The sequence below is a fragment of the Notechis scutatus genome, chromosome 5 (genome assembly GCF_049901735.1).
Source record: "Notechis scutatus isolate UNSWTSFEM ecotype Mainland chromosome 5, rNotScu1.2, whole genome shotgun sequence".
Taxonomy (NCBI): Eukaryota; Metazoa; Chordata; class Lepidosauria; order Squamata; family Elapidae; genus Notechis; species Notechis scutatus.
Window position 1 is genome coordinate 113,312,432 of NC_142013.1, and position 142,933 is coordinate 113,455,364.

General features: G+C 43.9%; 2 protein-coding genes across 4 annotated transcripts; both read left to right on the top strand.

Moving 5' to 3' along the window:
- Positions 1-383: 383 nt before the first annotated feature.
- Positions 384-47,973, top strand: AKAP11 (A-kinase anchoring protein 11). 3 transcript variants are annotated; one of them, XM_087967573.1, is made up of 13 exons: positions 384-450; positions 16,550-16,726; positions 17,286-17,385; positions 18,792-18,902; positions 19,385-19,429; positions 21,646-21,780; positions 22,945-23,209; positions 25,711-30,292; positions 31,743-31,886; positions 34,657-34,740; positions 37,251-37,297; positions 38,880-39,040; positions 45,268-47,973. In XM_087967573.1, the coding sequence occupies exons 3-13, from the start codon at positions 17,326-17,328 to the stop codon at positions 45,415-45,417; spliced, it is 5,784 nt and encodes a 1,927-aa protein (XP_087823699.1). In that variant the 5' UTR covers positions 384-450; positions 16,550-16,726; positions 17,286-17,325; the 3' UTR covers positions 45,418-47,973. The 3 variants fall into 3 exon arrangements, with proteins under 3 accessions (XP_087823699.1, XP_087823701.1, XP_087823700.1); XM_087967574.1 differs by lacking the exon at positions 384-450 and adding an exon at positions 8,133-8,241; XM_087967575.1 differs by lacking the exon at positions 34,657-34,740.
- A 40,082-nt stretch (positions 47,974-88,055) lies between these two features.
- On the top strand, positions 88,056-110,374 carry TNFSF11 (TNF superfamily member 11). The gene is made up of 5 exons (XM_087967451.1): positions 88,056-88,334; positions 101,411-101,578; positions 107,209-107,257; positions 107,351-107,449; positions 109,014-110,374. The coding sequence occupies exons 1-5, from the start codon at positions 88,104-88,106 to the stop codon at positions 109,433-109,435; spliced, it is 969 nt and encodes a 322-aa protein (XP_087823577.1). The 5' UTR covers positions 88,056-88,103; the 3' UTR covers positions 109,436-110,374.
- The last annotated feature ends 32,559 nt before the right edge of the window (positions 110,375-142,933 follow it).

Below are 142,933 nucleotides of genomic sequence, written 5' to 3' on the forward strand. Positions count from 1 at the left end.
CTAGGCAACATCATCAGTGCCAGCAGGGAGTGTTGTTTACTGAGCGGAGGAAGACTATGCAACGTCTATTCAGACGCTTGCAAAAAACAAACAAACCCAGCAAGCTCAGAGAACGCCCAAGAAAACCCCACCCACCCATTGGAAGGACCCCCCCCAAAAAAAGAGTGGGGAGCAAAGGGAAGGGTGGAATGGGGAATACCTAGGGCGCTGCGCCCAATCCAAAGCCCCCTTTGCTTTCCAAGCGCGCACCCCTCCCCAAAGCAGGGCGCACGCAGGCTCCAGGCTCCCTTGAGACCTCCCCGCCCCGCTTCTCGGGGAGCCCCCCACCCCACCCCCACGCCGGCTGCTGCTTGCAAGGAAGTCTCCGCTCTCGCGAGAAGCGGCGGCCAAGAGGAGGAGGAGGAGGAAGAGGAGGAGGAGGAGGCGACGGAGCAGCAGCCACGGAGCAGGGTAGGCAGATGCGCAAAGGGTGGCCAGGCCGGGGGTGGAGAGGTTTGGGGATGGGGGGCGGTGCCCATGCAGGCTGCCGGAGGTTGGGGTCTCCCCCTCCCCTCCTGCCCCCACCCCTGCAGCCCCGAGGGCCCGGTTTGCAATGGGCGGGGGAGAGGAGGGCCCCCCGAGGCAGCCAAACGTCCCCCGCCCCCCTTCCTCCGCCTTTGCTAAGTCAGCTTTCCTTTCCATCTTTTTTCTCTTTTGCAAAGCTTTTATTTATTTGTGGCGGGGTGGGTGGGGGTTTCCTTGCAGGGAAGCCCCCTCCCCCTTTGGAGTTGGAGGAAGGGAATCCCCTGCCCCCTCCCTTTCCCCTCGAATCCACCCTCCCCCTTTGCATGTAGCAACCCCCCCTTCCTTTTTTTTTCAATGGGGAGGGGCGGGGACGAGGAGGAGGGGGCTTGCACGCCTCTTGCCCCCCAGGCGCTTCAGGGTGGGTGTTTTTCTTTTTGGGGGGTCCATAAGGGAGATGTGACACTCCTTCCTTCCCCCGAGTTTTATCCATGGGGGAGGGTCTCCTAGTAAGGGGGCCCACAAGGCTTCCCTCTCCCCTCCCTCCCCCAAAGTTCTCTACTGCCTCTTGGGCCAATTTTTTTTTTTCCTGCAGGCAACTGCAGAAATGACAGAGGGGCGAAGAGAGTTGGGAAGGGGCCTTGGAGGTCTTGTAGTCTGACCCACCCCACCACCCCGCATCAAGCAGGAAAGCGTTCTCTCCCCCCTGCTCAGAATCACAGAGTTGGAAGGGATCTTGAGGTCTTCTAGCCTGACCCTCTGATCAAATAGGAAAGCTTTCTCTCTCCCCAGAATAACTCTCTCCTGGCAGAATAACAGCAAATAATTTCTCTCCCAGAATAACAGAATGGCAGAGTTGGAAGGGATCTTGAGGTCTTCTAGCCTGACCCTCTGATCAAATAGGAAAGCTTTCTCTCCTCAGAATAACAGAACGGCAGAGTTGGAAGGGATTTTGGAGGTCCTCTAGCCTGACCCCCTGCTCAAGCAGGAAAACTTTCTCTCCTCAAAATAACAGAACAGTCGAAGTCGAGGAATATATATATATGTATGTATATATGTATACACACACACACACACACAATATATATGTGTGTGTGTGTGTGTGTGTGTATATTCCTCGACTTACAACTACAACTGACTCCCAAACTCAGCGAGAAACTTAAGTGAATTATGCTCTCTTTTACAACAATCGAGCCCAACATTTCTGTTGCTAAGCGAGACATTTGTTAAGGAACTGACTCATATTTATGACGGTTGCAGTTTCCTGGAGTCACGTGATGCTCTTTTGTGACCTTCTGGCGAGCAAAATCCAGGGGGAAGCCAGCTTTGCTTAACGACCATGTTACTTGCTTAACAACGGCAGTGATTCGCTTCGCAAAAGTGACCAGAAAGGTCATTAAAAAGGGGACAAAAGTTCCTTAACACTTAGCGACAATTGCGGTTGGGCTCCGTTGCTTGTCGTAAGGCGAGGACTGCTTGGGTCGTCGGTGGAGAACCTTCGGTGGTTTCCCCGAAACTGGCTAACGTTACAACTGGTTTTTCAAAGCAGGAAATAACGAACGGGCTTCTTATTTTGGATGTTATTTTATTTATTCATTGGATCGACTTTTCCGTTTTTCCACTGGGAAAAAAAAATAGAATTATGAACTTTTTCTCCCTTGGGCAAGATTGCTGGCCTGCCGTGTTTATGGACAACAATAAGAGTTGGAATGCCAGCCAAATATCTGACATAACACAATCCTCTCCTTGTGTTAAGTTTCCACCTCCCTTTTTTTTTATTGCATCCTGCGAGGAAATAGCAGGAATTTTTCAAAAGTCCTCCTGGTATAGCGATTTATTAGACCGAATACATCGAAGGAAGGCAAGGAGAGTCCTTCTGTGGACTTTTCTTCTTTCTTTTAAACACAATCCCTTGCAGGGTGGAGTCTGGGCAACTGAATGGAGCTGAGTGTTTCAATGGCCGGATGCCCTTCCTATTGCCAGGGCGGAGTTTTGTTCAGCAGATATATTCAGCAGTGTGCCCAAAGAGAGGAATATCTGCCTGTACCTAGGATCGAACTCACAGCCTCCGGATTGTGAGGCGAGAGCTCCACCTCTAGGCCACCGCACCACTCAATATATAACAGTGATGGCCGGCACCCATAATGCACTGCGTGTGTGACCCCCCCCACCCCCTGCGCATACACTGCACACCACCGAGCCCCTGTGCACAACCCCTCGCGCACCGTGAGCATCTGCGCATGCGCTCCTAACCCCCTACGTATGCTATGCGCCACTGGGCAAGCGCGCACATGTGCCCCCCTCACGTATGCGCGGCAGCTACGCGACTATCAGCTGGCTGGTGGGAGGGGTGTGCGCATGTGCAATGCACCTGATCTGGGGCGACTGCTCATGTGCTGGCAGAAATGGCTGCATGTCACTTCTGGCACGCGTGCCATAGGTTTGCCAGAGGAGGAGAACTGTGGTTCCTTAGTGCTCTCTGAGCTTGGTTGTTTTCTTGGCGACGTTTCATTACCCAGCTAGGTTACATCATCAGTGCTAATAAGGAGTGAGGTTTGCAGAGAGAAGGAGGAAGAGGAGGAGGAGGAGGAGAGGAAGGAGAAAGAGAGGAAGGAGGAGGAGAATACTGTGGGTTCCTCAGTGCTCTCTGAGCTTGGCTGTTTTCTTGCAAACATTTCATTACCCAGCTAGGTTACATCATCAGTGCTAATAAGGAGTGGGGTTTGCAGAGAGAAGGAGGATGACTCTGGGGTCCTTGGTGCTCTCTGAGCTTGGTTGTTGCTGCTGCAAATGTTTCATCACCCAAACTAGGTTGCGTCATCGGCGCATTGATGACACTACCTAGTTTGGGAACAAAACGTCTGCAAGAAAACCCACCAAACTCAGAGAGCACCAAACACCCCCAACCGTTCAACCCTGATCTACAAAATATTCTCCTTTATTAGGGAAAAACCCTGTCGTGCCCAAATGAAGCTGGCTGCTTGTAACTTCAGGGCTTCGTAAAAAATCTTAGCGGCTTCCTGGCCACTGATCCGTGCCTCTTCTCATCGGTGGCACGGAGGTATTAGCAGCACCTGTTAGTAGCCCACTCCATGCCAACTGTGCTGTTTCCGGGATGATATAAACCTTAATCTCCACGTTTCGGATTTCAGGAAACAACGCCGTGCCCAGAAAGGCCACAGACACAACTTTGGCAATGAATAAAACAGGCCAAAATAGTTTCATTTCATGTTTCTCCATTCTCTTTTTATTTATTTATTTATTTTTAATTTTAATTATGAGAATACAACACAATACGTCCAACTTAGCTTTGTTATGCATATATACATTTTACTTCATCATTTGTAATCTCTTTATTTAATATAGTAATTACTAATTAATCATAACTACTAATACTTCTACCTTGTCTTCTGCTTATATAACCATTGATTAAATTGATTCCATGTTTTATCATATTTAGACTCTCCTTTATCTTTTATTGCTAAAGTTAACCTATCAGATTCTGCACAGGCCATATATTTTTCTTATTATTTCTGTTTCTGGAGGTATGATTTCATTTTTCCAGTATTGTGCATATATTATTTTAGCCACCATCAATACATGTACTGTTAGATACATTATTTCCTTCTTAAATTTTTCTGATATTATTTCAAGGAGAAAAAAATTCCGCTTTAAATGGAATACACTCTCGCACCATTTTTTCCGTCCATGTTTGAATCAGTCTCCAATATTGTTTTGAAGCATTGCAGGTCCGCCACATGTGATGAAATGTGCCCGATGTGTCTTTACACTTCCAATGTTTCTCCATTCTCAAGGGGGACTTAAGAACACCGTGAACGACAGACAGATTGCAAAATAAAAAATAAAAAATAGGAGGGCAGAAAGAAATTGTTTTCTTTTAAAACTGATTTGGCAATTTCCTTCTCCGGGTATGTAAATATAAATACATTTTTAAAAAAATACTTGCTTTTATGGGTAATAGCAATAGCACTTAGACTTATATTTCACTTTATAGTGCTTTCCAGCCTTCTCTAAGCAGATAACAAAGTCAGCCTCTTTCCTCCCAAAATCTGGGTCCTCATTTTACCCATCTTGGAAGGATGGAAGGCTGAGTCAACCTTGAGCCTGGTGCGATTCGAACTGCCAAATCGTAGGCAGCTGGCTGCAGAAGTAGCTTGCAATACTGCACTCTTAACCACTGCGCCACAGAGGCTCCTCGACTTACGACTGCAACGGAGCCCCAGATTTCTGTCTCCATTAAGTGAGACATTTGACGTGAGTTCTGCCCCGTTCTACAGCCTTTCGTGCCACCATGAAGTGAATCATCATTGCAGTTGTTAAATTAGCAACACAGTTGTTAAGTGAATCTGGCATTCCCCATTGAGTCTACTCATCGCAAAAGGGGATCGTGTGACCCCCCACTTGAGACGCTGCAACCGTCGTAAGTATGAGTCAGTGGCCAAGAGTCTGAATTTGGATCATGTGATCACAGAGGGGCTGCAACCGTCAGGAGTCCATGCCAGTTGCCAAGCCTCTGGATTTGGATCAGGCTGCAACAGTCATAAGTATGAAAAAAAATGGTTGTAAGTCACGTTTTTCTGTGCCATTGTAACTTTGGTCGCTGTTGTAAATGTGATGTGATTGAAAGTCACAGCAATTGAGAGTAGAATAAACCTTACAGAGCTCAACTGCCACTAAAGGTAGCAACATCCACTCAAGAAGGGGAATACGAAATATATTAAATGTTTACTTGGGATTTAGTACATATATGTGCAAACGCTTTGCATGGAATTGTGTGCAAAGCAAAAGGAAGGCCAGACGGATTGCTTTGAAAAGCCAAATTACCCAAACCTTCGTGGAAACTGTACGCATTTGCGTCAAAATGTGCCCCAGATTGCAAAATCCCTACACTCATTTTGATACTTTGCCATACCTATTGCATTCTTGGCTCACAAAATTGCAAATACCGCTCTGCTGTGCACAATAATACTTAAAATAAAAAAAACACCTTGTGGGTTAAAAAAAAAAAGAGGAAATAACAGAAGGCTGGCATGCACCGAAAAAGAGGCTATCATTATTTTTAATTTAGCCACGATTACTCACTCTGTTCTTTTTCCCCTGTTGTAAGTCGAGGATTATCTGGTAATTTTGAAAACAAATGAAAGGGGGTTGGCTGGTGAGGCCTTTTAATGTATTTGAAAAAATAATGTCCATGTCCAGAATAGCCAGCTTGTGTCCTAGGAATAGCCACTGGGGAAGAGGAAAATAAAACCCTCAAAAATGCAAATATCCACCAGCTTTCTGCAATCTTATGCTGGAGATTATCGCAGTTTAATCCCTTCTGATAACCCTGCACTCAGTAAGGTTGGGTTGCACGATTATCCTGATACTGCAGACGATAGATTTTATTCTGTTGTGGGTCATCTAAGGTTGTGTTTCTTAGCAAATCGCAACGGAGTTCGACAATGACAAGCGGTATGGTCTTTGTTTAGATTGGGGCTGAAACGCTGCAACTTCGTGCTTTGTTTTCCACCGGCAATTTACTCCTACGTGCCCCTGTGCTACCAACATAGTAGTGCACAAGTTAACGACCCTCGGTAGTTGCTGCCTGTAAGGCTTGTGTTTTGTGTGTGCTGCAATCAGTTGTTTGGGAACTTCACCAAATCTCAAGATCTGGTAGTGTTTGATCTTTGGTGCAAGGTGTCTTAATATTTCAGGTGTTTTGTTCAATATTGCCTTTTATTGGCATAAAAACTTATCCACACTAACAAGTCAAAAGCCTTATGGATCTGCAAAACCCTTTGAAGCAAGGAGAGGTTGCAATAATACTGGTATTAAAAAACAACTCCAGCTCGACTGAAATGTTGTATATAGGTAGCTTGGTCTAGTGGTTAAAGCACCAGGCTAGAAAGCAGGAGGCTGGGAGTTCAAGTTCTGCCTTAGCTCGGTGATTTTGGGCCAGTCATCTAGTTCTAACTTAGCATGGGTAACTTTGAACCAATCACCAGGAGATGGTGAGTTCTAGTTCCACCTTAGATATGAAAGTCACATGGGTGACTTTGAGCCAATCGGCAGCTGACTGTGCATTCTAGTTCCACCTTAGATATGAAAGTCACATGGGTGACTTGGGCCAATCTGATGAGTCAGTGAATTCTAGTCCCACTTTAATCTATGAAGCCAGCTGGGTGACTTTGAACCAGCTGACTGTGAATTCTAGTCCCACCTTAGATATGAAAGTTGCATGAGTAACTTTGGGTTAATCACTAGGAGTCAGTGAGTTCTAGTTCCACCTTCACCATGAAAGCCAGCTAGGTGATTTTGAGTCAATCACCAGGAGACTGAGAATTCTAGTCCCACCTTAAGCTATGAAAGCCAGCTGGATGGCTTTGAACCAGTTGACTGTGAGTTCGAGTCCCACCTTAGGTATGAAAGTCGGATGGCTGACTTTGAGCCAATCACCAGGAGACGGTGAGTTCTAGACCCACTTTAGGCATGAAAGCCAGCTGGATGACCTTGAACCAATCACCAGCTGACTGAGTTCTAGACCCGCCTTAGGCATGAAAACCAGTTGAGTAATTTTTGGGCCAGCTACTTTCTCTGTCAACTCACAGGGTTGTTGTTGTAGGGAAAATGGGAGGAAGGAAGAAGGTGTGTTAGATATGTTCGCCACCTTGAGTTATTTGTTGCAATAATGAAGGTCGGATAGAAACAAACAAACAAAAGGTCATATGAAGATAAGTTAGATAAATAACCGACATTTTGGTGGTGTAAATTGCTATAGCTGTGAGATCTTTCTCAGAGTCAAATTGTGTTTTGTGGGTCAAAGTTCAATTCAACAATGGCAAACTGTTTCACACACACACATGCACACACACCATCATCATCTTTTTTTAATGACTCCATAATCCCTTGTGGGGTGGTGTCTGGAGAACTGAATGGAGCTGAGTGTTTACTGACCGGATGCCCTTCCTGTCACCAGGGCAGAGTTTTGTTCAGCAGATATATTCTCCGTGTGCCCAGAGAGAGAGAAATATCTGCTTCTACCTAGGATTGAACTCACAGCCTCCTGATTCTGAGGCGAGAGCTCCACCTCTGGCTAACGCACCTCCACCCCCCACATACATACATGCATGCATACATACATATTTACAAACACATATGTATATGTATATATATGTGCATATGTATTTAACAAATGATTCATATATCAACCTGAAAAAATAGGTTGTTCAATTGTTTACTTTGATTTAACAAACTTCATCCCATTTTTTTACACAATGAAAAAAAATCTCATTTTTTTTTTAACACAAGTAGCATCTAATAGTTTTTTAAAAGCATGTTTTAGGGCCTAGATGTTAATAATATCAAACCTCCCCCCCCCTCTTCCTATCGGACAGTCTCAGTTATCTTTTACTCAGGAAGTCAGCATAATAAATTGGCGGTCTAATTTTGTCTCCCTGGGAAATGTGAGAAGAGGAGAATCTCCGCGGAATTATAATTGTGTTTTTCAAGTCTTAGGAAAATGGAAACCTCCAGTTGATATTCCTTTCCGGTCAGATCATGCGGTCCGATTATAACTAGGTATTTCCAAACAGGAACTGGCACCGCTGTGTGACTGTTGAGCACGGTGTCGATTGCGGATTAGGATAAGTTGTGTTTTGAAGAAGGACTGTAGTCATTTACTCACTCTCTGCTCTGAGCCGATTTAATGGAGGAATTCAGATTTTAGTTGCAAATTCGGTGAGTAGGTGTGGATTGCAACCTTCCAAAAAAAAAAATCAAAATCAAATGCATAGCACTAATTTGAATTATAAAATAACCACCATCTATTAACGATTGTTGATAATTTCTCGCTTTTGAAGAGTGAGATAGCAGGCCTTTTATACCAGGACGTGGCGACAGACTGGATAAACTATAATTAAATTCTTTTAATGACTTGTTTGTTTTCTAACTAGGTAATTGTGTGTGTGTGTGTATGTGTGTGTGTGTGTGTTCCAAAGGAAACTCCCTCCTCCTGAAGTTGTGTGCAGTTTTCTTTGTGCACTGTCTGAGGACACACGATGCACCTACTTCAATTGTTTATCAATACCTGTTATTATTTATTTGTCTGTCAAATTGTGCTGCAATTAGTTGTTTGGATGGATGGATACTAATACATATTTTTGTAGGTACACAATTAATACGTATGAATTGTGGGGTTTTTTAAAACCCTACAAGGAATATCAGCTGATGAGAAACAGTTGGGTTTAGACCTTCCTGTGTTGTGAGGAGAGCTGTGGAAGATTATTTTTATTTATGATTGTGATTGCAAGGCTGTTGGATGTGTAAAAATGAAATACATTCTGAAATACCCACAGAGCGAAGGAATGGTTGGTGAAGACGACACAACTACAGTAGTAGAGGGAGTGAAATTCGTTTGTTGGATTAGAGAAAGATCAACAATTGCATTTGTCGGTGCTAGGAAAACTTTATGGACTTTTTGTTGAAAAAAAGAGAAAAACGAACCTGTGGGTTTGAAGTTTAGAAGGTTAGCTTATGAAAAGAAGGAAATTATGATGTAACCAGAAAATGAGAGGATAAAATATGAATGCATTTATAACCACTGTCAAAAAGACTAGAACCATCCTTCTTTCTTTCCCTCCTTCTTTCCTTCCTTCCTTCCTTCCTTCTTTCCTTCTTTCCTTCTTTCCTTCCTTCCTTCCTTCCTTCCTTCCTTCCTTCCTTCCTTCCTTCCTTCCTTCCTTCCTTCCTTCTTCCCTCTCTCTCCCTTCTCCCACCTTCCCCCTTCTTCCTTCTTCCCTCCCTCTCTCCCTCCTTCCATTCTTCCTTCCCTCAGTCCCTCCTTCCTTCTTTCCCTTCCCCTCTCCTCTCCCCACTCCCTCCCTCCCTCTCTCCCTTCTTCCCTCTTCCATCCCCCTCCTTCCCTTCCTCCCTTCTTTCCTCCCTCTCTCCCCTCTCTCACTTCGTCCCTCCCTCCCCTCCTTCCTTCTTTCCTCCCTTCCTTCTTTCCTCCATTTCTCTCCCTTCCTCCATTTCTCTCCCCTCCTTCCTTCTTTCCTCCCTTCCTTCCTTCTTTCCTCCATCCCTCTCCCTTCCTCCATTTCCTCCCCCTCCCCTCCCTCCTCCTTCCTTCCCTTCCTTCCTTCTTCCCTCCCTCTCCTTCCTTCCTTCTTCCCTCCCTCTCCTCCCTTCCTTTTTCCCTCCCTCTCTCCTTTCTTCCCTCCCTCCTCCCCTCCCTTCCTTCTTCCCTCCCTCCCTCCTTCTTTCTTCTCTCCCCTCCTCCCCTTCCTTCCCTCCCTCTCTCTCACTTTCTCTCTCTCTCTCTCCTCCTTCCTTCTCTCTCCCTCCCTCCCTCCCTCTTTTGTTCTTTTATTTCTTTTCTCCTCATTTTATAGTTTTTAGCTTTTTTTTTTTTAAAAAAGAAACCACCTAATTAGATTCCTCAATGCATTTGCAAGCAAGGTTGCCTCTGGAGTTGTTGCAGACGCTTCCTTTATTGCTAGAAAATGATTAACTAGGATTAGACCATTTTTTCTGTCCCGCCTTTTTGAGCATTTCCACACCCGCTGTAAAGAGATGGGATTAATATTTGGTTGCAATTTATTACTCAGCCATGCATTCTCATTTAATGGAGCCTCTGGAGAAATACTTCACAACAATGAATGTGCAATAAGTATTCTCTAGTTTCTTTTTAAGACCAAGTTGGTGAATGCTGTACCAGATTTGCTGATCACAACAGAGGTGTGGTATTCCGCAGGTTCTGGAGAACCGGTAGCGGAAATTTTGAGTAGTTCTGAGAACCGGCAAATACCACTTTGGACTGGAGATTTTACAGTATCCTTCCCCTGCCGTGCCCACCAAGCCATGCCCACAGAACCGGTAGTAAAATAATTTGAATCCCACCACAAGTTCCAGACTTTATTGTGTACATTAAAAAAGGTACTTTTATCAGTCCTGAATCTCCCTGCATTGAGTTTTAAGAGGTGAATTCATGTTTTTCTATCCTGAAAGAGGGAGAAAGTGCAGGAAATAAAAGAGGAAAAGGAAAAAAAAAGATACTTTAAAAAGTGACTTCTGATCTTTATAGCAGTTATAATCTGATCTGATATCACTTCTCTTCCTCTAAGATTTTCTGACGCTTTAAAGTGTTTGCTGGCCTCTTGCTGTCCAGAAATGTGTATTTTTATTAGCTTCCTAGTATTGCAATAGTTTAAGTTTAGATGCAGCATATGGTGTACGATAGAGCATATCAGGAAAATAATGCTGTGATATAAATGAATTGGAAACAGATTTTTCCTTTCATATTAGCTTTTTTCCTCTCTAGAATTTTGCAAAAAAAATGGAAGAAAAACAGTGGTATTTTCTGACCAATTGGATAAAATAAAAGGAGATTTTTGCCATTAATTAACCTATTTGGAATTTTTTAAAAGAACATTTATTGCATAGTTTTGTTTCTAGGCTGACCTTAAGCTTCACTTAGATCAGCAACTTTTAGATTATGTGGACTTCAGTTCCCAGAATTCCCTAGGGAACAACATAGAAAAACAGAAAGGGAGTAATTATTACAATAGATTGGCAGGAGCTAAAAGCATGTAATTATAGTGCTATTTTGCATAAGATTAAAACAGTATTTAAGTAAGAGCAGCATCTACTCAAAATTACCATTGCAGGGTAGGAAGGTTATATTTTAAACCCCCCCCCTCCTAAAATTCTAATTTTCTTCAGTGGAACGTGACTTGAGTTTTTGGCAACAATTTTTTTCCTGCATTTATGTAAGATTATAAGAGCCTATTTATTATAGTCACTGTCCAACAAGTTAACCATAATGTAAAGAATTATGTAACAAAGGCCATGAAATCATGATGTTGGAAGAGAAAACATAAACCTTGCCTGGGACTTAAGTGACTTACGATTGTGTCTCACACTTATGACTGTTGCAGCATCCCCAGGGTCACGTGATCAAAATCTAGAGGAATCACACAATCCAGATTAAGAATCTGGAGTAGATTGTGCCCAAGTACAATTTAGATGGATAGTTAGATAGATAGATAGATAGATAGATAGATAGATAGATAGATAGATATAGATAGATAGATAGATAGATATGGATAGATAGATAGATAGATAGATAGATAGATAGATAGATAGATTTGATAGAGAGATTTGATAGAGAGATATAGATATATAGATTTGATAGATATAGATAGACATATATAGGTAGATAGAGATAGACATAGATGATAGAGATAGAGATAGATATATAGATGGATAGATAGATATATAGAGATATAAATTAATAGAGATAGATAGATAGATAGATAGATAGATAGATAGATATATTTGATAGATATAGATAGATACAGATATAGCTATAGATAGATTGATAGAGATATAGATGATAGAGATAGATATAGATATATAGATTTGATATATAGACAGATATATAGGTAGATAGAGATAGAGATAGATGATAGAGATAGATATATAGATGGATAGATAGATATATAGAGATATAAATTAATAGATATAGATATAAATATATAGATAGAGAGATTTATAGATAGATATAGATGTATAGATAGATACAGATAGATATAGATAGAGAGATATAGATGTATAGATAGAGATAAATAAATATAATTGATTGATAGAGATAGAGAGATGTAGATACAGATACAGATCAGAAAGTCATACAACATTTGAGAAACTGATTTAATTAAAAAAAAAAAAAGCTAGTTTTAAAGCCAGTGGGTTTATACTCCTCCCGGTAAGGAATGCAGGTATTAGCCCTTGACTTAACAACCATTTGTTTGCTTTGCTCCGCAGGAGGAGGAATAACAGTCTTGGGGGAAGTGACCTCGGAGTAGCCCGGTCTTTTAAGGCCACAAAATTGTTTTCTGAGAATCGGGCTGAAATCTATTCCAGAGAACAAGCGACCATTTCCTACATTAGCCGGAGATTTATGTCACTCTTGTCGGTGGGGGTTCTGGAGGGCCCAACCCGCCAGAGAAACACAATTATGGCAATTTATGTGTCCCAACCGAGATGACGTTGACTCGAGCCAATTCAGGGTTTTTAATTCTTGGCGTTATCGTTATTGCTGTATTTGAGACGGGATGGCTTTGTTCTCCGACATAAAAATTGGGTTTCAGTCAACAATACAGTTACCGAAGGAAAGTGGGTTTTATTTTTTATTTTTTTTACAAATTATACTGTCTTAAAAACTAGCATTTCCTTCCTTGGGGCTATCTTGAAGGATGTTATTTCCATTTTCCCAAGCAATAAATACCCTTCCTATATTACATGTTACCCATTAGTAGCATTTATTTCTATTTATTTTCTTGTTGCTGGAAACTTATTCCTTTTTCATGGCTGGGTTTTAACTTTCTAAGGGACACGGTGGCAGCTCGTGGCTAAGATGCAGAGCTTGTTGACCAGGAAAGGTTGGCAGGTCGGCGGTTCGAATCCCTAGCGCCACGTAACGGAGTGAGCTCCCGTTCCTTGTCCCAGCTTCTGCCAACCTAGCAGTTTGAAAGCATGTAAAACAAATGCAAGTAGAAAAATAGGGACCCGTTGGGTGGGAAGAGAACAGCGTTCCGTGCCCTTTGGCGTTTAGTCCTCCTGGCCACATGACCACAGAGACGTCTTCGGACAGCGCTGGCTCTTCTTCGGCTTTGTAACGGAGATGAACACCGCCCCCTAGAGCTGGAAACGACTAGCACGGATGTGCGAGGGGAACCTGTACCTTTGCTTAACTTTCTATAGCAAAGGAGTTCGGAAATGTATCTGAAGGTTGTAAGCAACTAGGATTTCTTTCTCATCTCAACTTACAACGGCTCGCTTAGTGACTTTTTGAAATGACAACGACATTGAAACAAGTGACTTACGGCCGTTTTTCCACACTTACGACGGTTGCAACATCTCCGTGGTCCCGTGAACAAAATTTGGGTGCTTGGCAAGTGGTTCCTATTTTATGACAGGGATTATGGTGGTGTTGTTCGCCGGCAGCCTGTGCTGACGGCAGCAGAATCGGACAGTGGGGAAGAACAATTCAGGGGTGAGAAAAAAATCCCTCCGCCGCCGCGTTTCAGGCAAGGCCCCGCAGGATCACCCCATTGACTTGTACGCTCCAGTGCAAGGGGCTCAATGGGGTGATCCTGCGGGGCCTTGCCCCAAACGCAGCGTTGGGAAAGGAGAGCAAACCAGAGCGGCTTTGTTCTCCTTTTGAAACATCCCACCGCCGCTCAAACGCAGATACTCTCCTTTCCCAACGCTGCGTTCGAGCGGCGGTGGGATGTTTGAAAAGGAGAGCAAAGCCGCTCTGGTTTGCTCTCTGCGTTCGGGGCAAGGCCCTGCAGGATCACTCCATTGAGCCCCTTGCACCGGAGGCCCCTGCGCAAGCAAGTCCGAACGGAGCGGTGCGCGAAGTCAATGGGGTGAGCCTGAGAGAGGGAAAGAGAGCAGGAAGAAGAGAAAGAGAAAAGGGACAGAAAGAAAATGGGACAAAGGAAGAGTGGGGCAGGGGAATGGAAGGAAGGGACAGAAAGAAAAAGAAAAAGGGAGGGAGGAGAAATATAATGAGATATCTATTCTAGTCCAATCACCTTCTCCAGCAAGGTTAGAAGGGAGCGTGTGTGTTTGTGTGTGTTCTCCTTGTAATTTACCAGTACATTTTGGTTTTGCCTTCTTCAGAATTGGCACTGTAATACATTGGGGAAAAGTAATTTTTTAGGGTGGAGGTCTGGTCCAATGGATTCTGTTTAAAGCCTCCACAAAATGTGAGAGCTTCCTGATAGTCTTGGCCATGTTTTGTCCACAAAACTTTTAATTAGTAGAAGCCAAAGATGTTTCAATGTGCTGGCAAAGATGCTGGCAAAGATGTTTCAATGTGGAAAAGGGCCACTAAACGAGGCCTCATTTCAATCTGATGTATCAGGTCTCTCTCTCTCTCTCTCCCTCCATCCCACCATTCCCCGCTCTTTCTTTGTCCCTTTTTCTTTCCCTTTTCTCTTTCTTTTCTTCCTTTTCTCTTTCTCTTTTTCTTTTTTCTCTCTCTCTCTTTTCGTCTCTCAGGCTGACCCCATTGATTTGGTGCACCGCTTTGCTCGGACTTGCTTGGGCAGGTCCCTCCAATGCAGCGGGCTCAATGGGGTGGACCTGCGGGGCCGGCACCTAGAATGCGGCAGTGGCGGTACATTTGAAAAGTAGAGCAAAGCCAGAGGTCGGTAATTTTTGCTGCAAAGAATCACAAAAGCTTCTGGGCTGCGCACAAGAAGGGACACACACGTTAATGCAATTCAGCAACATAAAATAAAGAAATATAAATAAATCAAATTAACAAGAATCAGCAAAGCATCTCTGATTAGATTCTATTCACTTCTAGAATCTAATCAGAGACGCTTTGCCGATTCTAGTCCAATGACCTGCTCCAGTAGGGTTAGAAGGGAGTGTGTGTGTATGTGTGTGTGTGTGCGTGCATGGGTGTCAAAACTCCAAAAACAGGTCAAGTAGTTCTGGGGGAGGCCAGTCATAAATTAGAACACTTGCTAAGCAACTGGTTATTAAGTGAGGACCACTTGTATTTGGTTTGCCAGTCACCAAACCATGCCCACCCAGTCACGTGACCAGCAAGCCATGCCCACCCAGTCACATGACCAACAAGCCACACCCTCAAATTAGGCCACACCCACAGAAATTTGAATCCCATCCCTGGGTGGAGGGCATTGAGGATGAGTTTGTAGCTCCAAGGGGGTGGTGGACTAAAAAAGTTTGGGAACCACTGATCTAATCCATTTTAATTTGTCCTCTTTTCTAACCATTAATAAAATAAGTCCCATACCACGTAATATTTCGTTTTTTCTTTTTCTTTAATTACCAGTATTAATCAGTTCACTTCTGCACATTCCAATAGTTTCTCAATTACTTTTCCCCTCTATCGGTATCTTATCGCTTTTCTAATTCTGAGCAAATGCAATTCTAGCTGCTGTTAATACTTGTATGATTAAGCATGTTTTTTTCTTTACTGTAACCTTCAGGTACCATTCCTAATAAAAATCTTTCAGGTTTCAAATCCATATGTTTTTTTTATCAGTTTTTCCAACCATGTATTTTTGTCCAATATCTTTTAACTTCTATGCAAGACCACCACATATGGTAATATGTTCCCAGTGTTTGATGACACTCCCAGCATTTGGCTGATTTGTCTTTAAACATTTTAGCTAATTTTGCTGGTGCTAAGTGCCATCTATAAAACATAGTGTCATGCCCCTGATGGAGACTGACTCTGAGGAAGAGGAGGAACAGCCAACAGGGAATGGAAGTGTGGCTCCAGAAGTTGTGGAGGAGGCTGGGGAAGGGCAGAGGTCGGCTGAGCAGTCAGGGGAGGACCCAGGCCCATCCCTTCTCCATCCTAGGGCACACAGAGAAGATAGGATAAGGGAGAGACATGGTCTCCTCGGGAGGAGAGGGCCTCGATCCTCTTCATGGGCTGCAGCTGTGACAACTGAATAAGAGGACGGACTTGTGTATGGGCGAACGCTGGAAACAAAGTGTGTAAATATCTCTAGTTTATGGTTCCCCTCTGAGTTTTGCGTCCTTCCCAGTGTATGATCTGTAATCTGCGGACATCCTGCAGCCCTTATCTTGCCTGGTTTGTGTTGCTTTTTTCCTCCTTCTTGTAACTGTTTGTGTGGGAGTTTTTTGTCTTCCATCAAGGATATTTGGAGCTTAGAAGCAAAGTGAAGGAATAAAAGGGGCTTCACTAAGTTTTTGTGACTGTTTTGTATCCCACCCTGGGTCATCATCACACATCTTGTACTAATTTTCTTTGCATGCTGTCGATATTGTCAATTTATAATTTCTGTCCCACAGTTGCGAAAATATGTGAGGTCCACCCCTGGATACAATACATTCAGTCTTGGTGAAATATTAAAAAAAAGGGGAAGCGTCATTCGTTAAAAAATGCTTGGCTTCATGAAGTCATATATTCTTGGATTTCTGGTTGTGGTGTTCCTTGTCATTACCACATGAAGTTGTTTCTTCTCTCAAGACCGCAGCATGTAGCGTGTACAAGATCAGCGGTGACCTAGAAGGCTCTCATGGACCACGATGAAGGCAAATCCCAGGTCCTGATAAGGCAGAGGAGACCCGAGGGCTCCCTCACAGCATGGATCTCCCCGAAGAGAGTCTTGGTTGTTAATGGCAAGAAAAAAGCATTTGCGTTTGGGTAAGTGTCCTTGGCTGTTTTGGCGGCATGATGGGATGGACGTAGGGTGTGGGGAACTTTGACACTGTAGATCTTGAAATGTTGTCTTGAACTGCATAAAAACTTTCAGAGATGTAATAAAACTAGAATTTCAGGTGAGACCATTATTTTTTTCTTCCTTAGTAATTTTACTTCGTGGCATTTCAGAGTGCATCTTAGTCCCAACCCTTAATTTGTGTTGTTGTTATTGTTTCTATTGTTGGTTTTTCTCCCCCTCTTCCTCCTCTTCTCCTTCTTCCTCTTCTTCTCCTCCTCCTTCCTTTCTTCTTCTTCTTCTTCTTCTTCTTCTTCTTCTTCTTCTTCTTCTTCTTCTTCTTCCTCCTCCTCCTCCTCCTCCTCCTCCTCCTCCTCCTCCTCCTCCTCCTCCTCCTCCTCCTCCTCCTCCTCCTCCCGCTTTCCTCCATCCTCCTTCCTCCTCTTCTTCTTCCTCTTTCTCCACCTTCTCATTTTTATTAACTTGAAATTGTGCATTGTAACCATTGGTAGATTAATTACACAGCATAACCTGCTTTTATTTTAGGGATTTTTCAATTCATCCGTGCAAATAAAAATTTAAAAACATGGAGGGTCACATCAGGTTCCAAAGCTGCCAGAAGAATCCTAGAGGAGCAGTGAAAAAGGTAAAACCTTGGGGTTAATAATACTGATTTGGCTGAGCTACTATTTGATTGTTCACGATAAAGCTTTTCTTTTTTCTGTACTCTGTTAAGAAAAGAGTGCTTCATACAATTTAGTAAGAAGGCTGCTATGCCAGGTTTAATAAGTCCCAGAGTCTGTAAATCAACCTTGAAAAATGATTTTTTTAAAAGATGGAGTCCATGCGTTGACCAAGTCCATTCAGAGCCAAATGAGATGTTTTTTCTCTAGAGATTTGGAAACGATTTGGCCATTCCACAACCTCAACAACACTTGAATTTCTTTTTTTCTGGGTTTGAACATGAATAATTGTTCATGTTTTTCCTAGTGGAGTGAATTCTTGTCTCAAATGTCCTTGGATAACTCATCCAGCCTCTGCTGGAACGAGCAATTATAATAAATTTAATTAAATAAACCTTTCAAATCAGATCTTCTTCTCCCTCAGCAAGCCCTCACTCTCCTAGCTTTGGGGGAGCCTTTAAAAAGATGACTCTTCCTCCCAAATTCTTACGCTTATTTTGAACACCAGGAGGCTCAAAATCTTAAGACCTCAGGATAAAATACTAGTTTCTACACAATCCTGAGTAAAATAAAAACAACTGCGACAAAAAGAAAACTTCACAGAATAGCTACAGGTGGTCCTCAACCTAGAACAACCACTGAGCCCATGATTTATGTCACTAAGTGAGAAATTTGTGAGGTGAGTTTTGCCTCATTTTACGATTTTTCTTGCCACCGTTGTTAAGTGAATCCCTGCAGTGGAGTTAGTAACACGGTTCTTAAGTGAATCTGGCTTTCCCATTGACTTTAGGTCCCAAAAGGGGAATGTGCGTTTACCACAACTGAGCCCCAAACACCGTTGTTAAGCGAGTTTTGCCTCATTCTGCAGCCTTTCTTGCCAATGTTCTTAAGTGAGTCACTTCAGTTGTTAAATTAGTAACACGGTTGATAAGTGAATCTGGCTTCCCCATTGACGTTACTTGTCCGAAGGTTGTAAAAAGGGGATTGTATTTACCACAAACAACCCCCAAGTTTTGGTTGCTAAGCGAGACCATTGTTAAGTGAGTTTTGCCTCATTTTGAGGCCTTTCTTGCCACCGTTGTGAAGCCATTCCCCATAGTTGTTAAGTTAGTATAGGTTCTCCTGCTTGAGCAGGGGGCTGGACTAGAAGACCTCCAAGGTGCCTTCCAACTTTTTTCTATTCTATATTCTAGTAACACAGTTGTGAAGTGAATTTGCCTTTCCCATCAACTTTGCTTGTCAGAAGGTCGTAAAAAAAATCACATTTACCAATCCCTTCCTTCCTTCCTTCCTTCCTTCCTTCCTTCCTTCCTTCCTTCCTCCCTCCCTCCCTTTGTTTTTTTTTTTTCTCTCTCTCTTTCAAAAACAGGCCTTCAGCGAATCTTCCCTCTCTCCTACGACGCCATGGTTGCAAAGTCAAAAACCGTTGTGCCCCATATCAACAGAGGAGCTATCCAAAGAAGATGAACGTTTCAACGAGGTTTGGCATCTCTTCAGTTTTTAAATTCATAATGATAATACAAAAAATATGATTTACGCGTAATAGGCCCTTCCAACCGCCTCCCACCTGTAATTAACTCTGTTGTTTTTGCTTTAGTCATGTTGGTCGATGGAGGTTTAACTCCTGTTGTTTCCTCCCTTGCCAGACCCACCTTGGATTGCTTATTCTAAGAAGTGATGTTAACCTGCAGCTATTGCAATTTGTTGCTTGGCCCGTGACCTTGTGGTCGGCCTGTTACGCTTGCAAGGGCTAAATTGATTAATGATATATAAAGGCATAGATCTCTGTAATGGTGGCTAAATACTCTGATGATGTCAGCAGAGGCTGACAAAAGCTTAGTAAGTATAATAAATATATTTTTAGTTCCGGAGATCGCAAGATGTCTGTTTCTTCTCTTACAAGTATACCTGGAACTCGTATTTTTAGAATAATTTATAATATATAATGTATTTTTATTATAGGTCACGTTTCTCTGTTTTGCTAATGAGACTGCTATTTCACCCAAGGTAGGTTCCTCTTTGAGTCAGAAGATATTATCAAAAAGTTGTGCTTCATATTTATTTATTGATTTGATTTGATTTGATTTGTCAATTGCTTACAAGATAGTAGGTACAAGTATAAGCATGAGTAAGAATACAGGAAATAGGTACAAATAAATGGGGACAATAGGACAGGCACGATGGTGCACTTATGCACGCTCCTTACAGACCTCTTAGGAATGGGGTGAAGTCAATAGTGGATAGTTTGAGGTTAAAGGTTAGAGAGTTAGAGGATGTAACAACAGAGTCAGGTCGTGCATTCCAGGCATTGACCACTCTGTTGCTGTAGTCGTACTTTTGTCGTACAATTGAGTTTGAAGTGGTTTACATTGAGTTTGTATCTGTTGTGTGCTCTTGTATTGTTGTGGTTGAAGCTGCAGTAGTCATTGACTGGTAGGACGTTGTAGCAGATAATTTTGTGTGCTATGTTTAAGTCTAACCGTAGGTGGCGTAGTTCAAGGTTGTCCAAGCCCAAAATCTCAAGCCTGGTGATATAGGGCAGTGATCCCCAACCTTTTTTATGCCGCGGCCCGGTATCCCCAACCTTTTTTATGGCACGGCCCAGTACCGGCATCAGCTGGGCACCGCCATCTTGTTTTGATGAAAAAGTGCTTCCGGTGAGCTTTCTACCCGGAAAAGCTCACCGGAAGCACTTTTTCATCAAAACAAGATGGCGGCGCCAGCAAACCAGCGGCCCGGTAGGACTTGTTCCACGGACGGTACCGGTCCGCGGACCGGTGGTTGGGGACCCCTGATATAGGGTATTCTGTTGCGAGCAGAGGAGTGTAGTACTCTTCTCGTGAAATACTTCTGGACTCTCTCGATTGTATTAATGTCCGATATGCAGTGCGGATTCCAGACAGATAAGCTGTATTCGAGTTTTGGTTTGGCAAACGTTTTGTATGCCCTAGTTAGCAATTCGATATTTCCGGAGGAGAAGCTTCGTAAGATTAGATTTACAACTCTTAATGCCTTTTTGGCAATGCTGTTACAGTGAGCTCTGGCGCTTAGGTCATTTGATATGGGAATTGCAAGGTCCTTGACAGGGTGAGGATCATCAACGAGGTCATATCCGCCTACCTTGTATTTTGGTGTACTGATTTTTTTTTTTAACCAATGTGTAGGACAAAGCATTTGTTGGTCGAGATTTGGAGTTGCCAATTGTTTGACCATTCAGACACATAATCAAGGTCGCTTTGAAAGACGGTAGCATTGTTGGTGGTGTTGAATAGTTTGACGTCTTCCGCAAAGGGAACGCAGTTGCTTATAAGGTGATCGCAAAGGTCATTTATATAGAGTATAAAGAGTATGGGTCCTGGAATGTTAATTAAGAGTAACAAATTCTGTCTACATTCCAGTTAAAGGCGGTCCTTGACTTAACGACCACAATTGAAACCAAATTTCCATGGCCAAGCGAGACATTTATTAAGGGAGCGTTGCTTCATTTTATGACCTTTCTTGCCACAGTTGTGAAGTGAATCCCCGCGGCTGTAAAATTAATAACCCGATTCGTAAGTCACTCTGGCTTGTGATGAAGCTGCCAAAGGAATCATGTGTCCCCCGGGGACATGGCAACCGTCATAAATACGAGTCAGTTGACAAGTGTCATGAGTTTTTACTGTGGTGACGGGGCGGGGATGCTGCTACGGTCGTAAGTGTGAAAAATGGTCATCAGTCTCTTTTTTCCCAGTACAGTTGTTAAGTGAATCTGGCTTCCCTGTTGACTTGGCTTGTGGGAAGGTCACAAAAGGGGATCGTTCTAGGACCCACACTCTTTATACTCTATATAAATGACCTTTGCGATCACCTTATAAGCAACTGCGTCCCCTTTGCGGAAGACGTCAAACTATTCAACACCACCAACAATGCTACCGTCTTTCAAAGCAACCTTGATTATGTGTCTGAACACGCAACCTGTTCTGACCGAGGCTTCCCAAGATCATGAAGCCAATTCCTCGTCCTGATAAAACCCCTTTTATTTAGGTTAAAGGGAAGTCCTCTCCAGCAAAGTCCTGGCCAACAGTCTTTCAAGAGATTGCACAACTGCGAATCGTTTTTTGGGCTCATCCTATGTAGGAAAACTCCAATGTTTGGGATGAAAAACTCATTGGGGGAGGGGGGGATTTGCTGACAATTGCCCTACTCAGTGGAATTGTTGTTCAAGGGTGCTTTGCTTGGTTTAGGACCTGGCAACCGTCTCGGTGGGCCTTCCAGAGGTTCTGAAATCAAGTCACTGGTGCAGCCTGCATGACCAGGAAGCTCTTTTGCTGAAGGATACATGCAAACCGGCGGAGGGTAGTGACGACTTTAGGCAAAAGGTAAGAGAATCTAATGCGCTGCTATTAAGAGAATAGGACCGAACAGAATAATACAGAGAATGTGGGAGAGAAAATAGAGTAGAGTAGAGTAGAATAGAATAGAATAGAATAGAATAGAATAGAATAGAATAGAATAGAATAGAGTAGAATAGAACAGAATAGAATAGGAATGTAGAATAGAATAAGAATGAATAGAATAGAGTCAAATAGAATAGAGTCGAATGTAATAGAATAGGAATAGGAATAGAATTGGAATGGAATTGGAATGGAATTGGAACGGAACGGAACGGAACAGGAAACAGAGTTGGAAGGGATCTTGGAGGTCTTCTAGTCCAATCCCCTGCTTAGGCAGGAAACCCTATTATACCATTTAAGACAATCTCCTCTTAAAAACTTCCAGTGTTGGCACATTCACAACTTCTGGTGGCAGGCTGTTCCACTGATTAATTGTTCTAACTGTCAGGAAATTTCTCCTTAGTTCTAAGTTGCTTCTCTCTTTGATTAATTTCCACCCATTGCTTCTTGTCCTGCCCTTCTAGTGCTTTGGAGAATAGCTTGACTTCCTCTTCTTTGGGGCAGCCCCTCAAATATTGGAAGACTGCTCTCCTGCCTCCCCTGGTCCTTCTCTTCCCTAGACTAGCCAGGCCCAGTTCCTGCAACCGTTCTTCCTATGTTTTAGCCTCCAGTCCCCTAATCATCTTTGTTGCAATGCTCCGCACTCTTTCTAGAGCCTCAACATCTTTTTCACATCGTGGCGACCAAAACTGGATGCCGGATTCTCAAGTGTGGCCTTACCAAGCAGTCCTTGACACATGGCCACAATTGAGGGCATCATTTCTGTCAGTAAGTGAGACAGTTGTTGAGTGACCTTTGCCCCCTTGTACAACCGAGGTCACGTGATGCCATTTTGCAACCTTCTCACCAACCAGGTCAATGGCGGGGGGATCCAGATTCACTAAACAGCCGTGTTACCAACTTGTTCACCACAGTGATTCACTTAACAACTGCAGCGAGGAAGGCCATAAAATGGGGCAAAGTTCACTTTACCGATATCTCACTTAGCAACAGACATTGGGGGCTCTGTTGCGGTCGTAAGTTGAGAACCAGCCGTAGCTACTGATAAATGAACCATGGTTTTTTCCCCCCCTCTTCTCTTTTCACCAGAATTGCTGTTCACGGGTATTGTGCGTGATGAGACTGTCGTCTTCGTTGCCGAGGCCTACGGGAGATGCCGTATTTACTCTGCTGAGCAAGTACACGGCCGCGATCCGATGCAGTGAGGAGATGCACTCGTTTCCAAAACAGGCCCTGGACTCAACCCACCCCGAGAACGATGACACTAATCAATCTGTCTCCTCTATCGAAGACGATTTCGTGACCGCGTTGGAACACTTCGAGGAAGATGAGCCGGCAAAAATGATCCATATTGGTTAGTGGCCCCCTCCCCCTGGGAGATTGTAACCATTTTCAATATTTTGAATTTTTTTGCAACGGATGTTTAATGGCACGTTCCTCTCATTCAATTTGACCTTGCAGAAATATTTTCATCTATAGCAGGGGTCACCAACCTTTTGGACCTCAGGGGCCACCAAACTCATAATTTTAAGTCCCAGAGACCAGAGACCCTGAGAAAATCCCCCAAAAAAGGTCTGCAGGAAAATTCCCCGCCCCGTTTTCCTACCGATTGATCATTCTTTATTTGGGATCGCAGGATACCGTCTCCAGCCCCATTTTCAGGGAGGGAGAGAGAGAGACTTTTGGCTTCATGCAAGGAAAGCAGCAGAAGCAGCAGAAGTCTTTCTTTCTCTCCCCCAAACTCCACCAGAAATGAGTCTTTGTGAGACTAGTCATGCTGGCGCAGCCTCTTGGAGCAGGAGGCCTTGTCCCAAAGACTCATTTCTGGCGGAGTTTGGGAGAGAGAAAGAAAGACTTCTGCTGCTTTCATTGCGTGCATCCAAAAGCAAAAGAAGAAAAAAAAACAGAGAGAAGCAGCCCAGACGAGGCACGTGGGGTGAGTGGGGCAAGTCCCGCCCTCCACCCTTTCCCCCCTCCCCTCACTACCTGGTGTTGGTCGCAATCCAAGTGACGAACGCCTTGTGTTCCCACGGGCCATGTGGGCGGCGTAGCCTTGTGATCCTTTGCAGCCTGGATTAATTGCTTTGGGGGAGACATTTCTCTGCGGACCACCAAAATTTTCTCGTGGACCACCAGTCCACTGATTGGCAACCACTGATCTATTGTATGTTGTGTAAGGGCGCGGTGGTTAGAATGCTGTATCGCAGAGTGACTCTGCTCACTGTCAGGAGTTCAATCGTGACTGGATCAAAAATTCAGCCTTCCATCCTTTCGAAGTTCGTAAAATAAGGACCCAGATTATTAGAAGTCTAAGTGCTATTGCTGTTTTTGTGTTGGGGTCCTTGGTGCTCTCTGAGCTCGGTTGTTTTCTTATAGACCAGAGGTCTCATTCTTGCAGCCCACGGGCCAATTGCGGCCCGCAGGATGATATCCTGTGGCCCCCACCGTGATATGAAAGTATAATATTAGTGTATAATATAAATATAAAGTATAATATAAAGTATAATATTATGCGGCCCAGCCTCACCAGACTTTGCCTCCAGCGGCCCCCAGGTAAATTGTGTTTGAGACCCTGTTATAGACATTTCATTACCCAACTAGGTAACATCATCAGGCAGCAGACTTTGTAGCATTTCAGACAAGGGTTGTCCGTTTTTTTTCTTAAAAACCTCCAGTGTTGGAGCACCCACAACTTTTGAAGACAAGCTGTTTTACTGATTGATTGTTCTCACTGTCAGGAAATTCCTCCTTAATTCTAACTTGGTCTTCTGTTTGATTAATTTCCATCTGTTGCTTCTTGTCCTACTTTGGAGAATAGGTTGACCCCCCTCTTCTTTATAGCAGCCCCTCAAATACTGCTATCATATCACTCCTAGTCCTCCTTTTCATTGAACTAGACATATCCAATTCCTGCAAATGTTCTTTGTATGTTTTAGCCTCCAGTCCCCTAATCTTTGTTGCTCTTCTCTGCACCCTTTCTAGAGTTTCAATATCATTTTTTACACCACGAACCTATTGATTGCTAAGGGTGTAGTTGTATAGACAATTTCCTTCAAAATTTCCATCTTGAGTTTAGTGGAACTTGCTGTTAAGTGAATATGGGAATTTCATACGATAAATCCAGAGGCCAATTTTTTTTTTTTGTATTGTTTCCTAATTCTGTTAGTTGACTGATTTTGATTCATGTGCCATTCAGCTTGTGTCAAGTCTTAGTAGCCACAAAGATAGACTGTTGTGTCCTGTCAGCTACCAGCCCCTCCAGCAACCAAATCAAAGGAGGAGGAGGAGTCAGGGTCAGCATTAGAGCAACCTGAGAGCTTTGAGAGGGAAGAGGGAATGGAGCTGGGAGAGAGAGAGAGAGGGAGAGAGAGAGAGAGAGGGAGAGAGAGAGAGACTGGGCCTAGGCCATCTGTCAGCCCTCAGATGGAGAGTCAACAGCCCCCAGGGCTCGAGGTGTCTGATGAGGAAGAGGAGGAATAGCTGGGCTGGTGCCTGATGTGCAGATGTGCAGAAGGCAGAGGAGAGGAGAGCTGTGGAAATCTATGGGCAGGTCCTTAGGAAGGAAGAGCCACCACTGCTAGCGAAGTCTCACTCTAGCTCTGGGGATAAAAGGCAGGGGGCAGAGGTGAATAGGTGTGGCAGGCAACTATTCATTTTCTGGATGGACGGACTTATTAACCTGTGAGAGAAACTTTTTTGCCAGGGCTGCCGGCATTCTTAATAAAGTAATCTTTTGAGTTCACGTCAGAGAGTCTGTCATGTTTGGGGAGCTGGGTCAGAACACAGACTTTCTGCAAGATAGCTTACGAAAATGTCTCCTCTTTCTTTTCTTTCTTTCCCCTCCCTTCTGGACAGAACCTGAGAAGAGTCAAGAGGTTTCTCCAAAGTCCACCTTTGCTCATCCTCTCAAATCCAATGATCAAAAGTCCTTTGTCAGTTCTGTGTATCGGAGGCCATCGGTCAAGTCCTCCATCTCCTTGGTGAACATCTTAGAACTTGAAGAATTGTCATCTTCCGTAAGAAATTCGGTCTCCACTTCCATTTCTGATCCTTGGATACAGAGAAGCTTTTTCAGGCCCCATAGTTCTTCGGATCGTGGTGTTAATTTTTTGCACAAAACCTTATTTTCTTCCTCTCCGGCCGATTCGTCCGAGTCGGACTGTTCTAGTCCAAGCCCTGTCATATTTTTGGATGAAGAAGGGTATCAAAAAAGTTTGAAGGCAAAGCTTCAGCTGCCGAAAATCCCAGTAGGGAAAGACGGAGTTGAAGATTCCGACTCTGAAGTCAGTGAGTTTTTTGATAGTTTTGACCAATTTGATGACCACGAACAAATTTCGGAAAATAGTTCTAAAGGTTCTGGAGATCCCACCACCATAAGTCATACATTGCAGAAAAGCATCATTTCGTGTCATAAGTCCTGCTCCACCTCAACATCAATGAATCCTCAAAAATTTAAGTGTGATCGTCCAGTTCTTCCAGCCAATGTAAGGAAGCCAACTCCTCGCAAGCCAGAATCTCCATACAACAATCTCTTGGATGTCCCCGATTCTCCCCGCCTGATCAAAAACCCAACTGATGATCACACGTCCTTGTTCAGCCCCATCAGATCTTCTGCTTTCAGTCCGCTGGGCAGTTGCTTTTCCACAAAATGCCTCTGTCGAATGAATCGAGATGCCTTCAGCCAGAACCACAACATCGTCTATCACACCTACTCGGATTTTGCAAATAATATTTCCTTTGAAATTCTGGGTTCTGTTTGTAATGCTAGGCCACCCTCATTGTGTAGATGCACACAGGAGATTATCAGCAAGGGTAGGATCGTCCTGGGAGAAGAGAAAGACCAGACAACAAAAATCCAACGAGACATATCTAGAAAAGGACTTCATAAGAAAGATAAATCCAAACATAAGCCAGGAGTGATTAAAGATCACATCCAGAAATTTGCTTCAGAGCTAGTGGAAACAAGTTTTGGAAGTGCCTTTAAAGATCTCCAGAAGGGTGTTTCTTCGTGTACCAATGCGTTGTGTCAGTTGGCTGCTAAGTTGACTTCATCAGTGTTCCAGATGGCCTTCTACGAGATCGGGAGGCAGCAAGCTCTTTTGCTGAAGAAGAAAGCCATTAATGGTTTAGCAGGGTTTTTGGTGAGTGAAGCCGTCACCGGAGCTTTGAAAGAACTGCACTCTGTGAAGCAACAAATGTTTACCAACACCGTTACCAAATTTGCAGCAAACCTTGCTGAGGAACTGATATTTGAAGGGATAATGGAAGTTTGTCAGTTTTCACATCCACCGACACCCACGGCGTCTCATCAGGGCTCCTTCCGTTACAACGATAACGTCATGTGGTCCTATGCGGAAGACTTGTCTGAATCCGTCATCCAGGATGCTTTTATTGAGCTATCGCAGGTTGATGTGAACTTCACCTCGCAAGCTGCAATCAGTGTTTCCGTGGACAACATAAAATATGTAAGCAAGGAAAGGGCGCTGGAGTTAACCCACACATCCAATGGTTCTTCTGAGTTTTGTGAGAACATGCCAGTAGCCTTGAACCCTGTTTGGGAATTCAGAAAGGAACACACCATTAATCGAGCCTTGTTCTACACAACGGGCATTGCGAGTTCGATTCCGGTGCCCTTAGCTGGAAGCATCCTTTCTCACCATCAGATTTTATGGAAGGAAGCCAAAGTCAAGAATCCATTGGCATCTGAGACCAAGCTTTCCTTCTACAAAGGGTCCCCAGAAATGTGTTGTGCCACCAAAAGGAATCAAAGCGAAGTGTCATCCCTCAGAAATATCTACCTGACTACTGATTTCACACCAGACAATGAATGCAATCCACCCAACCTTCCCGAGGCCAGCAAACTGACAGAAATATCGAGCCTCAATAACTTTTCTGGAACGATGGTTGATATGATCGTATCAGAAGCCTATGAAGCCGTCACTTCTTCCAGGGTTTCTAAATTGGCAGAGCAGTACACGGATGTGCTACAAATGAAGGATGCCCCCTGTTTGCAGTGCATCGGGAAGGATTCCTGCAAGAATATGTTTGCTAATTATTTGGCTAAACGGATCATAAAACAGTCGGTTGATGAAACGAAATTGGCGTGTTCGGCTACGGGTGAGAAATTAGCCTACTGTGTTGGGTTGGGAACCCATGCCAGAAGCGATAAGAAGGAATCTCAGGGCGCAGCCAAACAAGGAGAAAAAACGAAGACCATCCCAGTTATCGTGGGTCAACAGCAGATGCCTTTAAACAACATATCGAAATTTCATATCTCTACCACTTCTTCTAATCGTTGTTTGATGTTGGGGTGTAAAGATGGAGTTCAGGAAAGAAAGAACCGGGCAGCTTGCAAGATATCCGCAAATACAATCTCTCCTACGGTGTCATTTGTCAAATCTAATGAGCAGGTTCCAGATGTGGAAGACAGTTCAGCAATACCTTTCAGCAACTTACTTGAAAAACAGAGCGAGTTGGAAGCCACAGGAGGTTCTGCGTTTAGTCACAAAACGCCTTTTTTGGAAATAAATAATTCTTCCATGGTGTCCCCTTGTGAAGATGCACTTCAGCTGGAAGATAAATTGAATGTCAGAGACAGAAATCTTCTCATGGTACCAGAAACACCACCCTCGACTCCTTTAATAGCTTCTCAGGCAAATTCGGAGTGGAATTTAAGGAAATTAACCAAAACACTGAAAGGAGAATTAGCAAAGGAATTTGCGCCTGCTACTCCCCCTTCGACTCCTTACATACCGGAAACAGATGGAATATACACTCCAGAATGTGAAAATGTAGAAAAGGAAGAATTTATGTTGAAATTAATGCGTTCTCTTTCCGAAGAAGTGAAAAACAAGGAAGTTGAAGAACATTCTGAAACGTTGTTAGAGCAAATTCAACCTTCGGGACCGACAATAGAGTATGCTGATCATCTAGCTGCTCGTATCGTATCTATGGCAACCGAACAAGCCACTTCACGTTTTGAAGATAAAGCTGTTCAGATGGAGAAGAAGAGATACTTTCAAGTAAGCACGGAAGACCAAAAAGGTGGGTGTTCCACGTTTGTTAAGGTTCCAGAAAAAAACACACCTGCTTTGTGGATTTACGCTGGTGAAATGGCTGGGAGGGTCATTTGGGAAGCCAAGAAAAGGCTCAAATCAAGACATTGTAAACTTCTGAACCTCCGTCACATTAATTACGAGGGCGATGGGTTTCAGCTTAAAAGAAATTACCACGAATGTTGGTTGAAAGACAAAAGACCAAAGCCCTCTTCTAGAGAACCAGATGGTTGCGTTCTTCCTGCACCCCTGAATTCGGAAGCTTCGGGTCTCAACTCCAAATATCCAAGCTGCGAAAGTGTGACGGATGAATATACCGACCACATCATTCGGGTTTTGAAACAGGAAGGTGGCCACGGGGACCTCATCATGGATAATTTCGCCAGTAGGCTGGCTTACAAAGCGGTGAGGTCTGGAATGCAGCAAGCCACCAGGAAATTCCGGGTGAAGCACGGTAGGAAGGCTGTTCCGGAAAAGAGCTTCAAGCTAAACAGTAAGCTCGAACCGTTTGAGGCAACAAAACAGGACTTAGATAGAAAGAATCAGAACAATAATGGCATGATGCTTCATCTCGCGAAGCAACCTTGGATGAGCAGATGCCCCTTACACGGGCCTGAACGTTCAAAGTTGCTTGACTTTTCAGAATCTCTTGCTTGTACAATCACCTCTGATGCCAGAGGGACGTTCATGTCCACGACAAGTTTGCCCAAATCTTTAACGGATTCTTGCTTGTACCAACCACCGAGAGACGACAAAGTCACAGAGTTCAAAACCCTGTGGAGTCAAAGACTGCCTTCTTCTTCCCGTTGTAAGCAGAAGCTGTATCACAGCACAGAGAGTTTGAGGGACTCGACTTACCAAGGGAAGATTTTACAAGCCGTAAACCAATATGCGAAGAAGATCGTAGATGATACTTTAGAAGGGAGCTTAGGATCAGCCACTTGGCAAGCTCCTGAAGGCTGGACAAATGGAGACAGGTTAACCTATGAAGAAAAAATGACTCCATTTTCTGTAGCTGCCTGCAAACACTGCAGTTTGAAAGAACAACAGACCTGCATTGGAGGTTCATCTTTGGCGCTAGCTGGACGAGAACTTCCTTCTAACGTTAGACAGTCTTCAGATGGGAGTGTGAACATCACCTTGCCTAAATCTCTCGTGTTTCATTTGGACATTCCCAAAATTCACGTTGACAGGGAGGAGAAGGTCCTAGTTGCTGAAAACCTGTCACCTGTCACCTTGGACCGAGCGAGGAGGCAGCTCAGCAACGCCAGTTTGACGGCGGATAGCGGAATCAGTCAAGATGGAATCAGTTTTGCCGAAAGTCTAACCACAGAAATTATGACTTCCTGCATGACAAATATTGCTCCAGCCATCAATATAAGGTAGGGTTGATTTTTGCAGGGAATATATAACTATAGGAGAAGAGCGGGCAGAGTTGGGGTGGGCCGGAGTTAAATGAGTCATTGCCTAGAGTCCCATAACATTCACACAAACAGTCTAAGTCCAGCTCCTCTTGAATTCTCTTGACCCTTATCTGGCACCAATTAAGTATTGAACTTGAGTTGACTAGATTAGGAGAAGAGAAGCTGGGGGAAGGAGTTAAATGAATCACCAGCCTAGAGTCATTATGTTCCACAAACTGTACGTCCAACCCACATGAATTCCGTTGACCCTGATCTGGTGCCAATTTACTATTGAAGTTGAGTTGACTAGATTAGGAGAAGAAGAGCGGGGGGAGGAGTTAAACGAGTCATCAGCCTAGAATCATGTTCCCCCAAAATGGTCTAAGTCCAACCCCTTTGAATGCTGTTGATCCTTCTCTGGTGTCAATTTAGTACTGAACTTGAGTTTATTAGATTAGGAGAAGAGAGGCAGAGCAGAAGGCAATGCGTGCTGCCCCCCAAGCCCCCTGCACATGCATGCGTAACTCCCTCCTCACGCACCACACGTCTTTGTGAATGCGCACATGACTCCCTCACATGTTGCATGTCTGCGCACGTGCGTGTGATTCCCCCCTTGCGCCCGTGCATCTTTGAGCATGCATGCATGATTCCCCCCTCATGCACCACATGTCTGCACATGTGCGCATGATCCCCTCGCGCACAGCATGCCCCTGCGCATGCATGCATGTCTCCCATGCACCCTCTCCGCTCCCTGCGCATGTGCACCAGATACCGAACAACCAGCTGTCGAGCGGCGGCGCACATGTGCATGCGCAATGGGGCTCTTCTGGGTGACCTCTCGCGTGCCAGGGAATTGGCTCTGCGTGCCACTTCTGGCATGTGTGGCATAGGTTCGCCAACACGGGTCTAGAGTTATTACCTTCCCACAAACCATGTAAGTCCAACCCCTCTTGAATTCTGTTGACCTTCATCTGGCGCCAATTTACTATTGAACTTGAGTTCAATCTAATTGATTAGATTGAATCTAATCTTAATTGACTAGATTAGAAGAAGAGAGACAGAACTGGTGGGGGCAGAGTTAAACAAGTTATCAGCCTAGAGTCATTACGTTCCCAGAAGCAGCCTTAAGTCCAACCTCTCTTGAATTCTGGCACCGATTTAGTATTGAATTTGAGTTGACTAAATTGATATCAGGCACCAAGAATCAAGAACCGTATGTTAGGATGCAGTTCAGAAGATTTATTGCTCAAGTCGATACACAAAAACATCTAAGGGGTGGTGCTGATGTCACAATGCTTGTTTCCGAAACAGCCCTTGGAATTTGAGGAGACCTCTGGAGTGGGTTCCAGGTAGGGGTCAACACTGAAGGAAGGTCGGGTATGTGGAATACAAGGACATATAGTGATTCTACCCTTCTTACCTGTGTTAGTGCCATGGAAACTGGGGGGCCTAATTCTGCTGAGTCTGTGGTCAGCCAGCAAACTGGAGATGACGGCACCGGTAGCTGGTCCAACTTGAGTTTTGATGATGAGCATCCAGATGAGAGCAGCAGCTTTCTCCACCTCAGCGATAGGTAATTCAGCTCTATTTCTAATGTTGATTGATGACGTCCCATCAATCGGTGTCAACTGTTCGTGACCACTGAGACCGAACTTCTCCAGAATGAATGTTTAATGTACAGTTTTGATTAGATGGCTTGACCAACCCTTCTTACACCGTTAAGGTCCGGGGTTGACTTTAACAGACTTTAGCGTGGTGTTTTTGAAATGTTGAATGGTTTATGTGTGAGACAAGGCATTTGTTACCCAAAAGCTGTGCTGGGAATGCAGCAGAATGCAGCATAGCAGGCAGACTCTGCCCACTGCCAACAGTTCTATCCTGACTGGCTCAAGGCTGACTCAGCCTTCCATCCTTCTGAGGTCGGTAAAATGAGGACCCAGATTGTTGTGGGCAAGAGGCTGACTCTGTAAACTGCTGAAAGTGTGCTGTAGAGCATTATGAAGCGTTATATAAATGCTAATGCTATTGCTATAAAAAACATTCCCACCGCCAGCAGTTCGATCCTGACCGGCTCAAGGTTGACTCAACCTTCCATCTTTCCGAGGTCGGTAAAATGAGCACCCAGATTGTTGGGGGACAAGATGCCAATTCGGTAAACCGCTTAGAGAGGGCTATAAAGCACTAGGAAGCGGTATATAAGTCTAAGTACTAATACTATCGCTATAAAAGCCATTCCCACTGCCAGCAGTTCGATCCTGACCAGCTCACCGAGCCTCTTATTAAAACAGCACATTCTCCTCTGCTGATTAAATACATCGGGCGGGTTGTACAATATCAGGGCTAAAGTGGCAAAGGAGGAAGGTTTTATGAGCCATGGTGGCACAGCAGTTAGAGTGCAGTTACTGCAGGCTACTTCTGCTGACTGCCAGCTGCCTGCAATTCGGCAGTTCGAATCTCACCAGGCTCAAGGTTGACTCAGTAAAATGAGCCTTAGATTGTTGGAGGGCGCTGGCCAGGCCCACCCCCAGTTTAGCGAAGGGGGAAAAAGTTGCCATTCGTCACATGACGCCGTGAGGTTGACGCCCCTGTTCTAGACTCAAAGAGAGAACAGATCTAGAAGCAATCTGAGAAAATAGAGAGTGTCGGTAGCTCTGATGACTCAGTTTCTTGACTTTCCTGTGTTTTTTTTTTTTTAATGACCAGCATCTGTGCCAGATGTTGACACCACTTTACCTTCATGCATGATCTGCCATCTCCATCTTCTCTGGTGCCCCCCAAGGTTGAAGGCCCTCAACTGGACCTTTGAGACAGACCCTCACAGATTTGGCAGCGGGAGGGAAAAAAAATGTGAACTGCCTTTTTCTCCTCTTGGAAGGCCATTCTTGCTTGCCATTCTTGGATGCCTCTCAAAAGAGGCGCAGCACCTCCATAATCCATCTAAGGCAAGGGGTGTCAAATTCGATCTCTTTGTGGCTTTCAGCATTCCCGTTGTCCTCCATGGGCCAGTGTCCAGGGGGCGGGGGAAGGAGTCGTCAGGTGCAGGTGCGCACAAAAGTTGGGGAATATGTGCACGCAGCGCCTGCCCCCACCATCCCACCTGACTCCTGCGCACACACTTGCCCGCTGTGATAGAATGGGCCAAACTGACGCTTCCCGGAGAGCTAGCTGCAGAACCCTGGCCGCCGGACACCTCAGCTCCCCCTGCACACACACACAAAACACCTGAAAAGCTGCTGAGCATGGTCGTCAGCTGGCCTGTATCGCTCCGCTCAGACCCACCCAATCCCAGCAGGTGCATGGCGCACACAGACGTGGCCCACGCTATCCCGGGAAGGGGCACGTGTACACAGGAGTCAGTGGGCACACATGCGGTCGTGCCGAGATTGGCGTGGGCCAAGCCTGTGCGCACGTGCGCTGCTGAGTCCTCTGTGCACGTGCCAGTATGGCGGGGGGGCTAGCCTGGGCGCACATGTCTCTGCCGGGATTGGACGGGCCTGCTGGCCGAAGCAACGCAACCCCTTACTGTTTCCAGGATGGGCGTGCATGTTCTGGCCCAGCCTTAGCAGAAGCAAGAAACGGACTCCTTGTCATGAAAAAACCCCTCTCTTTATTTACCTCCTGTGAATTTATTTACCCACCAAAAAAGTCCAGGCAAGAGTCCTTCCAAGAGTGAACGGCAGCGACAGACCTTATCAGTTCCTTTGCGATAATTGCAAGGCCGGGAGCTCCCAGCCGAAAGGCTGCAAATTAAGTTCTGTCCATCGGTCTCTGTGGCACGAAACACAACGAGCAAAATCTTCAGAAAGGACAAACTGGTGTCTCCTAGGACTACCACTCCCCTTTCCTTCTACTTATTCCTCCAGCCAGGGAGGGGCCATTCCGTGTCCACGTGTGCTTTGCTCCCAAGTCAACTCATCTGCAGTTGTTCCCTTCTCCTAACACCTCTGCGCATACGCGCACCTGGAACAGGCTCCAGCTATTCCTCCTCCCCACTTGTCTCAGCTTCTGAAGGCAGCTGCCTCTCTGGTGGCTGGGAAATGTCAGACGGCCCTGGCTCTATCTCTGCGTCCAACACAGCATCCATCAGAGCCTTCCCCAGATGCCAGAACTGGCCCAAGTCCCCCCCCCCACAACCTCCTCATCGTCCGAGTCTGTTGCCAGCTCTGCTGGCAGCTGGCGGGCCACAACAGCGCAGGCCAGATCCGACCACATCGTGGGCTGGATCTTTCCCGCGGGCCTTGAGTTTGACACCCCCTGATCTGAGGCTAGTCAATAGGAACTTCTGGTGGGAGCTAACTATCTATTTTTTCGTAGTTGAGCCCTCTTCTCTTCTCTTCCGGCAGTAATGGTAACAGCAGTAGCTGGAGCAGTCTTGGTTTAGAAGGAGAGTTGTATGAGGAGAATTTGTCCTTCCCGACATCCGACAGGTTGGTCAAACCAAGACCCAACAAACCAGGACCGGTTTCCCCCTTGTGTTTTCATGCATGGCCGTGATTACTTTTTCCAAGACCAACAATCTGGAGGGGAGGGTGGAGGCATTTCAATCTGGCGATTTCGCTCTCGGCGTTCGCTTCTCAGTCCTTAACAATCGTGCTGTTCCTTAACCAACTCCATGCAGAGCGGGGTCCATTTGATTGCCCGACGGTGCGAATGCCTTTGACGGAAAAGAACGGCGAACATCCGATCTGTGTTGTCGCCGTGCATGTCTTGCTCGTTGTGCCTCTTGCCGATTTATGTCTCGCTGAAGAATAAAGAGCTTGCTTCCTGCACTATTCCTGATTTTGTTTTGTTTTGTTTTAAACACCCACTTCCTGATTCGTTCTCCTCGCTCTCAGCTGCCCCTTGGAAATGTTGTGTAGACATTTGAAGCAGCACAGGTCGTCCTCGGCTTACGGCTGTCCTTGAGGCCTCCCCCTCCCCCCCCAAAAAATGTTTGTGGTTAAGAGGAGACGTTTTGTTAAGTGAGTTTCGTCCTATTTTACAAACTTTCTGTCAGGATTCCAGCAGTTACCCCCATTTAAATCCTGAGTCTCAAGCCAAACTTCCAAAACTTAAAAAAGGATATATTGGGTAATTAAACTGTCCAGCATTGTCTGGGTGTATCATAATCCATATTCTCCAATGGGACACCTCCATAGCCCAGAGTCATCAGTCATGCTCTCCAGTTAGAATTTTGCACGGCAGACACTTCGATCACCTAGTTACTATCTTTGAAAACATTTATGGAATGCAGTTTCTGTTTGCAAGCTGCCACACTGCTCCCCTTTCTGTTGACAGCTCTAAAAAGACCATAGAAAAAAAATTAGGAGTTGACACTTTCGTTGCCTCGTTCGTTCAGCGAATCGCGGCGGTTGGTCAGTTAACCCATTTTGTTAAGTGAATCTGTCTTCCCTCACTGACCTGGCTGGTCAGAAGGTCGTAAAAGAGGACCGTGGACACAGCAATGGTCATAAGTCTGAAACAGTTGCCAAGCTGTTCTGACCCAAACCCTTGTCCAATAAAACCAACACGAACCAAAGGGAACAGAAACCTTTTAATGATTCTTACAAATCCCCGGTTAAAAGGCTGCTGCAAACTAATTAACTTTGATAAGCACAAGCCTCGCCAAAACTGTGCGTGGCTGCCAAGAATAACAGATAAGGTTACCTAGAGATATTTTACAACAGGGGTCCCCAACCACCGGTCTGCGGACTGGTACCGGTCCACGGAACAAGTCCTACCGGGCCGCTGGCTTGCTGGGCGCCGCCATCTTTTTTGATGAAAAAGTGCTTCGGTGAGCTTTTCCGGTAGAAAGCTCACCGGAAGCACGTTTTCATCAAAAAAGATGGCGGCGCCAGTGCTCCGTGAGCTTTTCCGGTAGAAAGCTCACCGAAGCACGTTTTCATCAAAAAGATGGGGCGCCAGCGCTTCGGTGAGCTTTTCCGGTGGAAAGCTCACTGGAAGCACGTTTCATCAAAAGATGGCGGCGCCAGCGCTTCCGTGAGCTTTTCCAGGTGGAAAGCCATTTCACCGGAAAGCTCACTTTTCATCAAAAAGATGGCGGCGCCCAGCTTTTCATCAAAATGGCGGCGCCCAGCTGATGCCAGTACCGGGCGCGGCGCCCAGCTGATGCCAGTACCGGGCCGCGGCGTAAAAAAGGTTGGGGATCACTGTTTTACAACACAAGAGTCTTCAAATACCAACTTAAGATACTGCAATGTCCATGCGGCTCGAGTTTCAAAACATCTTTGCTTCCTGCAAAGAACGTCCCATTCACAGCTGGCTTTTATCTTCTTGAAGGAGGGGCCATTACCTTGCAGCCTTATTCCTGAGTTGCCTGTGCTGTTGCAGCTGCTCTTTCCTGCGAGCAATCCTGTGTGCACGCGCACTTGGCACAGGCTCCTCGGGAACCTCCTCATCGCTGCTGCCAGCCCCCACAATCTCTGAAGGCAGCAATCCACTCCCTAATGGTCCTGGTCCCTCATCTGAGTCCTCGCTCTCCTCAGCCGTCCGCACCTGCTGCCGGCTAACCACAATACAAGCGCCTGAATTTGGATCCCACGAACATGCTGGAAATGCATAACGGGATGCTGGAAAAGTCGTAACTGAAAAACATTCATAACATCCCTGTTTTCATTTCCGTTGTAACTTGGAATGGTCACTAAATGAACCATCGTAAGTCGAGGACTACCTGTATTTTTTTTTTCAAATCATTGGATATTTATCTTTCTTTTTAAAAAAAAAAAAATAGGTGGACTTTCATTTAATTATTTCCCCAGGAAATTTGCAAAGCAGGAAATGGTGTGAGAAGCGAGGATTTCTTTTTCACCGTAATTTTCCTTACAACTTTTGTCGATTCATGCTATTCTTTCTTTAATGTTCATCCCGGCTTGCGCGTCACCGAACAGATATAATATATACGGTCGCTGGTCCTCATGGGTCTTCCTTCTTTTTCTAGCGATGGCACAGAAGACAAGGAGGAAGAGCTGAAAGATTCCATGGAAGGTAAGGTCAAAGAGGAGTGAATGTGGATTAGGTTGGAAGCGATATTCAGTCCAGTTGGGTCACCGTGATGAAAAAAATAAAAGGATGTTGAGGGAATGAAGAGATTATCAGGGAGCTGGACGTTAAAACATAGGATGAACGGTGGCAGGGATTGGGTATGTAGTTCAGGGGTGTCCCAACTTGACCACTTGAAGACTTGTGGACCTCAACCCAAAGAGAAGAGCAATGAAGATGTCTAGGGGACTGGAGGCTAAAACATATGAAGAACGGTTGCTGGAACTGGGTATGTCTAGTTTGTTGAAAAGGAGGACTAGGTGTGATATCATAGCAGTGTTCCAATATTTCAGGGGCTGCCCCAAAGAAGAGGGAGTCAAGCTATTCTCCAGAGGACCTGAGAGCTGGACAAGAAGCAATGGATGGAAACTAATCAAGGAGAGAAGCAACTTAGAACTAAGGATGAATTTCCTAACAGTTAGAACAAATTGCTTCCAGAAGTTGTAAGTGCTCCAACACTGGAAGTTTTTAAAGAGAGTTGGAAGGGACCTTGAAGGTCTCCTAGTCCAACCCTCTGCTCAAGCAGGAGACCCTACACCATTTCAGAGAAATGGCTGTCCAATCTCTTCTTAAAAAACCCCAGTAGTAAAACACCCACAACTTCTGAATGCAAGTTGTTCCACTATCTCTAAATTCATCCTTAGTTCTAGGTTGCTTCTCTCCTTGGTTAGTTTCCATCCGTTGCTTCTTGTTCTGCCTTCAGGTGCTTTGGAGAATAGCTTGACTCCCTCTTCTTTGGGGCAGCCCCTGAGATACTGGAACACTGCTATCATGTCACCCCTAGTTCTTCTCTTCACTAGACTAGCAGTGCCCAGTTCCTGCAACCGTTCTTCCTATGTTTTAGCCTCCAGTCCCTTAATCATCTTTGTTGCTCTTCTTTGCACTCTTTCTAGAGTCTCAACATCTTTTTTATATTGTGTTGAGCAAAAGAATCCTTTTCTCCCCCATTCTTCACTTTTCCAGCAAAACGATATGTATGTGAGTCAGAGAGAGAGGGGGAGGGAGGAGAGAGGAGAGATAAGGACAGAGAGAGAGAGAGAGAGAGAGAGAAAAGAGGAGAGGGAGGAGGAAAGAGAGAGGAGAGAAGGATAGAGAGAGGAGAGCGAGAAGGAGAGAAAGAGGAGAGAGGAAGAAGGAAAGAGAGAGGAAGAAGAGAGAGGGAGAGAGAAGAGAGAATGGAAGAAGATAGGGAGAGAGTGAGAGTGGAAAGAGAGAGAGAGAGAGGTGAGCAGTTCAAAAATGTGAACTATAAATAAATATAGCCCTTTGTATTTACTTGAAATTGAACTATAACTGCCAGTCTATTTCCCTTTCATCCACTTTGCAAAGATCTCTTGTTTTCTTTTCTTTTCTCTTGTGTTGATCACTTTGTGTAATTTGATGTAATTAGCAAACACACCTAACCTCATTGTGTTTTCCTATCGTGCACTAGCAGCCGTTGCTCTGTTTGCAAAACACTTTCCATAATCCCTTGACTAAAATGTGTGACGGGTGGACTTACTTTTCCCTTTTCCTTGGCTTGTCCTAGAGTTGAGGAAACCTTCCAAAGCCTTGGTCCTTGTGAATGTGGACGTTGGACCATGCATGGTGGATCCTCAGCTGAGGATGACGCTGCAGTGGCTGAGTGCTTCGGAAGCAGATGTGCCAGAGTTGCGTTTCCATGAGGATGCACCCAGGGAGTTTGTTCTTGTGAGTAGCAAAGAGGCAGACCAGAGGTGGTATTCAGCCGGTTTGGACCAGTTCTGGAGAACAGGTAGCAGAAATTTGGAGTAGTTCAGAGAACCGGCAAAGTCCAGGGAGGAGGAACATGGGCCAGTCCGGGAGTCTGGGGAGGACTCGGATGAGGGTTCTGTGTCCCATACAGAGATAGGACCAGGGCGTTATGTGCTGACTCCGGAGCCTCCAGAATCTGATAGCAGTGAGGCAGAGGAATAGCGGGAGCCTGTTCCCAGTGTGCGCATGCGCAGAGCTGCCAGAAGGCAAGAACAGTTAAGACAAAAGGGGCAACTCGGGAGTAAGGCTTGGAGGTGATTGGCCCCTCCCCTAAGACATAAAGGAGGAGCAAAGGGACAGGAGCTTTTTCAGGAAGCAATTTTGTTCGTTCTGGTTGGTTTGAAACCTTGAAGCTCTGTGTGGACTTTGTACTTCATTTGGCTTTTTACTGTTAATTTGGCACTTTAGTTGTTGGCAGGAATTCAAAGGAGAGAAAGGTGGGTGCTTATCTCGAGGGACTGTTTGGGACTCATTACAGGCTGGGAATGAACATAATTCCCAGCATTGAAATAAAACAAGAGTTGTTTGGACTAAGCATGTGCTTAATTACGGTCTCAGGAAGCCTTGGTCAGACCCTGCATAGGAGAATGGAGCTGGAAAGCAGGTTAGTGGGGTGGGGAGGAAATGGGTATTTTGCAGTATCCTTCCCCTGCCACGCCCACCAAGCCACATCCACCAAGCCATGGCGCACCAAGCCAGGCCTACAGAACCAGTAGTAAAAATTTTTGAATCCCACCACTGATGCAGACCCAATACAGACTTAACAATAATTCCACTTGGACTTCAGTCTTCAGCCTTCAAACACTTGAAGGAACTCTTCTCTTGATGAAAAATCAGTGTGGAACCCATTCATACGTAGTTTTCAAAGATGCACTTGTTGGAACCGCAGGTTAACGTCGCTGTGGCATGTCCCAAGGAACAGAGTTTAAACTGTGGTCATTCCATCACAATGTCATAGCCAAATCTTTGTGATCTGTGGACCATTGCAACTGGCCACCCAGTACCTTTTCCTCTGGATGGAATAAAAGTATAAAACTATAAATAATTCATTTGTCATCTGGGCTCAGTCTGAATCTCAAAATGACCTCCAATCTACAATATAAAGACCCACTTCTGTCTTTTATCGTCCTTGATGTTCCCTTTAAGTTTCATATTTCTGCTTGCCAGATTGCAAAGGCTCACAATCCTTTTTCTCACGTTTGTCTGGTGAGAAAACCTGTACAGTGCATTTCCTGAGGCATTTTTATAAAAAGGTTCTCCACTAATTTCCTTTGGGCAACCTGTGGTGGCCTGGCTAATTTGCCTTCTGCACTAAAAACAGCTTGGTTAATTTGAATGTTTCCTTCAAGTACATTGCATTCTGATTCCTGTTGACTAACCTTCAAGTCAACAATTTTTGCTGCATGTTTATTTCTGTTTTCTGTCACAACAGCTACACTTAATTCTTATTTTTGCCTTTTCAGTGAGAGCTCTGCTTAGTCTCCTGTTTAAACATTCAGTGCTTAAGAGAATCATCAGTATCAAGAACACACAATGGTTATTAAAAAGGAAAAGATGTGTTCGATTATTTCTACTTTCATTTGTGTAAATATATACATAGCATAACAGAAATGGAAGATGACAAATTGCACTTATTAGCTGATCAAACATGCCAGGTTTGCATAATTCTAGGGAGGAAAAATTAAAGGTTTGATGATGGTCAGATGAAGACCCTAATCTGATTTTTTTTTTTTACCAATCTCTGCTTGGAAATATCAGGCAAAATTAAATTATTATAATTAAAATTATTCAGGTATATGAATATATCTACAAAGAGTGCAGAGAAGAGCAACAAAGATTGCTAAAGGACTAGAGGATAAAACATACGATGAACAATTGTGGGAACCAGATATGTTTAGTCTAACAAAGTGAAGGATTAGGAGTGTCCTGACAGGAGTCTTCCAATGTCTCAGGGGCTGCCCCAAAGAAGAGGGAGTCAAGCTATTCTTCCAAAGCCCCTGAAAGCAAGAGAAGAAGCAATGGGGGGAGCTAATCAAGAAGAGATCCAATTAAAACTAAGGAGAAATTTCCTGATAGTGAGAACAATTAATCAGTGGAACAACTTACCTCCAGAAGTACTTTTGCATTTTTTTAAAAAAAAATCTGAATATCTGGAGCAAGAAAACACAACAGTAATCTTGCTAATAGTTATCCAAGACAGTCAGGTTCAAGATTGGCCTTAGAATAGAATGGAATGGAATGGAATGGAATGGAATGGAATGGAATAGAACAGAACAGAACAGAACAGAACAGAACAGAATAGAATAGAATAGAATAGAATAGAATAGAATAGAATAGAATAGAATAGAATAGAATAGAATAGAATAGAATAGAATAGAAGAGTTGGAAGGGACCTTGGAGGTCTTCTAGTCGAACCACCTTGCCTAGGCAGGTGCTCCATCACTGGAGCTTTTGAAGAAGAGACTGGACAGCTATTTATCCTGAATGGAATAACCATTCAATGATCCCCTGCTTGAGCGGGTTGGACTAGTAGCAGCTATTCTGATAAGGCTTGATGATGATCAGATGAAGACCCTAATCTAATATTTTCAGCCATCTGTTTATATGTGACTTTGAATCCACTTTCATTTTCTTCCTTTGAATGGGAAAATGCTTTGCAATGTCATCCTCTCTCTGTCTTCATCCCTAAGCAGATCATGACCTCATTGTGATCTAAGCTTTGTGGTCTTAAAAAAACATACACACACACACACACACACACACACACGCACACGCACACGCACAAACCCTTCCCTTCCAGGTACTTGATTGTTTGTACAGATCATATTTCACCTGCAATTATGGGCAGCCGCATCTTGATTTGGATGAACTTGCAGTCTGCAAATTAAACAATGTGATTGTCCCTCCAAGATGACCTGATCCAAACTCAACTCATTAAGAAGCCATTTTGGTTAATCCCTTCAGGCAGTTGTCATTTAGAAACTTCAGGGGTTCCTCAGGAATCGTGCGCAGCCATTATAGAGTGTGGGGGTTGTTTTAAAAAGTCACAGCGGAGTAAAATCGGTTGGCTGATGAGTAGGTGAGTCAGAGAGCCTGTTGAAACATTTGTGGAGTTGTGAAGCAATTCTGGGTGATCTTGGGACAGGCCCTCTCTCAGCCCCAGGGAAGAAGAATAGAATTAGAATAGAATAGAATAGAATAGAATAGAATAGAATAGAATAGAATAGAATAGTTTATTGGCCAAGTGTGATTGGACACACAAGGAATTTGTCTTCAGTGCATAAGCTCTCATTGTACATAAAAGAAAAGATACATTTGTCAAGAGTCAAGAATCATCAGGTACAACACTTAGTCATAGGGTACAATAAGCAATCAAGTCATACTAGAAACAGTCAATAAAAATCATTAGGATACAAGCAACAAAGTTACAGTCATACAGTCACAGGTGAGAGGGGATAGGTGATAAGGAGTGATGAGATTAGTAGTGCAGACTTTGTAATAGTTGAACAGTGTTGAGGGAATTATTTGTTTAGCAGAGTGATGGCTTTCGGGGGAAAACTGTTTTTGTGTCTAGTTGTTCAGGTGTGCAGTGCTCTATAGCATCATTTTGATGGAAGGAGTTGAAACAGTTTATGTCTGGGATGTGAGGGGTCTGTAGATATTTTCACAGCCCTCTTTTTGACTTCAGATTTTTTTTTTAAAAAAAGGCAAATGTACTTATTTTTCTACTTACACTTTTGCTATTTTATTTAGAAATGCCTTCAGTCATCATGGATTGATTTAGAAATATATTAGCCCTGTGTTTGAGAAATCAATTTTAAGACACCCATGCGCAGAGTTAGCACTTAACTACTTAGAAATAGTTGATGCAGTGAAATTCTCAGAAACCTGCTAGTTGACATCCAAAGTGAAATATTTTTGTAAGAACAATTCACAAAAGGACACAGGATGATATATTTGTTCTAAAGAAACTTTCACATTTTTTTTCATCCCAGATAACAAACTGCGTTTCCTTCTGCATCCCACACATGTTTTTATTCAAGCTGTGAGACAAGGAAAAATTTCCTCAGAGCCTCTCAGCAGCGAAGTGTTTAAAACTACCCAACTTTGGCTTGTCTTTGGAAATTTTGATTTCTGCCTTGTGGATCTTTACGCTTCCTTAAATGTGCCACTCTGGAGTCAGTGGTTTCCACTGACAATAGAGTAAATTCACCAAAGAAACCACACTGTATGTCATGGAAGGATGGAAACAGAGATATTTTTGTACTCATCTGAGCAATTGTCGAATGCCAGTTTATTCAGGATTGTTACCAGGGAATTGATTTGTGCAGAACATCTTTTTTTAAGCTGTTGTCTACTAATAACAAAAATCCCACTCAGTGGAACTCTTGGGAATGTCTTTCTGAAAAACAGGTTTAAGGAAGTGAAAGCCAGGTGTTGAGGATACCCATTGTAGAAGTCTCTATGAAGATGAAGGTTTGTTCTCCCAGCTAAGATACAGATTAACAGAGTTGGAAGGGACCTTGGAGGTCCCTCTGCATAGAATGTTTTACAAGTTGACACAGGTGACCCTACACCATTTTGGACAGCTTGTGGGTTGGTTTCATTACCAAGCTGGGTAACACCTTCAGCAGAGTTTAGGAGATGTCCATGTCGGTGTTCTTCTGTTTATAAGGGCTTCAGGTGTGGGTGTCAAGTGAGGGTCTTGTGATGGGTCAGGTGTGAGTCATCAGTGAGAGTCTCGTGATGGGGGTTACATCAGGTCAGAGTCATTGGGAGGACAACTTCTGGTGGAGGTTTCATGGGCTGGTTGAGGGTCGGTGCCGTCTCTGGCTGGCTGTGTGGTTGATTTAGATTCTGAGGGGTTCATAGGCTGGTTGTAGGTCAATGTGTAGAAGAAGAAGTGTAGAAGTATCTATACTCTAACTCAACAGTAGCAACTGTGTCTATGGAGATTCTCAATCATCCAGGTCGTGGTTGTCCCAAAGGTGCTTTTCAAAAAGCAACTGGACTGAACGACAACAACCAGGCCAGCCACTTGATGGGCTCCATATCACTTTGAGGTCCTCAGGCCTGTTGTCAGAGCCATGTCTTCAGGGCCTTAGGAAAGAGTTTCAAAATGGGGGCCAGTCTCATCTCCACGAGGGTGATGTTCCACAATGAGGAAGCCACAACAGAGAAGGCCCTTCTTCTTTGTCCCACCAGATAGACCTCTTTAAGAGAAGGGATCTGTAACATTCCTCGTCTCCACGCTCAGGTGAGTCAGGTAGATATAACAGGGAAAAACATGCTCCTTCAAAGGTGGGGGGGAGAATCAAAATCTCTAACCTCCTCTTTTGTGGGTCAGGTAGATAAGACTAGGAAAAGATGTCCTTCAAAGGGTGATGAAGTTCTCCACCCTCTTCTTTTGTGGTTCAGGTAGATAAGACTAGGAAAAGATGTCCTTCAAAGGGTGATGAAGTTCTCCACCCTCTTGTTTTGTGGTTCAGGTAGATAAGACTAGGAAAAGATGTCCTTCAAAGGGTGATGAAGTTCTCCACCCTCTTGTTTTGTGGTTCAGGTAGATAAGACTAGGAAAAGATGTCCTTCAAAGGGTGATGAAGTTCTAAAATCTTCTCTTTTGTGGTCAGGTAGATATGACTAGAAAAAGATGTCCTTCAAAGGGGTGATGAAGTTCTCCAACCTCTTGTTTTGTGGTTCAGATAGATAAGACTAGAAAAAGATGTCCTTCAAAGGGTGATGAAGTTCTCCACCCTCTTTTTTTGTGGGTCAGGTTGATATGACTAGGAAAAGATGTCCTTTAAGGGGTGACGAAGTTCTCCAACCTTCTTTTTTGTGGGTCAGCTAGATATGACTCGGAAAAGATGTCCTTCAAAGGGGTGATGAAGTTCTAAAATCTTCTCTTTTGTGGGTCAGGTTGATACAACTAGGAAAAGATGTCCTTCAAAGGGGTGCTGAAGTTCTCCAACCTCCTCTTTTGTGGCTTAGGTAGATATGACTAGGAAAAGATGTCCTTCAAAGGGGTGATGAAGTTCTCTAACCTCCTCTTTTGTCCCTGTAGGGCGAGACATGCCCTATACATGGACACTGATATTTATCAGCTATGGGGTTTCTTAATTGTCTCCCTTTTTTCCCCCTTCTAGCTTTCAAAGACCTTGCAGGAGAAAGGCTGGCGCGTGGGAGACCTCTTCCAGGCAGTTCTGAAATACTGCGAAGCCATGGAGAAGTCTGCCGATGGGGACAGAACCCTGGAAAGCAAAACACTCTTTGGGTGGCTTCAGGAGAACATCTGAATGGACCAGGAAAGTTTCTCCTTGAATTCAACTTATGAATCCTCCTGGGGAAAAAAAAATGAAAAAAAGAGAGAATGTGTGCTAACTAGCAAACGTAACATAATTTGTGTTGTGAGGAACATTAAGCTGGAAGTAAATACTAAGCATACTGTACTGTCAAGTGGCTTTGTGAAACTTGGTGTGCTTTTAATCCTGTGTGTGTAGGATCTGAGTGAGGTTCTCCACTCGGTCAGTCTTCATCGGTCTGCAACTCTGCTCTGTTGCATTTTATCTTTGAGTGAGGATTCCTGCCAAACTAGGACAAGGAATGACCTGTCATCTCAGTCTAGTTTTTTGTCTCTGTCCTTCGTCTTTGCCATTTTTCCCTTGCCTCTTTCCATGGAACGAGCTGCAGGTCAAAAATTAGTAGTTCTGTGGGTCCTGCTGGGGTTTTATTTTCCTCTCTGAGGGCCTCGGGGCCTACGGAGTTGCTTGCTCGTTTCTTTGCGGCTTCTACCAACTTTCAACCAAGTTCCGCTGAGGGTGAAGCTGAAGAGAGGACCAAAGTACATCCGAATTAGGGTAAAGGAAGGGGTCAGGATCAAAGTGTAGGATTTATTACTTGCACCAGTCAAAAACCAAGCATTCTTCATTCCCAAATGCAGATTGTAATTCTCAATATGGAGAATTATGGTTGTATCAGAGAACGTGGATTGTAGATTTATGTTCTCCCATCACTATGATACTTTAATACTTCCAAAAGTTAGATACAAATATATTACACTCCCTCCAGAATACATCTTTTTCATCCGTTCTGTAAAATACTCCCTTCATAAAACAAATAATTACAGAGGAGAAAAATAGAGTAGGCCAGTAGCCAAAAGGTTGGTTCCTCCGGTTGTGCTTCTGGCTTATACAGTGATGTCAGGAAACATATTTAATGTTGTGTGGTCAAAACATTGTCCCCAAACCAATGTAGTAGGGTTATAGGTCTTTTTCTTTTCTTTATTCGACTGCATTCTGTTAAAATGAGGACGCAGTAGATAAGAATCATTGGCATAAAATAGTGATTATCAACCTTGGCCACCTGAAGATGTGTGGACTTCCAGCATAGCTGGCTGAGGAATTCTGGGAGTTGAAGTCCACATATCTTCAGGTGGCCAAGGTTGATAAACAGTAGCATAAGACATATCAGCATTACATAATTGCTTTGGAGAAATGATCACAGATCCAGGAGATTCCTCCCATTTTGTGATGTGGATCTAGTTCAAGAGTCTTCAAGCTTGGCAAGTTTAAGACTTGTGGACTTCAACTCCCAGAATTCCTGAACTAACATGACTGGAGGAGGAATTCTGGGATTTGAAGTCCACAAGTCTTCAAGCTGACAAGTTTGAAGACCCCTGATCTAGTTGAACTAGTTTGTGCTTTATGGAGTAGAAAAGAGGAAGGTATGACTTCTGGAGACCAAATCACTGCATCAAACCAACATTTCGAGCTGGAGAACACTGCTGTTGGGTTGGTTATTGATGCTCTCTAGAAAACAGGCAATTTCTCCATTGGCTTCTAATAAGGGTGAAAATAAGGACAGAATGGAACAACTCATGCAGCCAACTCGCTATGGTCAACTCACCATGGCCAATGTGCCGCAGGACAACTCAACAATTCAATGTAATTATTTAAAACAATTTTAATTTTTGTCATTCACATTTTATTTATTTCATGATTATATTCCACTATTTCTTCAATTTTAATGTAACTCTTGTCCCACGGCAAATTGGCCATGGTGAGTTGGCCATGGCAAGTTGGCCGTGGTGAGTTGGCCATGGCGAGTTGGCTGCGGTGAGTTGGCCATGACAAGTTGGCCACAGTGAGTTGGCCATGGTAAGTTGGCCATGGCAAGTTGGCCATGGCAAATTGTCATAGACCCAAATGAGGATGCTGCAAAGAAGCAGAATCCCATGAGTTAAATAAATATACCTCTCCAGTCAATGGAGAAGGAGGGAGTAACAGGTAGAAGGTATCTCTGAAGATTAATGAGATCTTCCAGGATTCTTCAGAGAGATTGGTGTTGCAAAGGAGGGATCCATACGGATTCCAGAGGCAGAAAGAGGTTGAATGATGCACTCTAATCCAGCCTTAATAGCAGGCTCAAAAGTTAATGGTTGAAGTTGTGAAACCGTTGTGTGTGTTGTGCTCAACAGGCCTGGAATGGCTTGGTTCTGCCTTTTCTTACTTGACTACTACGGAAAGTGGAATTTACCTGTCCTTCCTGGAATATCAAAATACATCTCTGAATGCTGTTGTTTGCGTTGTTTGCTCTACCCATTTCAGATTTCCTCTGTACACAAAGCTGTCTTGTTTTAGGAATTGTATCATATTCTGAATTGCTCTTAGGTGTGTTTGTGTGTGTGCGTGTGTGAGTACAATGAATGAAAGTCAACGCGAAGATTTTCCACTGTAATAAAAGACAGTTGGTGGTTAGAAAATGGACGCAATTAAATAACGAGATGTGAATTTCAAGTTGCACTAAAGTTGTTGTTTTAACAGTAAACTTAAAATAAATTGTATATAAGCAAACATCGGTGTGGTTTAAAATTTGTCTCTTCAAAGAAGGCAAGACTCAAGCGAGACTTCTTAGAGGGGCATTCCTGCCGTTTCCTAAAATATTGCAAAATAATTTGAGAAAGATGCAGATTCAATGTAGCTGCAGATTCAATGAAAGGTAAGTATTAAATTTAAGTATTTCTATAAGATTTTGTCTGTCTGTCCAAATATTTAGGCTGTCTGCCTGCCTGCCTGTCTGTCTGTCTACCCACTTTTACCTATCTATATACCTACCTACCTTTGTCTGTCTGTCTGTCTGTCTGTCTGTCTGTCTGTCTGTCTGTCCTATCTATCTATCTATCTATCTATCTATCTATCTATCTATCTATCTATCTATCTATCTATCTATCTATCTATCTATCATCTATCTCTGTATATAATCTACCTCTCTATCATATCTATCTATCTGCCTACCTACCTACCTTACTCTCTCATCTTTCTCTCATCTATCTTTATTATCAATCATCTATCTGCCTCTCTATATAATCTACCTATCTATCATATCATCTACCTGCCTACCTACCTTACTCTCTCATCTTTCTCTCATCTTTCTCTCATCTTTCTCTCATCTATCTTTATTATCAATATTATCTACCTCTCTCTCTATCATATCTATCTATCTATCCTCTGTCTACCTACCTACCTACCTTACTCTCTCTCATCTTTCTCTCATCTATCTTTATTATCAATATTACCTACCTCTCTGTCTATCATATCTGTCTATCTATCTACCTACCTATTGTCTATCCATCTTCTATCATTCATCTATCAACCATCTATCCATTCATTAATTAAATTTATATGCCACTCATCTTACTATTTAAACCGACTTTAAAATCCTTTTCATTGATTTTACACACGCAGTGGTCTGCAAAACGTAAAAATGCAAATCACCAATGCCTTCATTATTTTCAACCTGACAATTCAAGTTGACACAAAAGCAGTATATATTACTGTTTTCTACTCCATTTACAAGAATGCCAGCAAAAATAATTTCCAAATATGATTTCAAATTGCATTTGTTCAGTGGCATTTAAAGTTTTCTACCATCCCTGCTCTCTGTCAGAGCTATTGGAAAAACATTATGGACTCTGAAAAAAGGAGGGTTTTTTCCCCCTTACTATCCTGTCAGATAACTTGGATGAAAGAGTATTAGAAGATTTCTAACTTTCTCTAGAGGTTATGGCTGACTCTTAGAAATAGGAGGCTGAATTTTTCAGGACTGGGCTGAGATCCAGCCATGTAGCTACTGTGCTTCATGTTTATTAAGACAAGTGTGCTTAATCTGATTCCAGAAATAGACACTTGATTATTGATCTTGTTTTGAGCAAATACATCTTCATTGGCTGAAGACTTTCAGAAGTAGGGCCAGCCAGATTTTTACAAAAAGGGTGGGAAGGAACTCAACAATATTCATTTGGGATATAAAACCTTAGAAACACGTAGGAAAGCAGACTATCTTAGCTTACTGGCTCATTAATATTTTCTTTTCCCCTTATATGAATAAATCATTAGTCAGAATCCTAATTCAGTCTTTTCAAATAACTTGTTTTAAAAAGCTGCCTGGAATCCTAAGATTTAAATTAATACTTGATCAGAAAAAAAGGATCTTCTCTAGAGACCTGGGACATTCTTCCTTTAGAGAACATGATTTGCAAATGATTTTTGAGATCTCTTTATTGTTTGTTTTTTTTTGTCTGTTAATAGTTTAAGTTTTCACCATAGCAACAGCATTTGTCCTTAACCTATCCAGAAATTAGATGTTTCTTGATACTTCTTGTTCCAAATTTAGTGGTTTTAATCCTACCTTGGATATCTTATGTTAAAGATTGTTTTGCTCTTAGTTATTGTAAGTTGTTGAAAGAATCTCACAAATGCAGTGGTATAAATAGGATAGGATAGGTAGGTAGGTAGGTAGAGGATAGGTAGATAGATATAGATAGATGAGATAGATTATAGGGTAGGTAGGTAGGTAGATAGACGATAGGTAGATGATAGATAAATGATAGATGATATAGATGGATGGATGGATAGATAGATAGATAGATAGATAGATAGATAGAGAGAGAGAGAGAGACAGACAGACAGACAGACAGACAGTTTAGGAGGTAGTCATCTCCAAAAAGTTAATTTGAAAAATAATGTGATTGTAATTGTACCTGTCCCTTAGGCTGGTAATTAGCTTTGTAACAGGACATTCTCAAAAAAATATAGGGATGGGAAAACAGCCAAGGGTTTTCTGAAATAACCATTAAGGCCTTCCTCATCCTTGCTCGAGGATTTATCAGTGGAACTCCTGGGGGAGACATCTCAAGTGAAAAACATAAAATAACCATAAGAAGGAAAAACGTGTGGTCCATTGCATCCGTGTCATATGTAATATACAATATGAGTGATCTGTTGTGTCCTTCCTCTCACTGTTGCTTGGAATTGAAGATCAAAACTGTTAGCAACACAGTTGTAAAGCAATCGATGACAAAGGACAGGAGTTCGGGTTCCCGGTTCCCATGGTGTATCCCAACTACTTCCAATTTCATGTGATTTTCCCTCCTTGGGTCTACCTTCCATGGGGAGCTGCTGTTGGAGCTGAAAGCATGCTCCATTGCTTTCCTCCTGCCTTGGAGGAACATCACAACAGGATGTGCAGCCAGATGCTCTTCGTCTCACTGAAAACTTGGTTGGGCCATTTGTGTGGGCTGTTCCCGCTAGATTAGATCTATCTAGTTTAAATAAATGCAAATATCTTTATGTTTCCTGCGGTCGATCATCGTTTCAATGCCAAGATGAGAACAAAAATAGGTCAGAGGTTGAATGAAATGGTGAGAACTATGAGTGGGCTGGAACATCTTGTTGGGACCAAGTTCAATGTTCTTGCTGCAGTTTAGTTAGTTCTTGTTATCTGTGCTACTAAAATTTGCATTGGGGTGACCTTTAGCTGGACAAAATGGTGCGTCACGGGGCAACAGTTTTTGAACCAAGTTCTCTCAAATGGCCTAACTTACAGAATGTGTCCAAAATCCCAGGATTTGTGAACCCAAGAGAATGAAATTTGGGGAAAATGTGGCTGCTTCAATGCTATTGTTGCTGCTACTGTTGCATAGAAAACTTCATTTTCAATGTTCTGTGACAGTTTCCCAGCCATTCTCACAATCCCTTTTTTCCTCCTCTACCAGCGGTAGTCACTTACCTGCTTGCTGGAAAGGGAACTTGAGGGGAGGGGCAGGGAAGGAGGGAGGGAAAGGAAGAAAGGAGAAGGAAAGAAAGGAAGGGAGGGGGAGGGAGGGAGGGAAGGAAAAGGAAGGAAAGAAGGAAGGAAGGAGAACTGGGAAGAAAGGAAGGGGAACTGGGAACTGGGAAGAAGGAGGGAGGAGGGAGAAAGGGCAAGAGAGGGAAGGAAGGAAGGAAGGAAGGAAGGAAGGAAGGAAGGAAGGAAGGAAGGAAGGAAGGAAGAAAAATATTTGATTGATTGATTTCTGGTACTCCCTGCCAACTTCCTCCCCATTTTTACTTTATTCAAAAGATTAAAAGACAAAACCCAAAAGAAAAAAGAATTAAAACAAAACTCGACAAAAACATAAAAAAAACATGTGAAACACTTATGTCTCCTGGTTGAATAGTGACGATTCTATTGCAGTAGCTTTCCTGATCTTTGCAAAGGAGGTCCAAAATGTATAAGCTTCTACAGAAAAAGGAGCTTGCCTTCGCTGCCGTTTTGCTGTTAAGCAGCCCACATGTCTTCAAGTTCCTGTTTGAGCCTTGCAAAAAAAAAAAGGTGTAGTTGTGTTCAATGGTGGAAGGAACTTCAATGAGTTAGTGGCACTTTTTTTTTTCAGGTTCATGGGATGGTCCTAAAAAAAGAAAGCTGGCTTTAATAAACATTTGAAAGATTGCTGCATTTATATTTGTAAAAGATCTGGAACTGATCTAATGCCCTTGAGAAATTAAAGCTGATGGTTGCATGCGTGCAAAAGATTGCTTGAATTGAGCTTAGAATAAAATTTTGCTGAATTAAGTTGCGATTAAATGGTCTCCTTCACTCGGGCCTAAATGCTGAATCAGTTTCAATTAGCATCTCTTTAATGGTTAATTTTCCGTGGAGATTTTTTCCTTTCTTTTCTTCTTCCTTTTCTCTCTTTTCCCCCCCCCCTCCATCTGCCCTTCCAAACCACAATGGTCCATCCCTTGTGGATTTAAATTCCTACAGGAATGACTTGGCCGGCCAATATTTTTCAATATTTTTTAGGTTACTACCTCGTTCTTGAAATGAGCGAGGAAGGCACACGGGTGGCTGTGTGGTTCACCAAAGCAGCTGCAGGATTTGCCCATAGAACACCAAAAGACACCAACCCAGCTGGGGTTTTTTTGTTTTTTTGTTTTGGTCTTAAGAAGCCAGAATCATCCAGATGTTTGGAGCCAGAACGGAGACTGGTGTAAATTAAGTAAGTGAAATCATAAAGTACCCAACCACCTCTGCTTTATTATGTGACATATACATATATACATATTTCAGAACAGATAGAAAGAAGAGGGGAACCATTTATTCTCTAAAGCAGCGGAAGACAAATGAGAGGTGGGAACTGGTCAAGGGGAGAAGCACCCTGGAATTAAGGAGAGACAATGAGAACAATTAACCAGTGGAACAACATGCCTCCAGAACTTGTGGGTGGCTCCATCACTGGAGGTTTTGAAGAAGAGTTTGGACAGCCCTCTGTCTGAAATGGTTTAGGGTCTCCTGCTGGAGCAGGAAGGGGGCTGGACTAGAAGACCTCCAAGGTCCCTTCCAACTCTCGTCATTCTATTATTCTGTTACTGGATAGAGATATTTAGAGTGGTTTTGGCAAGTGTAAAACAGGCGCCCTACGACCTGCTCCACTTAGCTGTCATTGCACAGCTTGACTAAAATTGATTCAATGTCCAACGGGATAATTAGTCTTTGGCAGAGAGAGGCTGTTACTCAGGAACAAAGCACTTCTAAGTTTTCAAGGACTTAATAAAATAAAAAGAAAAGAAAATGCTCTACGGATATGCCCAATCGGAGGCCTTTGCAAGCTGCGTAACCAGGGGTGGGATGCAAATTTTTAAAACGACCAGTTCTGTGGGTGTGGTGAGGTGGGCGTGGCCAGGTGGTCATGTGATGGGTGTGGTGGTTGGTTTTTTTTTCTTTTTTTAAAAAACCTCCTGGGCCTCAGGGAAGCCCCGTCTGGGCGAAGCAGTTCAACAGCAAGAGAGGGAAATCAGCTGTGCCACACAATTTAGATTAGCTAGAAAGCAAGAAATTTAGTTTAGTTTACTTTATTGTCATTGCACCTCATACAACGAAATCAAACACCATCTTCAGTGCACATCATGACCATGACCATGAAAATAAACACAAACACGCATCCTTCACACATTGAACCGAAAACCCCCGACACCACACCAACACTGCACTATGCAGCAGAATTCAATAGACTTCCTGCCCTGGGATAGAAACTCTTTTTCAGCCTATTTGTCCTTGTTTTTATTATTATCCTGTACCGTCTGCCAGATGGTAATAGTTAAAAAAAAAAGGGGGTGCCCAGGATGAGATGGATCTTTGAGAATATTTTGAACTTTCTTAAGGCAGCTCTAAAGCTCTTCCAAAGAGGGGAGAGGGCAACCCATGATCTTTTGGGCAATGACAACCCTCTGGAGTGCTGCCCTGTCTGCCCCTGTGCAATTGGCAAATCATACAGAGGTGCAGTAAATTAAGAAACTCTATGGTGCTGCTGTAGAAGGTTACCAGCAGTTTTTCATTCTGTCGTTTCCTGAGAAGCCTCGGGTAGTATAATCTCTGCCGGGCCCTTTTAACCAGGGCTGCAATGTGGGCACCCCAAGTCAGGTCCTCTTTTAGGGTAACACCCAGAAACCTAAAACTGGCCACTTGCTCCACTACCTCCCTTGATAAGCGAGGGCTGGAGGTCTGATCTGTTCCTTCTATAGTCCACTATCAGCTCCTTGGTCTTATTGGTGTTGAGGACCAAGTTATTGTCTCCACACCACGAAAGCAACTGGTCCACCTCATCTCGGTAGGCAGACTCATCCACCCCGGAGATTAAGTCCAATCACTGTTGTATCATCTGCAAATTTAGCAATAGTATTACTAGTGTGAGTGGGGATGCAGTCATGCACATAAAGAGTATAGAGTAAGGGACTCAACACGCAACTCTGTGGTGTACCAGTGTTAAGAATATGGGCTGAAGAGGTATGATTACCTAATCCGATGATTTCCTGCTTTCTAGTAATCTAAATCGCACGGCACGGCTGATCTTTGGAAAACAGCTGATCGATGGGGGGAAAAAAAGAAATACCTTGAACTTCAAAGCAAACCAGTTCACTCCCAGCTGATCTTCGAATCATTTAACTTTTGCAAACCGGGCCGAACCGGTAAAACCGGGCCAAACCGGTAAAATCCCACCCCTGTGCATAACTCTTTGCAAAAGTTAAATTATAGAGGTGATTCTTCTCAGCTGCTTCTCTTAACTACCAGAAACACACTCTCTTGTGTTGCTTGGAAAGATCTCATGGTCATTGTCCCCTCTGTGCCACTCAGTTCATCTGGCACCTTCTCAAGACACTTCTTGTCCCTTGTCGTACTGCGTGGGCAATTCTTTTTCAGAACATTGAGTCCACTTCCATGAAAAAAAAAAAAATTCTTTCTAGTTTTTCTTTTGTCGTTGTCTCCTTTCCTCCCTCCCTCTTTCCCCCTCTCTCATTTCAAGCTTCCCTTCTTTAAGGATCTTGAAACAACACAAACAAACCCTGTTACCTTAAGGCATCCAGGGGAAATGAGCACATGTTGATAATTATTGGTTTTGGGCTCCACTTGATTCACTTCTGTGGTGAGCCAGAATGCTTGTTTATACCCAAGTTTAGGGACTGAGATGTAGATTAGGTCATGATTGTGTCTTTTAGAATCACTGGATGGACATCTGGGTGAAAAACAAGACATTTTTTTTTCTTGTACCACTGGAGTTTGAGGAGGTGGTGGTGGTGACCAGGCAAATGACAAGGGTGGGTGAAACCAACAGCTTCAAAGTTAAAGTGACCTGCTTCCAGCAATGGTCGTGTTTACCTCACCCCCCTTGAAATGAAACCAAGAAGCTTTATTACCAGCCAGACCAGAAAGGTAGAGGAGAGATAAGTTATCTTTGTCAAAAGGTGGGTTTGTGCTCCTCCTCCTCTTTCACCTCCTCCTCCTCCTCTTTCTCCTTCTCCTCCATCCCTTCTTCTCCTTTTTCCCCTTCTCCTTCCTCCATCCCTCCTTTTCCTCTTTCACCTCCTCCTTCTCCTTCCTCAATCCCTTCCCCTTCTCCCCCTCTTTCACCTCCTCCTCTTTTTTCTCCTTCTCCTTCCTCCATCCCTTCTTCTCCTTTTTCCCCTTCTCCTTCCTCCATCCCTCCTTTTCCTCTTTCACCTCCTCCTCCTCCTTCCTCAATCCCTTCCCCTTCTCCCCCTCTTTCACCTCCTCCTTGCTCCATCCCTTCTCCTTTCTCCTTCTCTTTCCTCCCACCCTCCTCCTCTTTCACCTTCTCCTTGTCCTTCCTCAATACCTTCTCCTTCTCCCATCCCTTCTACTTCCTCCATCCCTTCTTCTCTTCTTGCTCCTGCTCCTGCTCCTCCTTCACCTTCTCCTTCCTCCACCCCTCCTCCTTTCACCTCCTGCTCCTTTTTCTCCTTCTCCTTCCTCAATCCCTTCTTCTCCTTTTTCTCCTTCTCCTTCCTCCATCCCTCCTTTTCCTCTTTCACCTCCTCCTTGCTCCATCCCTTCTCCTTTCTCCTTCTCTTTCCTCCACCCTTCCTCCTCCTCTTTCACCTTCTCCTTGTCCTTCCTCAATCCCTTCTCCTTCTCCCATCCCTTCTACTTCCCCATCCCTTCTTCTCTTCTTGCTCCTGCTCCTCCTTCACCTTCTCCTTCCTCCACCCCTCCTCTTTCACCTCCTCCTCCTTTTTCTCCTTCTCCTTCCTCAATCCCTTCTCCTTCTCCCCCTCTTTCACCTCCTCCTTCCTCCATCCCTTCTCCTTCTCTTTCCTCCACCCCTCCTCCTCCTCTTTCACCTTCTCCTTCCTCAATCCCTTCTCCTTCTCCCATCCCTTCTACTTCCTCCATCCCTTCTTCTCTTTCTGCTCCTCCTCCTCCACCACCTTCTCCTTCCTCCACCCCTCCTCCTCCTCTTCCTCCTCTTTTGCCTTCTCCTTCTTCCTCCATCCTTTCTCCTTTTCTCATCCCTTCTCTTTCCTCCATCCCTCCTTCTCCTCCTCCTCCTCCTCCTCCTCCTCCTCCTCCTCCTCCTCCTCCTCCTCCTCCTCCTCCTCCTCCTCCTCCTCCACCTCCTCTTCCACCTCCTCCTCCATCATTTGTATTTAGAAGCCAGAATGGCAATCTGATAAGGTCAGAGGTCCATAACTTATTTTCTGACCATTAAGAAAAGTTTTGAAGGATGGGAACTGAAGCAGAAATTATCTCCAACATTTGGTGGCTGAATGGTCAACTATATTAGGCTTTTGATAGTGAGCGTTGGGAACATTTTAAGGGTAGGAACAGAAAAGATTTGCTTCAGAGATACCAGCCCTATTTCCCATTTCCATCTGTTATTTTTTAAAAAGAAATAACCACTACAAAACCCAAACCGTGCAGTTGGGCTTGGTGGCTCTTGGTTGACCACGTCTTCAAAGTAGATGCTAGAAAACAGGAAGAGCAGGACAGACGGAAGATGTTCAAGGATGTTGTGAAGGCAACGGTGTAAATATTAAAAAAATAATAATGACTTGTCCGTGGATGGAACAATTTGGGACTTTTCGGCAGATGGGACGAATAGGGAGTTTCCTAAAGTGGAAAAAAAATTATGTTACTGACAATTTACTGACAATGGCAGGATTTTAGATGGCAAACAAATTGAAGACCAGAGGAGAAATATTACTCTTGGTCTGGGAAAGGACATCCTTTTTGTAAATCATCCCTAAATAAAGTGGGTTCCAAAATAATGGAATAGCTGAAATTGAAAGGGACCTTGGAGGTCTTCTAGTCCAACTCCTGCTCAATGTCAACTCATAAAACAGTTCTATGCCTGTTTTAGGATTGCCATGAACAGAAGTTGGGCAGTGGGGGGAGGGGAGGGAGGAAATTTAAAAGAGCATTGCAGCAGTTTGGAACCGAAAGTGCATTCCATTCTTGTCTTGCAAAGATTATAACTAGACAACTGGGGTTTCTGCCACACAAATCTCTAATTGGAGAACGTGATTGATGACTCTTAGCTATGAAAGTATTTAGTTGGAGAATATGAGGCTCATGATTTAATTAGAATCCTGACTGGAATCCTGTCATTCAAGCAGAAAACCCTATAACACTTCAGATGATCTTATCACTAATGGTCAGGCCACAAGAAGGCCCCTTGGACCATTCCTCTCTCCAGACATTTCTCAGGGTTAAACTGGTTAGAAGTTAACTTATAACCCCGAGAATGTCTAATAATCCATGCTGGCTTATGGGATCTGAACCTTGTGATGGGCTGTGCTGTCAGCCTTCCAGCAACCTTCCATTTCGCCCAATAACTCCAAGACAGACATCTTCTCAAAGGTTCCTTTTTTATTTGGATACTAACTGCCACAACTGGGGAATCCCAAATCTGAAAGTTCTGGGCTTCCTTACAATAAGTAAAAAGTACAAAATCAATCCCCGGCACCCATCACCACATCACATGGCCCAATCACCATCCATCCCAAGTTAAGACTTCCTCTCACTTAGGTGCAACACAACCTGACCTTGAATCAGAAAAAGAATGTTGTTATGTCTCACTAGATATACTCCAATAAATTCCCCCCTTCCACTTTCCCAGGCTCAGATGTGGCAGTGTGGGAGCATCTAATATCAACATGACTTCCAAAGCTGACATGTGCATCGTCCAGCTGAATAGAGAGGGCCTTGTTTAGCATCCTTGACCATAGCCAAACGAGAGTTTCTTGTCTTCTAATGTGGGGCACTATGATATTGCTAAATACTGGTAACCAGTATACAGGAGTGAGAGGCAATGGGCCAGAGATGATACCCATTGTCTGGTGGAGTTGGACATCAAACAACAGGGCTTTTTCCAATGTGTCTTTTTAAACACGAGCCAGCCATGTGAAGCAGCCGCCAAAAAAGCTAATGCAATCCTTGGTTGTATAAACAGAGGCATAGAATCAAAATCACGTGAAGTATTAGCACTGCTTTACAAAGCCTTAGTAAGGTCACCCCTTGAATACCGCATACAATTTTGGTCACCCCATTACAAAAAAGATGTTGAGACTTTGGAAAAAGTGCAGAGAAGAGCAACTAAGATGATCGAAGGCCTGGAGACTAAAAGAGATGAAGTACGGTTGCAGGATTTGGATTTGGCCAGTCTAGAAAAAAGGAGGACTAGGGGTGACATCTTCCAATATTTGAGGGGCTGCCACAAAAAAGAGGGGGTCAAAATATTCTCCAAAGCACCAGAAGGCAAGACAAGAAACAATGGATGGAAAATAACCAAGGAGAGAAGCGATCTGGAATTAAGAAGAAATTTCCTAACAATGAGAACAATTAGCCAGTGGAACAGCTTGACACCAGAAGTTGTGGGTGCTTCATCACTGGAGGTTTTTAAGAAGAGACGGGGCAACTATTTATCATGAATAGTATAAGGTCTCCTTCTTCTGCGGGGGGTTGGACTAGAAGACCTCCAAGGTCCCTTCCAGTTTTATTTGGATGGATGGATGAGTCCTCTCTTCTCATCAGGCGGCCAAAGGATTTGAGCTTCAGCTTCAACCTCTGTCCTTCCAAAGAACAGTGTTGATTTTTCATACAATACTGTACTGTTTAACTTTATGCAACTGACATGGTTGGTTAGATGTATTTGCTGTGCTCTGATATGAGATGAATCCAGGAAAAATACAGGTGGTTTGAAAACCTCTTTACTCTTCCATGGTTAGGTGGGGACCTTGAGGCTGCCTTTTTTCAACTGAAACCCTCCCAAGAGGGAACATTTTGGAAGTGGTTTCTCATTGCCACCTGCCAAGGACTGAGAGAAGGGGTGAGATTCGACCGGTTCAGACCGGTTCAGGTGAACCGGTTGTTAAAGTTACAGCTGGTTCGCTGAACCGGTATTTCAACCGACCAGCTAGCCTCCCCACTCCTACCCCTCCCCACCCTCCCAGGAGTCTCCACGCATTCCATTTTTGATGGAGGTAAGTGCAGAGTTTGCGCGGAAGCTCTGGGAGGGGAAAAAAATGGGCCTTCTGGAAATCCGGAAATGGGTCTCTTTCTGGCTTCCGGAGGGCCTCCAGAGCCCATGGGAGGGCATTTTCGCTCTCCCAGAGGCCCGGGGGAAGCCTCTGGACCGTTGGGAGGGTGAAAAATGGCCTTCCTGAAAAACTAGACGTCGCAAAACGGGCCTATTTCTGGCTTCCGGTGGGCCTCCAGAGACCAGGAGAGGCTGTTTTCATCCTCCCAGAGGCCCAGGGGAGGCCTGTGGACCCTTAGGAGGGCAAAAATGGCCTCCCCTGGGCTCTGGAGGCCCACCGGAAGCCGGAAACAGGAAGTTCCTGTAAGTCCCGCCGCCCCCATGGCCATGCCCACCCAGCAATTGGGCAGCAAACTGGTTGCTGGGTTTTTTAAATCCCACCCCTGGCTGAGAGAGAATGATTGGCACAAGGTCAGCCAGCTAGTTTGGGAGTTACTGGTGGTATCTAACTTGGTGCTTTAACCACTATACCAGATTGGTTCTCTATGCAAGAACTAATATATAATTGTTATAAATAAAACGTAGAGTTCTAGGGCTTAAAGCTTTATTAACGTTATTGTCTCCTGTTTTTCAGGTTCAAACTTTGTACTTAAGTAAAAGAGAAACTTGAAGGGAAAAGGTGGTTTAATTTAACGATAGCCATTAATTACATCCAGAAGGAACCCAAGTGGATTAAAAGGGATGTGATCTGATTAAGATGTATAAAACTAATTGAGTAATTAATTGTGCATGGAAATCCTGATCTTGCAAGGTGATTAACAATAGCGCGATTAAGCACTTGAACAATCTTTTCGGCTGGCTAGAAATTGGAGTCGTAAAAATCTGTAGAAAAGAATTTCCTTTCTCTCAAGTCGCTACAATTCAGTGTTATTTGAGGAAAAACTGGTCCAGCTAAACTTTGGACTCTGTTGTAGGTCTTTGGAATGATACAAGGGCTAGAAGGACCAAGTGTGTATGCAAAGATTCTGAGATGAAACGATGCACATAAAACCCAGGTTCTAGGACATGAGCGGATTGAGACAGAGGGCAGCGTTAAACACGTCCTCAGTTTGGAATCATTGTGCACTGTGTCTTATCTAGCTCGAGTATAGCTTGGACACCATTCGTTGCTCAGATCCTTGTGTATAGGTGGCAAGAATAAACTCTTTAGTGCTTTGAACTCAACTCCTGTTCCTGACGACTTGCACCTGACCCAGGTGGAGCTTTCATTGCATCATTGTGGCCATGACGACCTTGCCTTTTTTTTTTGATCACGCCCCCTGGACATCCCTAGATAAAGGTAAAGGTTCCCCTTGCACATACGTGCTAGTCGTTTCTGGCTCTAGGGGGCAGTGCTCATCTCCATCACAAAGCCGAAGAGCCAGCGCTGTCCGAAGACGTCTCCAAGGTCATGTGGCCAGCAGGACTAAAGGCCTTCAAAGGACCACCAAATGGGTCCCTACTTTTCCACTTGCATTTTTTTTTTACATGCTTTCAAACTGCTAGGTTGGCAGAAGCCGGGACAGATAACAGCAGCTGACTCCGTTACGTGGCGCTAGGGATCCGAACCGCTGAACTGACGACCTTTCGGATCAACAAGCTCAGCGTCTTAGCTACTGGGCCACCCACGTCCCTATGGACATCCCTAGACCCGTTGATTACAATAATAATCCATGGATGTTAGCCTACACCTGACTGATGTCCATCACCCCACCATTGAGAAATGTCCAATGCTTAGAGTCCGTCAGGGTGGGTAGGGCCCCCCGCTCCAAAAGAGAGGATTCAATAAACATCCATATTGACTTGAAGTTATAGCTGGCAGGTAGGATCTTCTGCTCTGTGATGGTCTTTTCCCCCCCAGGATCTGCAGTAGGAATTTATGAAAGTAAAGTGCCCTCATGTCTTGGCTTGGTGGTCTCCAAGTTTGAGAAATGGTCTGGGAATCCATTCTACCTTGTCCTCTGTTGCTACAGGACAATTGCAGGTTCTGGGATCTGACCAGTTTGTTGTTTAAGATGTCTAGTAGAGTTCTGCACTGCAAGACAGTTGGCCTTTCCTTCCTCCCTCCCTCCCGCCCTTCTTCTTTCCTTCCTTCCTTTCTCCCTCCCTCCTTCCCTTCCTTCCTTCTTTTTCTCCCTCCCTTCCTCCTTCCTTTCCTCCTTCCTTCTTTCCTCCTCCCTCCTTCCTTCTTTCCTCCCTCCCTCTTTCCTCCCTTCCTTCCGTACATACATACAGTACATAAATAGAGATACATAGGCATACATCTTCTCTTGCCATCCCTTCTTTCCTTCCTTCTTCTCCCTCCCTCCTTTCTTTCCTCTCTCTCTCCTGCCTTTCCTTCTTTCCTTCCTCCCTTCCTTCTTTCCTTCCGCGCTCTCTCCCTCTTTCCTTCCTTCCTTCCTTCCTTCCTTCCTTCCTTCCTTCCTTCCTTCCTTCCATACATACATACATACATACATACATACATACATACATATATACATACAGTACATACATAGACATACATATCATACATCTCCTCTTGCCATCCCTTCCTTCCTTCACCTCCCTCCCTCCCTCTCTTCCTTCATCCATCCTTCTTCACTCTCTCATTCCCCGTTCCTTCCTTCATCTCCCTCCCCCATTCATCTATATCTCCCTCTCCTTCCTTCCTTCCTTCCTTCCTTCCTTCCTTCCTTCTTCTCCTTCCTTCCTTCCTTCCTTCCTTCCTTCCTTCCTTCCTTCCTTCCTTCTTCCCTCCCTCTCTCCCTTTCCCATCAAATTCCTCCCTCCCTCCCTTTCTTGCCAAGATGGAACTTTATGCTTGTTAATATTTGTTATGTTATGTTAATCCAAATTACTCAACTTTGTATTTTCAGGCCTAGCGGATATTGGACGAGACAATCCTTTCATTTGCAATTTTTTAATTCCCACTGAGTCATGAGAAATTTCCAGTGTCTACCACACCTTGGGGTTTTGCTCATCCAAGCCAGACAGTGCCGTATTAAATCCTGTTTATTTAGTTTAGTGGGTGTTTTTTTCTTCCTTTTTTTTTTTTGCAAAATTGCTTAAAATTGGACAGATAGTTTTTTTAATAAAAAAAAAAAAACAGAACCTTTGATCCCCTAGGAGAAACATTCTATTGGGGGAAAAAATACCCATTATTTTATCTGGTTTCCAAGACTTACAAGTATATTCTACGCCACCGTAATTCACTTGATTGAGAACATATGCCAGTGATGGCTAACCTTTTCAGCTTGGCGTATCGAAAATCGGGAAAAAGTGTAGCCTTCCTCGGGTCGTGTGTCACTTCAAGAGATATCAATAATTTGGTTTATGACGGACTGGGCTGGGGTGATCACACAGGGCTGTGAAACTCGTCTCCCTGGTCTCAGGGCTGCAGGTGCAGGATGTGGGGATCGGAAGGCCACCTTACAGGGCTGTGAACCTCATGGATCTCCTTTCCTCCTGTAGCGTTCCTGAGGTAATGAAACTGACAAACCTCAGTTTATGGCGGTTAAAACTGGTTCTCTGCTGCAAAGATCTTGTGGCAGCGGTGACACCACGGCTCCACGCCACAAGCAGGGAGCAGGGATTGGAGCAGAGCACAGGCAGCCTCTGAATGTGCAGGTTTTCCCCACACCAACAGGCGTGTCAGTCAAAGTGCCTCGGCGTGTCACGAGTGACGCGTGTGTCATAGGTTAGCCATCACTGACATATGCAAAAGTGATCCACAAAGGCACCATTTCCGGGATCCGTGTTTTTCATCGGTCCCTTGACTAGTCTCTGTGACCAAACGGAACTCCAAGCATATCCATACATCCCTCGGGGTTAATCTAGAGCAGGGGTGTCAAACTCTATTTCATTGAGGGCCTCATCGAGGTTGTGTTTGACCTCGGGGAAGGGCGGATGGACGTGTGGCCACGGTCGGCATCAGTGGTGGGATTCAATTTTTTTTTACTACCGGTTCTGTGGGGTGTGGCTTGATGGCTATGGCTAGGTGGGTGTGGCCACGTGACTGGGTGGGTGTGGCTTTTTGGTTTTTGCTTTTTTTTGCTTTTTTGCAGCACCCCTCCACCTGTTTTGGGGGGCCTTCTGGGGCTCAGGCAAGCCTCCGGCAGGGGACCCTTTTGCTCCCAGGGCCTCAGGAAGGCAAAAAAAATGGAGCGTGGGGGTCAGGGGGGGCTGAGCCCCTCCCTCCATTTTTTGCCTTCCTGGGCCTCAGAAAGGGGAATCCCAGGACAGCTGATCGTATGTCAGGAGAGGAAAAAAAGAAATACCTTAAGGGGCGAGCATCAGGCGGGCAGGACAAGCAAGCCAGCGGTGACTCTTCCCAAAGAAAATAGGTGGAAACTCATTTCCCCTGTCTGTCATGCCCCTGTTGGAATCTGATTCCGAGGGGGAGGTCGAACAGCTGACAGGGAGTGGGAGTGTGGCTCCAGTGGCTGTGGAGGAAACTGGGGAAGGGCACAGTCCAGCTGGGCATTCAGTGGAAGACCCAGGCCCACCCCCTCTGCATCCTAGGGCACACAGGGGAGGAAAGGATAAGGGAGCAACATGGGTTACGGGGGAGAAAAAGGCCCTGATTCCCTTCATTAGCTGCAGCTGGGGAAACAGGATAAAGAGGGCGTTTGCGCACAGCTCCTTGCTGGAAGCAAAGTGTGAATTATCTTTTCCCCCCCTCAAGTCTTATCTGGGTTCTGGCGTCTTCCCCACTGTATGTGTTTTGTTATCTTTTGAAGTCTGCAATTCCTTATCCTGCCCTGTCTTGTTGATTGCTGCAGTGTGGTTTGTGTTGGTTTTTATTTATAATTTATATGTACTTTGGGTTCGGACTGAGGTTCTTCCCTTTGAAAACTTTTCTTGGGAGAGTTTTTTCTCCAGCTGATGATAACTGGACATTAGGGGCCAAGTTGGAGGAATAAAAGGGACTTTACGTACTTTTGTGACTTTGTTGCTTTTGTGCCCATGTCATCACAATGTTTATGGAAGTTCTCAGTCCTCCAGGTCATGGTTGTCCCAAAGCTGCTTTTTTCAAGAGACAACTGGACTTGGTTTTCCCTTGAAGATGTTTTGCTTCTCATCCAAGAAGCTTCTTCGGTTCTTCAGAATGGAAGGAGCTACTTGAATGAGAAGCAAAACATTTTCAAAGGAACGTCCATGGAGATTCTCCAGGTCATGGTTGCCCCAAAGGTGCTTTTTCAAGAGGCAACTGGACCTTCTTTGTTTTTCCTTGAAGATGTTTCCCATCTCATCCAAGAAGATTCTTCAGTTCTTCAGAATGGAAGAAGCTACTTGAGTGAGAAGCAAAACCTCTTCAAAGGAACGTCCATGGAGATTTTCAGCCCTCCAGGTTGTGGTTGACCCAAAGGTGCTTTTTTTCCAAGAGGCAACTGGACTTTCTTGGTTTCTTCTTGAAGACATTTCACTTCTCATCCAAGAAACTTATCCAGAGCTGAAGAAGCTTCTTGGATGAGAGGCGAAACGTCTTCAAAGAAAAACCAGGAAAATCCAATTACCTCTTGAAAAAAAAGCACCTTTGGGTCATTTCCCACGTGACGGCTTTTGACCCAATTCTATTCCACCATGATAGTAAGAAGATCTGTCTGAGTTAGTGACTCACCGGGTTAAATACATTGAGGGAATGAGGTTAAATGTGGTTCATTTGAAGAACGGAATTGGGGGTTGCTGAAAAGTATCAGGCATTACAAATTTCAAGATCGGTCGAATCAAAGGTTGGCAGCAGAAACTATGAGTAACGTTACCGATCAAATTCATAGTTGATTCTCCAAACGAGAGTCTGCAGCTAGAAAACAGAGAATGCAAAGTTTGCAATGAAATGTCACTTGTGTTAACCTCTTCAAAATCATTGCAGATAACAGATAATCAGAGTTGGAAGGGACCTTGTAGGTCATCTAGTCCAACCCCCCGCCCAAACGGAAGACCCTACACCATTTCTGACAGATGGCAGTCCAGTCTCTTCTTGAAAGTCTCAAATGATGGAGCTCCCACTTCTGAGGGCAACTTCTGTTCCACTGGTTGATTGTTCTCCCTGTCAGAAAGTTTCTCCTCATTTCCAGGTTAAATCTCTCCTTGTTCAGTTTCCATCCATTGTTCCTTGTTTGGCCTTCTGGTGCTTTGGAGAATAGCTTGACCCACTCCTCCTCTCTGGGCCAGCCCCTCAAATATTGGAAGGCTGCTCTCCTGTCTCCCCCGGTCCTTCTCTTCCCTAGACTAGCCAAGCCCAGTTCTTGTAACCGTTCTTCGTATGTTTTAGTCCCCAGTCCCCTAATCTTACTGGTTGTTCTTCTCTGCACTTTTTCTAGAGTCTCAACATCTTTTTTTATAGCGTGGTGACCAAAACTGGATGCAGTACTCCAGGTGTGGTCTTACTAAGGCTTTATAGAATGGTATTAGTACCTCATTTGATCTCGATTGTATCCCTCTGTTAATGCATTTTAGGATTGCATTAGCTTTTTTGGTGGCGGCTGCACACTGCTGGCTCCTATTTAGCTGGTTGTCCACTAAGACTCCAAGATCCCTCCCCCAGTTCCTGCTATTGAGCCTGGTTTCACCCAGTCTATATGTGTCCTTGTGGTTTTTCTTGCCTAAATGTAGGACTTGACTTTCCTCTGCATTGAATTTCATTTTGTTAAATATGAAGTGCAAGTAATCTTTCATTATTTTACGGGTTCTTCAAGAATTATGCATAGCAAAAGGTTTTTAAAATAAATAAGAAAACCCAGTGTCAGTGCTCCGTATGGTTATTTTCTTGCAAGCTGTCACATGTCTCTCCGATCTTTCTATTTTTTTCGGTGTATCATTTCTAGCCTCTCAACTTTTTCTTCCTTCTTACCAGCTGGCCATCGGCAATTTCATCCTGGTTTCTTTTTCACGTTCACGAGAAGAACACAATCCTCCCCTCCCACCCCCTGTGAACATGGCGAGTGGTAATTAAAAGTTGCAGTGGGGAAAAGATAGCATGGTGCAATGATGAAACTACCCTGATGTAATCCTAATCTAACTGCGATTGTTGATTTAGGTGGTGGCTGGTGCGTCCACGCTGCAACAGATTCCTGAAATGTCTGTTCCATGTGTCGTAGCAGTGGCCCAAATTTCGGGAAGACTGACCACGGCGTAAGTGGTTTGACAAAGACCTCAGGGCACTGAGGATGCTGGAAAAATTGAACAAACAAACTTGTGTGTAGAAACGTAGCCTATGGCGACCATTTGATCATGCCCACTGCCGTTAAGGATGCTCTCTCTCTTTCTCTCTCTCCTCTCCTGTTTCTCTCTCTCCTCTCTTTCTCTCCCCCTCTCTTCTGCTTCTCTCTTCTCTTTCTCCTCTGTTCTCTCTGTTCTCTTTGTTCTCTTCTCTTCTCTCTTCTCCCTCCTCTCCTTTCTTTCTCCTCTCTCCTCTCTCTCCCTTCTCCCTCTCTTTTCTCTTCTCTCTTCTCTTGGTTCCTTCTCTCTCCCATCTTCCTCTATTTTCTCTTCTCTCTCCTCTCTCCTCCTCTCTCTTCTCTTCTCTTCTCCCTCTCTTTTCTCTCTTCTCTTGCTTCCTTCTCCCTCTTTCTCTCTCCCTTCTCTCTCCCATCTTCCTCTATTTTCTCTTCTCTCTCCTCTTTCTCTCTTCTCTCTCCTCCTCTCTCTTCTCTTCTCTCTCCCTTCTCCCTCTCTTTTCTCTCTTCTCTTGCTTTCTTCTCCCTCTTTCTCTCTCCCTTCTCTCTCCCATCTTCCTCTATTTTCTCTTCTCTCTCCTCTTTCTCTCTCCTCTCTCCTCCTCTCTCTTCTCTTCTCTCTCCTCCCCTTTCTCTCCTCTCTTCTTCTTTCTCTCTCCCTTCTCCCTCTCTTTTCTCTCCTCTCTCTGTTCTTCTTTCTCTTTCTGTCTTCTTCTCTCTTTTCTCTCCTCTCTCTTCTCTCTCTCTTCACTGCTGTTGTCAACTTAGTAACACGGATGTTAAGTGAATCTGGCTTCCCCATTGACACTGCTTGTCAGAAAGTCACAAAAGGGGATCTCGTGACCCGTGGAACACTGCAACCGTCATAAATGCGAGACAGTTGCCAAGCCTCTGAATTTTGATCACGTCACCCTGGGGGTGCTGCAACAGTGTGAAAAATAGTCCTAAGTCACTTTTTTTCAGTGCCGTTGTAACCTTGAACAGTCACTCAGCGAGACTGTTGTAAGTCCAGAACGACCTGTATTTTCTTGAAATGTTCATACTAAGTAAGCAAACATTCAGGCCTGCATTGAATGCCTCATTTCTGTTATTTTTTTTGAAAACCCGGTTTTAAAATCGTAGGGTTTTTTTCTTCAAAGAAAACAATGATTATTATTTTTTGTTGAGAATTTTGCATTTACTCTGCATCCATCCCACTTCCTGGATTAACTCCAGATGTAGAAAATGTGTACGTAAGGAAAAAATAATAATAATAATTGGGCTGTAATGCAATCAGTTGTCATAATACTGGATTGTTTGCTTAATGATGGTTTCCTCTGGCCTTCCCCAGGCCACTGTGGTCTGTGTTTTTTTTCCTCCGTTGAGGATATTTCCATTGGAAAGGATTTCTTTTCCCCTCACAGACTGAAGTCCTAAGGCTGACTCTTCCGTACGGAATTCGGGACGACGCTAAAACTCAAGGCTCCTGTCTGTGTGCTACACAAATGTAAACAATTACAGTCCAGGAATATTACTGCCTAGTAACATCATATTGGCTATCCTAAATTGCCATGGCCGGCCTGCCCACGTTCCTCCCAATCATGATTTTTTTTTTTTTTTGGAACAAAATAAAAAAAAATGGCATGGAGAAATGTTTATGGTTGTAGGCGAGCCAGACCAAGCTGTAATCAGGTTTGAAGTCAACGTTTTGGGGTCCTGGCAGCTTCTGTAGTTGAAAGAAGTCTCCATATGTGTTAAAAAAAAATCATCTTTGGTGCTTCTGGAGGAATTCATAGATAACTTCTTGAAAGGAACACAAAGAAAATCTCAGCAGAAATGGTTGTGTAGCTAACCTCCCCTTTGAAGCTTTGCTACCTCTGCTAGATCCTGTAGATATATCTACGGTGTTCCAAAAGTGTTTTTTTTTTTCAAGAGATAACTGGACTTTGTTGCCCTTGAAGATGTTTCATTTCTCATCCAAGTACCGTGTTGCGGCGTATAAGGCGACTTTTTACCCTGAAAAACATGCCTCAATTGGGGGTGTCGTCTTATATGCGGGTCATCTTATCACCTTGACAAATAGTAATTGGGAAGCACTGCGGCTGCCCGCGGCTGAGGCACTGCGCACCGTGAAGCGAATCCCGTGAAGCCGAAAGGAGCAGCCAGCCTTCTCCCAGCTCCCAAGGGCGAGGCTCGCACACCCGAGCTCCGCTGAGGTATCCGGCTGGGGCTGTCAGGGGTTGTTACCACTGGCGCGGCTCCGCGCGGCTCCAGTCGCGTTGCCTCGGGAAGGGAAAGGCAAAACCAGGAGCCTCTGCTGCCATTGCAAGCGCAGCGCCGCTCTTCCTCTTTGCCTTCCTTCCCGAGTGCGGGACTGGGCGTGGCATCAGGTAACTCTAACAGCCAGCAGTGATCTGAACCAGCGAGCCGGGCCGAGCCTCGTTTCCTGGGAGCTGGCTGGCTCTCTTTCAGCTTCACGGGATTCCCATTCCACGATGCTACAAAATGCCTCAAAAAAAAAAAAGTGCAAAAGTGGAAGGCGTGCGGAAGAGGGGCGGTATATAACAAACTATATTTTGAGTGGAAATGTTGGAGGGTCGTCTTATCGCCGAATTCGTCTTATCGCCGGCATATACGATAGTTTCTTCAGTTCCAAAGAAGAACCGAAGAAGCTTCTTGGATGAGAAGTGAAACGTCTTTCAGGAAAAACCAAGAAAGTCCAGTTGCCTCTTGAAAAAAAAAAAAGGCATCTTTGGGACAACCATGGCCTGGAGGACTGAGAATCTCCATAGATGTTTAGGATCTCTGTCTTTCTGGTTAGAAAAGAGTGTAATGGTGACTGTTCAGAGTTTTGCGACGTTAATTCAGTGCCAGAAAAATAAACACAGGTGGCTGATGCCTCATTTAACCTCTTTATAAACACAATAAGTAGATTTTACAAACCAGTTGTAGATTTCTCCAACATGGAGCGAACTCAGACAGAAACATGTTGCAAGTAACCCTCAGCGGAGCAGAAGAGAACGAGAGGATTTCCAGTTTCACTTTAGTTCAGCAGGCAAGCATTATACACAGCAGAGGAGAGAAGCAGTTTCATCTTCAATAGACAGACTCTGAGCTCAACATAGCTGCAGAGTTGCAAAGCTTAATATAGAGCCACGCCTAGGCTACTTCTGGTTTCAGTTTCCAAACAGTCCTCATTGGCTGATTTAGTTGCTATGCCTATTCATTGCCTGGCCTTGTTACCATGCTCTATTCCAGTTCATGAATATTATTACTCTGACAGTGGCCTACTGTGAATTTGGATTTATGCTGCACCAAAACTATCGTTTTTTTTAATTTTAGAAATGATAAACTCTTAGGAGATTTTTGCATGCTATAAAGAAGAACCCAATAATATTCAGCCCAAATGTATCATGGTTTCTAATTTACTTATTCGTGTACTCGTGCCTTCCAGACAGTTTTAGAATTTGTCGGAATCCCCACAAATTCCTGCAGTTTTTCTTGGCAAGATTTCAAAGGGGCTTCTAGCATCAGGCTGGAAACCCGGAAGCGATGAGTTCTTGTCCTGCCTTAAGCACAAGGCCAGCTGGTTGACTTTGGGCCAGTCACTCTCTCTCCAGCCCTCGGAAGGAGACAATGGCACATCCAGTTCAGTGGTGGGATTCAATTTTTTTTTTTACTACCGGTTCTGTGGGCGTGGCTTGGTGGGCGTGGCAGGGGAAGGATACTGCAAAATCTCCAGTCAGAGGCGGGATTGGCCGCTTCTCTGAACTATTCAAAATTTCTGCTACTGGTCAGTGTTGGGATTCAAATCATTTAAACAACCGGTTCTCTGCCCTGATGATTTCTTCCAACAACCAGTTCACCAAACTGCCCAGAAAGTTAACAACCGGTTCTCCCGAAATGGTGCACACTGGCTGAATCCATAATTATGAATTATATTTATAATTGTAATTATGAATGCATAAGTGCGCAATCATGCCTACCATCCCTGTCCCATTGTCCCCAATTATTAGTTCCTATTACTTACATTACTTACTATGTTTATTCTTATTTCTATTGTATTGTAAGCTTTTGACAAATGAATAAATTAAAATAAATAAATAAACAATCCCACCACTGCTACCGGTTCTCCAGAACTGGTCAGAACCTGCTGAATACCACCTCTGATCCAGCTCATGGTTGTCCTAAAAGTGCTTTTTCAAAAGGCAAGGGGACTTTCTTTGTTGTTGTTTTTTCCTCTCTCGAAGATATTTCGCTTCTCATCCCAGAAGCTTCTTCAGTTCAGTTCCTCTGGCTGGGGAATCCTGGGACTTGAAGTCCAGTCATCTTAAAAGTCGCCAAAGCGGAGAAACCCTGAATCTAGCTAATTCGGCGGTGAGCCTCTGCTAATGTCGACTGTCCTCAGACGTCTACAGCACTGAGTTTGAAAGTCTCTGTGGTCAGCAGTTTACAAATACTATAATTTCCGTGTGGGAATATTTCCACAGGCCGTTGTCTTTGGCTAATGAATATGTATGGGCTGCAACATTGGAATTGGCGTTTGGGTGTTTGTTCCGTGGCAAAACATGCCGTTAAATGCAGCATCCTCAAAGCTGTAAGAAATCTCTCCCTGTGGCATACATAAAGCCAAATTAAACCATTTTTTTTTAAGTTTAGCCAGTTGCTGGTGCACTAATTGCACAAACACCATGGAATTCCAAGGTTAAATGTTCCTCTACATGTTTGACCTATTGGAGGGAAGGAGAAAATGTTCATTAGATTTCCTTGTGTGTCCAATCATACTTCGCCAATAAAAAAATCTATTCTATTCTATTCTATTCTATTCTATTCTATTCTATTCTATTCTATTCTATTCTATTCTATTCTATTCTATTCCATTCCATTCCATTCCATTCCATTCTATTTTCTATCCCGTTCCATTCCATTCCATTCTATTTTCTATCCCGTTCCATCCCATTCTATTTAAATTCTATTCCTATATCCTTCTATTCTATTGTACCCTATGACTATTATTAAATGTTGTACCTGATGATTCTTGACTCTTGATGAATGTATCTTTTCTTTTATATACCCTGAGAGCATTTGCAGCAAGACAAATTCCTTGTGTATCCAGTCACATTTGGCCAAGAAAGAATTCTATTCTATTCTATTCAAAACTAGCCAGATACTGATCACTGGATCTATCAACTTAAGGTTGAGTAGTTCCAAAGGTGCTTTTTCAAGAGGTAACTGGACTTTGTTTTTCCTTGAAGATGTTTTGCTTCTCATCCAAGAAGCTTTCTCCAGTTCTGCCTGAAAGGGTGGAGGATGGAAGGATTTATATTCCTTGCAGTCCTCTGGTTGTTAGCATTCTTTCTGGGCATTGAGGCCACTTGGAGGTCTATCTGGGCAATAATGAATAGTGCAAATGGGTGTGAATCCTTCTTGGAACTGCTGAAAGGACTGTGTTGTAGATAGGAGATGGGTGGTAGAGTCATATCCTTGCCTTTCTGTTGAGAGGCCTGTTCAATCTTAATGTAATGCCTCCCAGAAAGAACTGAACTGAAGAAGCTTCTTGGATGAGAAGCAAAACACCTTCAAGGAAAAATAAAGTCCAGTTGCCTTTTGGGAAAAAAAAGCATCTCCGAGATAACCATGACCTGGAGGACTGAGAATCTCCACAGAGGTTAAGGTAGGTAGGTTTCCAGACCTGCTTTGCAAAACTTAGTGTGACCACGTGATGGCAGCAAAGAGCAAGAGTTTTCTCAATCTCTTTATTGCCATCTAGTGGTTGCACAGAGTGTTAAGGATCAGATCAAAAAATCCCAAAATGAGAAGTGAGGCTGGATTCTGAAGAATCATCAAATTAAGAACCATGGCATCCTCATCGAATCTAGTCCTTCCAGTTTCCCCTTCCCCTTCCCTTCCCTTCCTTCCTTTCCTTTCCTGCTTCTTCTCTTCTCTTCTTCTTCTTCTTCTCTTCTCTTCTCTTCTCTTCTCTTCTCTTCTCTTCTCTTCTCTTCTCTTCTCTTCCCTTCCCTTCCCTTCCTTCCCTTCCTTCTTTCTCTTCTCTTCCCTTCCCTTCCCTTCCTTTTCTTTCCTTCTTCTCTTCTCTTCTCTTCTCTTCTCTTCTCTTCTCTTCTTTTCTTTCTCTTCTCTTCCTTTCCTTTCCTTTCCTTCTTTCTCTTCTTTTTTCTCTTCTCTTCTCTTCCCTTTCCTTCCCTTCCTCTCTTCTCTTCTCTTTCTTCTCTTCCCTTCCTTCCCTTCCCTTCCTTCTTTCTCTTCTTCTTCCTTTCCTTTCCTTTCCTTCTTCTCTTCTCTTCTCTTCTCTTCTCTTCTCTTCTCTTCTCTTCCCTTCCCTTCCTTTTCTTTCCTTCTTCTCTTCTCTTCTCTTCTCTTCTCTTCTCTTCTCTTCTCTTCTCTTCTCTTCTCTTCTCTTCTCCTCTTCTCTTCCCTTCCCTTCCCTTCCTTCCTTCCTTTCCTTCTTCTTCTTCTCTTCCTTTCCCTTCCTTTTCTTTCCTTTTCTTTCCTTCTTCTCTTCTCTTTCTTCTCTTCTCTTCTCTTCTCTTCTCTTCTCTTCCCTTCCCTTCCTTCCTTCCCTTCCTTCTTCTTCTCTTCTCTTCTCTTCCCTTCCCTTCCTTTTCTTTCCTTTCCTTTTCTTCTCTTCTCTTTCTCTTCTCTTCTCTTCTCTTCTCTTCTCTTCTCTTCTTCTCTTCTCTTCTCTTCTCTTCCTTCCCTTCCCTTCCCTTCCTTTCTTTTTCTTTCCTTCTTCTCTCCTCTCCTCTCCGCTCCCCTCTCCTCCCTCCCTCCCCTCCTTCCCTTCCCTTCTTTTCTTTAAAGTCTAATCTGAATTATCATCTCTCTGGCTGATGTTTTCCATAAGGAAGACAGGCTTACAACTATCTACGGGAGCCAAAAGTTAATTGTCAAAATCAGCACTATCTCAAACGGACTAATGAATAAAATCTGAAGAAAAAAAAAGAGAGAAGCATCTTTTGCCACTTCTCAAATAAGTTCAAAAAAATGCATATTCTTCTATGGTACCATATGAAACAGACCGTGTTAAAAGGATAAGATTATTATCCATATTGGACCTGGACTGTAAGTTCTTTCAATGCAACTTCTCACAATGCTAAAAAAAAATAATCCTTTAAAATAACAAATTATATTATAAGATTGCCCACCTACGTACAAGCCTGAGAATAAGTTATTTCTCAGACTTAGTTACTTTCTTGAGTCTGGGAACTTTTTCATTCCCTAGGAAGAGGAATCTCATAAAACACCCTTGAATTTATGAAAACAAATCTTGATTTTCCTGTACTTCCTTTGTGTCTATATCAACAGTGCAGTTCTACTCAAAGGCAGGACTCTGTGAATCTAACGGAACTTACTCTCAAGTAAATATGTATAGGATTGCATTCTAAATGCAATAGTTTTTTTTTTTTCTCCATTCACATTTAGAAACCTTTCTCTCTTCCCAGGCTTATACATCTGCTTTTCGATTTATTTCAAATTTTGGAGCTGTGGAATTAGATAGTCAACGCCCAAACCTTCTTTTGTTCTTTCGCCTTTCTAACTTTCCTTCTACAAATATTAGTGACAGGTAGACCCTGACTAACAGTAAGTCATACGTGTACGGCAGTGGTGGGATTCAAATTTATTTTACTGCCGGGTCTGTGGGCGTGGCTTGGTGGGCGCGGCAGGGGAAGGATACTGTAAAATCTCCAGTCAGAGGTGGGATTTGCCGGTTCTCCGAACTACTCAAAATTTCCGCTACCGGTTCTCTAGAACTGGTCAGAACCTGATGAATCCCACCTCTGGTGCACACTTCAAACGCAAGAATGCACTAAGGCAGAAGCTTGTCCACCCCAAGGATAGAAAACACACAGAAAGAAACTGAGCAACATGGTACAAGCAGTACGATGCAGTGAGCCACGTGCAGATCTGTCCATGGGGGAAAATGAAACAACAACTTCACAAATGTTGGGCACAACATAGGAGAACAAGATTAGAGGACTAGATTCAGCAGTTCATCTGCTTTTGAAAGGCCAAGGCCACTCCTTTGAACACAACAAAGTCCACATTTTAGGCAGAGAGGACCTCTGGTTTGAAAGAGGGGTCCAAGAGGCCATCTATCTCATAACTGAATAGCCCTACAACACAGTCTTTTCAGCAGTTCCAAGAAGGGTCTGCACCCATTTGGATAGAATAGAAATAGAATTCTTTATTGGCCAAGTGTGGTTGGACACACAAGGAATTTGTCTTGGTGCAAATGCTCTCAGGGTACATAAAAGAAAAGAGACGTTCGTCAAGAGTCAAAGAATCATCAGGTGCAACAATTAATGATAGTCAGAGGGTACAATAAGCAATCAAATCATACTGGGAAACAGTCAATATAAACCATAAGGATACAAGCGACAAAGTTACAGTCATGCAGTCACAAGTGGGAAGAGATGGGTGATAAGGAGCGATGAGAAGATTAATAGTGATAGTAGTGCAGACTTAGTAAATAGTTGAACAGTGTTGAGGGAATTATTTGTTTAGCAGAGTGATGATGTTGGGGAAAAGCTGTCCTTGTGTTTAGTTGTTCTGGTGTGCAGGGCTCTATCGCGTTGTTTTGAGGGTAGGAGTTGAAACAGTTTATGTCCGGGATGTGAGGGGTCTGTAGATATTTTCACAGCCCTCTTTGACTCCAGCAGTATACAGGTTCTCCATGGAAGGCAGGTTGGTAGCCATTGTTTTTTCTGCAGTCCTAATTATTCTAATTATGCATGCCCCCCTTACAGACCTCTTAGGAATGGGTATTCTCTCCCTTCCTTTCCTTTCCTTCCTTCCTCCCTCTTCCTCTCCCTCCTTTTTCTCTCCTCCCTCCATGCTCTTTTCTCCTTTCTTCCTTCCTCCCTCCCTCCATTTTTATTGATTGATTGATTGATTGATTTGATTTGTCAATCGCTTACAAGATAATAGGTCTAAGTATAAACATGAATAAGAATACAGGAGATAGGTACAAATAAATGGGGACAATAGGACAGGGACGGTAACACGATGGTGCACTTATGCACACCCCTTACAGACCTCTTAGGAGTGGGTATTCTCTCTTTCCTTTCCTCTTCCTTCCTTCCTTCCTTTCCTTCCTTCCTTCCTTCCCTCCTTGCTCTCCTTCCTTTTCCTTTTCTTCCTCTCCTCCATTCTTTTCCTCTCCTTTTCTTCCTTCCTTCCTTCCTCCCTCCCTCCCTCCCTCCCCTCCCTCCCTCCTTTTTATCTCCTTCCTTCCTTTCCCTTCTCTGTTCTCCTTCCTTCCCTCTTCCTTCCTTCTTTTATTTTTTATTTGGTTTATTTACTTGATTTGTCAATCGCTTACAAGATAATAGGTATAAGTATAAACATGAGTAAGAATACAGGAAATAGGTACGAATAAATGGGGACAATAGGACAGGAATGGGAGGCACGATGGTGCACTTATGCAAGCTCCTTACAGACCTCTTAGGAATGGGGTAGATAGTTTGAGGGAATGGGGTTGATAGTTTGAGGTAAAAGGAGTTGAGAGGTTTAAGGATGTAACCACAGAGTCAGGTAGTGCATTCCAGGCATTGACCTCTCTGTTGAATTCCTTGATAGAGCTGATAACAATTTGTCCACATTATCTTTTCATCGATTCTATATTGAAACTCAAATCGGAGATTTAATATCTCTTGGCTGAACTCTACAGAGTTCTAGGCAAAAATCAGGAGGAAAAAAAAATCAGGAAATTGAATCTTGAATCGATGACAACCATCATATAATCCAGGTTTCTTTTTATTCTCAAACGAGAGGCAAAAGTTATTCCTTTGACTCTTCATTGCAGATGATTCATGGATTAATGTTCTTCTCTTTGTACTTGTCTACCACTTCCTTATTGTCGTGACTTATTTATCAAGATTTGCACTATTAGAGCGCAAATCTTGATGAATAAATCACAGGGATAAATAAGCATCGGAACGGTAATCTGTTCTCTATGATTAGAGAAACTTTGTAGTAACTTTGAGGTCTGGCAAAGCTCTCTCCCCCTCCCTGAATCCCAAACCCACATCCTCTTCTTCCATGTAAAGTTTTCAACCCTGCTAAATGATGTCAAAAAAAAAAGTGAATTCTTCGAGGCCCCGAGTGACAGCAAAATGACAAATCTATTTGAAAACACTCTTTTCTTTCTTTCTTTCTTTCTTTCTTTCTTTCTTTCTTTCTTTCTTTCTTTCTTTCTTTCTTTCTTTCTTTCTTCTTTCTTTTCTTTTCTTTTCTTTTCGCAGGAAGATGGGATGAATCCTTCATCAGTGTATTGGGAAGGAGTGAAATATCCCTTTTAATGTCACATGCCCCATTTTGCTTCTCATTTGTTTTCTTCCAAGTTATTTTGTTATGGTTCTTGCTGGGACAGCAAGAGATTATTTGACCACTTCCCTTTAGCAATTAAGGAGTAAAAAAACCACTTGCTTACGCAGAAGGAGACCATCATACCTCACCCCAAGAATGGGGCAGGAAAGCCAAGTGGAGTGTTATTCCCAGGCCGTTCACGTGATGGATGACACAGGTCACAAGTGTGTGATTGTTGGCTTGCCACAGCCTCAGACTGCAAGATTTGCACCATAAAACCCTAGTGAGACCACACCTGGAATACGGCAACCCATTTTGGTCACCATACATAAAAAAAAAGAGGTTGAGACCTTGGAAAAAATACAGAGAAGAGCAACTAAGATGATCAAAGGCCTGGAGACTAAAACACTCGAAGAACAGTTGCAGGATTTGGGTTTGACTAGTTTAGAGAAAAGAAGAATTAGGGATGACATGAGAGCAGCCTTCCAGTATTTGAGGAAAGATCAGGAACTCATAATTAAGTTATGTTAAGGATGGGAGGGAGGCTCAGTGTGAAGTCAGAAGGAAACTTGACACTTTACTGCATCCCGGAGACATTTTATGGTATGTTCCATGTGGTTTATTTATCTTGGTCTTCCTCCGTGTTGAAAAACTGACTTGTACAGACATAAAAAAATGACAGCTCCTTGCTCCAGTGTCTGACCATGGCTTGTGGCTCCATCGCCTGTGGCATTTTCCCAGTCTGCAAGATGCTGTCAGATGTCATATTTAAAAATAGGGTGTATTTAAACTAGGTCCTTCAGTAGACAGCCTAACAAAGAGTTGCATTTTGGCAAAATGTAGAGGAGAGAGAGAGAGGGAGGGAGGGAGGGAGACTCGATACCAAAGCGAATGATGAGTCCCTATCTAGCAGAAGATGTTGTGAATTTGGCAAAACCGTATGTTTCCTCTCTCTCTCTCCCCAGACCTTGAGACAGTGGTAAATAATGTGGAGACAAACTAGCCAACCGTGTTTTTTTAAGTGATTGACTAATCCCTGAGTTTGTGTTCGAGACAACTGTGGTGAGGTGGTTCGTGAACTTCACAACCCCTTGTCCCATCCTATCGCTCCCGGCACGGAATGGCCTGCCAAATCATTCAGTTACCAACGAGCTTTGGCTGAAGGGCAAACCTCAAAATTGCCCTCCTTTTTCCATGCCCGATAGGCCAGTTGTCTTGGAGTGTGCGTGTGTGAGAGAGAGAGGGGGGGGAGAGAGAAACAGAAAGAGAGAGAAGGGAGAGAGAGGGGAGAGGAGCGAGAGGGGAGAGAAAGAGAGGAAGAAGAGAGGGGAGAGAGGAGAGAGAGAGAGGAGCATGAGTACAAAAGCTTGGAAAACACCCGACCCAGATTGGATCCTGCAACATTATCCGGGGAGACATAGATTTGACATAGAATGACTTCTGAGTAAGACCAAACCCAGATCTCTTTCTTCAAGGCCCAATACTGACACCTAATTTCATTCTAAGTAGGCTTGCCCAAATGAATTACAGGTGGCTCAGTGGCTCAGACGCTGAGCTTGTCGATCAGAAAGGTCGGCAGTTCAGCAGTTCGAATCCCTAGCGCCGCATAATGGAGTGAGCTCCCGTGACTTGTCCCAGGTTCTGCCAACCTAACAGTTCAAAAGCATGTAAAAAGATGCAAGTAGAAAAATAGGCACCCCTTTGGTGGGAAGGTAACAGCGTTCCGTGCGCCTTCGGCATTTATTCCTGCCGGCCACATGACCACGGAGACGTCTTCGGACAGCGCTGGCTCCTTGGCTTTGTAATGGAGAGCAGGAAACAACTAGATTGTATGTGTGAGGGGAACCTTCACCTATGCTCACCCAAAGTTCACATCTTGGCTTAAGGATGAGGTTACTACAGAGCAACTCTGTGCTGGGTTCAACCACCTGCAATTAAGCAACAGAGCCATCACAAAGATGCTCTTTTTCAGGGAGATGTTGGATGTTCTTGTTTTTCCCTGGCTGTTTTTCCCTGGCCATCCCTCCCCTCCCAGGAGTCCCCATGCAGACCATTTTGGATGCCAGGGAAGTACAGGGCCCATGCAGAGGCTCGGTGATCAACGGGCCTCCTGGAGGCTCCAGAAGGCCAGAAATGGGCCCGATTCCAGCCTCCAGAAGGCCTCCGGAGCCCGGGGAGGCTGTTTTCGCCCTCCCGGAGGCTCAAGGAAAGCCTCCGGAGCCCGGGGAGGGAGAAAATCCCCCCCCACCATAATGCAAGTGGCTGACTGGATCACGCCCACTCAGCAACCGGATAGAGAACTGGTTGCTGAAATTTTTGAAGGCCACCCCTGCCTGTGTCATGTCTGTAAGGACGCCAGTCTTAAAGAAGGCTATTTGTTAGACCAATACTCGAATACAGCTCATCTGTCTGGAACCTACATTACGTATCTGATATTAACACAGTTGAGAAAGTCCAGAAATATTTCACAAGAAGAGTTCTCCACTCCTCTACTCGTTGCAGAAGACCTTATGCCACCAGACCTAGAAAACCTAGAACTACGCTGCCTTCGGTCCGATCTAAATATAGTATATAAAATCATACATTGTAATGTCCTACCTGCAAATGAATACTTCAGCTACAACACACAACACATGAGCACACAATAGATACACAAACTCAAGGTAAACCGCTCCAAACTCAATTGCAGGAAATACGACTTCAGCCACAGAGTGGTCAATGCCTGGAATACTCTACCTGACTCTGTGGTTTCTTCCCCAAACCCGCAAAAACTTTAACCTTAGACTGTCTACTATTGACCTCACCCCTTTCCTAAGAGGTCTGTAGGGGGTGTGCATAAGCGCACCAACGTGCCTACCGTCCCTGTCCTATTGTTTCTTTTTTTTATTTTTCTTATATGTATCCATTTCATGTATTCATAACTATGTTTATACTTATACCTGTTATCTTTTAATCGCTTGACAAATAAAAGAAATAAATAAATAGTTAAACATTGTCATGATGACCAGATAACCTCCCTTGACCATGATTCAGTCTTGTTCTCTTTGTGCTTGCGCACAATGTTTTAAAAATTTGGCCTTACTGCAGACAGATAGTCTTTTGAAAAATGATACCAATTAAAAATCTATTTACCTTGGCATTAATCATCGGATAAAGAGAGGAAAAAATCACATCCAGTCAAGTTCTGTGCAGACTTTGACTGACACCATTGGCTTTGCTCCGTTCCTGTTACGTTTGTCACAGGTCGTCTCCTAGCGTTCGACCGACCAACTTGATATCTCAATGTTTTCTATAACCCAAACACATCTTGATGAGTCAGTCCCTCATCTTCGTGTTGTTTGGCTGACCCGGTTTCTTTTAATTTTCATTCCAGTAGGGTTGATCATAATAGCAGTGGGTGGTGAAATAGGACACCATTCGTCTTCAGCCCAAATAGCAGATAAAGCAAGAGTGATGGTATCTTAAGGGAGCCTGAACATCTCGGGACAAGAAAGGAAGCCATGGAGGGAAACCAGTCAAGGAGAGAAGCAACCTAATTGCACACACTTTTTGGTGCTTGGAGAACTTATTTATATTTTTCTAAATTGCCCACCTCTCTCAGGACATATAGCAGAGGTGGCATTCAACTGGTTCTGACCCTAGACCATTCATGCCAATCTCTTTTTGAAAACCTCCAGTGATGGAGCGCCTCCAATGTCTGAATAGCCGTTCAGAGGTGGTATTCAGCCGGTTCGGGCCAGTTCTAGAGAACCGGTAGTGGAAATTTTGAGTAGTTTGGAGAATTGGCAAATCCCGCCTCTGACTGGCTCTGCCCCCATCTCTTCTCTGCCTCCCATTGAGTCCCAGATGATCGGCTGGGTCTTCTTTGGTTGCCCTGCACAGGAGAACGGAGTTGGAAAGCAGGTTAGTGGGGTGGAGAGGGAATGGGGATTTTGCAATATCCTTCCCCCAGGAGTGAGGAGGGAATGAAAATGTTATAATATCCTTCCCCTGCCATGCCCACCAAGCCACGCCACAGAACCAGTAGTAAACATTTTTGAATCCCACCACTGATATATAGGATAGAGCTGGAAGGGGCCTTGGAGGTCTTCTAGTCTAGCCCTCTGCTCAGGCTGGAGACCCTAAACCATCCAGACAAGTGACTGTCCAGTCTCTTCTTGAAATCCTCCAGTGTTGGAGCACCCACAATTTCTGGTGGCAGGCTGTTCCATTGATCAATTGTCCTCACTGTTTGGAAGTTTCTCCTTAGTTCCAGGTGGTTTCTCTCCTTGATGAGTTTCCATCCAATGTTTCCTGTCCTGCCTTACTGGTGCTTTGGAGAAGAGATCAACCAGATACACTGGGAAATTATATTCCTTACCGGTTTGAGCGATTTTACTGTAGCAGAGAAGGGACAAAGCGTTCCGTTAGCTTGGTTTTTGCAAAATACATAAGTCATAAATGATAGCAAAGTGTAGAACGCACTGTGACTTTACACAATCTGGAGTTCGTTGCTGTCATCATCGGTGGTTGTACTGAGTGCCTCTATGGGGAAAAACGGACCTTTCCTACATATCATAGCCAGATGTTTCCCCTTGTAAAAAGGAATGGGTTTTTTTTTTTTTGAGTTTTCCTTTGTGGTTACTGGTTTGTAACCCAACCTGATCCAAGAGTCTTTCCTTGCCTATCAAAGAGGATGAAAATCTGGCTGTTTTCAAAAACTCTGTTTTCTTTCTTTCTTTCTTTCTTTCTTTCTTTCTTTCTTTCTTTCTTTCTTTCTTTCTTTCTTCTTCCTCCCTCCTTCTTTCCTTTCTTTCTTTCTTTCTTTCTTTCTTTCTTTCTTTCTTTCTTTCTTTCTTTCTTTCTTTCTTTCTTTCTTTCTTCCTCCTTCTTCTCTCTTTCTTTCTCTTTCTTTCTTTCTTTCTTTCTTTCTTTCTTTCTTTCTTTCTTTCTTTCTTTCTTTCTTTCTTTCTTTCTTTCTTTCTTTCTTTCTTTCTTCCTTCCTTCCTTCCTTTCTTTCTTTCTTTCTTTCTTTCTTTCTTTCTTTCTTTCTTTCTTTCTTTCCCTAATCTTAACTCTAACTCCCTTTTCTCTTTCTTTCTTTCTTTCTTTCTTTCTTTCTTTCTTTCTTTCTCTTTCTTTCTTTCTTTCTTTCTTTCTCTTTCTTTCTTTCTTTCTTTCTTTCTTTCTTTCTTTCTTTCTTTCTTTCTTTCTTTCTTTTTTTTTTTCCATTAGGGGCTTTTTAATGTTCAAAAAAAAAAAGAAGTGATTGCAGTGTGGAATTGTGGAAATGAGACTTTGGAAATAGTGCAGAGAAGAGCAACAAAGATGATTAGGGGGCTGGAGGCTAAAATATATGAAGAACGGTTGCTGGAATCGGGTAGGTCTAGTCCAGGGGTGGGATTCAGCCAGTTCGGACTGGTTTGCGCGAACCGGGTGTTAATTTTACATCCGGTTCGGTGAACCAGTAGTTCCGAGGACCAGCTGGCCCTGCCCCAACCAGCCCCTCCCTTCCCAGGGGTCTCCACATGGCCCATTTTGCATCCCAGGTAAGTTCGAGGAGAGCCTCTGGAGCCCGGGGAGGGTGAAAAATGGGCTTCCTGGAAGTTTTGGAAGTCCAGAAACGGGCCTGTTTCCGGCCTCTGGAGTGTGTCTGGAGCCCAGGGGAGGCTGTTTTTGCCCTCCCGGAGGTTCAAGAAGAGCCTCTGGAGCCCGGGGAGGGTGAGAATGCCCCTCCCCCATGGTGCAGGAGGCTGACTAGGCCACGCCCAGCATGGCCACGCCCACCCAGCAACCGGGGAGAGAACCGATGGCTGAAATTTTTGAATCCCACCCCTGGTCTAGTCTAATGAAAAGAAGGACCAGGGGTGACATGGTAGCATCTTCCAATATCTCAGGGGCTGCCCCAAAGAAGAGGGAGTCAAGCTATTCTCCAAAGCACCTGAAGGTAGAGCAAGAAGCAATGGGTGGAAAACTCAGCAAGGAGAGAAACAGCCTAGAAATAAGAGTATTTTCCAGATAGTTAGAACAATTAATCAGTGGAACAACTTGCCTTCAGAAGCTGTGAGTGCTCCAACACTGGATGTTTTTAAGAAGAGTTTGGACAGCCATCTGTGTTGAAAGGTCTAGGGCAGGGGTGTCCAACCTTGGCAACTTTAAGCCTGGAGGACTTCAACTCCCAGAATTCCCCAGCCAGCTGGCTGGGGAATTCTGGGAGTTGAAGTCCTCCAGGCTTAAAGTTGCCAAGGTTGGACACCCCTGGTCTAGGGTTTCCTGCCTGAGCAGGGGGTCCCACTAGAAGACCTCTAAGGTTCCCTTCCAAGTCTGTTATTCTGTTCTGTTGTTTTGTTACTGTGCCATCAGTAGTATCGGGAGAGGAAGAAACTAGATGCACTACAACGGTGCTGTCATGCCCTTGTTAGAATTGGACTCTGAGGGAGAAGAGGAACAGCCGACAGGGAGTGGAAGTGTGGCTCCGGAGGTTGTGGAGGAGGCTGGGGAAGGGCAGAGGCCGGCTGGGCATTAAGAGGAAGACCCAGGCCCATCCCCTCTTCATCCTAGGACAAGCAGGGAGGAACGGAGAAGGAAACAACTTGGCTTATGAGAGAGGAAGCGGCCATGATCCCGCTCATTGGTTGCAGCTGGGGAGAATAGTATATAAGAGAGACGGTTAAAACACAGTGTTGCAAAGCGTGTGTTATTTTGGGCTGAAGTTATCTTGGTTGGTGTCCTTCCAACAGACTGTGCCTTGTTATTTCGTTGAAGTTGGTAATTACTTATCGTGGTCTGTTGTGGAATTTCCTTCATTGTAGTTTGTTTTCTTTTTTTTATTTCACCTCTATCTGCTTATTAAGTTCAGACTGTATTGCCTACTTTTGAAAACTATTTTTGAATAAGTTTTATCTCCAACTGAGAATTATTGAATGGTGGGGCCAAGTTGGAGGCATTAAAGGACATTTATTTACGTTTTGGATTTTGTTCCTTTGTGTTACACTCCGGGTCATCACAGTACTTATTTAAAACATCCATTTTTGCAAATCTGTGATGGGCCCATTGGCAGCTCATTTCTTTCTGTGTCTATATATCTGGCAACTGTATGTCACTCAGGATCAGCAAATGAGAGGTTTAAACCCTGTATATCAATAAGTAGATTAATCAACGCATCTAGAAAGGGGAATGACCAAAAGATGTGCGATGGCATAACTTTAAGTTCATTAAACCATGCATCTCCCACATAAGGCTAACCGTGTTCATTCAACTCCACTGAGGAGCCCCATAAACCTGAAAAATTAGCTTGATTTTAAAATCATAACAAATCTCAATATTTTTTTTAAAATTAACACCACGAACGTTGCCCTGTTGGAAACACTAAGCCTCTATTTCAACGTTCTATTGATTGTCCGTACTTCTTCTAGTATGTTTTAAAATTGCCAATAAAAGTAAAAGGTCAGTTTTTGTCTCTAAAAATCAACATAAAACTTTTATTCCAAGCCATAAGAGTTTCCAAGACAGCGGAATGTCTATTGGAAAGAAAGAAAGTCAGAAAACCCATAGCAAATGCTTTTAGGTTGAAGGTAGCATCCAATTATTTTTAACAGAATAAATTGCCTTTGCAACAGTGTGAAATTTCTGTTTTTCAGGCTCCCTGGTTTTTTTTTTTCTTTTTGCTCTGAAAGTCATTTCGATCTATGTCACTTTGAAACTCAAAATAATGTTTCTGTAAGCTTCAGGTTTTATAGTGTCTCTTATTTCTTCCCAAACCTCTTGAGTGTGATTTTCACCTTCAGAATACCAAAAGGGATTTTGCCATACTGAAAGGATTTGCAAAAATCAATTTGTTGCATCGTGCGCATTTCTGCTGTGATTCTGGATTCTTCTGTGTGAATTTTTTTAATTCTAAAAATCTAATTCATTTACTAACCCTTCTATACTGCTCAATGTGTCAATACCATTGACCACAATACCACATTGACCATTGACACATCCACATTCCAAAAAAAAAAAAAAAATCAAATAGCAAACCTCATTATCATCATCAGCGGCAAAAATTGATGAGGAGGTACTACTGCCGCTCTTAATTTCCAAATGTTGTTTTTGTTGGAAGACATTGTTGGAATATATATTTATGCAACAACTACAGTAGTATTCAGTAGATGGCAGTATTTACAAATTATGTACCATAGCCAAACACTATACAGAAGCCTGATGATGGCAGATGAGATTCTGCCAAAACTTTGCTACAACTTTAAAAGCACAACTATAATGACGTGGGAAGATACCTGAACAAAGCTGAATACCATACATGTAAGTACCCGCGAAAACTTAAGAAAACACACACACACACACACACACATTCTCTCTCTCTTTGCTCTTTTGGTCTAAGTTGTGGTTCCTGTTTCTGGTTACAGTAAAAACAGTTGAGCAGTAAAGCACATGGTGACTGTGCTCTTTGTTTGTTCTGTGTGGTGCTTTATACAAACAGAATTTCTAATAGTTTTAAAAGACTTGGTCTTTGCTACAGTGAAAAAAGAGAGGAATAGATGGATTCTAGGAGACCACTTATTACACAGAGATAGGATAGCTGTTGAAAAGGCCTACAAGTAAAATAAACAAACAAACAAACAAATAAATAAAACGTTTAACAAAAAGGAGAAAAGAAAAGGCCTACAGGTAGTCCTTGACTTATAATTCATTTAGTGACCATTCACAGTTACAACAGCACTGAAAAAAGTGACATGACCCTTTTTCACACTTATGACTGTTGTGGCATCCCCGTGGTCATGTGATCAAGATTCAGATGCTTGGCAACTGGCATGTACTTATGGCAGTTGCAATGTCCCGGGGTCAGGTGATCTCCTTTTGTGAACTTTGGACAACCAAGATCAACGGGGAAGCCAAATTAACGTAACAACCGTAGGGATTCACTTAACAAATGTGGCAAGGAAGATTGTAAAATGGGGCAAAACCCACTTCACAAATGTCTCATTTAGCAACAGAAATTTTGGACTCATTCAATGGTGTGGTTAAATCTCTCTACTCTCTCATCTATTACTCTCTTTCTCATCTATTAATATATATCTCTTTCCCCTCCCTCCCCCTCCTCCCTCCCCTCCCCCTCCCTCCTCCCCCTCCCTCCCTCTTTCTTTCTCTCTCCTCCCCTCCTCCTCCCTCCCTCCCTCCCACTCTCTCCCTCCCTTTCTCTCTCCCTGTTCTCTTCATATCTCTCTCCCTCCCTCCCCCTCCTTCTCTCACTCTCCCCCTCTCTCCCTCTCTCTTCCCTCCCTCTCCCTCCCTTTCTCTTCCTCTCTCCTTCTCCCTCCCTCTCTCCCTCCCTCCCACTCCCTCTCTCCCTCCCTTTCTCTTCCTCTCTCCTTCTCTCTCCCTCCCTCCCTCCCCCTCCCTCTCTCTCTCCTCTCTCTCCCCCTCTCTTCCTCTCTCCTCTCTCTCCCCCTCTCCCTCCTCTTCCTCTCCTCTCTCTTCCTCTCTCCCTCTCCTTCTCTCTCTCCTCTCTCCTCTTCTCTCCCCTCCCCCCTCCCCTCTCTCTCCCTCTCCCCCTCTCCTTTTGGATACAAAGGCTCCATGTGCACAAAAACACTGCGAGGAGGTAAATTAGGATAAGAAAACGCTTTCCAAGTCTGTCCTAAAGCCTGAAACTTTATAAAAAATAATGTTTAGCCTGATCCAACGCAGACTTTTTTGGCAAGACAGGGCCTGCCACTCAAACGTTCACCCAACATGCTTTGTTGGGGTCCTGCAGACGGGAGGCTGAGCCTCTGGGCCAGGTGGCCGGGGTTTCCTGACTGTTCCCCAACTTCCAATTAGCTGAGTTGGCCTCTTTCCCTCCAGGGTTGCCGTTTAAAGACTCCCCGATTCCCACAACGGATGAAGAGATGGCGAAGTCAGTGGAATCTGCTTGAGATGCTGCAACGATTAAAGCAAAAATGCAGCCTAACTTTGTGTTTGTCATTGGAAACTACCTTTGGCTAGAAATGGAAAGAAATGCTACGTTGATTTTGGGATGGGAGGAGTAGAAATGTCCATGATTGGGAATGTTAGATCAAAAGGCATTTTGCATTTGTAACTGTTGGAAGTTGGAAGTTCCTTCCTTCCTTCCTTCCTTCCTTCCTTCCTTCCTTCCTTCCTTCCTTCCATCCACCTTCTCCTGTCCTCTGTTCTTTATCCCCTCCCTCTCTTTCATGCATCTCCTTCCTTCTTCTCTTCCTTCCTTCCTTTCTCCTCTCCTGTTTTCTTTCTTTTTCTCTTCTTTCTGTCTTTTTCTTCCTTCCTTTCTCTTTCTGTCTTTCTTTTCTGTCCGCCGGCTGCCTTTCTCTCTCTCCCTCCCTCTTTCTTTTTTTTCCTTTCTTCCGTTCTCTTTCTTTTCTGTCATTTGTCTCCATCTTTCTATCTATCTATCTATCTATCTATCTATCTATCTATCTATCTATCTATCTATCTATCTATCTATCTATCTATCTATCTATCTTTATCCACCTCCCTCCCTCCTTCTTTCTTTCTTTCTTTCTTTCTTTCTTTCTTTCTTTCTTTCTTTCTGTCTTTCTGTCTTTCTTTCTTTCTTTCTTTCTTTCTTTCTGTCTTTCTTTCTTTTTCTTTCCCTTCTTTTCTCTTTCTATCTTCATTTTCTGTCTTTCTCTCCCTCCCTCCCTCTTTCTTTTCCTTCCTTCCTTCCTTCCTCTTTCTGTCTTTCTTTTCTGTCTGCCTTTCTCCCCTTTCTTTGTTTCTTTTCCTTCCTTCCTTTCTCTTTTTGTCTTTCTTTTCTGCCTGTCTTTCTTTCCCTCCCTCCCTCCCTCTTTCTTTTCCTTCTTTCCTTTCTCTTTCTGTCTTTCTCTCCTCTCCCTCTTTCTTTCTTTTCCTTCTTTCCTTTCTCTTTCTGTCTTTCTTTTCTGTCTGTCTTTCCCTCCCTCCTTCTTTCTTTCTTTCTCTTTCTTGCCCTTCCTTCCTTTCTCTTTCTTTCTTTTCCTCCCTCCCTCCCTACCTTTCTCTTTCTGTTTGTCTTTTCTGCCTTTCTTTTGCCTTTCTCTCTCTCCCTCCTGTATCTTTCCCCCTTCTTAACGCTTCTTTTTCCTAAGTTCGCTTTGATCTCTTCTAGACATTTCATCAAGTACATTGGGGGAGGGGGAAAGGGGTCTCCCGGGGAGGTGCCAACTGCACCAGGAGGCGCTTCTCTCTCTCTCTCTCTCTCTCTCCCTCCGCGGCCCCGCGCAGCGCTCCGGAGCCTGGCACTCCCTTGGGCGGCGCCGGAGGAAGGGGATGTGGGCTGGGGGTGGGGGAAGGCCGGCCCAGGGGCGGTGGGTGGGTGGGCCGGGCCGAGTTGATAAAGGGCCGGCCGGAGCGGGCCGTCCGCTCAGCCTGGGGCAGCGCCGGAGGTCGGCGGGAGCGCTCGGAGATGCGGCGCGCCAGCCGAGACTATTCCAAGTACCTGCGCGGCGCCGAGGAGCTGGGGGCCGGCGGCGCCGAGGGCGGCTCTCCCCCTTCGCCCTCCTTGCAGCCGTCCGGACTTGCGTCCGCCCCGTCTCACTCTCCGTCCGCCTCCCGAGCCCTCCTGGCCGCCCTGGTCCTGCTGGGCCTCGGCCAGGTCATCTGCAGCCTGGCGCTCTTCCTCTACTTCAAAGCGCAGGTGAGTGCGCCGCGCTCCGAAGGGAGCAGCGCCGGGAGGATGGAGACGGGGAGGAGGGAGCCTTTTTCAAAGGAAGGGATCGGGCGGGATCCTTCGGCGTTTCCCCAAGGAGGGGATCTCTGCGGGCGGATCTCCACCCTCCCCCCCCAGAAAAGAGCTGTTGAAATCGGGGCAAAGGGAAGCCGGGATCGTCCGTCGGCTTGCAAACTTTGCCAAGTTCTGTCCTTGCCTGGTGGATTTCGCGCCTGTTTCGCCAAGTTCTTGCAGATTTCGCCTCTGTTTCGCCACGGTCCTTCCCTGCAGGGTTCGGGTCTGTTTCGCCAAGTTCTTTTCTTGCAGAGTTCGGATCTGTTTCGCCACCTTTTTTCCTTGCAGGGTTCGGGTCTGTTTCGCCACCTTTTTTCCTTGCAGGGTTCGGGTCTGTTTCGCCACCTTTTTTCCTTGCAGGGTTCGGGTCTGTTTCGCCACCTTCTTTCCCTGCAGGGTTCGGGTCTGTTTCGCCACCTTCTTTCCCTGCAGGGTTCGGGTCTCCTTCGCCACCTTTTTTCCTTGCAGGGTTCGGGTCTGTTTCGCCACGTTCCTTCCCTGCAGGGTTCGGGTCTGTTTCAGCAAAGTTCTCTAAGATTTCGCCTCTGTTTCACCAAGTTCTTTTCCCTTCCTTGCGGATTTTGCGTCTGTTGTTTGCAAAGTTATTTCCTTGCAGATTTCACATCTATTCGAATAGGCTAACAGAGTTGGAAGAGGGACCTTGGAGGTCTTCTAGTCCAGCCCACTACTCAGATGGGAAACCCTACCTCATTTCAGACTAATGGGGGTCCAATCTCTTCTTGAAAACCTCCAGTGTTGGAGCATTCACAACTTCTGAAGGCAAGCAGTTCTACTGGTTTCTTTTTGTTCTTGGTTTCTTCTCTCCTTGATGAGTTTTGCAAAGTTCTCTTCTTTGCTTAAATTTTTCGCCTCTTTCCCAAAGTTTCCCCCCTCCTTCCTTGCAGATTTTTGTGTTGGTTGTGCAAAGTTATTTCCTTGCAGGTTTCACATCTATTACAATAGAATAACAGAGTTGGAAGGGACCTTGGAGGTCTTCTAGCCCAACCTTCCTGCCTAGGCAGAAAACCCTATACCAATTTCAGACAAATGGTTGTCCAATCTCTTTTTTAAAAACTTCCAGAGTTGGAGCACCCACAACTTCTGGTGGCATCCATTCCACCAGTTAATTTCTTCTTTGTTCTAGGTTGCTTCTCTTTACTTTGCAAAGTTCTCTCCTTTGCAGATTTTTGCAGATTTCGTGTCTGTTGCGCAAAGCTCTTTTCTTTCCTTTGCAAATTTTGCCTCTGCTGGGGCCAGATTGGTGCTCGCTGGTTGGGCCAGGTGGTTATTGTTTCCGGAATCCTTCAGGATTCTCCACTTGGTTCTAACTCCTGAGCCCAAGATAAGCTTCCTTAGGGAGGCAAAGCCCTGGGAATGATTGGAGGGTGTGTGTGTGTGTTTGTGTGTGTGTGCAAGGAGAGGGGGGTGCATGTTAGAGACCAGCCAGAGACCAAAGGGACTACGTGAAGGGAGTTGCTACTAGTTGGCAAAGTTGGTGTGGCATGCAGTCTTCCCCTTGTCTGCTTTCTTTCGGAGGCCAGCGTGATCTGGAGGGACAGCCACCTCCGCAGAAAGTGTCCGAGTTTTACTAAGTTGAGTAAACTGGGCATCTCTCCCCAACAACCCTAGAGTTAGGAAGACATTAGAAAGAAAAAAAAAGAAGTGGGTGTTTGGATTGGATGAAGTGACAAGGCCTAGGTGAAAGGAAATGAACACTCTTGTTCAAGTTGCTGAGCTGCGTGTGCGTGTGTGTGTGAGAGACAGCCGGATGATGGGACTTGTGATCTTGTGATCTTGGCCAGCTGAGGGTTGATATTGACCCGATGCATCCAATCGGGAGGTGTGAATATTTGCTACTCTGTTTGAAATCAAGGTGAAAGTGAGTGTATTTTCACCATGCAGAGTTTGAGAAAGTGAAAGCCTTGTGTCTTCCTCCCTCCCTCTCCCTCCCTTCCCTTTCCCCCTCCCTCTCTCTCTCTCTCTTTCCCTCCATCCTCTCTCTCTTTTCCTCCTTCCCACTCCCTCCCTCCCATTCTCTCTGGCTCTCCTTTCCTCCCTCTCTCCCTTTCCCTCTCTCCCTCTCCCTCCCTCCCCCTCTCCCTCCTTCCCTCTCCCTCTCTTTTTCCCTCCTTCCCCTCCCTCTCCCCCTCCCTCCCTCTCCCTCCCTCCCTCTCCCTCCTCCCATTCTCTCTGGCTCTCCTCCCCTCCCCTCCTTCCCCTCTCTCTCTTTTCCCTCCTTCCCACTCCCTCTTCCCCTCTCCTCCTCTCTCCCTTTCCTTCTCCCTCTCTCCTTTCCCTTCCACTCTCTCTCATCCCTTCCTTCCTTTCCTCCCTCTTTCTCCCTCTCCCTCTCCTCCCTCTCCTTCTCTGTCCCTCCCCCTCTCTCTTTCCCTTCTTCTCCCTCTCCCTCTCTCCCCCTTGCTCCCTCTCCCTTTACCCTTCCTTCCCTCTCCCTCAATCTCTTTCTCTCTTTAAAGCAGCTCAGTTTTATATCTCAGTTGGGGTAGCTTAGCCTCTTTTGGCTTGTGCGATGCAACTGGAAGGAACGGAGTTTCAGGCAGACGCCACGGCGAAGAAGAGAGAGATCGGAGGAACCCTGGATAACCTCAGGGGTGTTTAGGGAGGCAGAAGGAGCCGGTTTTTCAAACCAGGCCTGTCAAACTCCAGTTCTGGATGGCCAGGCCAAAGCTTGTGGGTCTCCTCAGAAGCCAAGCCACATCTCCCTGGGATTCTGAAGAGGGGAGGGGGCGTCATTCTCCCCACCCCAGACAAGATCCCACTTCTGGGCAGGGCTGCCAAGCCAACTATTGTCATTGCTCACTCCCAGCAAGCTTGTCCAGTGTGGTTAAGATGCCTGATAGTTAGTTCTTCACCCGCCGTTCCCCCAAAGCCCATTTCCCAGGCTTCTTATATTCATGGCTGCACAAAGACTTTCCCAGCCTGGTCTCTCTCTCTCTCTCTCTCTCTCTCTCTCTCTCTCTCTCTCTCTCTCTCTCTCTCTCTCTCATTTCTCTCTCTCTCTCTCTCTCTCTGTCTCTGTCTCTCTCTCATTTCTCTCAGTCTCTCTCTCTCTCTTTCTCTCTCATTTCTCTCTCTCAGTCTCTCTCTCTCTCTCTCTCTCTGTCTCTCTCTCTCTCTCATTTCTCTCTCTCTCTCTCTGTCTCTGTCTCTCTCTCATTTCTCTCTCTCTCTCTCTCTCTTTCTCTCTCATTTCTCTCTCTCAGTCTCTCTCTGTCTCTGTCTCTCTGTCATTTCTCTCAGTCTCTCTCTCTCTCTCTTTCTCTCTCATTTCTCTCTCTCAGTCTCTCTCTCTCTCTCTCTCTGTCTCTCTCTCTCTCATTTTCTCTCTCTCTCTGTCTCTTCTCTCTCATTTCTCTCTCAGTCTCTCTCTCTCTCTTTCTCTCTCATTTCTCTCTCTCATTTCTCTCTCTCTCTCTCTGTCTGTCTCTCACTCTCACTCTCACTCTCTGTCTCTCACTCTCTCTCATTTCTCTCTGTCTCTCTCTGTCTCTCTCACTCTGTCTCTTGTTCTCTGTCTCTCATTCTCTCTCTCTTTGTCTCTGTTTGTCTCTCTCTCTCTCATTCTCCCTCCCTTTCTCCCTCTCCCTCCTTCTCTGTCTCCCTCCCTCCCTCTCTCTCTGCCTCCCTCTCTTGGAGTTGGACTAGAAGACCTCCAAGGTCCCTTCCAACTCCCTCCCTCTCTCTGTCCCTCTCTCTCTATTTCTCTGTCACACACACACACACCAACACAGAGACAGAGAGGGGGGGAGGGGGAGGGAGAGAGAAATGGACAAATGTGTGTCTTGTGTCCACGTTTTGGTTTATTTACTGAAGAGCAGAGGACGTGATTTGGAGAGAGAGAAAAAGAGCCTCGCTTGCGGAAATCGCTGACTTGTTAGGACTGGCATCTCTTCAAAGTTTTTTTCCCCCCCTTTTCTTTCCCCTAAATTGGACCAAAAGGATAAATGATGTTTCTTTTCTCTGTCGAGGGATTGAAGAAATGCCTCTGTCTCTCATTTGGGGGAAAGCAGGCCCCCCCATCTTAGCAAGCGAAGGGGATTTTATTGTGGGCCACGCAATGCGCAAAATGCGCTAGGTTGGCATTGCTCAGGGGGGGGGGAGAGAACTGGGGGTGGGGAGGAACCTCCAGTGTGGTTTAAGATTTGGGGTTGCGAAAAGGCCTTAGCCCCCCCCCCCCTTTTTCTCTTTCTTTTTTTCTTTTTCTTGGAAATTACCCTGTTGTCTTGGTTGAGATGCCTTTTCGGCTTGCCTTTCAAACAAAACAAAAAAAAACCCTCCAACCCTTAAAAAGGAAGTTGAAAGTTAACGTTTGCTGATTGATTGATTGATTTTTTTATTCTTGCAAAAAGCCTTTCTGAGATGAGGTTTCTCTTTTTCAGATATCTTTTTGTGTGTGTTTTGTTTTGTTTTGAGAAAGAAAATAATGAGTTTCTTGGTTGGGCAAGCGTTCATGTGAATGTGGCAGATGGAACGAAAGGATTGGACAACCTTTTTTTCGTGGTTGGTACAGGGTCTCCTATTTGAGCAGAGGGGTTGGACTAGACGACCTCCGAGGTCCTTTCCAGCTCTGAGATTCTGTAATTGTGTAAGGGGCTCCTGCTTGAGCAGAGGGGTTGGACTAGATGACCTCCAAGATCCCTTCCAGCTCTGAGATTCTATAATTGTGTTAAGGGTTGGACTAGAAGACCTCCAAAGTCCCTTTCGGCTCTGTTATTTTGTCATTCTGTCGTTCTGATTAGGATTTTCCCTCCAGGCATAAATAAATAGCACTGAAGCATGTTAAAGATTCTACAAAGGGGACTATTTTTGAGTTTTAAATGACTGGGGGGGGGGATTGCAATTTTTAAGTGCTGTTGGTATGCCTAAACACAACCTTCTTCAAAATTCTCTTGCGTTTTCCCACTAGAGCACAGCATATGTTTAACCGATTATCAGGGTTGGAAGGGACCTTTGTAGGTCATCTAGTCCAACCCCCTGCTCATTAAGGAGACCCTTACACAAGTATAGAATCATCTTTTATTTATTTCATCCTGCATTGTATTTGCTCTGGATGGTTTTCTTTCTTTAAATAATATTTTATTCAATTTTCAAAGATTAAAAAACCTAAAATAAAACTTCATACATCATTGTATCAACATCAAGACATCTTTTACCCTTCCTTACATTTTTCTATATGTAGTTTCTTATTCCGTTACCATTACATAGTTATTTCCTTACTCTTACTACAAATCAATATATTGTCATCTCGCATTTCAATTTTCTCCATAATACATATTTACATATTTTTTCGTTCTTTACCTAATTGCCACTTTAACTTCTTTTTATTCTTAAACCATTCATACCAGGCGTCCCAGACTGTATAATATATCGAATCTTCCTTATCTTTTAATTTCAACGTTAGCTTGTCCATCTCTATGCAGTCTAATATTTTTTTTTATAACAACACCCTCTGGTGGTGCCCTTTTTCCTGCTTCCAAAATTGTGCGTAAGTTTTCTTTTTTTCTTTTCTTTTATTCTACCCTTTTTTTACTTTTACTTTGCTAGCAGCAGCGAAAAACAAGCAGAGTTCCGTTCCGTTGTATTTCTGGCAGGGCTATAAATGCAGAGCATTTTGTACAGACCATTTTGTCAAAAACAAGGAACTGGGAAAAAAAAAAGAGGGGATGGTTAGAAACTGGTTGAAACTGGTTAGAAACGTGGCTGCATTTTTTTTTTAAACTTTCCCCGGTGAAAGTAAGAAGCAGAGACTAAAGTCGATCCTTGGAGTTGGAAGTCAACTTTGTGTGAACATCAAAGGGGAGAAGACTAATTGTAGGATGCAGTTGCCAAGATAAAGCATGCTTGGAGGGCACCAGCTAAGCAACTCCAGATTGAGTCAAAGGAGCAGTAGCCTGACTGGGAGGTTGAACATGGTTTGCATGGTCCTAGCTTTGATTCTTGTCTTAGTAAGGCCACACCTGCATGCAGTTTTGGTCATCACACTGTAAAAAAGATGTTGAGACTCTAGAAAAAGTGCAGAGAAGAGCAACCAGGATGAGGAGGGGACTGGGGACTAAAACATACATTGAATGACTCCAGGAACTGGGCCTGGCTAGTCTAGGGAAGAGAAGGACCACGGGAGGCAGGAGAGCAGCCTTCCAATATTTGAGGGGCTGCCCCAGAGAGGAGGAGGGGGTCAAGCTATTTTCCAAGGCACCTGAAGGCCAGACAAGGAGTAATGGATGAAAACTGGTCAAGGAGAGATTCAACCTAGAAATAAGGAGAAATTTTCTGACAGGGAGAACCATCAACCCATGGAACAGAATTTCCCTTTGGAAGTTGGGGAGCTTCATCCCTGGAGGCTTTCAAGAAGAGACTGGACTGCCCTCTATCAGAAATGGTGCAGGGTCTCCTGCTTGGATGGGTGGGGGTTGGAATAGATGACCTACAAGGTCCCTTCCGACTATCCTGTGGACCTCACCCCATTCCTCAGAGGTCTGTAAGGGGGCGTGCATAAGCGCATCAGTGTGCCTACCGTCCTTGTCCTACTGTTCCCATTTATCCATTTATTCATACTCATTTATTATGTATATACTTGTATAACTGTTTATGCACACATATACTTATATGTTTATATACCTATATACCTGTTTATACCCATATATACTTATGTTTATATACCCATATACCTGTTTATACACATATATACTTATAAGTTCATATACCTATATATATCTGCTTATACACACATATACTTATATGTTTATATACCTATATACCAATTTATACACATAATTATAAATTTATATACCTATATACCTGTTTATACACACATATACTTATATGTTTATATTCCTATATACCGATTTATACACATAATTATAAATGTATATACCTATATACCTGTTTATACACACATATACTTATAAGTTCATATACCTATATACTGATTTATACACATAATTATAAATGTATATACCTATATACCTGTTTATACACACATATGCTTATATGTTTATATACCTATATACTGATTTATACACATAATTGTAAGTTCATATACCTATATACCTGTTTATACACATACATACTTATATGTTTATATGTTATGTTCATACACACTTTTTTTCTCATTACATGCTTGACAAGCAAACAAAACAAACAAACAAATAAAAATAAGGACAAGGAACGAGAAAGAGGGCTAGTGAAGAATTGGGAGAATCATTTTAGTGATGAATATGATGATGGCGGTATCCGTTACGTTGAGTCTGACTCTTGGTGCTTCTATGGGCCCGATCTCTCCCCATCTCCCTCCCTTGCGCTATTTCTTTGAGCTGTCCTGGACTTTGGCTGGTGTCAGCTTTGATGGTGTGTCCAGCTACCGTGGTTCTTTGGTGGCCTGGTTTCATTTTGGTGGACCTTGGCTAGAAACAGACCACGCTTAAGGAGACGATGAGGAGAGAAGGACTAAAAAGAAGAGGTTAAGGGATGCTGCGGTGGCTCAGTGGCTCAGACGCTGAACTTGTCGATCAGAAAGGTCGGCAGTTTGGCGGTTCGAATCCCTAGCGCCGCATAATGGAGTGAGCTCCCGTTACTTGTCCCAGCTTCTGCCAACCTAGCAGTTCGAAAGCACGTAAAAAATGCAAATAGAAAAACAGGGACTACCTTTGGTGGGAAGGGAACAGCGTTCCATGCGCCTTCGAAGGCATTTAGTCATGCCGGCCACATGACCACGGAGACGTCTTCGGACGGGGCTGGCTCTTCTTCGGCTTTGTAATGGAGATGAGCACCGCCCCCTAGAGCCGGAAATGACTAGCATGGATGTGCGAGGAACTGCAAACTCGGTTTCATTGAGGGCCGCATCAGGGTTGTGTTTGACCTAGGAGGGCCGGGGGTGGTGTGCCTGGGGATGGGCGTGGCCACAGTGGCCAGCTTGATGACTCTTGTGTTGGTGGTACCTGTGGTGGCCAAGTGCTAAGGCAGGACTTTCCTGAGAGTCCCTCCCTCTCATTATCTCCCTCCCTTTTCTTCCTTCTCCTTTCCTCTGTTTGTTTTCTTTCTTTCTTTCTTTCTTTCTTTCTTTCTTTCTTTCTTTCTTTCTTTCTTTCTTTCTTTCTTTCTTTCTTTCTTTCTTTCTTTCTTTCTCTCTCTCTCTCTCTCTCTCTCTCTCTCTCCCTTCCTTCTCCTCTCCTCTGTTTTCTTCCTTCCTTCTCCTGTCCTGTTTTCTTTCTTTCTTTCTTTCTTTCTTTCTTTCTTTCTTTCTTTCTTTCTTTCTTTCTTTCCTTCCTTCTTTCCTTCTTCCTTCCTTCCTTCCTTCCTTCCTTCCTTCTCTCCTTCCTTCCTCCCTCTCTCTCTCTCTGTTTCCTCCTTCTTCCTTGTTTACTTCCTTCCTTCCTTCCTTCCTTCCTTCCTTCCTTCCTTCTCCTGGCCTGTTTTCTTTCTTTCTTTTTTCTTTCTCTCTCTCTCTCTCTCTTCCTTCCTTCTCTCCTCTGTTTACTTCCTTCCTTCTCTTGTCCTGTTTTCTTTCTTTCTTTCTTTCTTTCTTTCTTTCTTTCTTTCTTTCTTTCTTTCTTTCTTTCTTTCTTTCTTTCTCTCTCTCTCTCTCTCTCTTTCTCTCTCTCTCTCTTTCTTTCTTTCTTTCTTTCTTTCTTTCTTTCTTTCTTTCTTTCTTTCTTTCTTTCTTTCTTTCTTTCTTTCTCTCTTCCTTCCTTCTCCTCTCCTCTGTTTCCTTCCTTCCTTCCTTCCTTCCTTCCTTCCTTCCTTCCTTCCTTCCTTCCTTCCTTCCTTCCTTCCTTCCATCCTTCCTTCCTTCTCCTCTTCTCTGTTTTCTTCTTCCTTTGAGAAAGCCTTACCTCCCAAGGATTTCTACTTTCCTTCCACCCTTCAATCCATGCGACACACAAGACAACAAGAAGGGTAGACATTTATTCATTTGTTAGCTTGTGCCTCAACTCTTCTAACGGACAGAAAAATAATAATGGAATAATTAGTGGCTATTTTTTTTGCTTCTGCAAGTCGACACACTGTTTTCCAGCTTTCCTACTGAAAATCTGAAAACCTTGGGGTCGTTAATGAATAGTTCACGAAAATGTTGGAGAACTTCCTCTGAATTGTTTTTGAACTGTCCACATTGGTCAGTGTGTCAATTTATGAAAGCAAAAGTAGTCACTAATTTAAAGTTAATTCTAAATGGTATGGCTTTTTTTAAAAAAAAAATAATGCTGCTTCAAATTGAATGTAACTGTGAGTGACTACCTAGGTTTTCTTAGGAGCATCATACAAGAATCCCTTGCTTCAGATAGGGAGAAGGGAGGGACGGAAGGAGGGAGAGAGAGGGAGGAAGGAAGGAAGGAAAGAAAGAAGGGTGGGGGGAGAAAGGGCGAAGGGGAGGGAGGGAGGAAATGAAGGAAGGAGGGAAGGGAGGGAGGAAGGAAGAAAGAGGAAGGAGGAAAGAGTGAGGGAGGGAGGGAAAGAGGGCAAAAGGAAGGGAAGGAGAGACAGAGGAAGGAAGGAAGGAAGGAGGGGAGGGATGGAGGAAGGAAGAGAGGGAGGAGGAAGGAAAAGAAGGAAGGGATGGAGGGACAGAAGAAGGAAAGGAAGGATGGAAGGGAGGAAGGAAAGAAGGAAGGGATGGAGGGATGGAAGAAGGAAAGGAAGGGAGGGAGGAAAAGGAAGGGATGGAAGAAGGAGAAGGAAGGAGGAAGAGAGGGAGGGAGGAAGGAAGGAAAGAAGGAAGGGAGGGGAGAAAGAGGGTGAAAGGAAGGGAAGGAGGGACAGGAAGGAAAGGACGAGGAAGGAGGAAGGAGGAAGGAAGGAAAGAAGGAAGGAAGGGAGGGAGGGATGGAAGAAGGAAAGGAAGGGAGGGAGAGAAAGAAGGGAGGGAGAGAAAGAGGAAGGAAGGAAAGAGGGAAAGGACGGAGGAAGGAAAGGAAGGGAGGAAAGAAGGAAGGGAGGGAGAAAAAGAGGAAGGAAGGAAAGAGGGAAAGGACTGAGGAAGGAAAGAAAGGAAGTGGTCTTCCAGGATATCGTTCCATCTTCCCAGTTTAGCACAAAGATCTTCTGATTTCTTGCTTGTCTTCCATCCAAGTACAAACCAGGCCTGACCTTGGTTGCCTTTCTGAGACCAGTCAGGTTTCATCGAGGGGGCTTCCATCTGCCAGGTTCTTTGAATACTAGCAATATTTCTGTGGAAAATCCCACAGGATGTTCCGTATATCCATCCCATCTCCCAAAGGAAGGTCGTCTTCTGTTTTGAATTTTGAACTTTCTGCTGGATTCAAGTTTTCCCATCAAGCATCTAGACGAGAGCCAATGTACAGTACTTGCGGGCTTGGGTTTTGCCACAGCTTTTCTCACTTCTTGGAAAGTTGTGTGTTAACTGCATGTGAACAAGCCAGATATGCCTTGCTGGACTTTAAAAACAAAACAAAAACCCAGCCACATTCAAGTGCTTTTTCTTTCAAAAGATTGGATAATCTTGGCAGCCTCTCTCTAGTTTCCTTTGGTTTTCCTGCAATTTCACAGAGACAATTTATACCATTTCATCTATCTAGGTTCCCAAAATCATCTCCCAGGCTTCTTCTATAGCACGGCCACCTATAAGATGGCTTAAATGGGCATCAGATAACCTGCCTATCTTTAACTTTAACTCAGCAAGAGATAGCCAGGTAATAAAAGTCTTGAATTGAAAATGTGTTTGTGATAACTTACGTTCTGGAGGAAAGAAACTTGTCTCATGGAGAACAATCTCCTGATAAGCAGAGACTATGAAAAGAAGGACTTGGAGGTGACATGATAACAGTCTTCCAATATCTCAGGGGCCGCCCCAAAGAAGAGGGAGTCAAGCTAGTCTCCAAAGCACCTGAAGGTAGAGCAAGAAGCAATGGGTGGAAACTCAACAAGGAGAGAAGCAGCCTAGAACTAAGGAGAAACTTCTTAACAGTGAGGATAATTAACCACTGGAACAGCTTGCCACTAGAAGCTGTGGGTGCTTCATCACAGGAGTTTTTAAGAAGGGACTGGAAGCTGTTTGACTGAAATCTTATAGGCTTTCCTCCTTGAGCAGAGGGTTGGACTAGAACAGGGATCCCCAACCTTTTCGACGCCTGCGGCCGGTTCCGACATCAGCTGGGCGCCGCGCCGGTACCAGGCGTCAACTGGGCGCCGCCATCTTTTATGACGAAAAGGCGCTTCGGTGACGTCACCGGGCGCTGTTCGTCATAAAAAGATAGCGGCGCCAGCAGCTTCTGGTGAGCTTTTCGGGTAGAAATGGCTTTCTACCGGAAAAGCTCACCAAGCGCTTTAAAAAAGATGGCGGCGCCCAGCAACCAGCGGCCCGGTAAGGGTTGTTCCGCGACCGGTACGGTCCGCGGACCGGCGGTTGGGGACCCCTGGACTAGAAGACCTCCAAGGTCCCTTCCAAGTTGGTTATTCTGTCATTCTGCCTCTTCACCACTAATTCCTTTTTCCTTCTCATCCTCTGTCTCATTCTCCTATCACGTAGGCTCAAAAATGGGGATGATCTTCCTTCCTTCCTTCCTTCCTCCCTTCCTTCCTCCCTCCCTTCTGCCCTTTCTCCTTCCTGCCCTTTTTCTTTCCTTCTTCCCTTTCTCCCCCTCCTTCCTTCCTTCCTTCCTTCCTTCCTTCCCTTACTTACTTAACCTTCCTTCCTTATCCTCCCTCCCTCCTTCCCTCCTTCCTTCCACCCTTTCTCCTTCCTTCCTTCCTTCCTTCCTTCCTTCCTTCCTTCCTTCCTTCCTTCCTTCCTTCCTTCCTTCCTTCCTTCCCTCCTTCCCTCCCTCCCTCCCTCCCTCCCTCCCTTTCTCCCTTCCCTTTTCTGTCTTTTCCTCCCTCCCTCCCTGAGAGCCTTGTCCAAGGTATAAATACAACCAGTCAGTCAACAAAGCCATCTACCCAAAGCTTAGCACCATCCTTACGTCTGGCCCATATCTTAAGAGAGATCGCCCAGCCAAGTCAAACTTATAATTCCTCCCAGATCTTGCTCCTACCTGTGGTATTTTCCTCAAATGTAAATAGTACTGGTGTGGCAGAATCTTGCATCCCTAGAGATTGCCAAAGAAGCCCTTTAGATAATTTCACGTAGGATGGCGTCCTGGTTTTTCTACTCCTAGTTACCTGGAACAATGGATCTATTAGAAATACAGGTCCAATTATGATTTATTGTTAAATAGCCAATGGACAGGAATCTTCTCAACTAATTGTTAACACCTGGTTGGAGTTATGTAAGGGCAATAGTTCTCAAGGGAGGCGAGATTTAGATCGCTTGTGGCTACGTAGAGGTTCTAGGCTGAGTTCTCTTTTAACTCCACCCAGGTTCTCACGCATCATCACAAAATCTCCAGAACCGTAAAGCCTACAAACTTGAAGTTTGGCCCATATGTTCCTCTTGGCTTCTAGGGGCTCAGTAAGAAAGGATTTTTCCAAATGACCATCAGAGCATTTAGAGTATTTCCTATATTATTATTATTAACACGCTCTGATGCTAAGGAGTTCTACTCTCCCTCCCCACCTGAAAAGAAATCTCTCCAAGTGCAAAACACAAGCAGAGGAGTTTCAGTTTCAGTTTCACAACACCAAGCAGCTTTAGTACAGAACAGTTGAGCTAAGCCACGCCCAGGCTCCTTGCTGTCTCCTTGCTCACACAGCAAGTACTGTTTCAGTTTCCATGTTTCCATTTCCAAACAGACCTCAACTTTCTCACACACTGAGAGGATGCTGGCCAGATAAATACCAAAGGATGCTGGTAGGCAGAGGCACAATTTCCCCTTTTCTTATTTTTCTCCCCCAAAACAGCCCGACCACGTAGTTTCGTAGCGAAGCATGGGTATCGAGCTAGTAGTTAATAACTCTGAAAGAGAGATTTGGGTTATTGTTTCCCCCTCCTCCCCAGGCTAGTGTTGTTCTGTGTCTTTGAGGCTCAACAAATATGACTTGAAAGCACTTAGCTGTTTTTGAATAATTTGTTCCAGATGGACCCTCACCGAATTTCCGAAGAGGATACCAACTGTTTAAGGTCCTTCCTGAGACTTCCAGAGAACGTAGATCTGCCAGAAGCCACCTTGGCCAACCAAGAGACAAGGCTGTTGTCTGAATCATGTCGAAGGATGAAGCAGGCTTTCCAAAGAGTAATGCAAAAGGTCAGTCTACTCCAGGTTGGAAGTTGGTGGAAGTTTCAGGGTCACCTTAGACAGCCCGCTTCCGCCTCGTACAGAAACCTCGAAGTAAAATATAAAGAATGTTCTTCTTTTCGAGTGTGGTCTTGTGAACTAAACTAATCTATGGAGAATAATAAACCCTATTCTTCCTTCAAAGCAAGGAGGAAATAATAGGTACTAGAAGACCTCCAAAGTCCCTTCCAGCTCTTAGTACTTTCATTAAGAGGCGGCCTTTCATAGTTTCCTTGAAAGCACCACTACAACAGATTACAGAATAACAGAGTTGGAAGGGACTTTGTAGGTCATCTAGTCCAACCCCTCCGCACAAGCAGGAGACCCTACACCATTTCTGACAGATGGCAGTCCAGTCTCTTCCTAAAAGCCTCCAGTGATGAACCTCTGAAGGTAACTTCTGTTCCACGGGCTGATGGTTCTCACTGTCAGAAAAATTCCACGTTGAATCTCTCCTTGTTCAGTTTCCATCCATTATTCCTTGTTTGGGCTTCAGGTTATCATACAAGTTGGGAAGATGTAAAGACAGGATCACTTGAAAGGAGATGTTCTCTTCAGGTTCTCTCATCTCTTTGTTGTTGTTGTTGGTTGCAAAGTCGTGTCCAACCCAACGCGACCCCATGGACAATGTTCCTCCAGGCCTTCCTGTCCACCATCTTCTGGAGTCCATTTAAGCCGACTGCTTCAGTGACTCCATCCAGCCACCTCCTTCTCTGCCGTCCCCTTCTTCTTCTTTTGCCCTCCATCGTTCCCAGCATTCGGCTCTTCTCCAGGGAGTCCTTCCTTCCTTCTCATGAGGTGGCCAAAGTCTTTGAGTTTCCTCTTTAGGATCTGGCCTTCTAAAGAGCAGTCAGGGTTGATCTCCTCTAGGACTGACCGGTTGGATGGCCTTGCAGACCAAGGGACTTGCAGGGGTCTCCTCCAGCACCAGAGTTCAAAGGCCTCCATTCTTTGGCGTTGAGCCTTCCTTACGGTCCAACTTTCACAGCCATGACTTGCAACTGGGAAAACCACAGCCTTGACTCTACGCACTTTGGTTGGCAGGGGGATGTCTCTGCTTTTGAGTAGGCTGTCTAGCTTTGCCATAGCTTTCCTCCCCAGGAGCAAGCGTTTTTTTTTTTTAAATTTCTTGGCTGCAGTCCCCATCTGCAGTGATCTAGGAGCCCAGAAAAAAAATAAAAATAAATCTGTCACTCCCTCCATTTCTTCCCCATCTATTTGCCAGGAATCGAAAAGGCCAGATGCCGTGATCTTAAATTTCTCAACTCTTTTAAGAGGCCCCCAAATCAAAACACCTCAGCATTACAAACCACATCCATTTTAGAATCACCTGACCAGATTGGCAAAAAGGAAACTTGGCATCTGCTTCTTAACCCAGAGCATCCTGTTCCGAGCGCGATTCTCACCGGGTTTCTAATGAGTCTTTCTCAAGAAGAAGGCGGTGGTGTTACAGGAAGTGGCAGCAACTCAACGGTCTTTCCTTCCCATATATTCCCAAAAAAAGATAAGACGGAGACTTCCTTAATTTCCTTTTAATTGTCTGAGAGAGGATCTCAACAGCTGTCGTTTAAACAACAGTCTTCTAGATCTTCATTTAATGGGGGACCAACCATGACAAGCACAGGTAGTCCTTGACTTATGACCACAATGGACACTCCCACACTCTGAATGTATGTGCTTCAGTGAGAAATGGGTTAGGGGAGTTTTGCTCCGTTTTCCGACATTACTGGCCATGATTGTTCAGCGAATCTCCACCGTTCATAAGTTAGTCCAATGGTGGGATTCAATTTTTTTTTTTTACTGCCAGTTCTATAGGCGTGGCTTGGTGGGCATGGCTGGCAAAAGTCTCGTTTCCACTCAAACCTGACCGACGGTTTTTCCTTCCTTGTCGGTCCTTGGCCAATGGGGGTAAAGTCCCCAGCTTATCACGTTTATTCGCGCAATGTCAACACAAAGGTGTTTTTTTCTTTCCTGCTGGCTTTGTGTGTGTGTGTGTGTGTGTGCGCAAGGGCTTAGAAGGCTTTTTGCAAACCACCATGGAAGACGCTGGTCGGTTGAGAGAGCCTTTTTGCCGTTCCCCTTGGCAGCCGTCCCAGGAGTGGACGGCTGAGGGGAGCTGGGTCAGGCCCAGACTTGTCCTCCGCACTTGGCAACCAAACCCTTCACCCCGTGGAACCTCCCGAGGGCCGGCCTCTGCTCAGGAGACAACGTTTACCCTGAGGCTGATGAAGGAGGCTTGACGTTGGCGCGCTGGGGGTATTTATTGAATCTGGCCATGAACGTGTGGTCTCCTGGGCTTCGTTGATGGCTTAAGTGAGGTTGTGAAAGAGGTATGTGGCGTCATTTGTGACCTTTCTTTCTTTCTTTCTTTCTTTCTTTCTTTCTTTCTTTCTTTCTTTCTTTCTTTCTCTTTCTTTCTTTCTTCCTTCCTTCCTTCCTTCCTTCCTTCCTTCCTTCCTTCCTTCCTTCCTTCTTGTTCTTCTTTTTCCTCCTCCTCTTCTTCTTCTTCCTCCTCCTCCTCCTCCCTCTCCCCCTCTTCTTCTCCTTCTCCTCCTCCTCCTTCTCTTCTCCCTCCTCCTCCTCCTCCTCCTCCTCCTCCTCTTCTTCTTCCTCCTCCTCCCCCTCCCCCTCTTCTTCTTCTCCTTCTCCTCCTCCACCTCCTCCTCCTCCTCTTCTCCTCCTCCTCCTCTTCTTCTCCTCCTCCTCCTCTTCCTCCTCCTCTTCTTCTTCTTCTTCCTCCTCCTCCCCCTCCCCCTCCTCCTCCTCCTCCTCCTCCTCCTCTTCTTCTTCTTCTTCTTCTTCTTCTTCTTCTTCTTCTTCTTCTTCTTCTTCTTCTTCTTCTTCTTCTTCTTCTTCTTCTTCTTCTTCTCCTCCTCCTCCTCCTCCTCCTCCTCCTCCTCCTCCTCCTCCTCCTCTTCCTCCTCTTCTTCTTCTTCTTCTTCCTCCCCCCTCCTCCCCCCCCTCTCCTCCTCCTCCTCCTCCTCCTCCTCCTCCTCCTCCTCCTCCCCCTCCCCCTCCCCCTCCTCTTCTTCTTCTTCTCCTCCTCCTCCTCCTCCTCCTCCTCCTCTTCTTCTTCTTCTTCTTCTCCTCCTCCTCCTCCTCTTCCTCTTCCTCCTCTTCTTCTTCTTCTTCCTTCCCCTCCTCCTCCCCCTCTCCTCCTCCTCCTCCTCCTCCTCCTCCTCCTCTTTCTCCTCCTCTCTTTTATGTAGGCAAAAATATCACCTTGGAATCAGGGAGCGAGGGAAAGAATGAAGGCCATCCCACCCAACCCTGCTTAATGCCACCCTTCAGATGAAAGCATTCTGCAAGGAAATGGATGAACAAAAAAGAGACCAGGGGCGGGATTGTCCTTTTCAGTCTCATTCCATTTTCAAAATCTTGGAAGTTCATTAGCATAGGGACTTTGCGACCCCTTGACAGAGTTTTTATTCCGTGATCTTATTTTTCACCGTGAACTGAAATGCCGGCCTTTATTTTGGTAGCTCCTTTGCGATTCGTGGGGCCACTCTCTGTGGCTTGCTAGTGAAAGTTTTGAAAGATTGATGCTTTCCTCTGCAGCTTCCTTCCTGGCCCTACAGAGCTAGAAAACATTCGATTTCCTGCGAGATAATGAGGTTTGATCTTCTTCTTAGTATTCACCTCATCACTGTTTCCCAGCGTTCTCTCTGGGGTTAGGCTTAGACAATAAGGGATGCATAAGTGCACACCCACGTGTATTTGGAAGATCGCTGAAGATTTCTGTCTTTAATCATGCCCCCCCAAATTATCACGGCTTTCTTCCTGGTTTGGGGTGGGGGTGGTAGACCTACGTCTCTGAGAAATTATCTTTTAGGAAATATCCCTCATTAATTAGATTCTAGTGTCAGGCGATTGCCCTAATTAACTCATGAGCCTTGAGCCAAGCTTCAAAAAAAATCCAAAAGATTTATTAGGAGCAACATGTCTGGCATTAACCCGTAGGAAGCCAACTCTGACACGCATAATTTATGGACACCCCTGACCCTGATTTGTCCCCCCCCCCATGTGCTATTAATCAGATTCTCCAACAAAACATATTCATGGGCTGGGTGTGTCACCAGTCACATTCTCCAATGAAGGATTTTCCCCGGGGCAGAAGATCCGGTAGCCTAGCTACAATCTTTTTAAGATAAGTGTGGAATGCACTTCTGGTTTTAATTGCCGATCTGCTCCTTCGGGTTTTGCCCCCCCCCTCCCGCTTATGGCAACTTGGAAACAAGCATAGGAATGTTTTACGAGTTGACATCCAGATCCTGAGGGATCTGCCCTGAGATTTGGAGTCTTCCCTGCTTCAGAAGTGATGGAGAGCATAATGTGGGTGATATTGCCTGTTTGGATGTGCAGATCCCGTCCAATGTGAAGCTTTCGTCGCAATTGTGGGTTTCTAATGTTTTGAAACCAGAAGTGAAAAATGCCTGGGCACACAGATGTAATTTCAGTGGAAGTTTTTGGATATAATGTGTAGATCTTTGCTAAAGAGCCGTGGTGGTGCAGTTGGTTAGAATGCAGTATTTCAGGCTAATTCTGCCAACTGCCGGCAGTTCAATCCTGACCGGCTCAAGATTGACTCAGCCTTCCATCCTTCCTAGGTGGGTAAAATGAGGAACCAGATTGTTGGGGGGCAATATGCTGACTCTGTAAAAATTGCTTGTAAAGCACTGTGAAGCAGTATATAAGTGCTACTTCTAGTGCTATTGCAAAATTTGGTGCTGCATATGATAGTTTTGGTTACCACGAAAGATAGTTTCTCAACTCAGGGTAGGAAAAGTCGTATGGATTTCAGATTGTGCTTGCAAATTAAGGGAAGTGGTTCTGTCGTAATTTTCCCCAAAAGCATTTTAATCATCATAGCTGCTCATTACTTGTTCTGACCCAAACCTGGTTCCAAGAGGTACACAAGACAAAGGTGACAGCACAACCTTTTACTGTTTCATTAACAAATCCTGTTTCTTCACAGATAAAAGGCTGCTTCCAACTAATTAGCTCCAACAAGGAAGAGTTTGCCAAGTTTTTACAAGACTGCCAAGAACAACAGATAAAGTTCCTAAACACTAAATCAAAGAGTCTCCAAACACCAACTCAGATATTCTGACGTCCACCAGGACGAGTATCAAACTTCTTTGCTTCCTGCAAAGAACCTCAGTTTCTCCGCTGGCTTTTATCCCTTAAGGGAGGGGCCATCACCTTGCAGCCTTACTCCCGAGTCGCCTGTGCTGCTGCAGATGCTCTTTCCTTCGAGCAGCCCTGCGCACACGCTCTATTCTGATTGAGGTTCAATTAAACTGATGTATTGCCACTCATGCCTGCACGTAGGAACCTTAGAAACTCAACGGTTAGCACCTGCTTGGAGTTAGTTAGATAAGAATCCACAGAATTCTGGGGAGTTGGGCTAACCGCTTGTGGCTATGTAGAGATTCTAAGCTAATCCCTCTTTTGACTCCACACCCCCCAGATTTGGCCAATTCTTCTCCCACAATTGTAGCGCTAACCATCTGGAGATCAGATCTTATCTCTCCTGGAGTGCCATAGTTTTAGCTACAATCCCACTCAACTGTATTAAATGCATTTTTTTTCCTTTTTAGGAAGTCCAGCGTCTGAGCGCTGGAAAAGACCAGTCAAGATTGGAGAAATGTAAGTGTTTCTTTCTTGTCAAGAACCTTCAGCTGAGGGAAGATTTCAGTTTCTGATTTTAACATGATGGGTTTTTTTTTTCCTCCCCAACAGCCACAATGGGAGCTTCCTGGTCAGATTCCACCAAGAAAAGCAAGCCGGAGAAAGCGCCATTTGCTCATCTTATAATTGATAGCCACAATATTCCATCTGGTAAGCTCACTTTCAAACTTTTTTTTCCAGAGTTTTGCAGCGTTAATTCAGCGCCAGAAAAATAAACACAGGTGGCTGATGCTTCGTTCAACTTCTTTATAAACAGAACAAGTAGATTTTACAAACCAGCTGTAGATTTCTCCAACATGGAGCAAACTCAGACAGAAACAGGTTGCAAGTTCAGAGCAGAGCTCCAGTCTTCCGCAAGCAAGTTAGTTTCTCTTTTATTTTAGTTCAGCAGGCAAGCAAGAGGAGAGAAGCAGTTTCATTTTTAATAGATAGAGCTTAACATAGTTGCAGAGTTGCAGAGCTTAATATAGAGCCATGCCTAAGCTACTTCTGGTTTCAGTTTCCAGCCTAGGCTATTCTAGTTTCAGTTGCCAGCCTAGGTTACTTCTAGTTTCAGTTTCCAAACAGTCCTCATTGGCTGACTTAGTTGCTATGCCTATGCATTGGCTGACCTTGTTACCATGCTCTATTCCAGTTTATGAATATACTCTGACACTTTTGCCATGCGAGGTTGGACTAGAAGCCCTCCAAGGTCGCTTCCAGCTTTAATCTCTTCTAAAGAGATCGAGTAACCATTTGTCTGGAATGGCATAGGGTCTCCTGGCGGTGAGCAGGGGGTTGGGCTAGAAGACCTCCAAGGTCCCTTAGAACGAACAGTGAGGATAATTAGCCAGCAGAACAGAAGTTGCCTTCAGAAGTTATAGGTGCTTCATCACTGGAGGTTTTCAAGAAGAGGCTGGACCCCCATTTGTCTGAAATGGTATAGAGCCGAGATGGCGAACCTGTGGCACGTGTGCCACAGGTGACATGCGGAGCCATTTGTGCCGGCACGCGAGCTGCAGGCAAACTTACCTCACTGCGCCTGCGCATACCTCCCAGCTGATTTTCGGCAGGTTTGAGGCCTTTTTCGGCCTCCCAAAGGCTTGTGGAAGGCTTCTGCGGGCTTGCAGGCGAAAACTAGCCCTGTTTTGTCACTTCCTGTTTTTCCGAAAATGCCGGAAGTGACAAAACGGGCCTAGTTTTCGGCCTGCAAAGCCTGCAGAAGCCTTCCTCAAGCCTCTGGGATGCTGAAAAGGCCTCAAACCAGCAAAAAATCAGCTGGGAGGTGCAGTGCAGGTAAGGGGGCAGCGGGAAGTGGGTGGGTGGGGGGATATTGTGCGCACATGCATAGGGGGCGTGGGGGGGGGCATTGCCCTCTGTGTGCTGGCGTGAGCGTGCAAGCCCCCGCACAATTTTTGGCACAGGAGCTCAAAAAGGTTAGTCCCCACTGGTCTAGGGTTTTCTCCTGTCTGAGCAGGGGGATGGACTTGAAGACCTCCAAGGTCCTTCCTAGCTCTAATTTTATTTTAAAGAGATTGGATAACCATTTTTTCTGGAACGGCATAGGGTCTTCTGGCTGAGTAGGGGTTGGACTAGAAGACCTCCAAGCTCCCTCCCAGCTCTAATCTGATTGATTTATCAATAAGTCGTTAAGCGAGGACTATTTCTAATCCCCACAAGGAGGAAGCAAATACTTTATTATTCTTTTTTCCCCCCCTTAATCTTCTCTTCTCAGGCACCGGGAAAGTGAATCTGACATGTTGGCACCATGACAAAGGCTGGGCAAACGTGCTGAACATGACCTTCAGTGACGGCAGGCTCATAGCCAATCACGACGGCTTTTACTACCTGTACGCCAACGTGTACTTCAGGCACCACGAAACGTCGGGCAACCTGACTGGCCAGACGCTGCAGCTGATGGTGTACGTGACCAAAACCGATGCCAGGCGGAGAAACTCGGTCGTCCTGATGAAAGGCGGAAGCACCAAGAACTGGTCGGGCGAATCCGAGTTTCATTTTTTCTCGGTCAACGTCAGCGGGTTCTTCAAACTGAAGTCGGGAGAGATGGTGAGCCTCCAGGTCTCCTACCCTTCCTTGCTGGACCACTCCCCGGAAGGAACTTATTTCGGCGCTTTTAAAATAAGAGATATCGATTGAATATTGGTTTTTTTTTTTTTTTCATTTTGGTTTTTTTTTTTTCGATTGGGAAAAATGTGGTAATTTATTCAGCTGGGTTTAGAGGAATTGGAGGGTGTGGTTACAGCTTGTGGGTGTCCAGTTGTATACAGGTAGACCTTGACTTATGACCGCCGTTGAGCCCACATTTCCATTGCTAACTGAGACGGTTGCTAAATGAGCTTTGTCCCATTTTGTGATTTCTCTGCCCACTGTGATGACCCAAAGGGATGTGGCACAAAGGCAACCCAGTCAGATCATCAGTAGGAGTCCCTTTATTAGCTCCAACTTTGCCCCCAATGTCCTGGTTACCTTCTGGGCTGGAGAAAAACTCTCCCAGGTAAACAGCCTTTGGCTGCAGAGAATCAAGTCCAAAATGTGGTCAACACAAACTGTAACTTAAACTCCAATCAAGGCAAAATGAGGTAATTAGTCGGGCAGGGCAGGAGCAAGAATTCCAGACGTGAAGGCACGGCAATAACTCAACACGGTTGGGAAGACTTAGGAACACAGATAACCAAAGTCAACACAAGATAAACTCAAATTTGCTCCCAGCAGCTGCCGCACTCAGCTTGCATCTCTCTTAAACGCTCTTCCCAGCTGTGGCTAATGAAGGGAATCAGGGCCCTTTCCTCCCCCATAAGCCACCCAACCCACATTGCTCCCTTCTCCGTTCCTCCCTGCCTGCCTTAGGATGAAGAGGGGGTGGGCCTGGGTCTTCCTCTGAACAGGGAAATATGTGTGTGTGTGTGTGTGTGTGTATAAACATGGCCTTAAGTCATTTTATTTCCCAACGCCGTTGTAACTTTGAACCGTCATTAAGCGAACTGTTGGAAGTCAAGGACTACCTGTAAATTTGAGACTTTCAAGAAGAGACTGGACTGCCATTTGTCAGAAATGGCGTAAGGTCTCCTGCTTGGGCCGGGGTGGGGTGGGGGTGGACTAGATGACCTACAAGGTCCCTGGTCCAAATCTGTTAATCTAATCTAAAATGTTGGCCTGGTTTTGAGGGAACTCTAGAGAAGTGTGCCTTACAAATTTTGTTTTAATACGGTACTCAATAAAGCAACTTATGCACTGATACAGCCTTACATTTTGTAATTAAAATATCGAGGGGAAAGAAAAACATAAATCAATTTAAGGAAGGGTTTTTAGAATTTGTAATGTGGAAGTGTCCCTTCCTGAATGATTAAAATTATATTTTTCCTTTTTTTTTTCTTCTTCTTCTGCCGGCGGAATTGCATCTTAAATATCTTATAACTTTGCCTTCGTTCTGTTTCTCTTATTCGTCCCTTCCTCTGGGACGGTGTAGAATCTTAAGATTCTTTTATTGCAGTATTTTGGGCACTGAATTTGTCTCCTGTATGTTGGGATCTGGGACACAATTCTACTGACTACAGTATAAAGGTGCTTTTCCTGTTTTTTGTTTTTTTTTTTGCTTTATGTTGTCAGCGGCGAAAGAACCAGGGTGGGCTTGTTTGCTGGGTGAAAGGATGGCGACTCTGAGAATTGATTGACAGATTAAAAATGAGACTTAGATCTGAGATGTTTCTTTGAGGGAGAATGTGGATTCCACTGTTGTCCATAAAAACACGATTGAACAAATTCAGTCAAGATTCAGGCAAAAGTCTATGGAGATTCCCAGGCATCAAATGTTTTGCTTTTCATTCAAGAAGCTCCTCCTTCCTCCTCTTCTTTTTATTCCTCTTCTTTTTCTTCTTCTCCTTCTTCTTCCTCCTCCACCCCTCCTTTCTCCTTCTTTTTCCTCCTCCTCCTCTTTTTCTTTCTTTCTCCTCCTCCTCCTCCTCCTCCTCCTCCTCCTCCTCCTCCTCCTCCTCCTCCTCCTCCTCCTCCTCCTCCTCCTCCTCCTCCTCCTCCTCCTCCTCTTCTTCTTTTCCTCCTCCTTCTCTTTCTTTCTCTTCCTTCCTCCTCCTTTCTCCTTCCTCCTCCTCCTCCTTTCTCCTCTTTTTCTTTCTTTCTACTCCTCTCCTCCTCTTCTTCTTCTTCCTCCTCCTCCTCCTCTTCCCCCCTCCTCCTCCTCCTTCTTCTTCTCCCTCCTCCTTTCTCCTCCTTACTCCTTCTCTTTTTCTTCTCCTTTTTCCTCCTCCTCCTCACCTCCTTTCTTCCTCCTCCTTCTCCTCCCCCCTCCTCCTCCTCCTTCTGATTCTTCCTCTTCCTCCTCCTCTTCTTTTTCTTCTCATTCCTCCTCCTACTCCTCTACTACTCCTCTCCTCCTCTCCTCCTCCTCTTCTCATTCCTCCTCCTCCTCTACTACTTCTTCCCTTCCTTCCTCCCTCCCTCCCTCCCTTCCTTCCTCCCTTTCCTCCTCCTCCTCCTCCTTGAAAAAGCAGTCCAGTTCCAATTTAAAAAAGCACCTTTGGGGCAACCATGAGCTGGATGACTGAGGGTCTCCTTAGACATTTAACATTTTAGTTAGTAGTTGACGAATGTTTTCACGTTTGGCATGATTTGTGAAATTGTTCATTAAGAGCTGGCCCTTCATTCCACGGAGGTCAATTGTCCACAAGAAGAAGAAGAAAAAACTGCATTAAGCTTTGGAAACCAAAAGCCGCAATCAGTTAATCAATTCTCAGCATTGTCTTGTCATGCCAGCCTTTGCAAAGACCTGTTTCTTCCCTCTGCCAAAACAGGCAAAAATGGATATTTTTATATTCTGTAAGATCAAGGTTATATTGCAGATGTAAGATTTTTATGTGAAGAACCTTGTAATTTATGTTTGTCCTAAAGTATTTGATACAAAATATTTAAAACCTGTGAGAGTGTATATGTGTATATATGTATATATCGTTGGAAATGTTTGTACAGAAATGGATTTTACTGGTGCACTTTTTAAAAAGCCCATTAGGGAAAACTGCAGCTAAAATGATCATTTGCAACCAGCAAATGCAATCATTTTCTTGGCGTTGTATTAATTTAATCGCTTTCGGTCGATCTGATCAGTATTATCAAAAAGTCCAGGATCACACATCACAATCTGACAACTGTGGATAGTTTTCGGTACCTTGCACATTTGACTTTTAACTCCAGGAATTTTGGCCAAGGTTTTTTTTACAGGAAAAGAATAGGGAGAAATCTAAAAATCAGCATTCGAACCAGTGCCTTTGAAAGGAAGTTCTATTAATAACTGTAATCCTCAACTTATCTACGATCGAGCCCGGAATTACGGCCATAAGTTACTGTGTTGTTAAGCAAGGCACCCACACAATTCTGGCTCTCCCTGTTGTAGTTGTTATGAAGAGCCATAATCCTGGGTTGTTGAACAAACAGTCATTAAGTTGAGGACTACCTGGGTAATCTATATATATAAAAGCGAAATACCCCTCATGCATCATCACAAAATCTCCAGAACCGTAAAGCCTACAAACTTGAAATTTGGCCCGTATCTTCCTCTTGGTTTCTAGGTGCTCACTAAGAAAGGATTTTTCAAATTGACCATCAGAGCATTAGAATTTCCTATATTATTATTATTAACGTGCTCTGATGCTAAGGAGTTTTACTCCCCCTCCCCACCTGAAAAAAAGAAATCTCTTCCAAATGCAAAACACAAGCAGAGGAGAGGAGTTTCAGTTTTAGTTTCACAGCAGCACCAAGCAGCTTTAGTACAGAACAGTTGAGCTAAGCCACGCCCAGGCTCCTTGCTGTCTCCTTGTTCACACAGCAAATACTGTTTCCGTTTCCAAACAGCCCTCAACTCTCTCACACACTGACAAGATGCTAGCCAGGTGAATACCGATGGATGCTGGGAGGCAGAGACAGAATCCCCCCCCCCTTATTTAGCTCCCCAAAAACTTAGCCTAGCCACATAGTTTCGTAGCGAAGCATGGGTGTAGAGCTAGTGGAAAAATAAGCCCACAGACCCAACAGATTGGTTAAAAGCATTTATGCAATTATTCAACAGACATTTTACTGTACTAGACATGCTGCAAATCTGTAAATGCTCTAAATGAATTGTATTGGGGTGTTGGTTTGTTTTGAAAACAATGTTTTGTTTCTTCTTCTTCTTTTTTTACAATAAAGAAATGCATAACCCACATGTTACGATGATTTTATACTATACGGTAAGCTCTGCTTTGGATTGTTATAACATTTTAAGAGAAATAAAATACATTTCTAAGAAACGGGAGTTGGAGGTTTGCTGCTCTTCTTCCTACTTCCTTTCTCTGCCAAGGCAGTTTTGAACAGCGCTACTAACATTATTGTGTAGGGTGATAATCAAATAATGGGATGGATGAACTGAGCAGGGCCGGTCGCAAAAGGAAAGAGCAAATTGGAGAAATCTGAGACAGCCACAAACCAGCGTTTTAGCATTTCTGTTTTTTGCTCACTCGCGGGTTGAGATTCAACAAAAAATATCATACAATTTAGTTTATTTATGTATTAATGCAATGCAAAAGAAAATAATAGAGAAAGACGGGAGGAAAAAGGGAAGGGGAAAACATGGGAGAAAGGAGAAAAAGAAAGAAAAGGCGTTGACTTCTAACTCTTTGGTGCAGTAGAATAAGATAATAACATCAGACCTCAACTTTTTACCTTTACTTAATAGTATAAAATAACCATTTCTAAAACAACAAACCTATCTGATTGGCAAAACCCAAAATCAAAGTTTCATTCCCCCCCTCTCCACCTCAAGCACAAAGTCCAGAAGTGGTTTCCAAGTAGAGACAAAAGTAGTTGTGTACTTTATCTTGAATCAAAGCAGTTACTTTAATCCATCTCTGCTAACTCCATCCTCTTCTGCAGCTTTTCGTCCATTGTGGGGCTCACGAAGAAAGGATTTTTCGAAATGACGGTCAGAGCATTAGTATCTCCTATATTATTATTATTATTATTAACACGCTCTGATGCTAAGGAGTTCTACTCCCCCTCCCCACCTGGAAAGAAGAAATCTCTTCCAAAGGCAAAACACAAGCAGAGGAGTTTCAGTTTCACAGCACCAAGCAGCTTTAGTGCAGAATAGTTGAGCTAAGCCACGCCCAGGCTCCTTGCTATCTCCTTCTTGCTCACGCAGCAAATACTGTTTCAGTTTCCAAACAGCCCTCAACTCTCACACACTGACAGGACGCTAGCCAGATGAACGCCGATGGATGCTGGGAGGCAGAGGCAGAATTCCCCCCCCCCCCTTATTTTCCTCCCCCAAAACTAAGCCTGACCACATAGTTTCATAGTGAAGCACGGGTATTGAGCTAGTATTTTATATTTATATATATAAAAATTATAAATTTATAAGAAGAACCAACATTCTATACATGTCTGCCCTTGAAAAATATTTGGAAGCTGCATTTGGCAGCCCGCGTGGTTTTCTGCAAACCTAGATTTGCAGGTGGGTAGATATTTTGTTCCATCTGGAGGTGTTTTCTGAATCGAGCTAGATTTTAATCAAAGTTTAGCTCTAATCAGGTTCAGGAAGTTCCTTCCTTAGTTCCTGGAAATGAACTTCACGGGCGGATCTCTTAATGATTTCTTGGTGCCTCTTTCTTATCTGGTTGCTTTTATTCTAATATGGTGTTTGATGTGTGTTTTTGCAACAATTTCTTTTCATGATTACATGCTCTGAGCAGCCTTCAGTCTGTTGTTGCAGACAAGACTTAATGCAGGATGATTGCAGGTTATAATTGCAACAGGTGAAGTTCTCTAGAAGTTTCAAATTCTAGAGTTTTCAAACTCTGTCTATCATCTTGACATTACCACCTACTATCTGTCATGTCCATCCATCCATTCTTCTATCCATCCTTCTATCCATCCATCCATCCTTCCATCCATCCATCCATCCATCATTCCATCCATCCATCCATCCATCCATCCATCCATCCACCCTTCCTTTCTTCCATCCATCCATTCCTCCATCCCTCCATCCTTCCATCCATCCATCCATCCATCCATCCATCCATCCATCCATCCATCCATCCATCCATCCATCCATCCTTCCTTTCTTCCATCCATCCATTCCTCCATCCCTCCATCCATCCATCCATCCATCCATCCATCCATCCATCCATCCTTCCATCTATCCATCCATCCTTCCATCCATCCATCCATCCATCCATCCATCCATCCATCCTTCCATCCATCCTTCCATCCATCCATCCATCCATCCTTCGTTTCTTCCATCCATCCATTCCTCCATCCTTCCATCCATCCATCCATCCATCCATCCATCCATCCATCCTTCCATCTATCCATCCATCCTTCCATCCATCCATCCATCCATCCATCCATCCATCCATCCATCCATCCTTCCATCCATCCATCCATCCATCCATCCATCCTTCCTTTCTTCCATCCATCCATTCCTCCATCCCTCCATCCTTCCATCCATCCATCCATCCATCCATCCATCCATCCATCCTTCCATCTATCCATCCATCCTTCCATCCATCCATCCATCCATCCATCCATCCATCCATCCATCCATCCTTCCATCCATCCATCCATCCATCCATCCATCCTTCCATCCATCCTTCCATCCATCCATCCATCCATCCATCCATCCATCCATCCTTCCATCCATCCATCCATCCATCCTTCCATCCATCCATCCATCCATCCATCCATCCATCCATCCATCCATCCTTCCATCCATCCATCCATCCATCCATCCATCCTTCCATCCATCCTTCCATCCATCCATCCATCCATCCATCCATCCATCCATCCATCCATCCTTCCATCCATCCATCCATCCATCCATCCATCCATCCATCCATCCATCCAAGGATTATACATGATTACACAAGTAGTCCTCGACTTACAACCACAATGGAGCCCAAAATTTCTGTTGCTAAGCGAGACATTTGTTCAGGGAGATTTGTCCCATTTTACAACCTTCCCTGCCACAGTTGTTAAGTGAATCGCTGCAGTTGCTAAGTTAGTAACACGGTTGTTAAGTGAATCTGGCTTCCCCACTGATTTTACTTGTCAGAAGGTTGCAAAAGGGAAACACGTAACCTTGGGATACTGCGACCGTCGTAAGTATGAACCACTTGCTACGCATCTGAATTTTGACCATGTGATTGTGTTGTAAGTATTTAGTCCTTCCTTCCTTCCTTCCTTCCTTCCTTCCTTCCTTCCTTCCTTCCTTCCTTCCTTCCTTCCTTCCTTCCTTCCTTCCTTCCTTCCTTCCTTCCTTCCTTCCTTCCTTCCTTCCTTCCTCCGATTATTTACATCTCTTATTTCTTTCCCTCTCTCCCTCCATCCCTCCTTTTTACCTTTCTTCTTTCTCTCCTTCCTTCTCTCCTCCCTTTCTTCCTTCTCCCTTTCTTCCTTCTTCACTCCTTCCTTCCTTTTATTTATCTCCCCTTCTAACTCCCTCCTTCCCTCCCTCCTAGAATGTTATAAATTTGCTTGTTATGCAGTTTTAAACATCTGACTTTTTGCTCCGAGAAAAATCCCAACATGGATCTATGATTGCTCACATTATCTTTAGGTTGCTTCATCATTCCCCAGTTCAGGGTTTTGTTTTCTTCAGGACTGCAACGTTTGTTTGTTTGTTTTCCCAAATTAAGAACGGATGCATCTTGCTTTGTGCTATTTTCAATGCAGAGACGGGCATTTACGGCAATCTTCCGGAGACTTCTGAAATTAAAATTCCATTAGCAAACCTTCCTGTTTTATACCCAACCCATACAGCACGATCTAATATTTCTAAATTACAGGGCTTGAGACGGCCTTCCTCGGGGAGCTTTAATGAAGGCAAAATATAAGGTACGGCGTGATTTCCAAATGGGGTCAGTTCCCTGAAACAGGCTGGTCAATTTCACAATGAGAGATCAACGCCCAAGAATGCAACAGCTTTTAAAATTGCTGATGTGCAGGACTTGCTGTTAACATTTCCAAACCAATTACATCGTTCTGCAAAGTATTTGGCTTTCTTATAACATCCCAACCCAAGCTGGCAACAAAAAGAGCAGGCCCATCCTCTAAAGCAGGGTTCACCAAACTTCTGGACCTCAGGGACCACCAAACTCATAATTTTAAATTCCACGGACCAGAGACCCTGGTAAAATCCCCCAAAAACGTCTGCAGAAAAAATCCCCTACCCTGTTTTCCTACTGATTGATTGTTCTTTATTTGGGATCGCAGGATACCATCTCCAGCTCCATTCTTAGGAGTGGAGAGAGAGAGAGAGAGAGAGAGAGAGACTTTTGGCTTTGTGCAAGGAAAACAGCAGAAGCAGCAGAAGTCTTTCTTTCTCTCCTCCAAACTCCTCCACAAATGAGTCTTTGTGAGACTTGTCGCGCTGGCGCAGCCCTTTGGAGCAGGAGGCCTTGCAGGATCCCAAACACACATTTCTGGCGGAGTTTGGGGGAGAGAAAGAAAGACTTTTGCTGCTTTTGTTGCATGCAGCCATGCAACAGGAGAAGAAACAGAAAGAAGAAGCCCGGTGGCCAGGCCAGGCACGTGGGATGAGTGGGGCAAGTTCCCCCCCTCCGCCCTTTTCCCCTCCTCTCACTACCTCGTGTTGTTCTCAGTGCAAGCGACGCAAGCCTTGTGTTCCCGCAGGCCAAGTGGGCAGCGCAGCCTTGTGTCCTGTGCAGCCTGGATTAATTGCTTTGGGGGTGACATTTCTCTGCGGACCACCAAAATTTGCTCACGGACCACCAGTGGTCCCCGGCCCCCTGGTTGGTGACCACTGGGCTAGATCTAAAATGCACTGTGGGGAATTCTACAATGGGTCTTTGAGGATGCTTGTCGTGGAGTGGTCTCCTGCATGAAGTGAGTCTTCGGGGACACTTCCAAACTGTGCAACCGGGAAGTGCAAGGCCATCACTGTGTGTGTGTGTGTGTGTGTGTGTGTGAAGGCTGAGAGCCATCTTCTCCTGCAACACCACCCAAAACAATTCAAAGCCAACTCAGGTGCCTTGTGGAAATGAAGATGGCTTCTTCATTTCAGAAGAAGCAAATTGTCCTGCTTGGAGTGGCAGCAAAATTATTTGGAATGGCCTGGTCAAGTTTCGCATCATGGGCCAGGAGGCTGAATAACAAGAATAACAGGATTTGAAGGGACCTTGGAGGTCTTCTAATCCAAGCCCCTCCTCAGTCAGAAAGCCCTATACCAGAGGTCTCCAAACTTGGCAACTTTAAGACTTGTGGACTTCAACTTCCAGAACTCTGGGAGTTGAAGTCCACAAGTCTTAAAGTTGCCAAGTTTGGGGACCCCTGACCTATCCCCTTTCAGACAAATCTCTTCTTGAAAACCTCCAATGAGGGAGCACCCTCAACTTCTGGAGGCAAGTTGTTCCATGGATTAATTGTTCTCACTGCTAGGAAATTTCTCCTTAATTCTAGGTTGGTTCTTGCCTTGATGAATGTCCATCCATGGTTTCTCCTCTTGCCTTCAAGTTCTTGGGAGAATAGGTTGACCCCTGCCTCTTTGTGGCAAGCCCCTTAGATCTTGGAAGACTGCTATCATGTCACCCCTAGGTTTTTTTCCCCATTAAATTAGACATACCCTGCAACCTTTCTTCATACGTTTCAGCTTCCAGTCCCTTTAATTATCTTTGTTGCTCTCCTCTGCATTCTTTTTCAGAATCATAGCTTTTTAAAAAATATATTGTGGCAATCCTGGCTGTTGACAGTCACTTCCTATCTATCTATCCATATCTATCTATCTATCTATCTATCTATCTATCTATCTATCTATCTATCTATCTACCTACCTATCTATCAATCATCTATCTATCTATCTATCTATCTATCTATCTATCTATCTATCTATCTATCTATTATCTATCTATCTATCTATCTATTTATTATCTATCTATCTATCTATCTATCTATCTATCTATCTATCTATCTATCTATCTATCTATCTATCTATCTATCTATCTATCTATCATCTATCTATCTACCTACCTATCTATCTATCTATCTATCTATCTATCTATCTATCTATCTATCTATCTATCTATCTATAAATCATCTATCTATCTATCTATCTATCTATCTATCTATCTATCTATCTATCTATCTATCTATTATCTATCTATCTATCTATCTATTATCTATCTATCTATCTATATCTATCTATCTATCTATCTATCTATCTATCTATCTATCTATCTATCTATCTATCTATCTATCTATCTATCTATCTATCATCATCTATCTATCTACCTACCTATCTATCTATCTATCTATCTACCTACCTACCTATCTATCAATCATCTATCTATCTATCTATCTATCTATCTATCTATCTATCTATCTATCTACCTACCTACCCATCCATCCATCCATCCATCCATCTATTCCCCTTTCAGGCACAATTCAGGCCACAAAGTCCTTTGATTTTCCAAGGAGTAAGCCCCATTGAATTCCATGATATTTACAAATGGATACACACATTTTAGATGCTGTTATTAGAATATATCGGGTTTGGGGCAAGATAGTGTTAGAAGTTAAAACCCACCCCTCTCCTAGGAAAATGAAATATTTTAGGATATACTGAAAAGGCAGAATATTTCCCCTTAAAAAGAGTAGAAACTCAGAAGCAGAAGCTCACCCCACACCTTTGTTAATGGGTGGGCGGTTAAGGCCTGGGCCAGAATAGTTTACATAACAAAGATCTACTCCAGGTAGAGCCATAATAGGAATTGCCCAAAGCCCTTTCATTACATCATCATCATCCAGCGAGGCTCAACCAAGCCTGGGACTCAGGACAGCCTATAGAGTTGCTCCTGCATGGCCCCTTGGGAGTCGGACAACCAATCGGAATACAAGCTCAAATTCAAATCCCGACAGAGGGCATAAAACTCTCAGCATCTCTCAGTCCAAGAGCTCCAAGGTGTGTGAACCTGTCCACCATTAAACCCTCTTTCCAAGCAGTCACCATGTTTCCAGTGTCTTTCTTCCCCGCTTGGAACTGAACCTAGAAGGATATTTCTTCCAACAATAGAATTACTACATTTTGCCTAGTGTGGTCTACACACGCACGCCTTGACGTTGAACTCACACTCCTGCACCGTGCCATAAAATTGAAAGAGTGTCAGAACCAGGTTTTAACTAGTGAAATATTCCTGATTTCCACCCTTTGAGTCTTAATCTTTGAAACTGCTGCCGAAGGCGACAAGGTCTTTAGGTGAATTTATTTTTGAGCAATGCAGCTGATCCTTTTTGTTCCATGTAATGCTTTCAAAATTCTAACATAAGGCACCGTCGGCAGGTTAAATACAGAATTAGTCAAAAAAAGAAGAGAAAAGAAGGCTGATCAAAACCGCACACCCTCCTGCCTGGGGGATTCTGGGAGTTGAAGTCCACAACCTTCAAGATGCCAAGGATGAAAACCAGGGGATTAGGGCAGGCGTCCCCAACCTTGGTCACTTTAAAGACATATGGACTTCAACACCCAGAATTCTTCAGCCAGCCATGCTGCAGGTTGGACAGCATGCTGGCTGAGGAATTCTGGGAGTTGAAGTCCATAAGTCTTTTAACATTGTGAAGGTTGGAGACCAGAGGTGGTATTCAGCCGGTTCTGACCAGTTCTGGAGAACCGATAGCAGACAGTTGGGGTAGTTCGGAGAACCGGACGTGAAAGTTACAGCTGGTTCGCCGAACCAGTACTTCAACCAGTCTGGCCCCTCCCCTCCCAGGAGTCTCCACGTGGCCCATTTCCTTTTTTCTTCTTTTTGTAAAAAGTTTTTTATTTTTATATTTCAAAAAATATCTCTTTTAGTGAACAGCGTGGTTCCAGGTTTTTACATTTCCATACAAACACGACCTTAGTTACATATTCCTCTTTCCCATTCAGTTTCATATCAAATCATTATGTTTCTAATTTCTATAAATTTTCTCAAACATTCTTATATTCTTCGCACTTCGTCTCTTAACTTCTTTCATTCTTCTTCAAATGTTCCCTTGTCTTCTTTATGTAGTATTTAAAAATCTTATTTCTTATTCTATGTTCATCCTACTTCTACTTTTATCTGTCGCGTTTGCAAATTCGTCGCATACTCTTAGTTCATTATTCAAAAAATTCCATCATGGTTCTAATAATTCAAAGATTCAAAGATCTCCCTCTTTAAGTACCAATTTGAGTGTACCGCCCCTTTGTCTTATACATCATTCAATTAACTCCCCTTTAATTCGTAGTAACGTTTTATCCTAGTATAAACTTATTTTAATTACACTTTTTAAAAATCTCCTAGTTATTGCATAACACACGTATATTTTAGGGCAGATTCCACACGGCCCATTTTCGATGCAGTTAAGTGCAGGGGTCGCGCGGAGGCCCTGGGAGGGCGAAAAACAGGCCTTCCGGAAGTCCGGAAATGGGCCTTTTTTCCAGCTTCCGGAGGGCCTCCAGAGCCCGGGGGAGGCCATTTTTGCCCTCCCAGAGGCCCGGGGGAAGCCTCCGGACTCTTGGGAGGGTGAAAAACGGCCTTCCTGGAAAAACCGGAAGTGGCAAAATGGGCCTATTTACGGCTTCTGGCGAGCCTCCAGAGGCCGGGGAGGCTGTCGCAACCGGGTAGCGAACTGCTTTCTGGGATTTTTGAATCCCGCCCTTGGAAACGGGTCCAAATGGCCCTTCGAGTGTTTAAGTTTCAGACCCCTGAACTAGACATACCCGATTCCAGCAAACGTTCTTTACATGTTTTAGGTTCAGGGGTGGGATTCAACCGGAGTTACTACTGGTTTGGTGACTACGTTTTGCGCGCGTGTGTAAAAAACCTTAAGCTTTGCCGCCCGGGCAGCTGAAAAGCGCTGCGTGTGGGTGCGCAGCATTTGAAAAGCCACTTTTCCCCCCTGCTTTTTCAACCTCAGCTGTGCCATGCAAAGCAACTGAGGTTGAAAAAGCAGGAAATAAAGGATAGGTAAGAGCCCGGGCAGGTGGGTGGGCCAAACAGCAGCAGACACACAACCGGTTTGGTGTCTGCTGCTCTTCCGGAGCTACCGGTTCTATAGAGCCGGGCAGAACCGGTAGCATCCCACCCCTGTTTAGGTTCCAGTTCTCTCATCATCTTTTGTTGCTTTTCTCTGCGCTCTTTCCAGAGTCTCAACAATCAACGTCAAATTTTTATATCGTGACAATAAAAACGGAGGCTTCTTCTCCCCCCATTTCCCCCCTGAAATCAAAGAACAAGTTATGCAATTCCGTTCTACTGATAAGGGTATCCGTGCAATGCGAAGCCTCTGTGGTTTTCTAAGGGTGCCTCACCGCACAGCCCGACTCAGCCCAAACCATCATTGTCACCCGGCTGAAGAATCCGCCATTAGCTCTTGTGTAGAAAGGGCCACAGAGGGAGGCAACATAATTATACAGTGGGCAGAGAGAGGGGCGTGATTCAGCCCTTGGGGACCTTTGGAGGGGGAATTTTTGGGAGCACATGGCTCCTTGCGGACCTGTTTTTAGTTTATGCTGTGGTAATTCTGATGTGAAGTAGTAGCAGCTGGCATTCTCCCTTCCGTGTATCTCATTTTATTGCAATTGTATGTGTGTGTTTCTATTCTATTCTATTCTATTCTATTCTATTCTATTCTATTCTATTCTATTCTATTCTATTCTATTCCATTCTATTCCATTCCATTCCATTCCATTCCATTCCATATTCTATTCTATTCTATTCTATTCTATTCTATTCCATTCCATTCCATTCCATTCCATTCTATTCCATTCCATATTCTATTCTATTCTATTCTATTCTATTCTATTCTATTCTATTCTATTCTATTCTATTCTATTCTATTCTATTCTATTCCATTCCATTCCATTCCATTCCAGTTTAGTATAGTTTTGTATAGTATAGTATACTATAGTATAGTAAATTCTCTATTCTGTTCTAAAGTATATTTATTCTATTCTTTTCTAAAGTATATTTGTTCTATTTATTCTGTTCTATTCTACTCTATTATTTTTTATGCCATGCCATTCGATTCTTCATTCCAATTACTCTCCCTTCCTCTCCCTCCCCTCCCTCTCTCTTCCATTCTCTTCTGTTCTGTTCCATTTTTTACTCCAATTACTTGCCTTTCTTATCTCCTCTCCCTTCCATCCATTCCATTCCATTCCATTCCATTATTATTCTATTCTATTATTCTATTCTATTCCTTTCCACTCCACTCCCTTCCTAAACTCGCTATTATTCAGCCATTCAATGACCATCAGTGTTCTTGCAGCGTAAATGTTCATTTAGCTAAATGACTATCTGTACCCTCATTAAGGAACTCCAAGAGAGATATTCAGTGTTTCCTTCTTGGGTTGAGGACCTGGCCCAGAAGCATCCAGTCAGTTTCCGTGGCCCAAGAATACAGACTGTCACCCTGGCTCATCCACTTCAACTCGCGGCCCTCAACCTTTGAAGCAACTGCTCCTTCTTAACCATTAATCCTTCGTGGCCAGCGGCGGGATTCATTTTTTTTTTTTACTACTGGTTCTGTGGCTTGGTGGGTGTGGCAGGGGAAGGATACTGCAAAATCCCCATTCCTTCCCTACCCCACTAACCTGCTTTCCAGCTCCGTTCTCCTCTGCAGGGCAACCAAAGGAGACCCAGCCAATCAACTGGGACTCGGGAGGCAGGGAATAGATGGGGGTGGGTCCAGTCAGATTCGTAGAACCAGATTTGCTGGTTCTGCGAACTACTCAAAATTTCCACTACCAGTTCTCCAGAATGGGTCAGAACCGGCTGAATACCACCTCTGATTGTGACTCGCCAAGCCCCTGCTGAGGTGCCTTCAACTTTTGAGGTTCCCCCATCCCTTTGGCCATTATATCCCCCTGGCTCACCAAGTTCCGCTGGAGGTTCCACCCCCCTTGAGATTACAACTTCACCTTCCCCATTATCTCACCTTGGCACACGACATTTAGCTGGGAGGGTCTCTCCACCTTTGAGGTTCTCTCCACACCTTCCCCATTCTATCTATCGCCCTGGTTCATTAAGTGCATCTCGTGGCCCCTCCACGTTCGACGTGGGACATGTCAAACGGGGGTGTGGTGTCACCCTGCTCCCAGGCAGGTCAACAAGCAAGCTGTTCTCTTTTGTCTTTCTGGCCAGGTGAGCAGGCTCGACATCTGACGAAATCCTGCCGATATTGGCCAGGTCCATGTGGAATTTGTACTCGTTGTAGAATACCTTATGCCACCAGACTTGAAATTCTAGAACTAGAAAACCTTGAATTACGCCGTCTTCGGTCTGATTTAAGCATGGTATATAAAATCATACATTGCAATGTCCTACCTGTCAATGAATACTTCAGCTTCAACCATAACAACACGAGCACACAATAGATACAAACTCAAGGTTAACCGCACCAAACTTGATTGCAGGAAATACGACTTCAGCAATAGAGTGGTCAATGTCTGGAATACTCTACCCGACTCTGTAGTTTCTTCCCCAAACCCCAAAAACTTTAACCTTAGACTGTCTACTATTGACCTCACCCCTTTCCTAAGAGGTCTGTAGGGGGCGTGCATAAAGCGCACCAACGTGCCTACCGTCCCTGTCCTATTGTTTCTCTTATTCTTCTTTTATTTTTCTTATATGTACCCATTTCATGTATTCACAACTATGTATACACTTATACTTATTATCTTGTAAACAATTGGCAAATCAAATAAACAAAATAAATAAATAAATAAAATAAAATAAAATAAAATTTAAGGATTCTCCAAGAGATGGCACTGTTTCTTTGCGCTCTAGATTGAAGACTCTGTCTATACAGGGCTGTTACTCTCTTTATGAAACTTCAGTTATGTTCAATGTTGAAAAGGCATAGAGGTTCCTCTGCTCTCTCTCTCTCTCTCTCTCTCTCTCTCTCTCTCTGTCTCTGTCTCTCTCTTCCCATCTCTCTCTCTTGACTCTCTGACTTTCTGTCTCTCTCTGTCTCTGCCTCCATTTCTGTCTCTCTCTCTCTCTCTCTTTCTTTCTCTCTGTCTCTCTCTCTGTGTGTCTGTCTGTCTCTCTTTGTCTCCATCTCTCTCTGACTCTCTGTCTGTCTGTCTGTCTCTGTCTCTCGTTCATCTCCCTCTTTCTCTTCAATCAAAATGCATGTAACAGAATGATGCTAATCCCCGTTGGCTATCAAGAGGCTTCTAAATGCAATACAGCATGCTGGTTTTGACTTACAAATTTCTCCCTGCCTTGTCATCTCAATATCCTCAACATTATTGCCCAAATCAGAATTAATTTGTCCAGATCCTTCAGCTGTCATCACCCATTGCTATCTCATTTATTTAATGAGGTCAACAGGATGGAAGCTAGGAGATTATGCTTCCCTTCCCTTCCTTCCCTTTCCTTCCCCTTCCCCTTCCCTTCCCCTCTCCTCCCCTCCCTTCCCTTCCCTTCCTTTCCTTTCCTTTCCTTTCTCCTTCCCTTTCCTTCCCCTTCCCTCCCCTTCCCCTTCCCCTTCCCTTCCCCTCCCTTTCCTTCCTTTCCTTCCTTCCCTTCCTTCCCTTTTTCCTTCCCTTTCCTTCCCTTTCCTTCCCTTTCCTTCCCCTTCCCTTCCCCTCCCCTCCCTCCCTTCCCTTCCTTTCCTTTCCTTTCCTTTCCTTTCCTTTCCTTTCCTTTCCTTTCCTTTCCTTTCCTTTCCTTTCCTTTCCTTTCCTTTCTCCTTCCCTTTTCTTCCCCTTCCCCTCCCCTCCCTTTCCTCCCTTTCCTTTCCTTCCCTTCCCTTCCTTCCCTTTTTCCTTCCCTTCCCTTCCCCCTCCCCTTCCTTCCCCTCCCCTCCTCTCCCTTCCTTCCCTTTCCTTTCCTTTCCTTTCCTTTCCTTTCCTTTCCTTTCCTTTCCTTTCCTTTCCTTTCTCCTTCCCTTGCCTTCCCTTCGCTATCCTTTCTTTCTTTCTTTCTTTCTTTCTTTCTTTCTTTCTTTCTTTCTTTCTTTCTTTCTTTCTTTCTTTCTTTCTTTTCTTTTCTTTTCTTTTCTTTTCTTTTCTTTTCTTTTCTTTTCTTTTCTTTTCTCCTTCTCTTCCCCTCCCCTCTCCAAAAGCAGATCATTTATTTAGCAATATTTCCCCATGAGCTACACCTTTAGTGGACTTTAGTGCCCAGAACATTGTCTGAATTTGTCCTCCAAATATATCTATTAAATCCAATTTATATTTAAAGGACAATTTTGCATACCTGTCTTAAATCTGGCTTGAGTATTGTGCCGAATATTTGCTTAAACTCCATGGGTTGCCTGAGTTGTAGATTTGATCATGGGAGGATAAATTACACAGGTGGATCGTATTGACCGTGGCATGGTTATCATTAAAATGTCAATTGGTCCAGAAAGCCTCAATACGCCCATATAACACCTCTGCTTCACAAGCTCCACTGACTGCCAGTGTGCTTGGTTGGTTGAAGAGGGGGTGTTTTACCTGGTTGAAGAGGGGGTGTTTTACCTGGTTGAAGAGGGGGCCCACCTATTCTCCAAAGCAGCTGAAGGCAGGATAAGAAGCAACAGATAGAAACTCATCAAGGAGAGAAACAACCTGGAATTAAGGAGAAACTTCCAAATAGCGAGGACAACAATTAACCAGTGGAACTGCTTGTCTCCAGAAGTTGTGGGTGCTCCAACACTGGAGGTTTTGAAGAAGAGAACTGGACAGCCACTTTTCTGAAATATATAGGGTTTCCTGCTTGAGCAAGGGGTTGGACTAGAAGACCTCCGAGGTCCCTTCCAACTCGGTTATTCTGTTCTGTTCTTTTGCTTCCGGAGGTGATTCAAGGTGATGGCCATTATCTATAAAGCTTTTCACAGCAGTGGAGCTAATTACGTGAAGGAACTGTAAGGTGCCCATAAGATCTGCCTGGTCAATTCAATCCTTCAGAGTTGGCACACTCTTAAGTTCCTATAACCGAACAATCTCTTAGGACCCCCAAAATCTCTACGTTCAGTTTCCTGGTTTCTGGAATGAGGTCCCCCTTGAGATTCAGACTGAGGTCCTGTCTACAGTTGTTTAGAAGAGCTGTGAAGACCTTAAAGCAGCCCTTGGTGCACTCTGAGCTTGGCGGTTTTCTTGCAGATGTTTCAGTACCCAAACTGGGTAATATCATCCGTGCTAGTAATCTAGTAGCCCTGATGATGTTATCTAGTTTGGGTAATGGAACGTCTGCAAGAAAACCACCAAGCTCAGATTGCATCAAGGTCCTTACAGTCCTCCTCCTCCTCCTCCTCCTCCTCCTCCTCCTCCTCCTCCTCCTCCTCCTCCTCCTCCTCCTCCTCCTCCTCCTCCTCCTCCTCCTCCTCTCCACTCCCTTCTAGTCCTGATGATGTTATCTAGTTTGGGTAATGGAACGTCTGCAAGAAAACCACCAAGCTGGTCTTCCGGTTTGTCGGCTTCGCGGCGGCAGGGATTTCTGCTGCGATCCCTGCCGCGCTAGCCGTTTTTGGGGCTCCGAAGCCGGGTGCGGAGCTAGGCTGCCCCTGCAGGGGCAGCTGAAGTAGGGGATCCGGAGAAGGGTTTGGGGGTGCTGCAGACTCCCTCCTGGCCGGCAGAACTCCCTTTTCCCAGGACGGTGCAGCGGCGGTCCGTAATGGCCGCCACAAAAAGCTGGCAGCCGGGTAAGAATGCGCAGGAGGAAGTGGAGAAAGTGATTGAGAGGAGAAAGTTTTCTTGGCTCCTAGGACTCTAAGACATATTTAATAAAATTCCTGAAAAGTATGATTCTCTGAATAATACCTGCCAGAAGAGGAAAAAAGCGGCTGCTTGAAGGTGCTGAAAGGATAGCTTTCCCTCTTTCCCTACGGAATAAATAACTGGATATTAAGAAACCTATTTTTAGGTGGAAATTGGTTTTAAGCGATGAGTGGGAAGAGAGAGGATTAAGAAGAAAATATTTGTATGCTAAGATTTGTTGGAGCAGATGCCTTAAGGATTTGAAGACTAGAATATATTGTAATAAGATTTTAAACAGATTTGGACTTTCTTTCTCTTTGATTGATATTACCCCAGAAGGAGAAAGTGAGAACTCTGCCTTGGTTTGGACTGATTGATAACTTTGGGACTGTTTTATCTTTTTTTTATTTTCTTTTGAATATTCTGGTTGTTGTAAGAAGAAAGAAGGAGAAAAGAAAAGAAAAGATTTATAATGGCTCTTTCTGTTGAGGAACTAAGAAAAGAATATGAACAAGCAAAAAAAATGGTAAAGATGGTGTGGAAGAAGCTTTCCTTTTCTTAGAAATGGCGCTTACTAATTATCAACAAAAATTACAACAGATGAAGACAGCAGAGGAACAAGAAAGAAAGGAAGGAGCCATCTTTAATGAACCTCAGAATTTGATCCAGAAAAAAGGAAGAGAGAAAGAAAAGAAGAGAAGAGAAAAGAAAGAAAACTAAAGGATTTAAGGACTTAAGATCCAAAAAAACATTTAAGAAAGGGAAAAATAAAGTGCAAAACCAATATGATGATTGTAAACAAAGGGGAAAAGAAATACGACAGAGAAGGGAAGCCGGTAAAACAGAGGCTAGAAGAAGGGGGTAGAAAGGTGTGTTGGGAAAAGAAAGAAAGGGAAAAGGTGGAGAAAAGCTACAATGTTTTGAAATTAAATGGAAAAAAGGAATTTTTATGGATAATGGATAAAGTATAATTTTTTTTTTAAAAAAAGATTTTGCAAGGTACATAAGATGAGATGGTAGTATTGCAATGGTTTAAGAGTTGATAAGAGATTAAAATGTTAAAATGTTTAAAAATGATTGGCTTTAAAACTTAATAATAGGAGAGGTTTAGAATATTGTTTTAATTAAAGAGTTTAATAAAATTATGGTATTGATGTTATTATAAAATTTTTATTATAGTATTTCTTTTTAATATTTGGATTTATTGTCTAATTAGGCACTTAATTGTGTTGGATGTATTAGTTAGATAGAATGTACCAAGCAAAATCTGATTGGGTATTAGATATTATTTTAAAGATTAATTTGATTAACTTAGGGGAGATAGAAAGGCATCATACTCTGATTAATGATTTCAGGAGAAACTGATTTTCTTTTTTTCATAAGGGATGAGACAAAGGGATGATAAAAAATGGACAAAAGATACAAATATAATGATTTAAACTAAGATGATTAATTAAGGTAGAATTAAGAAGTGTGAAATATGTGGAGAAGTTAATATAGAAGGGTTAGAATGGTAAATAAAATAAGTAATGATATGTAAGATGAGCATGAATATAATTGAAGTCCATGAAGAGAGAAATACCTGGGTCCAAGTTACTTTCCAAAAGATTTTTTTTTATGTTTTGTGTGTTGTGTGTATATGTCTTTTTGGGGGAGAATTGGTAAAAACTTGTAGAAATATAGAATGAGAATAATGGTAACTAAGTCAGAAAGAATCAGATGAAATAATAATAATGATATTGAATAAGAGTAAAGAGAAGTAAAGAGAAATTGAATAAGAGGTTTTGGTATATTATATGGAAATGGTTTAAAACAGAATCATAATTTATCTGACTTGTTAAATTTACAATGGAAAAAAGGTTTAAACATGTAATGAATAATGATAATTTGTGTGTTTTAAAAAATTAATAAAACTTGTTTTCAAAAAAAAAAAGAAAACCACCAAGCTCAGAATGCATCAAGGTCCTTACAGTCCTCCTCCTCCTCCTCCTCCTCCTCCTCCTCCTCCTCCTCCTCCTCCTCCTCCTCCTCCTCCTCCTCCTCTCCACTCCCTTCTAGCCCTGATGATGTTATCTAGCTTGGGTAATGGAACGTCTGCAAGAAAACCATCAAGCTCAGAATGCATCAAGGTCCTTACAGTCCTCCTCCTCCTCCTCCTCCTCCTCCTCCTCCTCCTCCTCCTCCTCCTCCTCCTCCTCCTCCTCCTCCTCCTCCTCCTCCTCCTCCTCCTCTCCACTCCCTTCTAGCCCTGATGATGTTATCTAGCTTGGGTAATGGAGCGTCTGCAAGAAAACCATCAAGCTCAGAATGCATCAAGCCCTGTCCTCCTCCTCCTCCTCCTCCTCCTCCTCCTCCTCCTCCTCCTCCTCCTCCTCCCTCCTCCTCCTCCTCCTCCTCCTCCTCCTCCTCCTCCTCCTCCTCCTTGGGTAATCTCCACTCCCTTCTAGCCCTGATGATGTTAAGCTTGGGTAATGGAACGTCTGCAAGAAAACCCAAGCTCAGAATGCATCAAGGTCCTCCTCCAGTCCTCCTCCTCCTCCTCCTCCTCCTCCTCCTCCTCCTCCTCCTCCTCCTCCTCCTCCTCCTCCTCCTCCTCCTCCTCCTCCTCCTCCTCCTCTGCACTCCCTTCTAGCCCTGATGATGTTATCTAGCTTGGGTAATGGAGCGTCTGCAAGAAAACCACCAAGCTCAGAGAGCACCAAGGAACCTCATTTCAACCCTTGAGCTACAAATATTCTCCTTTATTGTAAAGACCTTTATCCAGACCTTCGGTGAGGGAAAATGAATCCTCCTGTGGAGTGTGTACGTTTATTTCCTTGTTGTTCCTTTCCTTTGGTTACCTTACCACCTTCTAGTTCTTTATTTTTGTGCATTGCTTTCCTTGAGTGGCATGGTGGCCTAGAGGTGGAACTCTTGCCTCACAATCAGGAGGCTTTGGGTTCGATCCCAGGTAGAGGCAGATATTTTTGTCTCTCTGGGCACACTGAGAACATATCTGCTGAAGAAAAACTCCGTACTGGTGACAAGAAGGGCATTCGGCTATTAATACACTCAGCTCCATTCAATTGCCCAGACTCCATCCTGCAAGGGATCATGGGGTCATTAAATGATGATGATGATGATGATGATGATTAGCTTTTAAGAAGAGACTGGACAGCCACTGTCGAGCAGGTTAGACTAGAAGACTTCCAAGTTCCTTTCCAACTGTTGTTTTGTTCAGTGTTCTGTGAAATGGGCAGCTGGGTCTTATTTTCAGCATTGTTGACACCTGTAGTTGATAGACAGACAAATTCCCTCAACAGAATGTAGAAGCATAGCATGGACGCGAGCAGCGTTACAGTGTGGATTAAGGGAATTTCAGCTACTAGGAAAACAACTGGGGAGAAAATTGTCTGCTGTGAACACCACATGGGCCTCAGGAAGGGCATCTGGCCAGCAAACGCTCAGCTCCATTCAGTCGCCCCGACACCACCCTGTTGCAAGGGGTTACAGAGACACTAAAAGACCAAAAAAATGTATCGTTTTCCTTGTTTGAATGTTTTTCTCATGAGCCATCCAGGATGGAAGAATGGGTGCCAAGCACATTTAGTAAATAAATAATCCAGGAGAACTGAAGCAAGAATGATAACAGGGCGAATTGCTATCACAAAAGCTTGGTTTGGAATAACAGCAATGGCACCTACCATCTGAGGAATTCATGTCTCTTTGCCTGTATTGTCAGATGCTGTAACCAAAAAGCTGCAGCAATAATAATAATAAAAAATGTTTGGCTCAGAAGCTAGCCTCAATTCCCCAGTCAGTTCAGGTCAAATCAATTATGAACAGACAGTTCTGCTGGAATAAGAAGAACTTACAAAACATACGGTGTGAACATCTCACACTTCCCAGTGCATTTGTTCAGCTGGTGTTAGGTGGGCTTAATTATCTGAAGGTGTGACCTTTGTTGTTGGAGAACAGACAACGAGAAAGAGGAAAGCATTAGTCCACAGCTCCCGATAAAACAGGAGGTAAAAAATTATTCAGCTGAAATCTAAGCCTGTCATAAATTAACACAAGAGCCAAGAAGGGGACCCTAAAAAATGCAGGTGGAGTAGAAAGAAGGTAAAAATGAAAGGATCTATTTGACCATCTCTCAGGGGTGGGCTTCAAGAATTTCACCAATCGGTTCTCTGCCCAGTTGCTGAGTGCATGTGGCCATGGAGCAACCAGGTTGATGACTGGAGACTAAAACATATGAAGAACATTTGCAGGAACTGGGCCTGGCTAGTCTAGGGAAGAGAAGGACCAAGGGAGACAGGATAGCAGTCTTCCAATATTTGTGGGGCTGCCACAGAGAGGAGGAAGGGGTCAAGCTATTTTCTAAGGCACCTGAAGGCCAGACAAGGAACAATGGATGGAAACTGATCAAGGAGAGATTCAACCTGGAAATAAGGAGAAACTTTCTGACAGTGAGAACAATCAACCCATGGAACAGAAGTTGCCTTCGGAAGTCGTGGGAGCACCATCACTTGAGACTTTCAAGAAGAGGTTGGACATTCAGACATCCCCTAGTTTGTTCAAAAGTGCTTAAAATGTTAATTTTGAGAATGCTACAAAGAGGAGGAGGAAGAAGAAGAGGAGGAGGAGGGAAAGAGTAGGAAGAGGGGCAGGGGGAGGAGGAGAAGGAGGTGGAGGAGGAAGAGGAGAAGAAGATGAAGACAAATGTTCTGTGCTCACTACACGTTAGTCTGTGTGCAGCTTGTTGAGGTAATTCCCCGTTAGGAGAATGAGCGCATACAGGGAGACGTATTTGAGAGTAGTGTTTGAATAATACACATACAGTACACAGATACACTGTACAGTAAATGTAGGTTTTTACTTCCAGAAACGTTAAGCAAAGTCCAAAATAGGCAGTCCAAAATCATTCACAGGTAAATCAGTCAGTTTTTTTCAATCCAGGGATAATTCAATAACAAGGTCCAGTGTCAAAAACAGTTCAGTATCAGACTTACATTAAATCCATGAATATCAGTCAATTAGGAAAAATGGAGGAACGGCAATACTTTCCAACAGAAGGAAACAGAGATACTCACTCAGACACACTCTCTTCTGAGACTAAGACTAAAAAAATTCAGGTTTCTGGCTCCATCTTATGGCCGTTTGAGAAACCACACCTAATTACAGTTTTACATTTTCTTAAAGATACAGTTTTGAAAATGTTTATCCTGGTTTATATATTTCTAACCCAAATACCTGTTAGGTGACTTATATTCCTAACACAGCTCGACATGCAACTAAACCCACCTATCCTCCAGTAAAAGAGACTCTGTGCACAGATCCGAATGCTTTATTGAAAGAACAGGATATGGTGAAACTGGGGAAAATAGGGATACATACAATGAGAACCAAATACAAGATTGGGTTACTGCTGAACATAACAATTAATAAATACAAGCAATCTAAATATCACCAGCGATACTCTGTGTGTGGGATGTGGGTTTGTCCTTGGATGACCATGTGCCACAGATTAAGATGGATTCTTCTGCTTCTGCCTTCTCCAAATGCTAAAGGAAATGGAGTCTGGCTTCCCAGCATGCACTTGTTTTGAGAGTCCGGGCTGATAGGTAAAGAGGTTGGGTGAGCTTCAAACAATAGACTTGGTATTTGTCCCTCTGGCCATGAGATGGTGCTAGAGAGCAACAGCAGTACATAAAAGTTATATTCTGAGGCATGACAAAGAAGAAGAAGAAGAAGAAGAAGAAGAAGAAGAAGAAGAAGAAGAAGAAGAAGAAGAAGAAGAAGAAGAAGAAGAGGAGGAGGAGGAGGAGGAGGAGGAGGAGGAGGAGGAAGAAGAAGAAGAAGAAGAGGAGGAGGAAGAGGAGGAAGAAGAAGAGGAAGAGGAAGAAGAAGAAGGAGGAAGAGGAGGACCTGCTTATTAAAAAATTCCTTTCCTTTCTTTGAGCAGCAGTTCCAATTCCATTTAAGGTTGACCAGAGAAATAGTAATCCGATTTTATTCTCCAACCATTGCCATTCTAGCTTTGCTTCAAGATTGAAAGCAGTAAACGTTTGATTGTGTCTCCAGTCTGCAAATGATAAAAGTACAGTACAGTATAAACGTGCAGCCCCATTTTGTAAATCAAAGTGGTCCGGAAGCGAGACATCTACATTATATTTGACAGAAGGTGAACTTGGATAAGACTTCTTTTGTACTCGGTTATTTATCCTTGCATCCTAAAGTTGCCAAGCATTTTCATTTTATACCAAGCATTTTCATTTTGCCATTATTACATTTTGCTTGCTTCTTCTAGGCTGAGTAGATGAAAGTGATGATTATTGTTTATTAGAAAAAGGATTTCTTTTTTGGGAAGGAAAGCATTCGATACGTACTGGGGTTGATCTGATGATTGAATTAATATATTATCTGGATCCACAGTTGTCATATTACATTCAGACGTACACAACCCCAAGGGCTTGGTTTGCACTTCAAGCTAACCCATGAAATATTAATCAAGATTAAAAGTTGCCCAGCTAGTTTTCTTTCTGTCTTTCAAATGCAGCAGCTCTTGTGTGAACATGGCCTTTAAACCAAAATAAATACAACAAACAAAAATATGTCAAAGTAATTCTGACTCTTTTACAAGAGAAGAGAAGAGAAGAGAAGAGAAGAGAAGAGAAGAGAAGAGAAGAGAAGAGAAGAGAAGAGAAGAGAATATTGGAATGAAGAATAGGATAGGATACGATAGGAAAGGATAGAATAACAGAGTTGGAAGGGACCTTAGAGGTCTTCTAGTCCAACCCCCTGCTTAGGCAGGAAACCCTACAGCTCTTCAGACAAATGGTTATCCAATTTCTTCTTAAAAACTTTCAGAGTTGGAGCATTCACTGCTTCTGGAGGCCAGCAGTTCCATTGATTGATTGTTCTCACTGTCAGGAAATTTCTCCTTAGTTCTAAGTTGCTTCTCTCCTTGATTAGTTTCCACCCATTGCTTCTTGTCCTGCCTTCAGGTGCTTTGGAGCATAGCTTGACTCCCTCTTCTTTGGGGCAGCCCCTGAGATATTGGGCCACTGCTATCATGTCTCCCCTAGTCCTTCTTTTCTCTAGACTAGACATACCCAGTTCCAGCAACCGTTCTTCATATGTTTTAGCCTCCAGTCCCCTAATCATCTTTGTTGCTCTTCTCTGCATTCTTTCCAGAGTCTCAACATCTTTTTTGCATTGTGGGCACCAAAACTGGATTCAGTATTCCAAGTGTGGCCTTACCAAGCCATTATAAATCGATATTAACATTTCACGTGATCTTGATTCTATCCCTCTGTTTATGCAGCCTAGAACTGGGTTGGTTTCTTGGCAGCTGTTGCACACTGCTGGCTCATATTTAAATGGTTGTCCATCCCCCTGGATTCTGAAATATGCCTCTTTTTGCAAGTTAAATAGTTTGTGCAGGTTGGTTCTAACTGTGCACTGATTAATATATTAAAATAGTATAAGATACCACTAGAAATCTGGCTTTCTATATTTCCTTGGATATTGTCTTCGAACCTGTATGCTGAACCACAGGAATAAAATTCTCCGAGAATACTTAAAACTAAGATCTAAAATATTTAAAACTGGCATTCTTATTATGCTAATAGTAACCTTAGAAAATGACCTGTAATTAGTTTCAACGTGCCTAGGCTGCAAAAAATTCGATGACCATCAGGTGGCAGCCAAGAGGTATTAAAAAACAACCCTCAATCTGTACCGCCATCTAGTGACTGCTTCGATTTTGGCAGTCTGGAATTTTTATTTGACTTATATCTCTCCTTTCATTTAGGAGCTGAAGAAGGAGCACATAGTTACTCTCCTCCCCAACAACTGAGAGGGAGTGACTAGAGCTACACAACTAAGCAAGTTTTCCTGGTGGGAGAGTGGATTAGTATCGACAGGCTCAGTTCAACTTTAAGCACTATGCTGGTGCAGCTTTCAAGATGGATAGACTTTGACTCCCAGAATTCCTCAGGCACCATGTTGGATTCTGGGAGTTGAAGTCCGGACATCTCATAGTGGACACATTTGAGAAACACTGCACCACACAATATTTCTGGGGTTATTCCTGGACAGAAACTAGTGAACAGACTCATTCCTAGTGATGGGATTTAGCCAGTTCGCACCGATTTGAGAGAACCGGTTGTTAACTTTCTGAGCAATTTGGTGAACTGGTTCATTGGAATAAATCATTACGGCAGAGAACCGGTTGTTAAATTATTTGAATCCCACCACTGCTCATTCTGATATTGGATACATTCCAGTATAATTTACCAAAAAAGCTTTAACATCTGTTTTACCAAAGAAATGTTAGACTAGATTGCCCTCTTCCTCATTTGCTTCTATTCTATTCTATGTACTTCCTAATCTCTCCAAATTTTCTTTTCAATAATAGTAATAATATTCATAATAATTGCCTCTTAATAGGCTGGGTATTAATTCTTAATTCTGGCGGCGCTTAAAGATCACCATTTAGCTTTCCATTAAATGATCGCATTTGCCTTAATTACTTGGCTAATTTTAATCTAATGGGAATCAGAGGTAGAGATTAAAAAAATTTTTTTTTTTGCTGCTGTTACATTACATCCATAATAACCATTTGAGAGGGCAGTAAAAATAACTCTGACAGCCACAGTACACCTCACCTTAAAACTTTTTTTCCATCTAAGTAGCTATTATAAATTTGCAGCTTTTACAATCACTAAATAGTAGACCATCTAAAAGTTTTGGGGGAGAAGCATGTGTATGGAAACAGAATTGGCTATTTACACAAAAATTATCTTAATGGAGCATTGCTGTTACAGAGGTCACTACAATCAAAAGTGTAACTATAAAACCCTTTACGGCGATATCGGTTTTTAATCATGTTGTTGATTCAGGGGATAGCAATTTTCCCCAGAGTAAGGAGCTGCTTATCTCCTTCCCCAATCTAATATTTTTCAAGGTGAGGTTGAAGAAACTTCAACTCTGAGAAGAAAAAGGAATTTGCACCAGTATTTTCCCACTTTTGACTTACAAAAGTTCAGAGAAGAGCAATTAAGATGAAGACAAAGAAAGGCAGCAGGTTTTGGGTCTGGCTAGTCTGAAGAAAGAAAGAATTAGGGGTGACATGATAGCAGTCTTCCAGTATTTGAGGGGCTGCCCCAGAGAAGAGGGGGTCAAACGATTCTTCAAAGCAGCAGAGGGCAAGACAACAAACAATGGATGGAAACTAACCAAGGAGAGAAACAACCTAGGATTAAGGAGAAACTTCCTAACAGTGAGGACGATTAACCTGTGAAACAGCTTGCCACACCAGAAATCATGGCCACTCCCTCATTGGAAGTTTTTAAGAGGAGACTAGACCCTTGTCTGAAATGGTAAAGGTTCTCCTGCTTGAAATGGGGCTGGACTAGAAGACCTCCAAGGTCCCTTCCAGCTTCTATTCTATTCTTTATTCCATTATCTATTCCTATTCCTATTCATCTCCATCCCATCCCATCCCATTCCATTCCATTCCATTCCATTCCATTCCATTCTATTCTATTCTATTCTATTCTATTCTATTCTATTCTATTCTTCATTCCAATATTCTATTCTATTCTATTCTTCATTCCAATATTCTATTCTATTCTATTCTATTCTATTCTATTCTATTCTATTCTATTCTATTCTATTCTATTCTATTCTATTCTATTCTATTCTATTCTATTCTATTCTTCATTCCAATATTCTATTCTATTCTATTCTATTCTTCATTCCAATATTCTATTCTATTCTATTCTATTCTATTCTATTCTATTCTATTCTATTCTATTCTATTCTATTCTATTCTATTCTATTCTATTCTTCATTCCAATATTCTATTCTATTCTATTCTATTCTATTCTATTCTATTCTATTCTATTCTATTCTATTCTATTCTATTCTATAACAATTCATATAGTTCAAAATAACAATGGCACTAAAAAGAATGATTTATGACCCTGGCACCCCCATAGTCATCTGATCAAAATTCATGAAGTTTCTGCAATGGTCATAAGTGTGAGAAATGGTCCTAAGTTACTTTTTTTAGTGTCGTTCTAACTTTAAACAGTCACTGAGTGAATTGTTGTAAGTTGAGGACTACCTGTAGGGAAAAAAATGTAACAAATATTTTATTAAACAAAAATAAAATTGACCCATTCCAAGTATAATTCCCACACAATCAGATCGGTATGAGGAAGACTGCCTTAATATATGGGAGGAGAATTAGAAGATAAATTGGATCCAAGAGCTGATTTTATGCTGTCTCACTTAGTTTATTAATAAAATTCATAAGATACATTTTTCACACTGATTGAAAGCTTCCTAATCTGCCACATTCCAGCATTTTATATTGCAAGGTAGCAAGCCCTTCTCATATAATTTCCGTCATCTATTTTAAATTAAGTTTTGATAAATTAAAAATTAGTTCTAAAATGGCTTGTCATTAATGTTCTCCTGCAGTGATACAATTTACTTTGCTGCATTTCATACTGGGCTCACCCCATTTTCATTAAATAATAATAATAAAAAAATACCCATAGTCATCTGATCAAAATTCACTCATTATTCTTCGGTTGGGGAAACACCAGGGTATTTTTTTTGTTCACGAATGCCACCAAAGGTTTGTAATTTGAAAATAATGTATTTAGTTAGTTAAACATTTGTTCTGAATGCATTGCAAGGGCTGGGAAATTATACAATCATTGTAATGGTTTTGCAGCCTTATTACCAAGAAGGATTAAGTTCTCAAGATGACGCATTGGTGATAATTAATAATATCCTCTGTTGAATTAATGCAGTTATGGTGAAATCCATCTTCCAGATAAAGACAGGGAAGAGAATAAATGAGTGGGATCGTATTCAACTTCCGGGGGAAATTAAAATTTCAGTTGATGAATTGCTCATCCTGAAGAGTTGTCTCTCATGGCAACAAACGGGTCTATCAAAAACTGGATCTATTTGCTTACTCATCTACCAATTTTCCCCTTGTTTTTATTTCCCAGAAATGAAAACCTCAGAGAAAGAGAAAGAAAAAAAGAGAGGGAGAGAGAGGGGGAGAGGGAGAAGACAGCATCAGTGGCAAAGCATATCCCAAGATAGATGGCTGCCAATCCATACAGTGGGTTGAGGAAATGTAGCCAGTTCCACCCTTTTGTGCTAATTCAACATCTCTTTGAGGTTCTTCTCAAAGTCCAAATCATCTCCGTGACGGTGGTTTGAAGGCTGAAAGAAATGAATGGGAAAGTGAACTGGTGCTTGTCTTCAGGGTGGAAAAAATGGAGCAGACTCTTTTGGGATACGCTTGAGCTCCATCGTGTTTATCTAAGTTTGCTTACTAGGAAAGTTGATTCACAAAGTTCTCAAGAACTTCAGCGTCTTTGCTAACTAGTAGGCCATTATTTGGATTTGGCTGGATTAGGATTCTGACCGCAGAAGTGCCATGCATGATTTTTTCTTTCAATGACCTCTTGACCAATGCTGGATGGGAGGAAGCTTCTGTCCATCGGCTGTGTGTATGGAGAAGACTCTTGTTCCTTCTAGTAGCTGTTTCCTACGAGGGACTTCTGAGCATCTGATGAAGCCTGCTGTCATGCCCCTGTTGGAGACTGACTCTGAGGGAGAGGAGGAACAGCTGACAAGGAGTGGAAGTGTGGCTCCAGAGGTTGTGGAGGAGGCTGGGGAAGGGCACAGGCCGGCTGGGCAGTCAGAGGAAGACCCAGGCCCATCCCCTCTCCATCCTAGGGCACGCAGGGAGGAGAGGATAAGGGAGAGACGTGGTCTCCTCGGGAGGAGAGGGCCTTGATCCTCTTCATGGGCTGCAGCTGTGACAACTGAATAAGAGGTCGGACATGCGTATGGGCCAGTGCTGGAAACAAAGCGTGTAAATATCTCTAGTTTATGGTTCCTCTCTGAGTTCGGAGTCCTTCCCAGTGTGTGTTCTGTTATCTGTGGATGTCCTCCAGCCCTTATCTTGCCTGCTTTGTGTTGTTTTTTTCCCCTCCTTCTTGTAACTGTTTGTGTGGGAGTTTTTTGTCTTCCGTCAAGGATATTTGGAGCTTGGAAGCAAAGTGAAGGAATAAAAGGGGCTTCAACGGGTTTTTGTGACTGTGTTTATTTTGTATCCCACCCTGGGTCATCGCACTTAGAATATTGCAAACTAACTCAGTTTTTGTACATTGATGTGTGTCTCTCTCTCTCTCTGCTGAAGTGGGAATTGAGTTCACGCTGGTACATCTATTATGTATTTGTAATTAGATAATTTTTATGCCTTGCCAAAAACAAAAAACAAAACAAAACAAATGAGGTTTAATTACTTTTTTCCCCCTCCTCTCCCTGAATCAGTTCGTTTGATCGTGGAAGTTAATTTAGTTTTGGGGTTTAATTGGAATACAGAAGAGAAGATTTTTCTTGGAGATACTCCTTCTCATATCCATGAAGCACACTTTTTAGTTTTATTTATTAAATCTAGAGCTGTTGGGAGGAATTTAAGGATTGGTGGAGTGTCATCTAAGTTCGAGTTCAGGAAAGAAGTTGCCATGGAACAGAAGTTGCCTTCGGAAATTGTGGGAGCTGGAGGCTTTCAAGAAGAGACAGGACTGGAGGCTTTCAAGAAGAGACAGGACTGTCATCTGTCAGAAATGGTGTGGGGTCTCCTGCTTGGGCAGGAGGGATTGGACTAAATGACCTACAAGGTCCCTTCCAACTCTGTTAACCTCTTAATCTGAATAGGATTGTCTTCTCTGAACACAGAGGAACTGGGTACCATTAGACTAGAAAAAAGAAGAACTGGGGGTGACATGATAGCAATCTTCCACGATTTGAGGGGCTGCATCTAGTTTTGGCCACCATATTACAAAGAAGATATTGAGCAACATGTCCAGCACTAACCCGTATGAAGCCAACTCTGACACACTGAATTTACTATCACCTATGACCCTGTTTTTCCCCACCCCGCTGGGTATGTCACAAATCAGATTCTCCAATGAAACACATTCACGGGCTGGGTATCATCAATCACATTCTCCAATAAAGGATTTTCGGGGCAGAAGATTCAGTAGCCTAGGCTACAATCTTTATAAGATAAGCGTAGAATGTGCTTCTGGTTTTAATTGCTGTTCTGCTCCTTCGGGTTTTCCTCTCCGTCCTTCTTATGGCAACTGGGAAACAGGCATAGGAATACTTCACGGGTTGACACTCCACTTGGCAGAAGGTCGCAAAGGGGGATCACACAACATCGGGACCAGAGGTGGTATATTCAGCAGGTTCTGACCAGTTCTGGAGAACCGGTAGCGGAAATTTTGAGTAGTTCAGAGAACCAGCAAATCTCACCCCTTGACTGTAGATTTTGCAGTATCCTTCCCCTGCCACGCCCACCAAGCCACGCCCACAGAACCGGTAGTAAAAAAAAAATTGAATCCCACCGCTGATCGGGTCATTGCAACCGTCATAAAGATAAGTCAGTTGCTAAGAGTCTGAATTTCGATCAGGTGACCATGGGGATGTTCCTAAGATCCATTTTTCAACTGCCGTCATAACTTTGAACGTCCCTAAACAAGTCGTTTAGGACTACCTGTAGTAGTGGAGGAAAAAGTCTTATTTCACAATCTAGGATCTGAATAGAAATGATTTTCTTCTACATCAGGAAGATGATATTATCTTATTGTGAGTTTTTTCGAAGAAAGGACAGCCAAGCCTAAGGGCTTCCAAATTTAAATTGATTTTATTTTATTTTTTTAAATTGCAGACATCAGAGGAGAGGGATGGCTTCACTCCTAAGCATTTCATTCCAATTTTACCATTGTATCTTCTAAGAATGTTAGGGGAAAAAAATCTATTTCCAGAGACCGGGCACAATCGATACAGGTTTTCTGCCCGTCTCTGCCATCATGCTACGGAATTGCTTTGATATGATTAAAGTTTGCTAACCTCATTTTCATTGTTTTCTTGCGCCATCTCCAAGGATCAAGATTAGAAAATGAAATTTAACTAAAGCAGCTTTCTCAAACTAAATTCAATTTGAATAGTTCCTAATTTGGGGCAGGGATATCGTATTTACAAAAGGGCCACCTTTCATGTTGCTGGAAATATTTCACAAATGTTTCCTCCTCCCTCCTCCTCCTCCTCCTCCTCCTCCTCCTCCTCCTCCTCCTCCTCCTCCTCCTCCTCCTCCTCCTCCTCCTCCTCCTCCTCCTCCTCCTCTCTGCAAACCCACTCCCTTCTAGCACTGAATATGTTTCTTAGTTGGGTAATGAAATGTCTGCAAGCAAACAACCAAGCTTAGATAACATCAAGGACCTCACAGTTTTCCTCCTCCTCCTCCTCCTCCTTTTCTTTCTTTCTTTCTTTCTTTCTTTCTTTCTTTCTTTCTTTCTTTCTTTCTTTCTTTCTTTCTTTCTTTCTTTCTTTCTTTCTTTCTTTCTCCCTCCCTCACTTCTTCCTTCCTTCCTTCCTTCCTTCCTTCCTTCCTTCCTTCCTTCCTTCCTTCCTTCCTTCCTTCCCCCTTCTCTATTTCAATGGTGACCCTCCCTTCTCTCTTGCTTTCTCTTTCGTGATTTTCTCTCCCCCTCCTTCCCTCCCCTCCCTCCTTCCCCTTCCTTTCTCCCTCCCTCCTCTCCTTCCTTCTTTCCTTCCTTCCCTTTCTCCCCCTTTCCTCACTCCCCTCCCCTTTTCTTCCTCCCTCTCCTCCCCTTCCCTCCCCTCCTCCTCTCCCTCCCTTTCCCTTCCCTTTTCCTCCCTCCCTCCCTCCCTTCTTTCCTTTCTTTCTTCCTTCCTTCCTCTTTCTTCCTTCTGGAAAAAAAAATTGCTACCAGTCCCTTGGCATTTTCCATGGTTAGCCTAGTTCGGAGCTGTTTTGAACTTGCCAAAACAAAGCCAGAACTCACAATAAATATAAACATGAGATCAAGTCTCTTTCA

Coding starts and splice junctions, on each gene's coding strand:
- AKAP11 (XM_087967573.1), top strand. CDS start 17,326: ATGGAGGGTCACATCAGGTTCCAAAGCTGCCAGAAGAATCCTAGAGGA. Junction 17,386..18,791: donor CTAGAGGAGCAGTGAAAAAG/GTAAAACCTTGG, acceptor TTTCAAAAACAG/GCCTTCAGCGAATCTTCCCT. Junction 30,293..31,742: donor GCTCCAGCCATCAATATAAG/GTAGGGTTGATT, acceptor TACCTGTGTTAG/TGCCATGGAAACTGGGGGGC.
- TNFSF11 (XM_087967451.1), top strand. CDS start 88,104: ATGCGGCGCGCCAGCCGAGACTATTCCAAGTACCTGCGCGGCGCCGAG. Junction 101,579..107,208: donor TCCAAAGAGTAATGCAAAAG/GTCAGTCTACTC, acceptor TTTCCTTTTTAG/GAAGTCCAGCGTCTGAGCGC. Junction 107,258..107,350: donor CCAGTCAAGATTGGAGAAAT/GTAAGTGTTTCT, acceptor CCTCCCCAACAG/CCACAATGGGAGCTTCCTGG.